The sequence below is a fragment of the Rhinopithecus roxellana genome, chromosome 18 (assembly GCF_007565055.1).
Source record: "Rhinopithecus roxellana isolate Shanxi Qingling chromosome 18, ASM756505v1, whole genome shotgun sequence".
Taxonomy (NCBI): Eukaryota; Metazoa; Chordata; class Mammalia; order Primates; family Cercopithecidae; genus Rhinopithecus; species Rhinopithecus roxellana.
Genome location: NC_044566.1, coordinates 5,913,087 through 6,044,542, shown reverse-complemented (window position 1 = coordinate 6,044,542; position 131,456 = coordinate 5,913,087). Strand labels below are relative to the sequence as shown.

General features: G+C 45.9%; 2 protein-coding genes across 6 annotated transcripts; one reads left to right on the top strand and one right to left on the bottom strand.

Annotated features, from left to right (window-relative positions):
• Window positions 1-34,938: 34,938 nt before the first annotated feature.
• Window positions 34,939-93,058, bottom strand: CUL4A (cullin 4A). 2 transcript variants are annotated; one of them, XM_010360063.2, is made up of 20 exons: window positions 92,351-93,058; window positions 92,040-92,155; window positions 83,169-83,272; window positions 74,137-74,206; window positions 72,983-73,056; window positions 69,522-69,684; window positions 68,900-68,989; window positions 67,443-67,525; window positions 65,693-65,760; window positions 62,069-62,187; window positions 57,793-57,985; window positions 55,782-55,886; window positions 55,461-55,571; window positions 55,283-55,368; window positions 54,484-54,591; window positions 47,704-47,817; window positions 45,786-45,891; window positions 45,468-45,640; window positions 39,068-39,220; window positions 34,939-36,517 (listed from the first exon to the last, which is right to left on the bottom strand). In XM_010360063.2, exons 1-20 carry the CDS (start codon window positions 92,496-92,498, stop codon window positions 36,422-36,424), a joined length of 2,280 nt encoding a protein of 759 aa, XP_010358365.2. In that variant the 5' UTR covers window positions 92,499-93,058; the 3' UTR covers window positions 34,939-36,421. The 2 variants fall into 2 exon arrangements, with proteins under 2 accessions (XP_010358365.2, XP_030778227.1); XM_030922367.1 differs by lacking the exons at window positions 34,939-36,517; window positions 39,068-39,220; window positions 45,468-45,640; window positions 45,786-45,891; window positions 47,704-47,817 and adding an exon at window positions 47,824-48,294.
• A 348-nt stretch (window positions 93,059-93,406) lies between these two features.
• Window positions 93,407-130,118, top strand: PCID2 (PCI domain containing 2). Of its 4 annotated transcripts, none has more exons than XM_010360065.1 (14): window positions 93,407-93,528; window positions 101,795-101,884; window positions 103,964-104,037; window positions 104,986-105,051; window positions 106,178-106,219; window positions 107,266-107,320; window positions 116,988-117,091; window positions 121,765-121,840; window positions 122,572-122,713; window positions 126,474-126,574; window positions 127,467-127,540; window positions 127,656-127,781; window positions 128,607-128,730; window positions 129,441-130,118. In XM_010360065.1, exons 1-14 carry the CDS (start codon window positions 93,493-93,495, stop codon window positions 129,528-129,530), a joined length of 1,200 nt encoding a protein of 399 aa, XP_010358367.1. In that variant the 5' UTR covers window positions 93,407-93,492; the 3' UTR covers window positions 129,531-130,118. The 4 variants fall into 4 exon arrangements, with proteins under 4 accessions (XP_010358367.1, XP_030778230.1, XP_030778228.1 ...); XM_030922370.1 differs by having other exon boundaries at window positions 128,607-128,734; XM_030922368.1 differs by having other exon boundaries at window positions 104,986-105,210; window positions 106,175-106,219.
• Window positions 130,119-131,456: the final 1,338 nt, after the last annotated feature.

Sequence of the window (131,456 nt, the reverse complement as noted above, 5' to 3'; positions counted from 1 at the left end):
TGTTTTGTTTTGTTTTGAGACAGGATTTCTCTCTGTCTCCCAGGCTGGAGTGCAGTGATGCAATCAAGGCTCACTGCAGCCTCAAGCAGCCTTCCCACCTCAGTGTCCTAAGTAGATGGGACTGCCGATGCACACCATCATACCTGGCCAATTTTAAAAAAATTAGCTGGGATCACAGGCATGCACCACCACGCCTAGCTAATTTTTGTGTTTTTAGTAGAGATGGGGTTTCACCATGTTGTCCAGGCTTGTTTTGAACTCCTGACCTCAAGTGATCCACCCTCCTTGACTTCCCAAAGTGCCTGGAATACAGGCATGAGCCACCGTGCCCGACCTTTTTTTTTCGCTTTTTTATAGCTTTTCTTTGTTTTTTAAGTTAGGAATTCAGTGTGGAATATATTTCCCTGAAGACACTGTCAACCTAAAATAATCAAGATTGTCAGAATCTAGTTTAAAGAGAGATTATTCAAGTGCAAAGTTTGAGGACAGTCCGCCCAGGAAGCACAGATTCCAAAGAACGGAAGTCAGTGTTCTGAAATGTAGCAGTTTGGGATCATTTCTACAGATGAAGTTTAGGGAAACTTAATACAATTCCAGCATCTTTCTCTCTGAGGGTGAATGCACAGTTACTGTGCTCTGGTTAGCGAAGGTGGTCTTTTCCTATTGGGAAAGGTATGTTTGGCGTTCCACATGGAGTCTGTCATGGGGTCGTTGTGCCATCTAGTCTGAGTTAGGACAGATGCACAGGACAATGAAGGAGGCGGCTGGTCCACAGCAAAGATCAATAATGGGAAGCAGGGAAGTCTGGTCTCTCCTAGTCATTTACGAAACAACAAGAGGCTGTGTGGCCGCTTATCAGCCTAACCAGTCCAAGAAGCTGAAGCTGCAAACGTGCTACAGGGCTCAGGCCACAGGGCCTAGCTTCCCCCTTGGCACAAGAAACGTAGAGGCTCCTGAAATTCTCTTCTACAATTTCTGCCACAAGAATTGAGGTTTGGTAGCTGATACATGGGCTCAGTATTTGAAATAAAGTAGTGGTTGGTAGGTAAAAATTGAGATAGTCTTTTTATAACAATTCTAAAGGGTATTTTAAATAAAAATAGAATATAATGATCCCCGCCTTGCCTACCACTATTACCCAGCTTTCAGTTACTACTTAAAAACACCTTTTTTTAGAGATAGGGTCTCACTGTGTTGCCCAGGCTGGGTAGCCCAACACTGCAGCCTCATCCTTCTGGGTGCGAGTGACCCTTCCACCTCAGCCTCTCAAGCAGCTCCGACTACAGGCACACACTGTCACAGCTGGCTAGTTTATTTTTACTTTTGTATAAAAGGGTTTGCTGTGTTGCTCAGGCTGGTTGCAAACTCCTGGGCTCAAGTGACCATACCCCTCGGCCTCCCAAAATGCTGGGATTATAGGTGGGAGCCGCTATGTCCAGCCCAGTTACCAACATTATGGCTCAACTCACCTTGGGCATTCCTAGGTGACAGCTGGAATCCGTGATTTCATCAAGAAGCCCTGGTTTGGGCCGGCCACAGTGACTCACACCTGTAATCCCAGCACTTAGGGAGGCTGAGGTGGGAAGATCCCATGAAGACAGGAGTTTGAGACCAGCCTGTCCAACATGATGAAACCCTGTCTCTACTAAAAATACAAAAATTAGCGGGCTCTGTTGGTGTGGGCCTATAATCCCAGCTATTCCGGAGGCTGAGGCAGAGGTTGCAGTGAGCCGAGATCATGCCATTGCACTCCAGCCTGGGCAACAGAGTGAGACTCTGTCTCAAAAAAAAGAAATGCCCTGGTTTATTTTGATGAAAAATGGTCTTTAGAGATGAGGTCAGAGTCAAAATAAAAATGTAGAGATGACTCTCCACATTTAACGTTTTATTTGGGAAGAAAGCATTGCAATTCAGGTGTCAACCCCAAATAATGAGATTCAGAAAATCTGGTTACCTATAGTGTGTATTTGAGCGCAGAGCTTAAGGACGGCCACCCGGGAAGGCACTGACTGCAGACAAATGGGGTCAGCGTTTCCAAGTGGAGAAGCTCAGGTTTCACTTACCAGGCGGAGACAGAAGCTCCAGCAGGATCACCACGGTTTTCATGCGAGGCCAGGGACACACACCACAGGGGTTCCATTGGTTAGGGGGTCTCTGTATTTCAAGGAAGATTGCGTTATGACTCCATGAGGAGGGGTAGTGATTTGAGGGGGTCGTATCTCCGGTGTCATTTGGTCTTTATTATTTACAGGGAAAAAGGCAGAAGTTGCAGCTGCGTGTGGCATGACGTAGGCCGCATAGCCACGTTCCCCTCAAGGCTCAGGATAATCCACAGTTTCAAAGGTTTTATGTTTGATTCATTGCATTTCACAGGGGCGTACACACAAACCGCGTGTCTTCAGTATGTCTGAAGAACAAAGAGAAGATTCGGGATTTGATAAGAAGGAGGAAGGTCTTCAGAGAAAGTTCTCTGCTGCTGCTGAAGCTCTGGGGACCTGGCAGGGGCCGGGGGCGTGGGTGGCGGCGGGGGCGGGGAAGTTTGTCCCCGGGGCTGTCAGGTGTCTTGGCAGCCGTTTGATAGAACTGGATTCAGGTTGCAGCAGCCGGCCTCACTGCCAGGCTTGAAGAGAATGACATTTTGGAGCAATATTGTGTGTCCTGAGTGCTTTCTCCCCAGGCTCTTTAACTGTATTTAGTTGGGTGTGGCAGGAATGACCCAATTTCTCTGATCAACTTTCATCGAGATCACAATCTATTTTAACAACTGGTTTGTCAAGCTTCTAGGTCTTTTCAGTACACAGACCTAAGAAAGACAGAACATTTAAGTTAGAGAAAATCAGGACTTTATACTGGGATTTTCTATTCAAATGAAAATTAGGGAGTTTTAACTTTTTTTTTTTTTTTTGAGATGGAGTTTCGCTCTTGTTGTCCAGGCTGGAGTGCAATGGCGCGACCTCGGTTCACCTCAACCTCTGCCTCCCAGGTTCGGGCGATTCTCCTGCCTCAGCCTCCCGAGTAGCTGGGATGACCGGCATGCACCACCATGCCTGGCTAATTTTTTTGTATTTTTAGTAGAGACTGGGTTTCTCTACGTTGGCTTGACCGGTCTCAAACTCTCGACCTTAGGTGATCCTCCCACCTCAGCCTCCCAAAGTGCTGGGATTACAGGCGTGAGCCACCGCACCTGGCCAGACTTCTTTTTTATGTCTGTATTTGCACCTGTGTTTTCTTACACTGACAATCTTGACTCCTGACCAGGGTCTCATAATTGGCTTTCTCCTGCCATCTGTGAGTGACAGCTTTGTGGCACAGCACCCAGGTAACCACCAGGACTGCTGGGTGCCTTGAGGGTCTGTCTGCAGCTCTTTTTCATCTTTAGGGCACATCCTGCCAGGGCAGCAGCCAGTGCTCTGTGTACAAGTCACTCGAGGCATCTTCTTTGTGTGGTTGTGCCACCCACTGTCTATACAGTTAGGTCCATTGACTTCATTTCTTTCCAAGTTTTAAAGAGTGCCCTTCCTTCCTTCCTTCCTTCCTTCCTTCCTTCCTTCCTTCCTTCCTTTCCTTCCTTCTTTTTTTTTTTTTTTTTTTTTTTTTTTTTTTTTTTTGAGACAGGGTCTTGCTCTGTCACCTAGGCTGGAGTGCAGTGGCACAATCTTGGCTCACTGCAACCTTGAACTCCTGAACTCAAGCGATCCTCCATCCTCAGCCTCCTGAGCAGCTGGGACCACAGGCACGTGCAACCACGCATGGCTAATTTTTTGAATTTTTTGTAGACACGGGGTCTTGCTGTGTTACCCAGGCTGGTCTTGATGTCCTGGGCTCAAGCGAACCTCCTGCCTTAGCCTCCCAAAGTGCTGGGATTACAAGCTGGTTTGAACTCCTGAGCTCAAGTGATCTTCCCACCTCAGCCTCCCAAAGTGTGGGGATCATAGGTGTGAGCCACCATGCCCGGCCTCAACCATAAACGCATTTTGTAAAGCAAAAAAAAACAAAAACAAACCAAAATAAATCAAGCTCCGAAAGGTCACAAGTGTGATTCCGTGCACAGGACATTCTTTTTTTTTTTTTTTTTTTTTTTTTTTTTTGAGACGGAGTCTCGCTCTGTCGCCTGCCCGTGCTGGAGTGCAGTGGCCAGATCTCAGCTCACTGCAAGCTCCGCCTCCCGGGCTTACGCCATTCTCCTGCCTCAGCCTCCCAAGCAGCTGGGACTACAGGCGCCCGCCACCTCGCCCGGCTAGTTTTTTTTTTTTTGTATTTTTTAGTAGAGACGGGGTTTCACCGTGTTAGCTAGGATGGTCTCGATCTCCTGACCTCGTGATCCGCCCGTCTCGGCCTCCCAAAGTGCTGGGATTACAGGCTTGAGCCACCACGCCCGGCCCGTGCACAGGACATTCTGGAAAAAAAAGCACTAGGGACTGCTGGGGTCGGAGGGAGCTGGCCCCACATTCCAGGATGACAGGACAGTTCTGGGGGGCTGTGGGGGTTCTGGGATGATGGGACAGTTCTGGGGTCGGGTGGGAGCCGTGGGGGTCCTGGAATGATGTGACAGTTCTGTACAGAATATGGTGGTGGAGGACATTCTGAATATTTGTCAAACCCATAGAGATGCACATCACAGACTACATTTTACTGTATATTAATGTTGGAAATCAACCTGGATGTAGGGATGGGGGAGATCCAAGACAGAATGCAGGCTGTGACCAGCAAAGAGAGGTGCATGGGAGCGAGTCCCACAGCCACACTGAAGGATGTGAGGAAGAAAGGAGCTGGTTTAAGTGACTTGGTGTCTTCACAGGATGCTCTTGGGGAGGAAATATAATTGTCCTCAACCTCCATGACTTCTGAGTTGGGACAGACTCCTGTGACAAAAGACAGGTTAACAAGAGAAAAGCGGACAGGTGGTAAACACACCTGGTACCTATCAGTGGGAGGAATCTCAATGGGTTAGCTGTTTGCATCACTAGAAAGGCATACTTGAGGCTGAGTAAGTTACAAATAAAAGAGGTTTATTTAGGCTTATGGTTCTGCAGGCTGCACAGAATGCATGGTGCTGGCATTCGCTTCTAGGAAGGCCTCAGGGAGCTTCCAATTGTGGCAGAAGGCAAAGGAGGAGCAGGTGCATCACCTGGCAAGACAGAGACGCCAGGCCGCCTGAAACCACCAGCTCTTGTAAACTCAGAACAGGTTCTCGCTTGGTACCACGAGGAGAGAACCAAGCCATTCACAGGGGATCTGCCCCCATGACCCAAACATCTCCCACCAGGCCCCATCTCCAACATTGGAGGTCATATATTTCAACATGAGATTTGGAGGGGACAAACATCCAAACCACCTCACTCAGTGAAAATAACAAAGCAGTGGCTTACAACTCTAGCTTACAGCATCTTCAGGAAAGAACAATAAATTTGCAGACAGAGGGCAAAGGAAAGCAGTGTTGGGCTTCCAAAGGTGGGAAATTGTGGGAAGCTAAAACATATGGGAGCAAACGAATGGGGTAAGGTTTGCTTACAGATTTCCCTGGTACCTTCTCTGGGCTGGTGAGCGTCCAGAGCTGTCTCCAGTAAAGGAGAATTCATATCCTGTCGTAGTATAGAAGAGTTTTTCCTTCATTTGCTGCTAAATTGTTTTTATCTCAAAATAAGTTTTATGTCAAAGAGGCATATTTTACGGTGACACATTCTGGTTTCCTTTAATACAGTGAGGGTAAAGAGCTGTTCAGAAACACCGTTCTCTAGAAACACCATTCTCTAGTTGGTGAATAGAAACACCATTCTCTAGTTGGTAAATAGAAACACCGTTCTCTAGAAACACCGTTCTCCAGAAACACCGTTCTCTAGTTGGTGAATAGAAACACCATTCTCTAGTTGGTAAATAGAAACACTGTTCTCTAGAAACACCGTTCTCCAGAAACACCATTCTCTAGTTGGTAAATAGAAACACCGTTCTCTAGAAACACCGTTCTCTAGAAACACTGTTCTCTGGAAACACCGTTCTCCAGAAACACTGTTCTCTAGTTGGTGAATAGAAACACCATTCTCTAGTTGGTGAATAGAAACACCGTTTTCTAGAAACACCGTTCTCTAGAAACACCGTTCTCCAGAAACACCATTCTCTAGTTGGTAAATAGAAACACCGTTCTCTGGAAACACCGTTCTCTGGAAACACCGTTCTCCAGAAACACTGTTCTCTAGTTGGTGAATAGAAACACCATTCTCTAGTTGGTAAATAGAAACACCGTTCTCTAGAAACACCGTTCTCTGGAAACACCGTTCTCCAGAAACACTGTTCTCTAGTTGGTGAATAGAAACACCATTCTCTAGTTGGTAAATAGAAACACCGTTCTCTAGAAACACCGTTCTCTGGAAACACCGTTCTCCAGAAACACTGTTCTCTAGTTGGTGAATAGAAACACCATTCTCTAGTTGGTGAATAGAAACACCGTTCTCTAGAAACACCGTTCTCTAGAAACACCGTTCTCCAGAAACACCATTCTCTAGTTGGTAAATAGAAACACCGTTCTCTAGAAACACCGTTCTCTGGAAACACCGTTCTCCAGAAACACTGTTCTCTAGTTGGTGAATAGAAACACCATTCTCTAGTTGGTGAATAGAAACACCGTTCTCTAGAAACACCGTTCTCTAGAAACACCGTTCTCCAGAAACACCATTCTCTAGTTGGTAAATAGAAACACCATTCTCTAGAAACACCGTTCTCTGGAAACACCGTTCTCCAGAAACACTGTTCTCTAGTTGGTGAATAGAAACACCATTCTCTAGTTGGTAAATAGAAACACCGTTTTCTAGAAACACCGTTCTCTGGAAACACCGTTCTCTGGAAACACCGTTCTCCAGAAACACTGTTCTCTAGTTGGTGAATAGAAACACCATTCTCTAGTTGGTGAATAGAAACACCGTTCTCTAGAAACACCGTTCTCTAGAAACACCGTTCTCCAGAAACACCATTCTCTAGTTGGTAAATAGAAACACCGTTCTCTAGAAACACCGTTCTCTGGAAACACCGTTCTCCAGAAACACTGTTCTCTAGTTGGTGAATAGAAACACCATTCTCTAGTTGGTAAATAGAAACACCGTTTTCTAGAAACACCGTTCTCTGGAAACACCGTTCTCTGGAAACACCGTTCCCTAGTTGGTGAATAGAAACACTGTTCTCTAGTTGGTAAATTAGTTTCCCACAGGGGTATGGATTAGCAAACTATGTGTTGGCCAGTGTGGAACAAACGTGTGGATATTCTGCAGATAATGATGATTTACAGGTCCTCCCTGTGGAAGACAGAAATTATGAGTAAGGAAGGGCACAAGTGAGAATGAGTTCTGTGGCCCTGGAGGGGCAGGCCCTGGGGCCTCAGGATGAACCCAGGTGTCTTTAAATAGATACAGCAACATAGTTACAGAAATAAGCAGACCTGCAGATGCCTGTACACATGAGTCACGGACCCTCCTCTCCTCTCCTGGCTCCAGCTGCCGACAGAGCTAAAGCTGCAGCACTCAGCCACAGCAAGCACAGCCTGTGGCTGCACTCTGGTCTCTCAACACCATTCTCCAGTAAAGGAATCTGGGCTCCTGGGAGAATGGTTGATCCAAGACTGGGAGGGAAAATGCAAAATGAGCCTGGAGCATCTCGTGGCTCCAGGACATTAGGAGGTACTTGAAAAGCAAACTGACAGATGCGATAAAAGGACCCAGATGCCACCCCGTAAAACGTTACCAATGGCCAAAGCTGGAAGTTTGAGTAGGAAAGTAAAGAATAATAGCTTTGGCGTATGAGTGAAAGAATAGAATAAATGTCCCTTGAATCCCTTCGGATGGAAATAACTGAATAAGTAGAAGAGAAGAAAAATCTTCTTTACAGAACTTCCCGTCAATCGATGCAGAAAGGAGGAGGGAAGTGGAAAAGTGGCATTGCCACCGTCATAACGATTGCTGCAGGCTGTGTCCCCCGACAGACCTGAATAGGAACGTTTAAGGAGAAACAAGTGTCTGCATCGCTTGAAGCCTCCTGGCCACCGTGAGCTGAGTCCACTGATGGAGGCTGTGTGCCCTGTGGCAGGATCTGCTGGCACCGTGTGCCTCCTGACAGGCCACCACACATGCCCAGCCCCCTCGACGCTGGCCTTCAGAAAGCAGACCAGCGCAGATGGAAAGCAGGTCTACCGGGTACCTGACCAGTACTCCTCAAAACCTCAAGGTCGTGACAGACTGCGAAAGAAAGATGAAATGTCACAGACGAAGACACCAAGGAGACATGAGGACCAACGCAGCGTGGGACCCTGGACCAGCCGCTAAATAGAGATAGGGCATTTGTCCAAAATTGGTAACATTCAAAGGAGCTTTGTAGTTTAGCTAATGGCAGTGTACCAAAATTCATCTCTTGTTTTTGATGGATGCACCACGGTTCTGTAAGGAGTTAACATGGGACTGGATGAAGGTATCAGGCTTCTGTAACTCTTATGTCTACAACCAATGGCATTTTCACTGGATCACGTTGCACTTACAAGTTCACTGAGGGAGGCTGACATCTTTATGGTGTTGCACCTTCTTACCCAAGGGCTGTGGGGAAAAGAAAGAAAGATCAGACTGTTACTGTATCTATATAGAAAGAAGTAGACATAAGAGACTCCATTTTGTTCTGTATTTGAGATGCTGTTAATCTGTGACCCGACCCCCAACCTTGTCCTTGCAAGAGACATGTGCTGTGGTGACTTAAGGTTTAAAGGATTTGGGGCTGTGCAGGGTGTACTTTGTTAAACAAGTGCCTGAAGGCAGTATGCTTGTGAAAAGTCATCCCCCTTCTCTTAATCTCAAGTACCTAGCTCTGCCTAGGAAAGCTAGGTATTGTCCAAAGTTTCTCCCCATGTGATAGTCTGAAATATGGCCTCGTGGGAAGGGAAAGACCTGATCGTCCCTCAGCCTGATACCCGTGAAGGGTCTGTGCTGAGGAGGACTAGTATAAGAGGAAAGAAGACCTCTTGGCAGTTGAGATAGAGAAAAGCATCTGTCTCCTGCCCGTCCCTGGGCAATGGAAAACCCGATTGTCTGTTCTGTTTAATGAGAAAGGAGAAAACCGCCTTAGGGCTGAAGGTGGGAGGTGCTAAAGAGCAATACTACTTTTATGCACTAAAAAGGTTTACGGAGATGTTTGCATATGCATATCAAGGCACAGCACTTTTCCTTAAAGTTATTCCTGTCACAGAGATCTTTATTCATATGTCTTGCTGCTGACTTTCTCCCTACGATGATCCTATTATCCTGCCACTTCCCTTTTTCTAAGATGGTAAAGATAATGATCAATAAATACTGAGGGAACTCAGAGACCGGTGCTGTCGCCGGTCCCCTGGGCCCACTTTTTCTTTCTCTATACTTTGTATCTGTGTCTCATTTCTTTTCTCAAGTCTCTCGTTCCACCTAACGAGGAACGCCCACAGGTGTGGAGGGGCAGGCCACCCCTTCAACGGCACTTAAATTTGTCCAAGTCTAGCTTAAGTTACTTATTTACTTATTTTTGAGAAGGAGTCTCACTCTGTCACCCAGGCTGGAGTGCGGTGGCACAATCTCCACTCACTGCAACCTCCGCCTCCCGGGTTCAAGTAATTCTCCTGCCTCAGCCTCCAAATGACTGGGATTACAGGCACCAGTCACCATGCCCAGCTGATTTTTGTATTTTTATTTTTTTATTTTTATTTATATATTTATTTACTATTTTTTATTTTTTTGAGACGGAGTCTCATTCTGTTGCCCAGGCTGGAGTGCAATCAGCTCACTGCAACCTCCACCTCCTGGGTTCACGCAATTCTTCTGCCTCAGCCTCCTGAGTAGCTGGGATTATAGGCACCCACCACCACACCCAGCTATTTTTTTTGTATTTTTAGTAGAGACAGGGTTTCACTATGTTGGCCAGACTCGTCTTGAACTCCTGACCTCGTTATCTGCCCGCCTCAGCCTCTCAAAGTGCTGGGATTACAGGTATGACCCACGTGCCTGCCTTATTTTATTTTATTTTTAATTTATCTCTTTCTTTCTCCTTCCTGCCTTGCCCTGCCCTGCCCTGCCCTGTATTTTTTAGTAGAGAGGGGGTTTCACCATGTTAGTCAGGATGGTCTCGATCTTCTGACCTTGTGATCCGCCCGCCTCAGCCTCCCAAAGTGCTGGGGATTACAGGCGTGAGCCACTGCGCCTGGACCTTATTTTATTTTTATTTTTTTTGAGACAGAGTCTCGCTCTGTCGCCCAGGCTGGAGTGCAGTGGCTGGATCTCGGCTCACTGTAAGCTCCACCTCCCGGGTTCCCGCCATTCTCCTGCCTCAGCCTCCCGAGTAGCTGGGACTACAGGCGCCCGCCACCTCGCCCGGCTAGTTTTTTGAATTTTTTTTTTAGTAGAGACGGGGTTTCACCGGGTTAGCCAGGATGATCTCGATCTCCTGACCTTGTGATCTGCCCGTCTCGGCCTCCCACAGTGCTGGGATTACAGGCTTGAGCCACCGCGCCCGGCCCCTTATTTTATTTTTAATTGACATATAATAATTGCACATATTTATGGAGTACATAGTGATGTTTGGATCCATATAACGTGTAGTGATCAGATCGAGGTAATTAACATATCTGTCAAATCAAACATTTATCATTTCTTGGTATTAGGGTCATTCCACACCCTCCCTCTAGCTATTTGAAACTGGTCCCCTCCAGTGCTACAGAACACTGGATGGAACTTGTTCCTTCTGTAATTTTGTATCCTTTAGCAAATCTCTCCCTATCCATGATTGTTTTCTTTCCCAAGAATCAGCAAATCGTCCCACATCGGAAGAGACTACTACTGTGGTGATCAGAATTTCTAGCATTGGACCTGGGGGGAGGAGAGGTTGCCAGGAGTCTTCCTCCCTCAAGCCTGCCATTCTCCCTGGGGTCACATCAGAGCTGAGCTCTGTTGAGGCTACTCAGAGTGTGGGCTTTGGCACCAGGCGGACCTGAGCTTGAAGCTCTTGTCACTTGTTACTGGGGTTCTTGATTTTCACTTCTTTACCGTGCTCCTGCAGCTTTTCCTGTTGGTCCATTAATGACATAAGAGGCAACTGATCATGCTGATGGGTGTACGGTTAGGGTAAATGAATGAGAGGGCGACTGATCATGCTGATACGTGTACAATTAGAGTTAACAAATGACATGTCAGAAAAATGTAAAACAGGAAGTGTTAAAGTAAAATATATGCTAATAAGCAGAAAAACTGAAGCAAAACTCCCATAATATAATTTTTTTTTTTTTTTTTTTTTTTTTTTTTTTTTTTTTTTTTTGAGACGGAGTCTCGCTCTGTCGCCCGGGCTGGAGTGCAGTGGCCGGATCTCAGCTCACTGCAAGCTCCGCCTCCCGGGTCCACGCCATTCTCCTGCCTCAGCCTCCCGAGTAGCTGGGACTACAGGCGCCCGCCATATCGCCCGGCTAATTTTTTGTATTTTTTTTTTTAAGTGGAGACGGGGTTTCACTGTGTTAGCCAGGATGGTCTCGACCTCCTGACCTTGTGATCCGCCCGCCTCGGCCCATAATATAATTTTTTAAATGAGCCCCTTCTATGGGAATTTAGATTACTTTTTTTCTGTTTAAAATAATCCCTTTGGGGCCAGGCACAGTGGCTCACACCTATAATCCCTGCACTTTGGGAGGCCAAGGTGGGAGGATTGCTTGATTCCAGGAGTTTGAGACCAGCTTGAGCAACATAGGGAGACCCCATCTCTACAAAAAATACAAAAATTAGCTGAGTGTGGTGGTGCATGCTTGTGGTCTCAGCTACTTAGGAAATTGAGGTGGGAGGATCGCTTGAGCCCAGGAGGTCAAGGCTGCAGTGAGCTGTGATTGTACAACTGAACTCCAGCCTGGGCAACAGAGCAAGACTTTGTCTCAAAAATAATAAAATGGGCCGGGCACCGTGGCTCACACTTGTAATCCCAGCACTTTGGGTGGCCGAGGTGGGCAGATCACAAGGTCGGGAGTTCGAGACCAGCCTAGCCAATATATGGTGAAATCCTGTCTCTACTGAAAATACAAAAATTAGCTGGGCATGGTGGTGGGCACCTGTAGTCCCACCTACTTGGGAGGCTGAGGCAGGAGAATTGCTTGAACCTGGGAGGCGGAGGTTGCAGTGAGCCAAGATGGCGCCCCTGCACTCCAGTCTGGGCAACAGAGTGAGACTCCATCTCAAATAATAATAATAATAATAATTTTAAGAAAATAATACCTTTGGGCCGGGCGCGGTGGCTCAAGCCTGTAATCCCAGCACTTTGGGAGGCCGAGATGGGCGGATCACGAGGTCAGGAGATCAAGACCATCCTGGCTAACATGGTGAAACCCCGTCTCTACTAAAAATACAAAAAATTAGCCGGGCGAGGTGGCGGGCGCCTGTAGTCCCAGCTACTCGGGAGGCTGAGGCAGGAGAATGGCGTGAACCCGGGAGGCGGAGCTTGCAGTGAGCTGAGATCCGGCCACTGCACTCCAGCCTGAGCGACAGAGCGAGACTCCGTCTCAAAAAAAAAAAAAAAAAAAAAAAGAAAGAAAATAATACCTTTGGGAGCATCTTTTATACCTATGTGTTGGTTCATCTTGGATAGTTTCCTTTTGAGAGACTCCTTGAAGAATGGCTGGGTCAGAGGGTGTCAGCCTTTCGGCTTCTGTGTCTGAGTTGCTTTCCAGGAGCTGCTCATGAGAAGGCCTTAATACTGTCCTGAGTGTTAGGTGCTGTGACTTAAGCCTCTTAAAACAGGCAAGGTTTACCAATTTCCTTGAAGAACTTAAACCCTGGTAGTCTTGTTTTTAGAAGGTTATGAAACAGGAACCCTCTCACAAAAAAGAACCAAAACTTTTACCTTCTTTGAAAGTGGGTTTAAAAAAAAATAGTTCAAAGTCGTTTGCGGCAAGAAAAATTCGGTAACTGCAATAATGCTCATGTTTCCATTACAGACTCACTGGAATGCTGTCTCCTGAGAGCCCTGGGATCCAAGGTGTGCTTAATTAGAGCCTGTTTTTATTTAAGAATGAAATCCTGCTAACCAGAGCCTATTCCTAATAATGGAAAACACAGAATGGGAACTGAAATCCACATGAAGCCACTTCTCTATCTGAACTCATGACTAGCCTCAAAGGGGGATTTAAAAACGGCTCTGTGCGGCCGGGCGCGGTGTCTCTCGCCTGTAATCCCAGCACTTTGGGAGGCCAAGGTGGGCAGATCACGAGGTCAGGAGATCGAGACCAGCCTGGCCAACATGGTGAAACCCCGTCTATACTAAAAATACAAAAATTAGCCAGGCGTGGTGGCAGGCACCTGTAGTCCCAGCTACGCAGGAGGCTGAGGCAGGAGAATGGCGTGAACCCAGGAGGTGGAGCTTGCAGTGAGCCGAGATCGCGCTACTGCACTCTAGCCTGGGTGACAGAGCGAGACTCTGTCTCAAAAAAAAAAAAAAAAAAGAAAAGAAAAAAGAAAAAAAAAGGCTCTGTGCTGCCGTTGGCATACAGCAGAACTGAGCATCACGGGGCAGACATGTCAGAACCATGTTCACGTCATGCCTGAGGAGGTGGTGATGAGAGGAAGGGTATGACGAAAGGCCTGCAGACACACGCCCATCTGTGGTCCCCAGGTGGTATCTGTTAGGAAGGCTTCCTGGAGGCATCAGTCATCAGTTAATCTGGCCATTGTCTGTTTCCATTTCATAAGAAGAAAACTTGACGATCCAGACAAGAGCATTAGGAAAGATCTAAATGACCATGGCACCGACTTTGAAAAAATCCTCAGTGAGGCTTTATCTAGGCAGAGCCAGGTAAAAATGCCTCATTCATTTTCCATGTTTCCTTTTAATTTTTATTTTGGAGAGTCTTGCTCTGTTGCCTAAGCTAGAGTGCAGTGGCGTGATCTTGGCTCACGGCAACCTTTGGTTGCCTTCTAGGTTCAAGTGATTCTTCTGCCTCAGCCTCCCAAGGAGCTGGGATTACAGGCACGCGCCACCATGCTGGGCTATTTTTGTAATTTTTTTTTTTTTTTTTTTGAGACGGAGTCTCACTCTGTCCCCCAGGCTGGAGTGCAGTGATCGGATCTCAGCTCACTGCAAGCTCCGCCTCCCGGGTTCACGCCATTCTCCTGCCTCAGCCTCCCGAGTAGCTGGGACTACAGGTGCCTGCCACCTTGCCTGGCTAGATTTTTGTATTTTTTTCAGTAGAGACGGGGTTTCACGGTGTTAGCCAGGATGGTCTCGATCTCCTGACCTCGTGATCCGCCCGTCTCGGCCTCCCAAAGTGCTGGGATTACAGGCTTGAGCCACCACGCCTGGCCATATTTTTGTATTTTTAGTAGAGATGAGGTTTTGCCATGTTGGCCTGTCTGGTCCTGAACTCCTGGCCTCAAGTGGTCCGACTGCCTCGGCCTCCCAGAGTGCTGAGATTGCAGGCGTGAGCCACTGCACCTGGCCTCTTTTAACTTTTAAAATCAACTTGATTGAGGTTAGTTTACACAAAATAAAGAAATCCATTTTAGGTGCCGTTTGAAGAATTTTGACAAGTATACTCACCCATGAAACCACCACCCCAATCAAGATAGAACACTTTCTTCAATCCAGAAGGCTCCGGCATGCCCTCTGTGGTTCACCCGACCCCTAAACCCGCACAGCCACGGGTCTGCTTTGTCGCGAGAGATGAGTTTTTGTATCACAGTATTTCACTTGGTTGGAATCACAGAGTGTATACTTCGTTGTGTCTGGGTTCTTTCTCTTTCGGTGATGTTTTTGAGGCTCGCCCATGTTGCCATGCGTACCACGCATTCACCCTTTTTAGTGCAAAGGCATATCCCACTGTTTGGCGCTACCAGAATTTTTTTGCTTGTTCACCTGTTGAAGGACATTTGGGTTGTTGTTTCCAGTTTTTTGGTTGTTACAAATAAAGCTGCTGTGAATGTTTGTGTACAGGTCTTTTGTGGACCCGCGCTTTCCCTTCAGTAAATACCTGGGAGTGGAATGGCTGGGGCATGTGGTAGGTGCGTGTTTAGCTTCCAGAGAAACTGCCACCTGTTTCTCCAAAGTGGCTGCACCATTGCACATTCCCCACAACAGCGTCTCCACATCTCTGCCAACACTTGGTATTGTCAGTCTTTTTGTGTTTTAATTTTTTCTTTTTCTTTTTTGTCTTTTGCAACAGAGTCTCGCTGTGTTGCCCAGGTTGCTCTCAAGTCCTGGCCTCAAGCGATCCTCCCGCCTCAGCCTCTCAAATAGCTGGGATTACAGGTGTGCACCACCACTCCCAGTTTGTCTTTTTAATTAAAAAAATTATAATAGCTTTGTAATAGTATCTCATTGTGATTGTCATTTGCATTTTTCTGACAACTAATGGCATGGAGGCTCCTTTCATGTGTCTAATATCCATTTGTATTTTTTTCAGGGAAGTGTATATTTAAACTTTGGCATATTTTTAAGAATGGTTTGTTTTCTTATTGTTGAATTCTGAGTGTTCTTTACATATTTTGGACACAGATCCTTTGTCAGCTCTATGTATTGTAAATATTTTCTCCCATTCTATGCCTTGCCTTTTTGTTTTCTTAATGGTATCTATCAAAGAGCAAGCTTTCAGTTTTTTTAATGTATTTTATTTTATTTTGAGACAGGGTCTTGCTCTGTCACCCAGGCTAGAGGGCAGTGGCGCAATCATGGCTCATTGTGGCCTTGACCTCCCAGGCTCAAGTGATCCTCCTGCCTCAGCCTCCTGAGTAGCTGGGACTACAGGAATGTGCCACCATGCCCAGAAAATTTTCTGAGTTTTTTTTATAGAGACAAGGTCCACTGTGTTGCCCAGGCTGGTCTCAAACTCCTGGGCTCAAACAAATCCACCCACCTTGGCCTCCCAAAGTGTTGGGATTCCAGGCATGAGCCACCGCGTCCAGCTCAACACCCCCTTATCCTATCTCAAGCATTTCTTTCTACTGACTTCAAGTCTTTAACTCTTTCAACCAGTTGCCAATCAGAAAATCTTTGACTCCATCCATGACCTGTAAGACCCTTCCAAACTTCGCTTCAAGATGCTCTGCCTTTCCAGGGCAAACCAAAGTATACTAACCTGCATCCGTTTACACCTTTGCCCGCAACTTCTGCCTCCCTAAAATGTGTAAAACCAAACTAGAGCCCAGCCACCTTATGCGTATTCTCAGGACCTCCTGAAGCTGTTCCCTGGGCCATGGTCACTTGTATTGGCTCAGAATAAACCTCTTTCTTTTTTTCTTTTCTTTTCTTTTCTTTTTCTTTTCTTCTTTCTTTTCTTTCTTCTTTCCCTTTCTTTCTCTCTTTCTCTCCTTCTTTCCTTCCTTCTCCTTCTTTTTTTTTTTTTTTTTGAGATGGGATCTTGCTCTGTCCACCAGGCTGGAGTCCACAATCATAGGCTCATGCAGCCTCAGACTCCTGGGCTCAAGGGTAAACCTCTTTCAATATTTTACAAGTTTGGCTTTTTCATCAAAATTGCCTTGGCATCTTTGTTTTTTTGTTTATTTGGTTTTTGCTTTTTCAAGACAGGATCTCACTCTCATGACCCAGGCTGGAGTGCAGTGGTGCCGTCACTGCTCACCACAGCCTCGACTTCCCAGGCTTAGGTGATTCTCCCCCTTCAGCCTCCCAAGTAGCTGGGACTATGGGTGCATGCCACCACACTCAAATAATTTTTTGTATTTTTAGTAGAGATGGGGTTTCACCATGTTGCCCAGGCTGGTCTTGAACTCCTGAGCTCAAGTGATCCATGTGCCTCGGCCTCCCAAAATACTGGTACTACAGGTGTGAGCCACTGTACCGGGCCTGGCATCTCTGTTAAAAACACCTTGACCTGACGTAAGTGGATGAAGTTTTGTACTCTCTGTGTAACTCAGTTGATCTATGTATCACAGTGTCTTGATTTATAGTAAGTCTTGGTATTAGGTAGAGTAAGTCTTCCAACTTTGTTCTTTTGAAATTTGTTTTGACTATTTGCACTTTCATATACATTTTAGAATCAGCTTGTCATTTTTCTATAAAGAAAGCCAGAATTTTTCTGGGCTCTGGATTGAATCTATATATCAGTTTGGAGAGGACTGACATCTTACTATTGGGTTTGACAATAATGTGGTATACTTCTCTATTTATTTTAGTCTTCAGTTTTTTTTCAACCATGTTTTGTAGTTTTCAGTTGTGTTAGATCATTTGGGCTGCTATAACAAAATACTGTCAATTGGGTGACTCATAAACAATGGAAATTTATTTCCCACAGTTTTGGAGACTGGGAAGTCCAAGATTGAGGCACTGGCAGACTCATTGTTTGGTGAGGGCTGCTTCCTGAATCTTTGATGGTGCCTTCTTGCTGTGTCCTCACATGGTGGAAGGGTCTGGCTAGTTCTCTGGGCTCTTACAAGGGCAGTAATCCCATTCACAGATTCCACCTGCACGACCTCATCACGTCCCAAAGGTTCTACCTCCTGATACCATCACCTTGGGGGTGAGGATTTCAACACACAATTTTGGGGGTACACACTAGTCTACAGCATCATATAACCATCTGAATCTGCAAATGTCTCTCTAAACATGCTCTAGTGCATCTGACAAATTTTTGGTCAATTATTTTCATATTCATCAATACAAAACATTTTCTAATGTTCTTTGTGATTTTTCTTTGACTCATGGATTATTGAGTTACAAGTGTGTTATTTATTTAGAATTATCTCTTTATATTAGAATTGTTAATTCAAAAATATATTGCTTAATTTTTTTTTTTTTTTTTTGAGATGGAGTCTCGCTGTGTCACCCAGGCTGCAGTGCAGTGGTGTGATCTCGGCTCACTGCAACCTCCGCCTCCTGCCTCAGCCTGCTGAGTAGCTGGGACTACAGGCACCCACCCACCACCATGCCTGGCTAACTTTTTGTATTTTTATTAGAGACGGGGTTTCACCATCTTGGCCAGGCTGGTCTTGAACTCTTGACTTTGTGATCCACCCACCTTGGCCTCCCAAAGGGCTGGGATTACAGGCATGAGCCACCACGCCCAGCCTATTGCTTAATTTCTAACCATTTAGTTATTTACAGTTATCTTCCTGTTAGATACCTAATTTCATTGTGGTCAGAGGATGCATTCTATACAATTTTAATCTTTTAAATATATTAACCCTTGTTTCATGAGCCACCCGTGCTCGTCCTGGTGTGTGTGGCTGTTGTTGGGTGTAATGCTACGTGACTGTCATAGTTGGGTGTAACGCTATGTGACTGTCGTTGGGTGTAACACTACGTGACTGTCGTTGGATGTAATGCTACCTGACATTGTTGGGTGTCATGGTACGTGACTGTCAACTGGCTCAAATTAGAGAAAAGTGTTTTTCAATTCTTTTCGGTCCCTCCTGATTTTCTGCTATCTCCTCTCAGTTACTGAAAGAGGGTCAGCACTCCTGCTGTACCTATGGGTCAGCCTGTTTCCTGTTGCTCTTGTCCGCCCATCAGCTTTTGCTTTACATATTTTGAGGTCTATGAATAGAGGCCTGCACAGTTAGGGTTAAGGCTTGGGATGAACGTCTGTGTTTTACCATTATGAAAGGTACCTCTTATCCCTGTGAGATTCCTTGTCCTGAAGTCTACTTTGATCTTAATGTAGCCGCTCTATCTTTCTCATTCGTCTTCACGGTATGTCTTTCTTCATCTTCTTTCTCTTTAGACAAGGTCTCAGCCGGGTGCAGTGGCTCACGCCTGTAATCTTAGCATTTTGGGAGGCTGAGGCGGGTGGATCACTAGAGGTCAGGAGTTAGAGACCAGCCTGCCCAAACCCCATCTCTACTAAAAATATAAAAATTAGCCGGGTGCAGTGGTGGGCGCTTGTAATCCCAGCTACTTGGGAGGCTGAGGCAGGAGAATTGCTTGAACCTGGGAGGCAGGGGCTGCAGTGAGCCAAGATTGCACCACTGCACTCCAGCCTGGGCAACAGACTGAGACTCCATCTCAGAAAAAAAAAAAAAAAAAAAAAAAAAAAAAAAAAGGCTCTATCTTGCCCAGGCTGGAGTGGCGTGATCTGGGTTCACAGCAATCTCTGCCTCCCAGGATCAAGCCATCCTCCTACCTCAGCCTCCCCTCAGCCTCCCAGGTAGCTGGGACTATAGGCGTGCACCATCATGCCTGACTAATTTTTGTATTTTTTTTGTAGAGATGGGGTCTTGCCACGTTGTCCAGGCTGGTCTCATACACGTGAGCTCAAGCAATCTGCCCGCCTCAGCCTCCCAAAGTGCTGGGACTATAGGCATGAGCCACTGCACCCAGTCTTTTCTTCTTTTTTTAAGAAGCACACTACCATGGTTCATTTGGTTCATTTTATTTGTTCAAGGACTCAGATTGCAAGCATTAAATCAGGCATGGGCTTTGATTTTGTGAGCCCAAATTCACATACTGAAGAAGATAAAAGCAAACAGTGATGCATGTATATGGATGAACACTAAAGGCTCTGGGCTCATCTCACTGTGGTTTTAAATTTCTACAGCTTAGTAGTCACAGGTCTTTGAGGTCCTTCTGGATGTCCCACGGGGTATCTGCACTTTTCTTGAGCAGAACAACCTCATTATCCCTTAGCTGTGGTTGATAACACTGGTTAATCCCTGAGCACTGAAGGTACATGGGAGGCTCCAGAGGCCTTCATTCTTGGTGCCCTGCATCCCCTTCACCATTGATACTGGATGAGTCCTGGACAGATTTTTCAACATGGATTCAGCAAGATCAGCTACATTTAACCCAGGAGCCCAGTCGGTATATCCTTTTTTTTTTTTTTTTTTTTTTTTTTTTTTTTTTTTTTTTTTTTTTTTTTTTTTTTTTTTGAGGCGGAGTCTCGCTCTGTCGCCGGGACTGGAGTGCAGTGGCCAGATCTCAGCTCACTGCAAGCTCCGCCTCCCGGGTTTACGCCATTCTCCTGCCTCAGCCTCCCGAGTAGCTGGGACTACAGGCGCCCGCCACCTCGCCCAGCTAGTTTTTGTATTTTTAGTAGAGACGGGGTTTCACCGTGTTAGCCAGGATGGTCTCGATCTCCTGACCTCGTGATTCGCCCGTCTCGGCCTCCCAAAGTGCTGGGATTACAGGCTTGAGCCACCGCGCCCGGCCGGTATATCCTTTTAGCTTGATGACCACAGGCACTTTTAACCACTATCTTACACACTTCCTTCCAAGTTTCCTGATCATTGTTAGTTCCCATTTCTGGATCAATTCCTGAAGAGAAACACTTGCCACACTTGAGTCACTGTGCTCTCCCAGATCCATCCATGGCAGAATCCAGATCACACCCACTTCCAATTACACAGTGCTGGGGTAATCCAACATATGTAAGAATGTCCACTGCGTTCCAATCACACAGTGCTGGGGTAATCCAACATATGTAAGAATGCCCACTGCACTGGAAACCTCAATTATGATGCAGTCAGGCTCTCTCTGCACCAGGTTGAGACGACTCTCCCCGTCTTTTTTTTTTTTTTTTTTTTTTTTTTTTTTTTTTTTTTTTTTTTTTTTGAGGCGGAGTCTCGCTCTGTCGCCGGGACTGGAGTGCAGTGGCCAGATCTCAGCTCACTGCAAGCTCCGCCTCCCGGGTTTACGCCATTCTCCTGCCTCAGCCTCCCGAGTAGCTGGGACTACAGGCGCCCGCCACCTCGCCCAGCTAGTTTTTGTATTTTTAGTAGAGACGGGGTTTCACCGTGTTAGCCAGGATGGTCTCGATCTCCTGACCTCGTGATTCGCCCGTCTCGGCCTCCCAAAGTGCTGGGATTACAGGCTTGAGCCACCGCGCCCGGCCGGTATATCCTTTTAGCTTGATGACCACAGGCACTTTTAACCACTATCTTACACACTTCCTTCCAAGTTTCCTGATCATTGTTAGTTCCCATTTCTGGATTCAATTCCTGAAGAGAAACACTTGCCACACTTGAGTCACTGTGCTCTCCCCAGATCCATCCATGGCAGAATCCAGATCACACCCACTTCCAATTACACAGTGCTGGGGTAATCCAACATATGTAAGAATGTCCACTGCGTTCCAATCACACAGTGCTGGGGTAATCCAACATATGTAAGAATGCCCACTGCACTGGAAACCTCAATTATGATGCAGTCAGGCTCTCTCTGCACCAGGTTGAGACGACTCTCCCCGTCTTTTTTTTTTTTTTTTTTTTTTTTTTTTTTTTTTTTTTTTTGAGGCGGAGTCTCGCTCTGTCGCCCAGGCTGGAGTGCAGTGGCCCCATCTCAGCTCACTGCAAGCTCCGCCTCCCGGGTTTACACCATTCTCCTGCCTCAGCCTCCCGAGTAGCTGGGACTACAGGCGCCCGCCACCTCGCCCGGCTAGTTTTTTGTATTTTTTAGTAGAGACGGGGTTTCACTGTGTTAGCCAGGATGGTCTCGATCTCCTGACCTCGTGATCCACCCGCCTCGGCCTCCCAAAGTGCTGGGATTACAGGCTTGAGCCACCGCGCCCGGCCGTCTTTTGTTTTTAGATGGAGCCTTGCTCTGTTGCCCAGGCTGGAGTGCAATGGCATGATCTCGGCTCACTGCAACTTCCGCCTCCCAAGTTCAAGTAATTCTCCTGCCTCAGCCTCTGAGTAGCTGGGATTACAGGAATGCACCACAACACCCGGCTAATTTTTTTGTATTGTTAATAGAGACGGGGTTTCACCATATTGGCCAGGCTGGTCTTGAACTCCTGACCTTGTGATCCTCCCGCCTCAGCCTCCCAAAGAACTGGGATTACAGGCGTCAGCCCAGTGGTCACAGAGTCATCTTTATCTGCCACAATTTCAGGTGTCTGAAGAAATAAGCTGCCATCTGCAGATCCACCATTCCTCCTTTACACTGACCTTCTGTAGCACGCACAAGAGCAAGCACATCAGAGACCTTCCCAGACACAGACAGCACGCGCCTTGCCAGCTTGTCTAACCTCACAGTGATCTTGTTTGGGACTGTTGCCTCTTCTGCAGCTGGCGCAAGGAGTCTTTCCTTAAGAAATGCCCTTGTGCCCAGGAGAGAGGCGGCTTTGGAAACTGCTGTGACAGTTGGACAGAGAAGACAATGCCAGCTGTTTGAGTCTCATTGTCTTTCTTCATCCTTTAACTCATCCGTGTCTTTATTAAAATGACTCTCTGGGCTGGGCACGGTGGCTCATGCCTGTCGTCCCAGCAGTTCTGGAGGCAGAGGCAGAGGATCCACTTAAGCCCAGGAATTTGACACCAGGCTGGGCACATAGTGAGATGTCATCTCTACAAAATAAAAAAAATGGGCCAGTCGTGTGGCACACACTTGCTACTCAGGAGGCTGAGGTGGGAGGATTGCTGGAGCCCGGGAGATTGAGGCTGCAGTGAGCCGTGATTGTGCCACTGCACTCCAGCCTGGGTGACAGAGCGAGATCCTCTCTCTTGAAATAACAGTGCCTTTCTAGTAAACGACATACACTTTGGTCTTAATTTTCTATACAGTTTGAAAATCTTTGCCATTTAATTGGAGTGTTGTTTATGTCATTGTTACTAATGAAATTAATAACATGGTCAGATTCAAGTCCACCCTCTTTCCATTTCCATTTGTCCTATCTGTTCTTTATTCCCTTTTAAAAGTGAATTTCCAGGCCAGGTGTAGTGGCTTATGCCTGTAATCCCAGCACTTTAGGAGGCCGAGGCAGGCAGATCACAAGGTCAAGAGTTCGAGACCAGCCTGGCCAACACGGTGAAATGCTGTCTCTACTAAAAATAGAAAAATGAGCTGGGGGTGTGTGGCAGGTGCCTGTAGCCCCAGCTACTCGGGAGGCTGAGGCAGGAGAATTGCTTGAACCCAGGAGACAGAGGCTGCAGTGAGCCAAGATCATGCAACTGCATTCCAGTCTGGTGGCAGAGGGAGACTCCGTCTGAAAAAAAAAAAAAAGTGAATTTTCTGTCTGCCTTTTGTAAAACAAAAATAAAATTCAAAGCCCCTCAGACCATCTGAAATGGACCCCTCTTATCAGGGAGGGCATTTCCGAGGCTAACCTGATGGGCTGGCTCAGGCCGTGATGAGGGCAGGGGTTGGACGTGCCTCATGATACCCCCTCTCGTTTGGAATTACTGATAGAACAGACTCTAAGCCTCATGAGAATCTGTTCCCTCTGAGGCTGCATCTGCATGCTGAAAGTTTGGTCTCCCCAGTCCCTTATTATAACCCAGACATTCCTTTCTGTTGATTCCAGGTCTTTAGATAATAACCCTTTCAACCAATTGCCAAACAGAAACATTTTAGATCTCCTACAATCTGGAAGCCTCCCGCAGTCCCCTTTCCAGACCAAACTAATGTACATCTTACATGCATTTGACTGATGTCTCGTGTCTCCCTGAAAGTAAATTAGTCTGTGTCCCGACCACCTTGGGCACATGTTCTCAGGATCCCTGGAGGCTGCGTCACGAGACACTGGTCACTCATACTTGGCTCAGAATAAACCTCTTCAAATATTTCAGTTTAACTCTTTGTCAACACTTTGGATTGAGTGTTCTTTCGAATTATACTTTGTCCCCTCTGTTGGCTTGTTCTTTCTCTCTTTGCCTCTCTCTCTCCTATTGTTGTGGCTGCACCAGGGTTACCACATGACCGTCTCCCCCAGGGCTGCCACACGCATCTCTAGCTCATCACACTCACCAGACTATCTCCTTTCCCATTCTTTGCGTCGTGTCATATGTTTTACTTCTATATATGGTATTAATGCCAACATATATTATTTTTGCTTTAACCAGTTGTTTTCAAAGAAAATAACAAGACTGTGAAGCTAATTTGTGTGTGTGTTTACCCAAATGCTTGCGACTGCGGGCGCTCCCCAAGCCTTTGGCAGACCCTGGCTTCTATCTGTCTTCGCTTTCCAGCAGCTGAAGCAGCGCCTTCCTCCTGCACTTCTCTTACTAGAAGTCTCTGTCTGAAAAGGCATTACTTTGCCTTCATTCAGGAAGGCATGTTCACTGAATACAGACCTCCAAGCTGACAGCGTGTGCTTCAGTTCTTCACGAACGTTTCTGAAGGCAAGCCATTAGATTTGTATGGAACTGGGTTTTCCCGAGGAAGAGACGCTGCGCTTGTGCGTGACTGTGACTCCTTCTTTGCTGGTGTGTGGTGTGTGTCCTAAGCAGCTTTGTGTGTGTTCGCTAGGAACAACCCCATGAGGTAAGTAGGATTATTATCTCCACTTAAAAGATAAGAAAACCAAGGTTTAAAGAATTGCAGGAATTTGCTCAGGGGCACCTGGACAGCAACAGAGGGAGGACCTGGCAGAGGGGGGACCTGGCCAGTGTTAAAGCTTCTCTGCTGATCCCAGTGCCTTGAAGGTGCTGTTTATTCTGTGAAGAGTGGACTCCTAACGGGCGTCCACTTCTCAGTGCAATGCTGCCTCAACCTACGCTGCAGTCGGCCTTGGTTCCTCCATCACTCACCACGGAAAGCTGTACCTCTCCTCGGCTCTCCGCCCCTCCGCTTCTCTGGCAGCCTCTGCTGGGGGGGATCCCACTGCCTGGGGATTTGGTTTCCCCTGTTCTGTTCCCCGGGAAACTTGCCTACACTAATTTGTCTTTTCCGTATGCTCAGATTCTCTCTCTCCTTTTTTCTCTTGCTTGCTCAATTTGGTGCTTGCTCAGTTCTCATTACCCGAGAGCAGCTCTCCCTGGCCCCTGCCTTGCCTCCAGCCACCCCTCGTCACACCCGCCACCCTGGGGCCCAGCACACAAACTGAATGGCGGTTTCTGATTCTCACCACACCTTGAAACTCCCTTCTTTGGTTCTGTCACGCCCGTACTTCTCCTTGTTCTTATCTCGCTGGTCTTTGTTCCTTCCACTGGCCCTGCTTCATTCACTCCTCAGTGTTTACTGGGCACTGTGCACCAGATGCTATACACCTGGGCACAGGCTTGTACCTAAAAACACGACTTCAGAAGCCTGACGAATGGGGGCCCAGATCACACATGTGCTTGAACTTGAGACCCATCTCAAAGAAAAAAAATGTACAACTCTCTGAGGGCACTAATTCAATTTGTTTCTTTTTCTTGACGGGATCTAGCTCTGTTGCCCAGGCTGAAGTGCAGTAGTGCGATCATAGCTCACTGCAGCCTTGACTTCCTGGGCTCAAGCAATCCTTCCACCTCAGCCTTCTGAGCAGCCGGGAGTACAGGCTTGTGCCACCACACCTGGCTAATTTTTGTATTTTTTTGTAGAGATGGGTTTTCACCATGTTGCCCAGGCTGGTCTTGGACTCCTGGGTTCAAGCAATCTGCCCACCTTGGCCTCCCAAAGGGCTGGGATTATAGGCGTGAGCCACCACACCCCACGGTTGTGTAATTTTAATCCTAACAGCTTCGTTTTCCTGATGTGCAGGAAGTCAGTACACTGAGACACTGGGGACTGCAGCAGAGACGGAGCTTAACACCCAGAGGGGAACTGAACAAGAGACAGAGGAAGCCTTGAACCCACCTCTCCGAGGAGTTTGGGGCTGGGGATTTTAAGAGTTTCGGAGTGGCCGAGGTGTAGGAGTTGCTGATGGGTTGAAGGGTGCAGGCTGAAATCATGGGATGAGGGGATGAAGAAACTGCATTCTCATGCCGCCTCAGCGCCCTGTGGGAGCCTTTGACTGGTTGATGTCAGCTGTTCTGCTGGAATTGAGGATCTGAAAAACATATTAAGCAATGTTTAAAGCCTTATGGGTCTAACGTCAGTGGTCCTATCTATGAGAACAATGGGGGTGCAAATGGTCAGTATCTAGGGCTACATGACTTTCAGTTATAAGGAAGTGGCCAAAACGCAGCCTGATTCATGCTTGGTTGTGACTGCATCTCTGCCCAGAACCCGGCATGTAATTCCTGCTAACCCTGTGAGGACAGTTGAAGTTTCAAGAAGATATTCTAGAAATAAAATAAAAACAATTTTTTATTAAAAAGAAAAAAAAGAAATAATATAAAAACATAAAACAATCTTTTATTAAAAAGAAAAACCAAGAAATAATAATCTGATAATAGAGGCCACCAAGAGACAAGCTAACCAGAAACAAAGATGGAACAGTGAACTATGGGTGGGGAGAGGTGAGGCCAGGCCTTCTTCTCATTAGACCTTCCAGTTGGTTTACTTAGAAAGATTAGTGCGGCCGGGCGTGGTGGCTCACGCCTGTAATCCCAGCACTTTGGGAGGCCGAGACGGGCGGATCATGAGGTCAGGAGATCGAGACCATCCTGGCTAACACGGTGAAACCCCGTCTCTACTAAAAAAAATACAAAAAACTAGCTGGGCCGGGCGCGGTGGCTCAAGCCTGTAATCCCAGCACTTTGGGAGGCTGAGACGGGTGGATCGCAAGGTCAGGAGATCGAGACCATCCTGGCTAACACGGCGAAACCCCGTCTCTACTAAAAAATACAAAAAACTAGCCGGGTGAGGTGGCGGGTGCCTGTAGTCCCAGCTACTCGGGAGGCTGAGGCAGGAGAATGGCGTAAACCCGGGAGGCGGAGCTTGTAGTGAGCTGAGATCTGGCCACTGCACCCCAGCCTGGGCAACAGAGCGAGACTCCGTCTCAAAAAAAAAAAAAAAAAAAAAAAAAAAAGATTAGTGCTAGGGAAAGTGATAGCAAAAAAGTTGAAGGGGAAGAGGCAATGTAGAATGTCAAAAAAGAACATTTCCCGCAACAGAAAGAAGTCCTGAGTCTTTCAGTTTGAAGGTTCAGTGGGTGGCTGGCAGGCCAAATGAAAGTAGACATACCCTGAGACACTCTTGTGAAATACCGAACTCCAGGAAGAGAAGACTCCCAAAGTTATGTGAAAGAACTACAGGTTAGTTACAAATGGCACCAGACTTTAGAGCTAGAAAACAGAAGACTATGAAAGTGTAATCCCTTCAAAGTTCTGAAGGAAAATGATTTTGAGCCTGGAGTTTTTATGTAGACAAACAATCCAACACAAGTGTAAAATAAACACAGTCCAGCTAGGATTTGGAAAATTTGTCTCCCATGCATTCTTTCTGAGAAGATCATTTAAGAATCTACTTAATGAGGCCTGGCACAGTGGCTCACGCCTGTAATCAGCACTTTGGGAGGCCGAGGCGGGCAGATCACCTGAGGTCAGAAGTTCGAGACCAGCCTGGCTAAATGGCGAAACCCCGTCTCTACTGAAAATACAAAAATTAGCTGGGTGTGGTGACGTATACCTGTAGTCCCAGCTACTCAGGAGGCTGAGGCAAGTTAGGAGTTCGAGACCAGCCTGGCTATAAATGGTGGCACCCCGTCTCTGCTGAAAATATAAAAATTAGCTGGGCATGGTGGTGCGCCTGTAATCCCAGTTACTCAGCAAGCTGAGGCAGGAGAATCGCTTGAACCCAAGAAGCAGAGGTTGTAGTGAGCTGAGACCGTGCCACTGCACTCTCCAGGCTGGGCAACAGAGTGAGACTCTGTTGCAAAAACAAAAACAAAACAAAAAAACCCCGAATCTACTTAATAAAACCAGAAGACAAGAAAAAGAGAAGACTGAGATCCAAGGAGTGGACCTAAACAGGAATGCAGAGAAAATGGGTTCCAGGATCACAGCTATGCATGGGCTCAAAAGCAAATGATGCAGCCAGAAGTGGGAGCACACTCGAATCACGCCTGGGAATGGCCAGAGCACTCTCGACTCTGGCCTGGGAAACACAGTGAGAACTCGTCTCTTAAAAAAAAAAGAGGCAAATGATTCATTCTATTATTATTATTATTGTATTTTTAGCAGAGGCGGGGTTTCACCGTGTTAGCTAGGATGGTCTCGATCTCCTGACCTCATGATCCACCTGCCTTGGCCTCCAAAAGTGCTGGGATTACAGGTATGAACCACTATGCCCGGCTGATTCATTGTATTATTTATATTATTTTTATTATTAATTTATTTTTTGAGACAGGATCTCACTCTGTCGCCCAGGCTGGAGTGAAGTGGTGCAATCATAGCTCACTGCAGCCTCAACTTCGTGGGCTCAAGTGATCCTCCCACCTCAGCCTCCTGAGCTGGGTCTACAGGCAAACACCAGCATGCCTGGCTAATTGTTAGATTTTTTTTGTAGAACTGAGGTCTGTTATCCAGGCTGGTCTCAAACTCCTAGCCTCCAGCAATCCTCCCACCTCAGCCTCCCAAAGTACTGGGATTATAGGTGTGAGCCACAGTGCCTGGCCCATAGTTCAATTTAAAACACTAATCCCAGCACTCTGAGAGGCCGCGGCAGGCGGATCACAAGGTCAGGAGTTTGAAATCAGCCTGGCCAATTTGGTGAAACCCTGTCTCTACTAAAAATACAAAAAAAATTAGCCAGGTGTGGTGGCACACACCTGTAATCCCAGTTACTCTGGAGGCTGAGGCAGGAGAATTGCTTGAACCCGGGAGGCTGAGGTTGCAGTGAGCCGAGATTGTGCCACTGCACTCCAGCCTGGGCGACAGAGCAAGACTCCGTCTCAAAACCAAAACCAAACTACTTATCAGAGGGCCAGGTACCATGGCTCACAGCTGTAATCCTGTCATCACTTTGGGAGGCTGAGGCGTGCAGATCACTTGAGTTCAGGAGTTTGAGACCAGCCTGGCCAACACAGTGAAACCCTGTCTCTACTAAAAATACAAAAATTAGCCAGGTATAGTTGCACACACCTGTAATCCTAGCTAGTCCAGAGGCTGAGGCAGGAGAATTACTTGAACCCGGGAGGCGGAGTTTGGAGAGAGTTGAGATTGCACCACTGTACCCCAGCCTGGATGACAGAGCAAGACTCCATATTAAAAAAAAACCCACAAAACCCCAAAACAACAAGAAAACCACTATTACAGGATTCTGATAAATATATATATAAAAATATATTTTTTTTGAGACGGAGTCTCACGCTGTCACCCAGGCTGGAGTGCAGTGGTGCTATCTTGGCTCACCGCAACCTCAGCCTCCTGGGTTCTCCTGCCTCAGCGTCCCGAGTAGCTGGGATTACAGGCACCTGCCACCACGCCCGGCTAAATTTTGTGTTTTCAGCAGAGACGGGGTTTCACTGTGTTGGCCAGCCTGGTCTGGAATTCCTGACCTTGTGATCCGCCTGCCTCAGCCTCCCCAAGTATTGGGATTACAGGCGTGAGCCACTGCGACTGACTCCGAAATATGTGTTTTAAGAAAAAAAGTGGGTTTATGCAAACCGTGATAAGGAAATTATCTTAGTGATTATATATATATATATATATTTTTTTTTTTTTTTTGTCATCAATAGCAATTAAAAACTCCAGGAAAGGCCGGGCACGGTGGCTCAAGCCTGTAATCCCAGCACTTTGGGAGGCCGAGACGGGCGGATCACGAGGTCAGGAGATCGAGACCATCCTGGCTAACACAGTGAAACCCCGTCTCCACTAAAAAATACAAAAAACTAGCCGGGCGAGGTGGCGGGCGCCTGTAGTCCCAGCTACTCGGGAGGCTGAGGCAGGAGAATGGCGTAAACCCGGGAGGCGGAACTTGCAATGAGCTGAGATCCGGCCACTGTACTCCAGCCTGGGCGACAGAGTGAGACTCCATCTCAAAAAAAAAAAAAAAAAAAAAACTCCAGGAAAAAAAAAAGCTGGACAAAAATGCCATAGTACAAATATAAAGCAAGTTAAAATATGACATAGATTTGTAGCTTTAATGGAGTGTGGAAAGAAATAGCTTGTCTTTGATGCTTAGAATATTCTTTGAGCTGCACAAATACAGGATTACATTTCTCTTTTTTTTTTTTCTTGAGATGGAGTCTTGCTCTGTCGCGCAGGCTAAGAGTGCAATGGTGTGATCTTGGCTCACTGCAAGCTCTACCCCGCCCGGGTTCACACCACTCTCCTGCCTCAGCCTCCTGAGTAGCTGGGACTACAGGCGCCCACCACCACGCCGGGCTAATTTCTTGTATTTTCAGTAGAGACGCGGTTTCACCGTGTTAGCCAAGATGGTCTTGATCTTCTGATCTCATGATCCGCCTGCCTAGGCCTCCCAAAGTGCTGGGATTACAGGCGTGAGCCACCGCGCCCGGCCCACCAATACAGGAGGTATTCATGAGAAACTGAGTACATTCACAGATTGAGAGAATAGGGTTTCAGTATGTCCATTACAATTACAAAGGTAACCCATAAAATAACTAATGACAACAGTGGATTAGGTTGGGAGGAGAGCGAGCAGGGAAGTGCAATTACTTTGGGTTGGCTGATTCCTTGTGTTTTATGGTAAAGAAACAACACAGTGGGGCCATTTTGTTTTCTTAATAATTTGTAATTACTTTTAAACAGTCTTTTGACACAAAATTTAAAAAATACAAAATGGCATATGCATAGAAAAGATTCTCACGTACCTGCTCCCAGCCTTCCAGAACTCCATTCTGGAGTTCAGCCGTTGTTATTCATACGTACACAGGCCGCACACACAGTGGTGACAAGGCAGCACTGTTGTCTCTCTTTTCTCACGTGTATCTCTTGACGGTCACTCCCAATGGACATCTAGATCTTGATACATGGTCAGAACATCACACATGCACGGACTTACCACGTGGTCTGTTTCCTTTTTTTTTTTTTTTTTTTTTGAGATGGAGTCTCACTCTGTTGCCCAAACTGGAGTGCAGTGGCCGGATCTCAGCTCACTGCAAGCTCCGCCTTTCAGGTTCACGCCATTCTCCTGCCTCAGCCTCCCGAGTAGCTGGGACTACAGGCGCCCACCACCTCGCCGGGCTAGTTTTTTGTATTTTTTAGTAGAGATGGGGTTTCACCGGGTTAGCCAGGATGGTCTCGATCTCCTGACCTCGTGATCCGCCCGTCTCGGCCTCCCAAAGTGCTGGGATTACAGGCTTGAGCCACCGCGCCCAGCTTTTTTTTTTTTTTCCTGTTTCCTTATTGAAGGACATTTAAGGCATTTTCTATGTATGGGAGAACAGTACTAGAAATAATTCCACATGAGTGAATGGAACTTACTGGGTCAAAGGTGTGGGCATTTTCAAATTTAATATACTCTCACAAATTTACCTGAGAGACCATCATTTCACAATGTCTCAGATCCCTTGAGCTGACCTCCCTCACCAGAGCTCACCAGCCTGTCCGCCATCACTGCTCGGTCTCTCATTCTCACATGGCCCAACTGTCATCTCTGTCCCCTCCGGCCCTTTCTATTGACCTTTCTGAATTCAGTCTGTGGTTAACAAAACCTCCATCTGCTAAACGTTCTTGCTAGGTGGTCCTGACACCTGCACACCTCTTCCCCTGAACTTCCCGGGCTGCTGACGAGGCCTGGGCCCGGCCACTGCCTGGTTTCTCCTTCCAAACCCACCACAGGGTGCCCATGCTTCCCTGGGATGGGGAAGAGGCCCACCGCTCACTTCAGTGACCCTTCCCCTGGGGCTGCACGTGGGGCGAGGCCCTCCCTTCTGCCCATTGCCACTTCCAGGCCATGCTCCTTCCATGCTGCTGGAAACCCTGGGGCGGGGGGGGGGGGGGGTGCACCCTTCTCACTGGCTGGCCCACCTCCAGGCCCTGGGGCTGTCCTGCACTCATGGCCTCCATCACGGGCTCCTGTCACCGTCCCTGATTGCTGGACAACCATCAGGTCTGGCCCCCGCGGTCTGGCCCCACTTCCCCATCTGTCCTCACCCAGAACATCACTGCCAACAGCTGTGCCCTCCAAGCCCACCTCCTAAACCTTCACGTTACATGACCCCCTCCAGCCTAGGGCCATGGTCACCATCACAACCAATGTCTCCCTTGGCACCACACCTACAGCCAGCCCTCATCTGCCCCCACTCCCTGTGCCCTCGATCCCACCCTCTCCTGGGATATTACGGCCTTGCTGCGGGACGATTCCCGGTCACCTGCCACTGAAATCCAGCTCTGCTCCCGCGACCTCTGAGTCATCCTCTCCCGCTGTTCGTCTGTTCTTGAAAGCAGGTCTGCCCTCACCGTACCTGTTTCCTCTGCTACCATTCTCTTAAAGCTAAGGCAGAACTCACTTATCCAAAGGCTTGTTGCTAGTCTTCTTGTTGACTTCTAGTTCTGTTAACATTAAACTCATCAGTACTTTGTCATACATTTTATCCAAGATGGTTCTAGTTTTTTTTTTTTTTTTTGAGACGGAGTCTTGCTCTGTCACCCAGGCTGGAGCGCAGTGGCGCGATCTTGGCTCACTGCAAGCTCTGCCTCCCGGGTTCACGCCGTTCTCCCGCCTCAGCCTCCCCAGCAGCTGGGACTACAGGCGCCCGCCACCATGCCCAGCTAATTTTTTGTATTTTTAGTAGACGGGGTTTCACCGTGTTAGCCAGGATGGTCTCGATCTCCTGACCTCGTGATCTGCCCGCCTCAGCCTCCCAAAGTGTTGGGATTACAGGCCTGAGCCACCGCGCCCGGCGATGGTTCCAGTTTTTTTAACCTTGTTTTTTCCCATGTTGACTTTAAAAGATGTCATTTAATGTCAATCCTTTTTTTTTTTCTTAAAAAAAATCGATGTTAATTCACTAGATCACTTAGTGGAAAAACACAAAGAATAAGGAGGCAACGGGTACAAAAATCTTAGAAAGGAGGAAGATATATTTCTTTTTCTGAGTTCTATTGCACAGCATGGTGAATAGCATCAAAAATAGAGTATTGTTTATTTCAAAATTGCTAAGAGTAAATTTCAGATGTTCTCACTACAAAAATGTTAAGTATTTGAGGTAATGGATGTAACTAGCTTGACTAATCCACATTGTATGCATAATTTATAAGATCACTTTATACTCTCTAAATTTATATAATTACAAATAGTCAATTTACAATAAAAATAAATCTTACGACTATGGTTTCATATATATATTTTTTAACCCGTAAATACTTGACCACTTGGAACTTCTCTTAGTATAAAAAAAGAGTCTAATCCAACTTTTCTCTTTTCAAGGTGGTTCAAACTTTCAAGCCTGGGTACTTGTTGCAAAGTTCCCAGTTCCTCATCACACACGGCCCCTTTGTGCCACGCTGAATTCCTGTGTATTTGGCTTGTTTGTGGACTTTCCTGTTCCAGGAATCTTTTTAAAGGATTCCTGTTTGCTGTTTCAATTACAATGTTCTAAAAACAAACAGAATTTAAAATGATTTCTGACTATTCTTGTGTATTTCTTTGTCAGTTTTAACTTTAGAATCAGCTTGTGTTTTAAAGGAAGGTTTTCCTTTAAAGATATCTTAAGATACTATACAGTGAAATGTGAGAATAAACACAACTTTCACTCATTCAGGGCCTGTGTTCCTTCGTAATTTTATAATACCTTTCACATAGGTATTTCCCTATTTGTTACTAGGTATTTTACCTTTTTTGGGGTTGCTATTGAAAAAAATGATCTCTGGTGAGGTGTAGTGGCTCATGCCTATAATCCTAGCATTTGGGGAGGCTGAGGCAGGAGGTTCGCTTGAGGCCAGGAGAACAAGAACAGCCTTGGCAACATGGCAAGACACTGCCTCTACAAAAAATAGAATACAAATTATCTGGGCATGGTGATGTACACCTGTAGGCCCAGCTACTCAGGAGGCTGAGGAGAGGATCACCTGAGCCCAGAAGGTAGAGGCTGCCATGAGCCATGATGATGCCACTGCACTCCAGTCTGGGTGACAGTTAGGACCCTGTCTCTAAATAAAAATAAAAAATGACCCTCCATTATAGTCTGTATTTATAGGAAAGCTACTGACTTTTTGTTAATTTTGTGTACAGTTAACTTGGTGAATTCTTTCTTCAGTCATAGCTTTTCATTTGCTCCTCTTAGATGACCTGGGTATGCAATCATCTAATCTGCAAATTATTTCACCTTTTCCTTTCCACTTTTACAGCATTTTTGTCTAAGTGCCATTTCTTTTTCAATTATTTCCTCTACACTACTTGTTTCACCACCCTGACCTTTAACAATAAAACATTAACGGCCGGGCGCGGTGGCTCAAGCCTGTAATCCCAGCACTTTGGGAGGCCGAGACGGGTGGATCACGAGGTCAGGAGATCGAGACCATCCTGGCTAATACGGTGAAACCCCGTCTCTACTAAAAAATACAAAAAACTAGCCGGGCGACGAGGCGGGCGCCTGTAGTCCCAGCTACTCGGGAGGCTGAGACAGGAGAATGGCGTGAACCCGGGAGGCGGAGCTTGCAGTGAGCTGAGAGCCGGCCACTGCACTCCAGCCTGGGCGGCAGAGCAAGACTCCGTCTCAAAAAAAAAAAAAAAAAAACAAAAAAAAAAACAAAAAAAAAAAAAAAAAAAAAACAATAAAACATTAAATACTGCTAAATAAAAGAATAGACATAAATAGATTTTCCTTTCTTTTATAAAACAGAAATAGGCAAGCCGGGTGCGATGGCTCACGCCTGAAATCCCAGCACTTTGGGAGGCTGAGGCAGGCAGATCACCTGAGGTTAGGAGTTCAAGACCAGCCTGGGCAACATGGTGAAACCTCATCTCTACAAAAATACAAGTATTTGCCGGGCATGATGGCAGGTGCCTCTAAACCCAGGTACTGGGGAGAGTGAGGTGGGAGAATTGCTTGAACCCAGGAGGTGGAGGGTGCAGTGAGCTGAGATTATACTATTGCACTCCAGCTTGGGCAACAGAGCGAGACTCTACCTCAATTAAAAATAAATAAATACATAAATAAACTAAAATGGAAACAGGATCTCCCTATGGTGCCCAGGATGGTCTAGAACTCGGGCTCAAACGATCCTCCCATCTTGCTCTCCCATAGTTGGGACCACAGGCATGAGCCACTGTGCCCAAATGCAACAAATTAAAGGCATAGCACAACGAATCATCCAGATAAAAAAGACCCATTTGTCACTACCTGGCCGCGTTGGTATTTTGTGGTAGAGGTGGCCAGCAAAGAATCATCACTTGAGAGGGGACAGGTGCTCCCTGCTCTGACTTCTGTAGTGCAGTAGTAGTCAAAGCTGCTAAAGAGTTATGAAGAATGTGTTGTTTGCATATCACAAAGTTTTATTAATGTAATTTTAAGGCCAATTAAACTAATTTTATTCAAAGTAAGTCTACATTAAATTACAATATTAACAATCTCTAGACACAACGAACTTAAAATATAAGAAATAAAAATAGAAATCTGTTTGGTCTTTCTTAGACTACATATCATGGAACTCATAAATGAAAATTCTCAAAGATAGAAATGACAATTAAAGAGTGAGGATTTTAATATGGAAACCCACCCGCATGTTTCAAAAAGAGACTCTTTTAATAATTTAGCACAAAATCAAATTATATAAACTCGGTATATTCCAGAAAATATTGCTTTAAACACTTAGGCCATGATCAAAATTCCTTTGGTAGCTTTTAATCAAAATGAAACATGCTATTATGTAAAATATAAAGTACTTTTAAATGTTATCTCAAAAGTATCTTTGTCATAGTTACCCTTCTAACATCACTACTGAACTTTCCTTTCACTGTTCAACCTCATGTATATATATACAACACAAAACCAGGTACCAACAAAATCCTTTTAATCTTTCCACAAAATAACCTCTGCTTCACAACATCAAGACTTTAAGTCTCCATAAACTTTTTACAGTTTACAGCAGAGAACAAGGATCATCCCTGCACATGACTGTAAAAACCAAACCAAACTTTATTATTGCAATCATACAAATACTGCAATTAAAAAAAATCAAAGAGCAGTTACCCCAATGCCAAAAAACAGGGACTGCCAGACTCAATCTTAGAATGGAAACACTAACACGCTAGCCCCAAACCCTAAAACAGAGATTCACAAGCAACTCAGCTGAAACGAACAGACGCAGCAGGGCGGACACCATGGCCTTGGCAACGTCAGGGAGCTCACTTAGAAACCCGACTCACAAAAAATCAGCCATCAAAGTTTATAACTTTTGGAAATACAGGAAACACAGAGAGGCCAGTGGCTAAGATGCACCATCCATTCGCCAGCTTTGAACCCTGGCTCTTTCTCATGCTCACCCACGAAGGGCCCTTGTTTTCCCTCTAAATGCTGGTCATCTGAGCGAGCTGTCTTGAGGGATACCTAAGGAATCTTCCGAGCTAAAAAATGCAGCATCTAGGGTCTTCTTCATTGTGCATTCATGATCACACACGAGAACAAACCAAACTTTCAGCTTTTTGACACAAGAACAAGACCTTTTAAAGGAGCTTCTCTTTAGCAATATCTTCTTGTCCAATCTCAAAGTTATTTTGCACAGAGTAACAGAAACAATTTAAATGCCTAAAAGAACTAGAGGAAAAATTGGAGGGAAAAAGATACATCTGCCGGTTGAAGTCTTCAGCCTTGTGAAGGATGACCCAGGAGCCACCTCCCTTCCTTCACCTTCCAATGTCCACAGCTGGATCAGTCAGAGTCCCAGAAATGGCACAGGTGTGCTTCCTGCTCTGAGGGTACATTCTAGTGTTTCCTGAAGGGGAACCGTCTGCAGATGCGTCAGGCCACGTAGTGGTACTGATTCGGATTGTCTTTGTCTCTCTCCATGTAGTCTCTGTCTATCAGAGATTCAATTCTCTTTTTCAAATCTCCAGGCTAAAAAAGAAAAATGAAACGCCCCTAATTATAGTGGCATTAAATTTACAAACATTTACAAACAAGGGGTATATGCATGAAGTATGTAACTATAATTACAGAAATATATATACAAATAGATATTTATATGAAAATCATTTATAATTACACACATATTTATAAAATGAATAAAACTTCCTATTTCAAAGACAAAGTTAACGTTATCTCTTGATTAAAAAAAAGCGTCCATGTGAGTTTATGGTCAGAGCGCGGCGTCCTGAGGGAAATGTGAAACTTGTGAAATGTACATACATCATCTGCCATCAGTAAGAGCACATAAGCAAGGCAGACCCGATCACGACACATTTTTGTTTTTAGAAAGGAAAATCTCATCATGTCTTCTTGGGGCACTTTATCCTTTGTAAGGATGCTTCTGCCTAAGTACTGTATTTTTTTTTTTTTTTTTTGAGGCGGAGTCTCGCTCTGTCGCCCGGACTGGAGTGCAGTGGCCAGATCTCATCTCACTGCAAGCTCCGCCTCCTGGGTTTACGCCATTCTCCTGCCTCAGCCTCCCCAGTAGCTGGGACTACAGGCGCCCGCCACCTCGCCCGGCTAGTTTTTGTATTTTTAGTAGAGACGGGGTTTCACCGTGTTAGCCAGGATGGTCTCGATCTCCTGACCTCGTGATCCGCCCGTCTCGGCCTCCCAAAGTGCTGGGATTACAGGCTTGAGCCACCGTGCCCGGCCAAGTACTGTATTTTATTTATTTTGAGATGGGGTCTCATTTTGTTGCCCAGGCTGGAGTGCAGTGGTGCGATCTCAGCTCACCGCAGCCTCCACCTCCTGGACTCAAGCAATCTTCGTGCTTCAGCCTCCCCAGTAGCTGGCACCACGGGCTGCACACCACCAGGCCTGGCTAATTGTATTTTTTGTAGAGAAGGGGTCTATGTTGCCCAGGCTGGTCTCAAATTCCTGGGCTCAATCAATCCACCTGCCTCAGCTGCCAAAGTGCTGGGATCACTGACGTGAGGCAGTGTACCCAGCCTGTATTTTTACTCTTATGTATTTATATTGTTATTGCATGCCATGTCTATGTAAGTGAAACTACAATCCCAAGTGTTCCTGCACTAAAAGTACGTGACTGAGTAGACGAATCCACAGCCATAGCTCGTCTCTGCCCAGAGGGAACAGCCACTCCAGCTCTGCTATATTAGGAAGCAAATCTGTGTGAGCACTTATGTGCAAGGCTCCCCCTATACAAGGGAGACCCTCTATTTTCCAAACAAACTTAACCTTCTATTCAGCCATAAGCCACACATTTTACAAGATGTGGCTGAGGCTGGCATAGTGGCTCATGCCTGTACTCCCAGCACTTTGGGAAGCCGACGCAGGCGGATCACGAGGTCAGGAGTTCGACACCAGCCTGACCACATGGTGAAACCCCCTCTCTACTAAAAATACAAATTCAGCCAGGTGTGGTGGCATGTGCCTGTAATCCCAGCTACTCAGGAGGCTGAGGCAGGAGAATTGCTTGAACCTGGGAGGCAGAGGTTACAGTGAGCTGAGATCGCGCCACTGCACTCCATCCTGGGGGACAGCAAGACTCCGTCTCAAAAAAAAAGATGTGGCTGAAAACCCAACTAACCATGACAGCAGAGCGGGCGCCCTGGTTGGCCACACTCCACTCTTGCTCGCCTTCTGCTTTGCACTGAGCCTGGTTGTTTGCAGTGGTGGGAGGAAGGGGCAGTTTCCCTGACGGTGCTCTGGAGCTGTGCAGGGCCCCGAGGACGGCACCTCCCCTCTGCAGGGAAGGGGCAAATGTGGCTGATCTGATGGACAGTGGCACCTCCACCAGACTCTTAGTGTTCGACTATTTAGTGCATCTCTACTTTATTCCCTTGATGGAATGGGAGGCTCAAACTGCACAACATGGAATCTGGGGACTTTCCCTCCAAAGCAGGTGTGGCTGGTCCAGTTCCTGACAGGCCAGGCGTCATCAGAGTTTAGTATTTCCTGGGTTGATAAATACATGTAAAAAACATTTCATAATACTTTCTCAGCTTATCCTGCATCTCACACGTAGCAGGACAGTAAATCTCAGTTCTGAAAACACAACATGGGTTGACAGGTCTGGGCTGACTTTCATAAGCAACAGCAACAGTGGACTATTATTACCGTGGTGGAAAACGCGGTATAGCCTGTAAATGCTGAATAAATTAGTTATTGTTATCATTTCCTTAAAATATTGTGACGTAACCTTGACAGCTACTACTATGAGAAAAGTGTTCGGCTTTCCATGTCCCATCTACCTCTTCCCTTCCTGAAAATATGAACAAGCATGCACCATCCCTGGGAAGGACAGTTTCAGGGCTCTATCATTTCTACAGCAGTGACGAACAACACCTGGAATAAAGAGCTTCACATTTGCCAGTTTTTTTACATTCAGTGTATACACAAATGATCATGAATAATGCAGGTCAAATGATATGACTGAACATAGTGAGAATTAAACATGCTTTGTCACGTGTTTAGCAAATACTACAAATTTAATTATGCTAATGTTACATTTACCTTTACTGGAAATTTCAGCTGATTATATAATTCAGAAACTAGAAGATTATGACCAAGAGTCTTTCTCATCTTCATTATTCTGACGATAGCAGCATCAATCTGATATTGTCTATCCTGAAACACTCTCTCAGTGGTGCTAACTTGTTCCTCAACCTGTACAAAAAAGAAAAAAAAAAGTTAAGTGTAAAGATATATTTTCTTTATTTTTTTTTTTTTGAGACGGAGTCTCATTAAGTCGCCCGAGATAGAGTGCAATGGCATGATCTCGGCTCACTGCAACCTCCGTCTCCTGGGATCAAGCGATTCTCTTGCCTCAGCCTCCCAAGTAGCTGGGATTACAGGTACCCACTGTCATGCCTGGCTACTTTTTGTATTTCTGTAGAGGCAGGGTTTCACTATGTTGGCCAGGCTGGTTTTGAACTCCTGACCTCAGGTGATCCGCCCACCTTGGCCTCCCAAAGTGTTGGGATTACAGGCATAAGCCACCACGCCTGGTCTATATTTCAATATTAATGATTTAATGTTACCAAATTTGATGAGAAATGTTCTTCTGATGCAAAGAAAGGTCAGACATTGGATGAATCCTACTTTATTATGCATGTTTATTTGTTCTAGTAAAATGTACATTCCCAGAATAGCAAAACTCCAAAACCAAAACTTGAAAAATATATATATATATATATATTTTTTTTTTTTGAGGCAGAGTCTCACTCTGTCGCCGGGGCTGGAGTGCAGTGGCCGGATCTCAGCTCACTGCAAGCTCCGCCTCCCGGGTTTACGCCATTCTCCTGCCTCAGCCTCCCGAGTAGCTGGGACTACAGGCGCCCGCCACTTCGCCCGGCTAGTTTTTTTGTATTTTTAGTAGAGACGGGGTTTCACCGTGTTAGCCAGGATGGTCTCGATCTCCTGACCTCGTGATCCGCCCGTCTCGGCCTCCCAAAGTGCTGGGATTACAGGCTTGAGCCACCGCGCCCGGCCGAAAAATATTTTTAAAAGTTGTTTTCCTTATAAGAAAGCTGTAACAACTCTATATATGATGTAGATTAAAACTAGCAGCACATTAAACACAACAAAGCATAATGACCACCAGGATATACTCCAGAAATGTAAGTGTTGATCAACATTAGGAAATCTGTGAATATAAGTGAGAGCATTGTAACAGCTGAAAGGTTAGATTATATGACCATCTTGATAGATGCTGAAAAGGCATGATAAAATTGAAAATTGATTTTTTGATTTAAAACAAATATTAGCATACAAGGATGAATAAAAAAGGAAAGAATCTGAACATGATAAAACATGGTTATCAGAAACAAACAGCAAATACTAGAGACAACTTATTTTTTTTTTTAGACGAAGTCTTGCTCTGTCACCCAGGCTGGGGTGCAGTGGCCGGATCTCAGCTCACTGCAAGCTCCACCTCCCGGGTTCATGCCATTCTCCTGCCTCAGCCTCCCAAGTAGCTGGGACTACAGGCGCCCGCAACCTCGCCCGGCTAGTTTTTTTGTATTTTTAGTAGAGATGGGGTTTCACCGTGTTAGCCAGGATGGTCTCGATCTCCTGACCTCGTGATCCACCCGCCTCGGCCTCCCAAAGTGCTGGGATTACAGGCTTGAGCCACCGCGCCTGGCCAACTGTCACCACATTTTCAACAGGATCCATGACCCCCAAAAAGTTAATATCCTCTGAACTAGAGATAAAATTAGAAAGCTTAGCAGTACTGCTATTCCTTAAAAACATTAGAGGTTCTAACTATGCAATACAAGAACAGACTAAAGAGGTATATTGAAAAGGTGCAGACAAAACGATCATTATTTGTAGCTGAGCTGGAAAATCCAAGAAAATCAAGAGAAAAACTTTCAAAGCTAAAGAGTTTTGTAAAGTGGCTGGAAATAAAATAAATATACAAAGACAAATAGCATTAATACATACATTCTGATAAGAACCATCAGAAATGTAAAGAAAAAAGGTCCCCTTTATAAGGTGTCAGCATTTCATTAGACTGTCTTGCTTAAAACTCTAGTAGTTTTCCAAATGCTTCACGGGTCTGAGTCATCTTCAGAGGGTCCGGCTGTGGCTGCCTGATCAGGCCTGTGTGGCTCAGCTTCCCCTTTTGGCAATGACGCTGCAGCCAGAGTCCTTCTTTTAGTTCCTGAGCAAAGCTAGTCACTTATTCAGGAAAGCGTTCGCTGACGACAGTATTTATTTATTTTTTATTTATTTATTTATTTTTTGAGACGGAGTCTCACTCTGTCACCCGGGCTGGAGTGCAGTGGCCGGATCTCAGCTCATTGCAAGCCGCCTCCCGGGTTCACACCATTCTCCTGCCTCAGCCTCCCGAGAAGCTGGGACTACAGGCGCCCGCCACCTCGCCCGGCTAGTTTTTTGTATTTTTTAGCAGAGACGGGGTTTCACCATGTTAGCCAGGATAGTCTCGATCTCCTGACCTCGTGATCCGCCCATCTCGGCCTCCCAAAGTGCTGGGATTACAGGCTTGAGCCACTGCGCCCGGCCGACGACAGTATTTAATTAGACTCTCCTGCATTTCTCTATCCTAACATTTTCCTCCACTCTTACAAGTTAGTCAATGTCTGTGATCCTCTGCTACCTCTCTGCTGGAAAAGACAGAACACTCCTAGAAACAAAGACTTATTCTTTATTGTTAATGGATGAATTCTCAGTGCTTCAGAGGACCTGGGTCACCACAGATGATGAATAAGTTATTTGTTGTTGAATGAACGAAAACTTATGACTAGCAAGAAATATGCAAGACTTACAGAAGAAAACTAGGAAGTTGTGAGAAAGAGAAAACATTTGTATATATTTATATATACACACATATGTATGAATCAGAAGAATTAATATGATAAAGATAAAACCTCTGCAAATTAATTTAATGCAATACGGATTAAAAATGTTAATGTTCTTATTTGGGGGAGCAAAGGCATGATATGATTATTGTGAAGTTCACTGGAAGAATAAAGTTATAGGAGTAGCTACATTAATTAAAAGAACCTGGTGCCAGGCATGGTGCTCACGGCTGTAACCCCAGCAATGTGGGGCGTCAACATAGGAGGATTGCTTGAGCCCAGGAGTTCAAGACCAGCCTGGGTAAGACGGCAAGGCCTCATCCCTACAAAAAATACAAAAAATTAGCTGGGCGCGGTGGCACATGCCTGAGGCTGAGGTGGAAGGATCGCTTGAGCCCAAGAGGTTGAGGCTGCAATGAGCTATGATCACACCACTGCACTCTAGCCTGGGCGACACTGTCTCAAAACACAAAACAAAACAAAACAAATGGCTGGCTATGAAATAGATACATAATTTATAGAAGAGAATTGAGAATATGAATTTGATACATAATAAGGTGATAATTCAAATAACTTGTGCAAGGATGATATTTCAAATTTGGTTTTAGAAAGGATGGGGGTAATCAGACTGTTTTCAGATACTAAAATAATTTTTGCAACATGAAAATAAAGATTTAAATGTAAAAACTTCTAGATAAATAACATAGTAGAAATGTTTTTTAAAAATCTGGTTAAGGGAATTTCTCTCTTAGGTCTGTGATATGGTTTTGAATATGTGTTCCCTCCAAATCTCATGCTGAAATGTGGTCTCCAGTGTTAGAGATGGGGCCTGGTGGGAGGTGACTGGGTCATGGGGGCAGGTCCCACGAATGGCTTGGGCCGCCCCCCTTGGTGATGAGATCTGGTCGTTTAAATATGTTGGGCACCTCCCTCCCTGTTCTTGCTCATGCTTTTGTCATGTGAGACGCCTGCTCCCCTTGCACCTTTCACCATGATTAGAAACTTCCTGAGGCCTCATTAGAAGCTGAGGCGATGCTGGCGCCATGCTTCCTGTACAGCCTGCCGAGCCCTGAGCCAATTCAACTTCTCTTCTTTATAAATTACCCAGTTTCAGGTATTTCCTTCCAGCAATACAAGAATGGCCTAATACAGCATTACACGTGAAGTCAGAAACCATAAAAGAAAAGGAGACTATATTTGAGAACTTAAAAACTGTTATGTGAAAAAAAAACCCACTAAGAACAACAGAATTATCTGTCAAAAATGACAAAGCAGGCTGGACATGGTGGCTCACGCCTGTAATCTCAGCACGTTGGGGGGCCATGGGTGACTCACCTGAGGTCAGGAGTTCGAGACCAGCCTGGCCAACACGGTAAAACCCCATCTCTACTAAAAATACAAAACTTAGCTGAGTGTGGTGGCATGCGCCTATAGTCCCAGCTACTCGAGGGGCTGAGACAGGAGAATCGCTTGAACCTGGGAGATGGAGGTTGCAGTGAGCCGAGATTGTACCACTGCACTCCAGCCTGGACGACAGAGTGAAACTCCAAAAAAAAAAGGAACAAAGCATTAATATCCTTAATACATAAAGAAAACCACCTAATCCGTAAGGGAAAGAACACTATAACAAATGTGCATGACTTGAAAAGCAGTTAAAAAAAGAAAAATACAAATGGCTAAGCATAAAAATTGGCATCAACAGTTATGAAGTGCTTACAGGTATGTGGCAAACAATTCATTTAATTCTCAAAACTTGAGGTAGTAGTATGTCTATTTTAAATATAAGAAATGGAGCATTAGAAAGATTATATAATTTGTATAAACTACGGAGTGATAGAAAGATGCTGAAAGAAATCAGAAATCAAAACCAAACCTGCAACAAACTATCTTTGGGCTGCTCAGAACAGGGTGGACAGGTGGAGGTGGGGACAGACACTATGCTCGGGTGAAATCTGCCAGACTTCAACTTGGAAAAGAGCAGTCAAACTAAGAAAAGTACACATTATTTTACCCAGCAGCTCCAGAGCAATAATCACACTAAAGAAACCATCTAACAAGTGCACAGAAATGTCCGTGCCAGGGTGTTGAACATAATCTTATTTTCAGGAGGGGGGGTGGAGGAATGTTAGTGCCTGTGGCCGAGGGCACTGCCAGCCCTGATGGGTCTACACAACCAGCACTCTGCTCCTGCAACAAGTCCTGGCCAGGAGAAGACTGTGATCAGCACGAAAACTGGCTACAGGAGGCCTGACAGGCGCCATATATATAGTGACCCTAGGTGTTTTTTGTTTTGTAGAGTTGGGGGTCTCACTGCATTGCTCAGGCTGGCCTCAAACTCCCGGGCTCAAGCGACCCTCTGGAGTAGCTGAGACTAGGGCTGCATGCCACTGTGCCTTGCGTAGTGATCCCATTTAAAAAAAAGTTTACATATACTTACACCAGAGAAAAAGGCTGTGACCACAAACAAAAAGGGCAATAGTGGTTATCTTCAGCAGAAGGAACTGACAGACCTTCTCACTTCTGCCCACTATAAAAGTTGCACCCTCAGGCCGGGCGCGGTGGCTCAAGCCTGTAATCCCAGCACTTTGGGAGGCCGAGACGGGCAGATCACGAGGTCAGGAGATCAAGACCATCCTGGCTAACACGGTGAAACCCCGTCTCTACTAAAAAATACAAAAAACTAGCCGGGCGAGGTGGCGGGCGCCTGTAGTCCCAGCTACTCGGGAGGCTGAGACAGGAGAATGGCGTAAACCCGGGAGGCGGAGCTTGCAGTGAGCTGAGATCCGGCCACTGCACTCCAGCCCGGACCACAGAGCAAGACTCCGTCTCAAAAAAAAAAAAAAAAAAAAAAACCTGCACAGAAATGTTTATAGCAGCTTTAGTCATCATCACCAAAAGTTGGAGGCAACCAGATGTCTTTCAGTACGTGAAGGGATAAGTTGTGATGCATCCAGACAATGGAGAATCCTTCAGTGCCAAAAGCAAAGAGTTACCCAGCTATAAAAAGACATGGTGAACCTTCAATGCAATAAAAGAAGCCAATCTGAAAAGGCTACACACTATGACTCCAACTGTATGGCGCTCAGGAAAGGGCAAAACTATGGTGACGGTGCCAGGGTCGGGGGTTGCCAGGGGCTCGGAGGGAGACAGGGATACAGTGACAGAACGTAAGAGAATTTTTAGGGCAATGAAACTCCTGTATGATCCTAAAATGGTGGATACATAACATTATACATTTATCCAGACCCACAGAATGCACACCACCACGAGTGAACCATATCAGATTCTATTACCGTAGAAAGTGTGGATAATTTTCGAAACTCTATGACCATGGGAAGTTCTGGCTTAGCACACAATTTGTTTGTGAATAGGAATAACATTAAGTGGCTTTTTATCTGATTTTCTTTCCTACTGAGAATGTAAAGTTAATGAAAGCGACGTGAAAATGAGTACTCTTATAAACATTACATAGCCCAATTAGATTATCTTAGAAATGTGCTTCAGGCCTCTAACAGTCAAAAACATTACTACAAAAACAAATGATTCCTTGCTAAACACCCTATAAGTAAAAAGAGAAAGTTTATACATACAGTTTCCTTCATCTGAATTTGATTGATCTTTATTCTAAACAACTTGTGCTTGAATTCTCCATTAAAAATGAACTTGTCTCCGTCTTCCACTTCCTTTCCTTTGGGACTTTTAATCAGCACACGCGCTTTGCCACAGGCCAGGGACTGCAGCGTTCTGCGCAATTCACTATCCTCTGAATGGGAAGCAAACGTAAAGGTTGGCTTTAAATGAATGAGACTCAACAACAGTAAACAAATCATGCTATCAAGTCTGTATCTTAAAACAAATTCATGCTTTAAGAACAACTCATGGAGCTATGCACTCTGTGGTTTTCATACCTATCCCCGTGGCCATTTTTATCTCCTCAAAGCTGAAGCCATCTCCCTCGTTGAACATGAGGAGCACCAGTGTCTGGAAGAGGGACACCTGGAATTCCTTCTTCCCCTGGAAGAGAAGGCCTCATCACACCTTTGAAGCTGTGCGTGTACAATCTTAGAAAAATTAAAATTTTTTTTTTTTTTTTTTTTTTTTGAGACGGAGTCTTGCTCTGTCGCCCAGGCCAGAGTGCAGTGGCGCAATCTCGACTCACTGCAAGCCCCGCCTCCCAGATTCATGCCATTCTCCTGCCTCAGCCTCCTGAGTAGCTGGGATTACAGGTGCCTGCCACCACGCCTGGCTAATTTTTTGTATTTTTAGGAGAGATGGGGTTTCACAGTGTTAGCCAGGATGGTCTCCAACTCCTGACCTTATGATCTGCCCGCCTTGGCCTCCCAAAGTGCTGGGATTACAGTCCAGCTATCTTTTGTATGGGACTGACTGTAACGTAGGGGTGAATGCAATTTGGCCTTATATATCCTAGGATGATCTCCTTTTCTATTCAGCAGTTCCTGCTGCAGCAACTTGCCACATGCCTCTGGGTCAGACCTGCGAGAGGCACGTGAGAGGTCGGGTGGCAGTCGGGGGCTCCCTCTGAGGACTCAGCCCTGACTCATCATGAGCCCACCACAAGCCCTCCCTGCACACCTGGAGAGAGCTGCAGTTGGCGGTGCTGGTACAGACCCTGTGGAGGTCAAGTTCAACTAAAGTCAGCAAGTAAGGCAAAAACTGGGGATAATAGAAATTAACTTTCTTAATACCTTAAGGAAGACTATATATGGTTTTCTGTATATGACTCTCTACAATAATATATATAAAGTTGGTACGTATAACTTATTTCATAATGTACAGATAAGTTTATTATTAATATAACAGCTATGCAAAATAGGAATTTTATAATGTTTTTGCTTAGTGTATATAACTGCCCTGTTTCATGATAAGCTCCTTTCATTGATCAGTGCATTGTATGCATTCTCCCCTCTTAAATAACCACTCATAAAAACAGCACTGTAACAACTATTCTTATTCATTAATCCGTGAAAATATCTTATTAACATGAGTTCCTAGAGTTGAAACTAAGGCAGCAATTCGGCAGTGTTGCCGAAGTTCACAATGCCAGACTGCTCTTCCAAAAGCTCACTGCAGTGTACGCTTCTTCCAGCAGGGGGCAAGAATCTGGTTTTCTTTGTTTTTTAGGCTTCATCAAATCTCTTAGTCAAAAAGTGGTATCTTGGCTGGGCGCGGTGGCTCAAGCCTGTAATCCCAGCACTTTGGGAGGCCGAGACGGGCGGATCACGAGGTCAGGAGATCGAGACCATCCTGGCTAACATGGTGAAACCCCGTCTCTACTAAAAAATACAAAAAACTAGCCGGGCGACATGGCGGGCGCCTGTGGTCCCAGCTACTCGGAAGGCTGAGGCAGGAGAATGGCGTGAACCCGGAAGGCGGAGCTTGCAGTGAGCTGAGATCCAGCCACTGCACTCCAGCCTGGGCGGCAGAGCCAGACTCCATCTCAAAAACAAACAAACAAACAAACAAAAAAGTGGTATCTTACTGTATTTTACTTTGAAGCCCTTTGTTTCGCAGAGAAGTGTAATGCATCTTCATGGATATTAATTTTTTTCATTTGCTTTTATGAGTTGCCTCTTCACATTCTCTTTTTTTTCCAATAGGTAAATGGTTTTCTATGGATTGGTTTCTTAAGAATTTTTATTGATTGGAATATTAACCCTTTAACTGTTATTAATTTTATTGACATATAAAAGCTAGTGAATTAAAGTGAAACACTCTTTCCTTTTTTGCTACCCAAGTCTAGTAACAATAAAAAATTCTATTAACATATTAACAAACAATAAAAAATAAATGAAACACAGAACTTACTTCTTTAAACTCCGCTTTTAAAACAGCATGTCCCAAAGTAGTTTGCCATTGAAGTTTTCGACCACTGTGCTTTCCAAGATAAAATGCCTTAAATACTTCCTGAAGTTTAACCATCTGTCAGGCATAGGAGAACAACAAAATCATGCCACACGCCATCCATCTCAATAGCCCCACATTCAATGCAGAGTTTTACAACTTTTCACAGCTGAATTAAAAGGTCAGCTCTATATTCTGACACTTTCTGGATTCCATTATCTGTAAAAACATCCTCAATCCTTGTACTTTGGGGCTTCCCAGTGTCAATGAGATAATGCTTGCACTGGTGTTTCATGGTACAGACCAGCTGTATTCCGTGGTCTCTGGCCACACTCGGGCTTGCTGGGGCCAATGGCACAGAGTGAAGACTGGAGCCGACAAGAAAAAAGTGTCTGAGGCCAGATCCTGTGTCTCAGCCCGGCCATGCCCTGCCCTGGCCTCAGTTGGTGTTCCCTGCAATGAGCGGGGCTCCTGCTTCCTCATCTGTGAAGGGTGACACCACCACCCCTTGTGTTGCACTGTGCAGGGGCTGCTGGCAAACACCTCCATCAGGGCCTGCACAGAAAGTATAGCACAAGTTAGTTGTTTTTATGATTAGCTTCTGGGTGAATTTCTTTCCTTTTCTGGAACATAGGCTTGCTCTATCAGCCAGGTTGTGGTGTGATCCGAGCTCACTGCAGGCTGGACCTCCCAGGTGCAAGTGATTCACTTGCCTCAGTGTCCTGAGTAGCTGGGACTACAGGCTACAGGTATATGACACCATGCCTGTTGATTGATTTTTTTTTTTTTTTTTTTTCTTATAGAGACAGGTCTTCTCATGCTGCCCAGGCTGGTCCTGAACTCCTGGTTCCAAGCGTTCCCCCTGCCTCGGCCTCCTAAAGCGCTGGAATCACACTTTGCCTGGCCTTGAGTGAATTTCTTACATTTTCCAGACTTTCTACTGATCCTTAACAATTGTGGCTGTTGCATTTTCAAGTTCCCAGCATTCAGTGCACCTGCCCTACCCACGGCCCGGATCCTGCTCCTGTTTCCTGGATGCCTCTCGGGGCAGGGTGTGTGTGACTCTCCTGTGTGCGGTGCTTTCCCTGACTTCTGCGTGCCCTTCGTGGTCCGTCATACCCTCCACTCTTCAGTTTGACCCTGTCTGGTGTCCACTGCACCTGGGCTCTCCAATGAGTCTGTGCTGCGCCCGGGAGGGTTCATCGGTTTCCGCCTCAGGAGACCATCTCTGTACAGCCCAGGGCGTGGCCTCCCCCTGCTCTCATCCACTCCGCAAATGCCAGTGCTCCTGGACTCGGTATCCACCTACACGCCTTGTATGAGTCCATTCTTTCACCGCTATAAAGAAATACCAAGCCGGGCGCCGTAGCTCAAGCCTGTAATCCCAGCACTTTGGGAGGCCGAGACGGGCGGATCACGAGGTCAGGAGATCGAGACCATCCTGGCTAACATGGTGAAACCCCGTCTCTACTAAAAAATACAAAAAACTAGCCCGGCGAGGTGGCAGGCGCCTGTAGTCCCAGCTACTCGGGAGGCTGGGGCAGGAGAATGGCGTGAACCCGGGAGGCGGAGCTTGCAGTGAGCTGAGATCCGGCCACTGCACTCCAGCCTGGGCGACAGAGCGAGACTCTGTCTCAAAAAAAAAAAAAAGAAATACCTGACATTGGGTAATTTATAAAGAAGGAAGGTTTAACGGGCTCACGGTTTTGCAGGCTGTACAAGTAGCTTGGCTGTGGAGGCCTCAGGAAACTTTTAATAATGGCAGAAGGCAAGGGAAAAAAGCAGGCACATCTTCACATGACCGCAGTAGGAAAAGAGGGAGAAGGGGGAGGTGCTACATACTTTAAAACAATCAGATCTCATGAGAACTCACTACCATGAGCACAGCAAGGGGGAATCTGCCCCATGATCTGGTCGCTTCCCACCAGGGCCTCGCCCAGCAGTGGGGATTACAATTCAATATGAGATTTGGGCAGGAACACAAATCCAAACCCACCGCTCCTCTCCCACACGCTCACCATTCCATGTCTTTGGACAGCTTCCAAAGATCGTGGGACAAAGAAAGCATGAAATTCTAACCTATGGTCTCACAGCCCTGGCCTCTGCCCCTCCCATCCCCCAGGCCCAGTTCAGCCCGTCATTCCACCGTCTTTCATACCTTCTCATCCCCCCAGACTTTCACACATGTGGTTTCTTCTACTGGATCCCATATCCTATCTTCCTCATGAAACCCACTCATTTCCAGAACCGCCTCCTCAGAGAAGCCTTCTCTGACACCCTCTTAGCTCTACCGGCCTCTATAGCACAGAGTGAATGTGAACTCTGGACAGGGGCTTGCAGGGCAGGGCCTCTGGCTCTCTAGCTCTCCATTGCAGCACTGCGCATGGCACCAGCAGGTGCTGCATAAATGCCTGCTGCTCTCTAGACCTGACGTGCCCTTTTAGTTTCTCTGTGTTTCTGTCTAAGCTGTGCCCTGTCAGAAATTCCTGCCAACCTCACCTCATGCCTGCTTGGCAATCTCCTTCCTCTTCATGCTTCAAAACTCAGCCCAAGAGTCACCTTTCTATGAAACCACACATATACATCCCCTGATGCACCTATTCCCCATCTTCAACGACACCAAATCCCAGGCGTGATATCATTTCATTTGTAGGTATTTCTGTGTATCTCTAAAGGACGGAACTCCTTCACTTTTTCAGGTAATATATCTACTAAGGCATTACCATACCTAAATAAAACTCAATAATGTGATAAGCCTCTTCTTTTTCTTTTTGCCTTGAGAAGTACCATGGTTTGTGATAAACCTCTTAATGCATATCTTTCCTAAAAATCATCTCCTTGGGATTCATTCCTAGGACTGGATCATTATTAATGATGATAATTATAATCATAATGCTATCGTTTGGCTACTATGTGCCAGCTACCATTCCAGGCCCAAAATGGGTCAAAGACTGAAACATACGAGCTAAAACTATAAAACTTTTGGGAGAATACATAGTGGTATTTTATTTTCTTTTTTTGAGACAGGGTCTCGGCTCTCACTCTGCTGCCCAGGATGGAGTGCAGTGGCTCGATCACAGCTCACTGCAGCCTTAACCTCCCAGGCTCAAGCAATCCTGCTACCTCAAACCTCTTGAGTGGCCGGGTCTGTAGGCGGGCACCACCACACGTGGCTAATTTGTCTATTTTTTGTAGAGACGGGGTTTTACCATGTTGTCTAGGCTGCTCCTAACTCCTGGGTTCAAGTGATCCTTGGCTTCCCAAAGTGCTGGGATTACAGGTGTGAGGCACTGCACCCGCCTCCTCAATTTTTTGTGATCTTGATTTGGCAACAATTTCTCAGCTATGACACCAAAAGTAACAACAAAGAAAATAAATGTGATTTTATCATAATTAAAAACTTTTGTAGAAAGCACACTATCAAGAAAGTAAAAAGATAACCCACAGAATGGGAGAAAATACTTACAAATCACAGATCTGATAAGGATCTAGCATCTGGAATATAAAGAGCTCTCACAGCTTAATAACAAGACATAAACAGCCCAGTTAAAAAGTAGGCAAAGCACGTGAACAGACATTTCTCCAAAGAAGAATACACAGATGGTCAATCAGGACATGAAAAGCTGCTCAACATCAACAGTCATCAGGGAAATGCAAACCACGGCAAGAGACCAGCTCATACTGGACAGGGACGGCGACAACGAAAGAGGCAGATCACAGGTGTAGGTGAGAAGGTGCGAAGCTCTTGTGATTGCTAACTGGAATAAAAGCTGCTGCAACCGCTGTGGGAAACAGTCCGGCAATTCCTCAGTGACTTAAACTTCAAGTTCCTGCATGGCCCAGCAGTTCCACTCCCAGGTACATACCCCAAAAGAAGTGACCGTAGGTGTTCAAACTAAAACTTGTACACCCATGTTCACAGCAGCATGATTCACAGCAGCCAAAAGGTAGAAATAACCCAAATGCCCAATATTTGGTGAATGGAGAAACCAAATGTGACCTATCAATTCACACAGACAGGAAGCAGAGAGTGGTTGCCAGGGTCTGGAGGAGAGCAAATGATGTAAGCATATCAAAGAGCAAAGAAGCCAGCGTAAGGGTGGCCCACGGACCACATATGGGACAATTTAAGCATCAAAATAAGTACAAAAATTAAGACTCCATGAGTTCATAACGATATAAAGAGAGAGAAACAAAGAAGTAAATAAAGGGGGTGGAAAGAAGGGCTCTTCCTTAGAATGCCAACTTCTAAATACAGAGAAATGACAGCGCTGGAAAACAAATCCCCATTCACCAAGGTAAAAATCAATTCAGGCAGCAGTTGCCACACAGGTGACAGCTGGACGAGGATTCAGATGTTTACATAGTCTTGAAATGTCTCCTCACAGATTCCTTAGTGATTACAAAAGGAAAAACACTACCGATACCTTGGAGAAACCAGCCAGCACCTCATCAGAAGGATTCTATTGCATGGCACCAAGATACTGGGGCACATGGTAGTGCGCACCTCCTGCCAGGATCCTGATGGGGACACGGGGCATCTGGCTGGACCTGCCCAACCTGAACCTACTCACAAGGAGCATCGAAGACTGCCTGGGTCCTGGGCTCAGCTGGGTACCAGAAACCACGACAAAGGACACACCTGAGACAACCAACAGAAATGGGGTGAATGTCCTCATTGGATGGGTGCTTATGTTCTTGGGAAATAGCCAGTAGAATATATATTTTTTTGAGACGGAATCTCTCTCTGTCGCCCAGGCTGGAGTGCAGTGGCACGATCTCCACTCACTGCAAGCTCCACTTCCCGGGTACACGCCATTCTCCTGCCTCAGCCTCCTGTGTAGCTGGGACCACAGGCACCCGCCACCACGCCAGGCTAATTTTTGTATTTTTAGTAGAGACGGGGTTTCACCATGTTAGCTAGGATGGTCTCCATCTCCTGACCTTGTGATCTGCCCATCTTGGCCTCCCAAAGTGCTGGGATTATAGGCATGAGCCACCACACCCGGCTAAATATTAAGGGTCAAGGGAACGGTGCAGGAGCACAAACATCTGTGGAGAGAGGAAGGGACAGCACCATGTGGCCAATGTGGAAAGCAGGCTGCCTGGCTTTCTTTGAGCAGGAGTCCTGCACATGTTCTCTAGGTCTGGCTAGGACGCCTCAGAAGCAAGGCCTCTCACTCACCTTCTCCCACCCCACCACCTTCTCCACCAAAGTTCTCCTGGAACGAGAACTCCTCTTCCCCAAGGCAGGACAGAGAAAACTCAAACCCCTCTTGCCCAAAGCCAGCCATAAAGCCTGGAGATACTACTCTATCCTTCTCCTACCCTTCTGTGTAGGATCTGGACATTAAGAAGTTCTCTGACCTACCTTGCTGATAGTTAAGTCATAAGACTCTTGTTCCAGACGTGTCCTGCCTACACCTGAGAGGCAAGAACACTGCCCAGTGAGGACAAGAAGAATCTGAACAGATAGGCCTTACCGGTTTCCCCACCACTCTACTACTGTTAGATGGTATCCTTCTGTGTACATTGGTAAGAGTTTGGATGTCTGTCCCTCTAAATCTCACGGTGAACTGTGATCCCCAGTGTTGGAGGTAGGGCCTGGTGGGAGGTGTTTGGGTCATGGGGGTGGATCCCCCATGAATGGCCTGGCGCCCTCCCTGGGGTAATGCGTTACCATGAGATCTGACGGTTAAGGAGTCTGGGACCTTCCCCCACTGCCTGTTATGCCCTCTCTCCAGCCTACTCCCCCTTTGCCTTCAACCTTCAACCTTGAGTGAAAGCTTCCTGGGACCTTATCAGAAGTTGCGCAGACACGGGGGCCATGCTTGTACAGCCTGCAGAACCGTGAGCCAATGACACCTCTTTTCTTTACAAATTATCCAGCCTCAGGTACTCCTTTATAGCAATGCAAAACAGACTAACACACCTATTTCTACATGGCTGCCCATTCTTTATCAACCCTAAGTATAACAACGGACAGTCTCTTTGGTCATCATTTCTGAAGCCTGCTGTGTTAAATAAAACTTAGATTAAATAAATTTGTTATGGTTTTCTCCTAATTTGTCTTTTCTTAAAGGAGCATTGGCCATGACCCTTATGACTGGTAAAAAAAGGAATCACACTGTCCAACCACTGTAGCTGTGAGTCTTTCTTCCCTTCTCAGCTGAGGAAATCATTATTCACCTTTACTTGAGATCAGGCTTAAGGGATGCCTTTTCCAGGAAGTCTTCCATGATTCCAGGCTGGTCTCAGCCCCTTCCCTTTCCCTAGTATTATGATGAATGGTTCGTGTATTGTATCTCCTGCTGACTTTAACTTCACTGAGCACAGAATTCTACCTCCGGTGTGCAAACCCTCCACTAAAGGGCTTAGTGTAGCTAAAGTAGTGGCTGACAAGGAAAGTCCTAAATAATGCCATTCCTAAGACTTCAGCACTGTCTACAATAGAAAGAAAGAACAACCAGACAAGAACTGCAGCTCAACAAGCCATAACTTCCAAAACAAGTGCCTGTGCTCATGGGCCCTGCAGGTCAGCAGGTAGACATCGGCTGCATTGGAAGGAGACACAGAGGGTGACAAAAGTTGTCACTTTCTAATGCAGACATACGAGCACTTTTGATTTCGGACTGAGTGGGCTATTTTTAAAAACTCCCCATTAAACAATTCTTGAAGGCAACATATCTGTGTTCGGTAAGGGCATGACAGCGGGAGCAGACAGCATGCTTTCCGCACACTTACTTCTGGGGTTAAGTGCACTTCCATGGGCGTGTACGTTGGCCAGTAGCCCATTGTGAGTATGTTCACTGTGAGGTCTATAGGGCCTGAGTCACTCTGATTCTGCATATGCTAAAAACAGAGAAATCCAAGACAATCATTTTGAGAAAGTAATAAAACATAATTAACCTAAAACAAAATAAACCGTGTAATTTTCAATATAAAGTTTCAGCTGTGTCAGAATTTATCTCAGTCCCCAGAATGTATTCCGTGAAACCCAGTGCCTCACTGGGACTGCCTTTTTCCCTTCTTCAGGTGTCACCACCACACACACTGAAATCAAATTCTTGCCACACATGTTTAGAGCGTCTTTTTCTCCTCCTTTTAAAATTTACTTGTGAAACATTAATAGTGTAATTTTTTTCTTACACAGTTTAGAGTGAGATTCATTTTTTCTATCTAATCTATTGAATCTACCTATTTATTTATCGACTTATGACAAGGTACTGCTATCTCTATCTGTCTATGTACGTATTTATCCACCCATCCACGACAAGGTCTCACTCTGCTCAGCCTCAAATTCCTGGGCTCAAGTCATCTTCTCACTTCAGTCTCACCCCAGTAGCTAGGACTACCTGCTCATTCAAAACATTTTTCTTTTGTAGAGATAGGGTCTTGCTATGTTGATCAGGGTAGTTTTGAACTTCTGGCCTCAAGAAAGCCTCTTGCCTCTGCCTCCCAAAGTGCTGGGGTTACAGGCATGAGCCACCACACAAACAGATACTTTTTAAAAAGCTGCTTTACCTGAAGAAACACGACTCACCTGCTTAAAATGAACCATGATGTCCTTCGAAAGCTCCATGTCCTTGAACATGCCTTCCAGCTTGCTGGTGAAGGCTGCACCACACTCTGGACACAGCAAAGGAGGGGGTGAGATCAGGGCAACACACGGGACAGCAACCCTCAGTTAGAGGGGAGAAGCCCAGACCCCACACGCTTACCATGCTTGAGCTTTGACAACATAGACTTTTCAGCATCAACTGAGGCACTTTTCCCAACAAGGAGTCTTTTTGCCAAATCTTTTTTATAAAATGCTTCAAAGACATCTTTACCTATTTATAACCAGATGAGAATAATCAAGACATCAGAGAGTTGATAAGCAAATGTTAAACTTCAACTGCTGAAAACCCTTAAAAGAGTTCATTCTAATGCAAACTGGCTCTACTGATAGTGACATTCTCATGTTAAACCTCCTCTGAGAAAGCAGGGCCTGTGTTTACACCTCTTGATTATGCAGCATTTTCTGAGTGCCCGAGTCTCACCGTGGATGAACCTGAACAGGATCATGATCTTGTCCAATGTCCGCTCCAACTCCTCATCTGTGGCTTCTTTGTTGCCTGCTCTTAACTTTGAATCCACATGCTTTGCTGTGAGCATAAATATAGTAAATACTCTAAATTAGAAAAAAGAGCATCTTCAATTTCTTTTTTCGTTTTTTTTTTTTTTTTGGAGGCGGAGTCTCATTCTGTCGCCCAGGCTGGAGTGCAGTGACGCAATCTCGGCTCACTGCAAGCTCCGCCTCCCGGGTTCAAGCCATTCTCCTGCCTCAGCCTCCTGAGTAGCTGGGACTACAGGCGCCCACCACCGCACCCGGCTAATTTTTTGTATTTTTAATAGAGACAGGGTTTCACCGTGGTCTCGATCTCCTGACCTTGTGATTCGCCCGCCTCCGCCTCCCAAAGTGCTGGGATTACAGGCGTGAGCCACCGCGCCCGGCCGCATCTTCAATTTCTATAAGCAACAATGTACAGGAACATTCTGGAACCTTCCCAAAATGACTATAAGACAAAAAAGCAAGTATCTGATTTTCTAAGATAAGTATTTCTCAAGTCACGTGAAAGTAAACGCTTCCCAAAATTTTAACGAAGCCAGGACTGAATGTTTAAAGCAGGGTTAAATATCTTTCTTATCTCTAAATGCAATCTCTGAATTTCAAAATAAAATGGGTTCAGTAAATACATGCTCAGGTTTCAGGACATGACTGCCCTGGACGCTGGAGTGCCCACTTCTAGGATCTGGTGTCATGAACTCAGAGGAGACATTCTCAAAGAGAAAGACTTTCTCAGGGCATCCAAGGCGGCAACACAGGGTAAAAGTATTTCTACTCAGGCTTCCTGTTTCTGAGGCTGCACAAGCCATCGTAAGGTGGTTCGGGAGGGAGGATCAAAGTCCCCACTGTGATGGCGGAACTCACGACTTCCAGAAGCCCAAATTCCCAAGGGCTCAACATTCCTTTTCTTTAGAGAAACCACAAACGATACAGAGGTACAAAAGCCAAAGTAAACTGCCTCCTGAATTCCTTCTGTTGCGTTTTTGTTAGTTTTTTTCTTTTCAACATTTTATAACAGAGTATTTTGAACACACAGAAACGTAGACAACTGCACAATAAGCTCCATGTTCCATCTTCCACTTCAACAGTAATCAACAATCTAGTATCATCTACTAGTTCTCTTTGCCCCCTTTCTCCTTCAAATTAAAAAATTTTACTGACTAGAGAAAGCCTATGAGAAAGCCTATGAATTCTGAAATAGATTTTGATATTATTGTGAAAAAATTGCACAACTTAAAAATCGTATTTTGGCCGGGCACAGTGGCTCAAGCCTGTAATCCCAGCACTTTGGGAGGCCGAGACGGGCGGATCACGAGGTCAGGAGATCGAGACCATCCTGGCTAACCTGGTGAAACCCCATCTCTACTAAAAAAAAAAAAAATACAAAAACACTAGTCGGGCGAGGTGGCGGCGCCTGTAGTCCCAGCTACTCAGGAGGCTGAGGCAGGAGAATGGCGGGAGCCCGGGAGGCGGAGCTTGCAGTGAGCCGAGATCCGGCCACTGCACTCCAGCCCCGGCGACAGAGCAAGACTCCGTCTCAAAAAATCAAAAAAAAACCAAAAAAACAAAAAAACAAAAAAACAAAAAAAACCTTATTTTAAAATATGCTATCTTTTGAGATCTCATCTGGTTTTATCCTATTTTAATACTGATTAGAGGATACAAAGATGGTGATCTCCCTTCTTTGGCGAAGTCAAGCGTCACTTCTTTTCTAAATTCCTACTTCATCTTCCCTTAAGGAAATGCCCTCTTCCACCCATGCATGCAGGTGTGTCAGTTTTTAAACGTGTGTCCTAATAAGACTTGATAAAAACGCTTTCCACACACCCCTTGAGGAGCTTGAACATTTTGGTTGATTGTGCCTTACTTTCCCACATTAAATAATTGTCTAGAAATGGGTGAGACCGTCTCAAAAAAAAAAAAAAAAGAAAATATTTTTCTACCGATTAGCTCTGCAGGCTTGTTGGGTCTCTTGTTAATGAACGTCTCAAAGGACTCCTTCATCAGGTTGACGAACCGCTCGTTCTTCTGGAAGCAGACCTCAATCACGTGGTCCACCTTGTCCTTGAAGTCCAGCAGGTCTTGGACCATGTCTTTATCTTTCTCAGGATTGATGACGATCGCTGTCCCAAAAGTCTGCAAACGCAAATCAATACCAACTCAGCAACATGTTTATAATACCAAACAATATTTTCTCCTGCTAGCATGTAATCAGGATAGTTTAATATAAATTACTCTTAGTAGTAAGCAATAACTTTAAAAGCTTCACAAATTGAATTCACATCTCAAAAATTAAGTGAATGCACTTTTTGATTTTTTTTTTTTTGAGGCAGGGCCTCACTCTGCAGCCAAGGCAGGAGTGCGGTGGTGCAATCACGGTCCACTGCAGCCTCAACCTCCCAAGCTCAAACAATCCTCCCACCTCAGCCTCCTGAGTAGTTGGTGCTACAGGCTCAGGTCAGCACATCTGGCCAATCTTTTTAAAGTTTTGTAGAGACGGGGTCATGTTGCCCAGGCTGGTCTCGAACTCCTGGCCTCAAGCAACCCTCTTGCTGTGATTTCCCGAAGTGCTGGGTTTACCGGCATGAGACCCTGTGCTTGGTGTGAATATCCAATTAAACACACGATTAATGCCTTCTTCTTACGGTTCTGTTTCTGAGAGAACTTACAAATGACTGGGAAAATGCCCATTGCTTTTAAAATAACGTTTATGTGTAAGTTCCTCCAAGACAAGTTAATTCTTATTAATTAAATACACCTCTTGGGACTTCTTAGTTTTCCTTCTCCATCACTTCAAATCATGAAAAACCTCATTTTTTAAGTTTGTATTTTTTTTTTTTTGAGACAGAGTCTTGCTTTGTCACAAGGCTGGAGTGCAGTGGCGTGGTGATCTTGGCTCACTGCAACCTCCTCCTGCTGCTTCAAGTGATTCTCCCAGGTAGCTGGGACTACAGGTGCACACCACTACACCCGGCAAATTTTTGTACTTTTAGTAGAGTCAGGGTTTCATCATGTTGGCCAGGATGGTCTCGATCTCTTGATCTCATGATCCGCCTGCCTTGGCCTCCCAAAGTGGTGGGATTGCAGGCATGAGCCACTGCGCCCAGCCTAGTTTGTTTTTTTAATTTAAAAATGTTATATTAAACATTCCTAAAAGTGTGTGGCACTAAAAAAGTTAACTATTTGGCCGGGCGCGGTGGCTCAAGTCTGTAATCCCAGCACTTTGGGAGGCCGAGACGGGTGGATCACAAGGTCAGGAGATCGAGACCATCCTGGCTAACACCGTGAAACCCCGTCTCTACTAAAAAATACAAAAAACTAGCCGGGCGAGGTGGCAGGCGCCTATAGTCCCAGCTACTCGGGAGGCTGAGGCAGAATGACGTGAACCCGGGAGGCGGAGCTTGCAGTGAGCCGAGATCCGGCCACTGCACTCCAGCCCAGGCGCCAGAGCAAGACTCCTTCTCGGGAAAAAAAAAAAAAAGAAAAAAAAAAGTTAACTATTTGATGACATAAACTACATTTGCTCAAGAGGAACTGAATTATTGGATTTAAAAAATGTGTCTCAATACAATGCACACATGCACTCACACGTCTCACACACACACACACACACACACACACGAGGTAGCTGGCTGGTGGAAAGATGCCAACAGAAGGCTGGGCACAGTGGCTCATGCCTGTAATCCCAGCACTTTGGGAGGCCGAGGCGGGTGGATCACAAGGTCCGGAATTCAAGATCAGCCTGGACAATATGGTGAAACCCCGTCTCTACTAAAAATACAAAAATTAGCCTGGTGTGGTGGCGGGAGCCTGTTATCCCAGCTACTCAGGAGGCTGAGGCAGGGAAATGCTTGAACCCAGGAGGCGGAGGTTGCAGTGAGCTGAGATCGCACCACTGCACTCCAGCCTGGATGACAGAGCGAGACTCTGTCTAAAAAAAAAAAAAGATGCCAACAGAAAGGGCACAGACACCCCTGGAGAGGCACGGCAGTGTGTAGCTAGCAGGTGTGGGAGGGACTTACCTCTTACTCTTCACCCTTTGTGCTAACTGCATTTTACAATGATGCACATACACTACAAGGCCCAGCTTTTCTTTGATAACGGCATGTGGCAGTTGAATGGAAACCACTATTTTGTTATTGCTGACACTCAGGGGTGATGGTCACTCACTGTTTTATTACCCAGAGGGGAAATTGCAAATGTGAACTTTTCCTAGTTTTTTAGCACATATTCCCATCCCCTGAAGCCCTGAAGACTGTCTCACTGGCAAAAAACCTAAATCTTCAGTAGCTTTACGGCCAATTTAGTGTGACTCAGTTGTAACTTCCAATTCAACATCGCTTGTACGAGACCTTGTGGGGAGAGGTGCTGTGTGCCGGCTTTGCACAGCTGGACTGATACATGACTTGAGGTCTGATTATTCCACAAAGCAGCACGTAAGCTTTCATTTATCTTTTTTATTTAATGGAAATCTTTATTGAGACAATGAAGGATCTGCATAATAGCAAAAATAGCAAAGCAATCCCAGTATCTTTGTTTTCCATAGTTTCCTCCAATGGCAAGTTTGCAAAACTACAGAACAGTATCTCAACTGGGATAGTGACACTGACAACCCCCAGGGTCTTTTTCAGATGGCCCAGTTGACTTGTAACTCGTCTGGGTGTGCACATCTAGACCTCGGCCAAAACCCCATGTTCCTGCAGAGGGCTACCTCCTGGGGCCTTTTATAACCACACACCCCGCTCCATCCCTACACCCCAGTAACTTTTCATCTGTCCTCCATTTCCAACTTTTGTCATTTCCAGAATGTTATGCAATAACACGTTAAGTATCTGCAATTGGCTTTTTTCTTTTTCTTTTTTTCTCTCAGCATAATTCTCTGGAAATTTTATTTATCTTTTCATTCTGGGATCTAAGAATAGTCACCAGCAAGCAAAAACACAGACTTCTGCTAAATGCTCACCATTTAAGCTGGAAAATTCAAGCTAGGCAACTGGCACACGCTGAAAACACGAGCTATCTGTGAAGGGACCCTGATGTTTGCATCAGTTCTCCTGTTTCTGTGAGGGGCATCTGGAGAATGGCTTCTCATTCTAGAGGGTCTTTGGTAGGTTTCTGGGGCTGGGCAACACTGGCACTCTGGGCAGGCGATTCTCTGTGGTGAGGGCTGCCTTGTGCATTCAGCACACCCCGGGGCTGCCCAGCAGAGCAGGCAGCGCCCTCTCTGTTCAGACAGCCACACACGTCTCCACACATCAGTAAGTGTCCCCTTGGTGGGGTGGTGCCCTGGGCCGAGAGCCCCTAGTCTTCAGGGAGGTCCTATGTCAGCACCGAGGGGCTGTTCTCCTGGGCAGGACATGTGAAAACTCAGGGTACTGCCCAAGAAGCCACTCTATGATGGGTTGGATTGGGCTTGTCAGGGATGCCAAAGAAATGCTTTCGAAACTTGAAAGCGAAAGTTTAAGTAACAAATCCTAAATTTGGTCTGTTAAGAAATAAGGTCTATAAAGCAACCTAATATGCCAAATATGTAATAGTTCTCACTGAGCTAAGGGCATGAGGAGATCTTGTCTGACAAACAGATTTACAAAAATGATGACTTTCAGAAAAATCATGATTTAGAATTAAACCAATATTTACACTGATGAAGAAGAGTAAAACTGTTGATCTTTAAGTTATACTTTCTACCTGCATGGTGCTAATCACTGCTGGTGTTATCTTTTTTTTTTTTTTTTTGAGACGGAGTCTCGCTCTGTCGCCCGGGCTGGAGTGCAGTGGCCGGATCTCAGCTCACTGCAAGCTCCGCCTCCCGGGTTTACGCCATTCTCCTGCCTCAGCCTCCCGAGTAGCTGGGACTACAGGCGCCCGCCACCTCACCCGGCTAGTTTTTTGTATTTTTTAGTAGAGACGGGGTTTCACCATGTTAGCCAGGATGGTCTCGATCTTCTGACCTCGTGATCCTCCCGTCTCGGCCTCCCAAAGCGCTGGGATTACAGGCTTGAGCCACCGCGCCCGGCCGGTGTTATCTTAAAAAGCAAATTCACACTGGTGATTGGGAAGCAGATAGAAGAGTACCATCCAACCTATCATCTGTGATGAAAATGCCAGCGGGCCCTCCAGCAGCCCAGTTCCCTTTGTCAGGGCACTGGGCGTTCTCAGGAGGGACTCTGCTCCCTGCAGGGAACGCCCGCGCCTGTGGCCTCGAAACCCCGCCAGTACCTTGATGTACTCGCTCCAGTGCTGCAGCAGCGCCTGCTGCCCGCCCCTCACCCGGCTGAACAGCTGGTACATCTGCGCGAGGTCCGGCACTCTGTTCTCATCCAGTAAGTGGTCAAGCCCTGAGATGTGCAGTACAGGTCAGCAGAGTACAGCATGGACAGCATTAACAACAACAACTCAGCTAGAATACAGCGTGCACAGTAAGAACGCCAATACACCGCTTAGAAACTCGGCGGGTCTACACATCGCTGTCTGTATATGAGCAGGTTGATCTGGTTAAATATCTATTAGGTGAACCTCATTTTTTCTGAGTATGTTGGAAGATTATTATTTACTTCTTCACGTCACTGAAGCCCACTTATTTCACTAAAGTTAGCAAGTCAGAAAATCCAGCTTACACCAACTTTAACCTGGGAGGTTCATGTTCCCAATATACTTCTAATTTAGTCCATCAGCCAGACAATGTAAAAGGACAAGCTATCAAATCCAGTTTATAGGGGACTAAATGTATTCACTTAAACTATAAGAGAAAAATATCATCAGATATTTTGAAGTATTTAACACAGCATTTAAAAAAGTTTTCAGTGTTTTAGATTTTTAATGTTTATAAGGGTTTTCTTATTTTTTTGAGACGGAGTCTCGCTCTGTCGCCCAGGCTGGAGTGCAGTGGCCGGATCTCAGCTCACTGCAAGCTCCGCCTCCCGGGTTTACGCCATTCTCCTGCCTCAGCCTCCCGAGTAGCTGGGACTACAGGCGCCGCCACCTCGCCCGGCTAGTTTTTTTATTTTTTAGTAGAGACGGGGTTTCACAGTGTTAGCCAAGATGGTCTTGATCTCCTGACCTTGTGATGCGCCCGTCTCGGCCTCCCGAAGTGCTGGGATTACAGGCTTGAGCCACCGCGCCCGGCTATAAGGGTTTTCTAAAACCATACCTCAATTAGAAAAACTCTCATAGATTTTCTAAATACTTGCTTTATGGTAACCACTGAGAGGCAGCCAGGTTAGAGCATAAAACAGTGAACAGTTGGCTGGGCGCGGTGGCTCAAGTCTGTAATCCCAGCACTTTGGGAGGCTGAGACGGGCGGATCACGAGGTCAGGAGATCGAGACCATCCTGGCTAACATGGTGAAACCCCGTCTCTACTAAAAAATACAAAAAATTAGCCGGGCGAGGTGGCGGGCGCCTGTAGTCCCAGCTACTCGGGAGGCTGAGGCAGGAGAATGGTGTGAACCCGGGAGGCGGAGCTTGCAGTGAGCCGAGATCGCGCCACTGCACTCCAGCCCGGGCGACAGAGCAAGACTCCGTCTCAAAAAAAAAAAAAAAAAAAAAAAAACAGTGAACAGTCATCCAATTCACAAAGTCTCAGATTGTGCCCACAATGGGCACGATGTCCACACACATGAGGTGGTTTAAAGATGTGTGCAACATGCAGTGGGGCTATAATTACAATCTTTACCTAGAGTTCCAAACATTTATTTCTCTCAATTACATTCTGATCTAATGACACCAACTTTTTGTACTTTATCTTACTAAAACACATTTTAAGAATTCAAAAAACGTAACTTTTTAGTTTTTAAAATACTTCTAATACAATTTAGAGTAAGCTTTTACATATATAATTTACCATTTTCTTTAAATAATTTTGCTCAACAAGGTATGTACTGGAATAATTTATGCAAATTTCTATTTACTTGAAATCTTTTTTTTTTTGTGAGACGGAGTCTTGCTCTGTCGCCTGGGCTGGAGTGCAGTGGCGCGATCTGGGTTCACTGCAAGCTCCGCCTCCTGGGCTCATGCCATTTTCCTGCCTCAGCCTCCCGAGTAGCTGGGACTACAGGCGCCCACTACCGCGCCCGGCTAATTTTTGTATTTTTAGTAGAGACGGGGTTTCACTGTGGTCTCAATCTCCTGACCTCGTGATCCGCCCGTCTCGGCCTCCCAAAGTGCTGGGATTACAGGTGTGAGCCACCGCACTCGGCCTTTTCTTGTTTTTTTTTTTTTTGAGACAGGCTCTCTCGCTCTGTCACTCACGCTTTTTTCTTTTTTGAGACAGCGACTTTCGCACTCTCACCCAAGCTTTTTTTTTTTTGAGACAGGGTCTCTCGCTTTGTCGCCCAGGCTTTTGTAGTTTTGTAGCCTCAACCTCCTAGGCCAAAGTGATCCTCCCACCTCAGCCTGCTGAGTAGTTGGTACCCTAGGCATGCACCACCTGTGGCTTTAAAAATTTTTTTAATTTTATTTTTTTGGTGGAGACAGGGTTTTTCTTTGTTGCCCAGGCTGGTCTTGAATTCCTGGGCCAAAGTGATACTTTGGCCTCCCAAAGTGCTGATGTCATAGGTATGGGCCACCATGCCTGGCCTTTTTTCTCATAAAGTGACTCCTTTCAAAAAAACACCTGACACAAATTCCGAATGCATTTGTTTTTAGGTGGATAGGTGAAACTACACCAGCTGTGTAGGTTTCAATATGGAATAAGCAGAAAAACCATCATCAGATTGGACCCACGACTCTCAACTTACAAGCAATGTGATTTCAGGCACCAGTATCTGCCTGTTTTAAGCCCTGGTTTTCTTAGTTATAGAAAGGGGATAATGACTTCACAGAATCGTTTTAAAAGATATTTACGTCAAGTGTAGCTGTTTGTAACAGGAGATGCTCAATCATGTTAATTCTCCTCCCTTTCGCTTTTGTTCTGGCTGCACTTGTTTTAAGTATCTCATTAGCCATAATGCCATTATCTGACAATGTAGAACCCAAAGCAGAATATATATTTGAATACCATTTAGGGCCTTCTAAAAATTAAACTTTAAGGTTTCCAATGGCTTGAAAAAAACTTGTATTTTCCAAATACATTTAAAAGACTTTTAGAAGGTAACATTGTTTCAAATGGTAACACTGAAATGTCACAATAAGTACTAAAGTGTTATAAAGGTTAGACTGCTCATTTTAATTTCCATAGAATTTAGCACACTTTGAAGCCTAGAAATAAAAGTAATAAAACAAAGATCGAGGTGAAGACATCAGCATCCATTTTAAAGGTGCAGGCTGCTAGAAGCCATCTTCCTGCTGTGGGCAGCGCTTGGGGAGAAGTGGACGTTAAGGCCGTCCAGTCAGCACCAGAACACATGCTCTTCTCCAGAAAATCAGGAGAAAAGTGTACTCTGCTTAAGCAGACCACCTAGGCGATAGTTCATCTGACACTAAGATGCACCAAGTCCACAGGTGAGGGAAGCCTCACAAAAATCTAACAGCCTGAACAGCTCCCTGAGTCCCCTACATCTGAGTGTGCATGAAGAATGGCCGGACACAGGCAATGAGTCTGCTCAGGGAGCTGCATCAGGCTCGCTGCACCCAGGTTTCAGCATGTGTGTGGTACAGAAGGCCCCCGGGCCTTCCCACCACTGGGGTTTTAGCAGTGAATGTAGTTCCCCTAGGTGCCTTCCATTCTTTCTCTGATTTTTTTTCTCCTGTGGATGGCTAACACGTTCATTAGAAAAGAAGTTTAATGACGGTCTTATGAAAATAACAAACATCCTAACATTGCTATTTGTAATGCTCCCTTTACTTTCCTAATGAATTAAGGATAATTGTTCAGTTTAATTTGCGCAAGAGCTAGGAAATCTACCTTTCTGCAGAATTGCTGTTAAATGTTCTCCTAACAGCTGTTTCTCCACACAAGCAATCAGTGGTTTCCTACATAAGGCAAAGAGAATAAGCGTTAGAAATAAAGTTAAAAGAAGACACTGGTTCTCTGTAAAAGATGGGGGCGTTTGTCTACGACAGATGCAGTCTAGAGGCAATCAGAAACGGAAGGTTAAAAGCATTTCCTCATGCAAATGGATGACTCCTGTTGCTAATAACTCTGAAGGAAGCACTTTCGAAAAACCCCCTCCTGAACAGCACACACAGGCCCACGGGCAGGCCCAGGGAAGCAGGGATGCCTCTGCTTTATTCCAAGGACTGCTAATTTTAGCCATCTTCCCAAGCTTTCATTTCTAGTTTATAAAGAACGTTTTAACCAACCATCTTATGGAGAAGGGCAGAGCCAACATTCCGCCTCCTGCTTCCCACACGAGCAGAAAGGGCTCAGGGAGGTTGTGTGTGACCTGCACACCCCGGCTGTGGGGCTTCGCTGTGGCTACCGCTCTCTCCACTATCTCCCTGGACTTCCCTGCCTGCTGCTTCCTGGTCTCCTGGGGGCTGCTTTTCTGCTGCCCGTTGGATGGAAGCACAACATGGCCCCTGAGCCGCCCTGTCTGGCTCGAGATTTTGGATTTCCCACAGCCTCCTCCAACTCCACACGTCTGAATGACCACATCTCCTCTCCTGCGCGCTCTCTGTTTCGTGCTGGATTCTGTCAAAATCCTGTCCCCTTCCTTCATCCGGCCTGCCCCTTTCCTTACCTTGCTGAGTCCAGTTCTGCACTGTATCATTTTCATCTCCCTTCCTGTTTCCTCTGCTGAGTCCTACCAAGCCCTGTTCTGCACATCTGTACATTTTATCATTCCCTACTGGGGCCCAGTTCTGCACACTGTGTCATTTTTTCTTTTTTTTGAGATGGAGTCTCGCTCTGTCGCCCAGGCTGGGGTGCAGTGGCGCGATCTCGGCTCACTGCAAGCTCCGCCTCCCGGATTCACGCCATTCTCCTGCCTCAGCCTCCCGAGTAGCTGGGACGACAGGCCTCTGCCACCATGCCCGGCTAATTTTTTGTATTTTTACTAGAGACGGGGTTTCACTGGGTTAGCCAGGATGATCTCGATCTCCTGACCTCGTGATCCGCCCACCTCAGCCTCCCAAAGCGCTGGGATTACAGGCGTGGGCCACCGCGCCCGGCTGCACACCGTATCATTTTCATTTCTCTCCCTTGCTGTCCCTTCCGCCCCTGTTCTTGCCTCCCATCACACGGACATTCTGTGTCTGACACGCACACTCACATCATCTCAATCTTTTTGTCTCCCTAGCTACTCATCAACCTCAGGTTTGCAGGAAAAAACATGAGAAGAAAAGAGAAAATCGTGTGACAGCACCATAAGTAAAATTAAAGCGATATAAAATGTATAACAGAGTGCACAATCAAAATAGCCTAATATTCAGTGATACTCCATTAACATAAACAGCCCATCTCAAAACTCAAAGATGCCAAGTATCTCAGCAAGATTTACTCCCTTTAGACAATAACTCATGACAAGGCACTAGGTAAAAACTGTAATTTGTAAATGTCAAATAAGGACAAATAGCAAAGTAAAAGATGCGAGGTGCAAAAATACTCTTAGTACTGAATGGACTGACAAAGACACCCTTTATTTCACAACCAGCCAGGAGAACCCTCCAGCCGCGGTGAAGACATGAATGCTCGGTGGGCGATCGGTACTTACTGTGTGCCGTGGTCCAAGTAAGTGATCACTCTGTCTCCTTCTTCCTCTAAACGTTTACTTACATGGTTAAGATATTCTGGAACCTTCCAAACAAAACAAACGTATCAGTAACAAAAAGACTGTCGACATTATCCAAGAGATTGAAATTTTATTTTCCTTATATGTAATTTTTTAAAAAAGCAGAATATGTATTCAAGCCAAATATTAACACAGATTAACAGGGAGGGAGAGGTAGGATGGAAGTGTGTTGGGGGGACATGGAGAAAGGATCCCGAGATTAACATCCATCCTAGAACAGGGCCCAGGCTGCACTTCTCTTTCGTCCCTGCTCACCACTAAGTTTTGGGGTCTGTGCACACCCTCCTCCCAATCCCAGGGCCCACAGGGAGCTGAGCAGCACTTGGTAGGAGGGTGAGGTGCTAAATGGCAACCCTGCCCCGCACAGATGGGTCAGCAAAAGCAAGTCAACAAGCTAGCTGTTCATCTGGGGACACCAAACAACATGGTGGCAGGAGACCTCAAAGTACACCCATGTTTCCCAAGACAGTGCAGAAGAGGCCTGAGGCTCTGCCGGGGTAGCTGCAGCCGGGCTCAGTATCTGACATGAAACTTCCTCTCCAAAGCCAGAATGAAGGAGCCAAAAGCCAGGGCCAATTCTCGGCAGTAGCACGTGACATTTGGGTGACAGTCTATGGGGCAGGTTCCTTTATGATTTTGCTCTGGTATCTGGAAAAGTGGTTAAGTTTTTTGGGTTCCTATTACTACTATACGTTTTTTCACATGGCTTTTTTGGGAAATTTTTTTTTTTTTTTGAGGTGGAGTCTCGCTCTGTCGCCCGGACTGGAGTGCAGTGGCCAGATCTCAGCTCACAGCAAGCTCCGCCTCCCGGGTTTACGCCATTCTCCTGCCTCAGCCTCCTGAGTAGCTGGGACTACAGGCGCCCGCCACCTCGCCTGGCTAGTTTTTGTATTTTTAGTAGAGACGGGGTTTCACCGTGTTAGCCAGGATGGTCTCGATCTCCTGACCTCGTGATCTGCCCGTCTCGGCCTCCCAAAGTGCTGGGATTACAGGCTTGAGCCACCGCGCCCGGCCTTGGGAAAATTTTTTGCAGAGCTTCACACAAATAAAAAATTTTATCATTTGTATTTATTTTTCATTTTTAAGGTGTATGTTTTTATCATTTTGCTTAAATTTGAGTTATTTTACTTATTTCAGAAACGATCTGACAGATTTTTACTTGTAGGGGGAGTGCAATAGTTTCTAAGTTAACATAAACTAAATTCTTAGTATACTAAGAATGAAGCTCATTACTGGGGATTCTGGCAAGACTGTGGCTTTCAGAAGATTTTCAATGAAACATTTGCGTGTGTGTGAAAAGGCAAACACGAGGAAAGTCCTCCCAGATGCTCATCTGCAGAAACGAAGCCAGGGGATTCGGGAACATCCCATCATCTCACCTCTCTTTCCTGCATTAACCTTTGGCCTTCGGCAGCATATAAGCAGTTAGTCTCTTCCAAAAATTTCAGTTCAAATGAGTCTTTATATACCTAAGAAATGAGCAGAGTTATTGACCAATTTCAGTAAAGGAAACTACTTTTTCAAGGGCGAACAAATCCCGGTTTCTGACAGGGCAGGCTGCCAGGACCTGAACTTAGAGCTGCCTGCGGCCACCCAGCCGGCCAGCTGTACTGTCCTTCCCAAAACAGCCAGGCAGACCCTCTTCTGTTCTTTTCCTACGGTGCCTTGGGGTCATATTGCACTAAAGAACTTTGCCCTTTGTCTTTTGTATGTGTTGCTAACATTTTCCCAGAGCATGTCATCTGGTTTTGTCTCTGTTTGTGGTATATTTTCCATGAAAAAGGTGCATTTTATGTAGTGATATTGATCCATCTTCCCTTTTGTGGCACCTGGTGTGGTGTTAGCTTGAGAGCCATTCCCCTCCTAGGGATTTTTAAAGACTCTTCTATCTTCAACAAACGCTTTTATGATTTCATTGTTTAACATCTTTGGTACAACCATTTATTCTGGTGCAAGTAGCTGGGCAGGTACCCGGGTACCTTCTGCACAGGCAGCACTCACCTGTAGATCGGACAGCATGCCCAGCAGGCTCCGCAGCAGGCTCCGGTCCACGGCCTCGCCGCTCCTCTCGCGCTCAATCAGCAGCAGGATTCCATCAATGGTTTTACTTTGAACCATTTTATCACTAATAATATGGGTTCTAAACAGTTCTAATCCCATATCCCTGTACAGACAGTAAGAAACAATACATTTTAGTTTCGCTTTTTAGAAGTTATGGGTGTTATCTCCAGCTATGCTACCCAGTATCATCCAAAAAACATGAAGTTGCTAATTCTCTGCATCTAGGTGCCAAGAATTTCTTTTTAAAAACTTCTGTTTTTCGGCCAGTCTAGCATGCCTTGTCTGCTCCATGTCCCTGGAGATACTGCTAGGCCAAGCATACCACTGACAACAAAATTAGTATCACGCAATCTGCTGGCGGAAGCCCGGGGTTCTTGCCACCTTCCTGGTGAGTGACCGGAGATGCTCAGTCGGGCACCACGACCCTGCCTGCCTCACCTGCCCTGCCCGCCACCATCTGCCACAGCCCTCAGGGTACACTCTCTTCCCAATGTCCTCTGCGGAGCACGTTCCCAGCAGCTTCCATTCTCCAAGCCCTGGGAGCTCTCCTACCAAATGTTTGCTGTTTTCCCAAGAAGAGAAGGTGACACGGCTTTCAGAGTTCATCGCAGTCCTCAGCTCATGGCCTGAGGAATGTTATGAAGATGTTTCAGCTGCCAGTGACTGTCCACAAAACCCATGTTGGGGGTTCTGTGCTTTGCTTCAACACTCCTGCTGCCCCCAGTGGCCAAATACTCCATTAAGGAGGGGCCAAATACATAGATGTTGGGCTCCAGCCAGAAATCCTGAATTGGCACCTCAGGGCAGGAGTGGTGCTGGTGGTGGCAGCAGCAGTAATACAGTGGTGGGCAGGTGGTGGTGGCAGTAGTAATAGCGGTGGTGGCGGTGACAGCAGCAGTAATGGTGGGCGGATAGTGGTGGCAGTAGAAACAGTGGTAGGTGGGTGTTGGTGGTGGCAGTAATATTAATTATGGTGGCAGTGGTGGCAGCAGCCGCAGTGGTGGGTGCCACAGAGGTGTGCAGAGGGCCCTAGGAATCACCTCAGTGGTGGAGACACGCACCTCCCCGACTGCCCACTACACCGCCACAGGCATCCTGTGGCTCCCAGGCCTGCTGCACACCAGGTCTTCTGTGCACTTCACCACAGCTGGGGCAGGAAGGTGCAATGGCCAGACTTGTGGGCTCAAGGCAGCTGCCGGGGTTTGAATCTTGGCCCTACTACTTGCTAGCTGTGTGACCCTGGGCAAGGAGCTTAATGTCTCTGTGCCTTTCCTGCCTTAATTGTAAAATGGGGATCAAATGCTATTAGCTCCTGCCTGTGAAGCCCTTGGGGCAGTGCCAGGCAGGTAGCCAGTGCTTAGAAAGGCTTAGGTCTCCACTTCTGTGACTCTCTACCCTGCCACAGGGATCTTCTCTGCAAAACAACCACCTCAGCTGAAAACCCTTCCAGGCCCTCATCAGCTCCACCCCTCCCCATCCGCCCAGTCCCCACATGGGCTTCTTCTGGTCATGCTGCTGTCCTAGCCATCACTGGCAGGAGATACTCGGCTTTGAACTTACTGCTTCCTTCCTTCTACTCTTTCTTTCTTAGCTGCCTGACCACCCTTGCTCATTCTCAAAGCACAGGCCAAGGATGACCCTCAGCCCTCCTCCCCATCCCAGAGATGGACAAAGTATGTCCTCACCATGCATTGCCCACACACACCTCAACCAGGATTCTTGTTGTACTGATGCTCACATTCGGGTTTTTAGCCTCTTGTGGTAGACTGGAGGTGGTATCATTGATTCTATTCTATAAACAATGTTTGTAGTTTGTATGACAGTCATGGTATAAACTATGTTTACAAATTAAGAGTTTAGTGTTGGGCATGGTGGTTCACACAAGTAATTCCAGTACTTTGGGAGGCTGAGGTGGGAGGATTGCTTGAGACCAGGGGTTTGAGACCAGCCTGGGCAACATAGCGAGATCCTGGCTCTACAAAAAAATTTTTAGAAGTTAGTTGGATGTGGTGGTGCGTGCCTATAGTCCCAGCTACAGGGGAGGCCAAGGCAGGAGGATCACTTGACCCCAGGAGTTTGAGGCTGCTGTGAGTTATGACTGCACCACTGCACTCCAGCCTGGGTAACAGAGTGAGACCCTGTCTCTAAAAATAATAATAATAATTTTTGAAAAGCATTTAGACTATGGGCCGGGCAACCCAGGTAGGGCAAGTTATTTCAACTTATGTGCCTTATTTTGTATAAAATAGGAGTTACAAAGGCCACGCCATAGAGCTGTTCTAGGGATTAAATACATTAGTAGGAAACAGTCCCTTGCACAGAGTAAATGCTAAATAAGCTACTATGATCACTTTTATTATCTCCATTGTTTCCCGGAACACAGGCTGTCCTTTCTGTCAGCGTCTGCCTTCTCGTAGACTACATGGATGTCTGCTAGGAGATGTGTGGGGGTTCCACCAGGAAGTTAAAGGGGCAAATGGCATTAAGGGAGCTTCAACAAGGACAGGGTGTCCAAAATTGCACAGATATTGTATAAAATAAGGACAAAAAATGCTTGCTGGATTTGGTAACTTGCAGGTCACTGACATCTCAGACAAGAGCAACGTCTACATGTGGAAGGCAGAAATCACACTGCCCTGGGTCAGTGTGCCCAGTGGGTGGGGGTAGGAAAAGCAGGCACATTTTAAAGAACTTGGGTTTAAAGGTCATGAGAAGGCACAACATGACTTTTATGTTTGAACGTGAGAAGAATGAAACACGCCATTAACAGAGAACAAGACAAATCGGACGGTGAGACGGACACAGCTTTTGTCCAAGGTCGGCTTCCAGGAGGCGGCAGGACTCAGCACATGGAGTGGTCACAGGACACACGGGGGTCAGCAGACGACACGCAGGGGTCAGTGGCCGTGAATGCTGCTGAGGAGGGGGCCACAACCCCTAGTGTATACGGTCCCCGAAAGATGACGGATGACGAGTGCTGTCAATGTGCTCAGGAGGCCAGGAGGCTGAACAAGCCACTCCACGGGGCCATGCAGCCTCAGGGCTGAGAGCCCAGGGCAGCAGGCAGCCTCTCAGAGTTTCGACTGCAGTGCTGGAAAGAGCTGTTCCAGGCTCAAACTCCAGTTGTCAGAGAGAAACCAAGGCCCTCTGCCTCCACCCTCACGACCAACGTCAGCCGCCTGCCCCAGCTTCCTGCTCCACTCCTCGCTGCTGGCCAGGCACCTGGTGTTTCAAGGCTAAGACCCACCTGGACTCCTATGTTCACATTAATGATTTTGGCTGAAGAAAGGAAGGCACAAGTAATCACACACACTTTACCATCTTAGCCTGCCGAAGACACAAATGGGACGGAAGGCATCAGCCGCAGTGAAGACGCAGCTCTGCCCTGTGAGGACACTCACCAGATGGAGGGCAGCGTGGAGTTCTGCAGCACATAGGTGCGGTCCAAGAACAGGAAGATGCTTCTAATCATGATCTGACCAGCAGAAAGAAGAACCATTTACTCATGAATTCTACTAGCAGAATATTCAAGATCAGGCCTTCTGGACTCCATGTTAGCTGTCTCAAATCCAACAACTGTTTCCTGATGGAAAGATGCTGTCCACCACAGTCCTCATGTTTGATTTTTTTTCTAAAGTTAATTGTGTTCCCTTGGTATGTGACTTCCATCTCTTTAATATCATAAATCTGATTGTAGGAATTTTAACGCACTTAGCCTAAAACGGTATCTTTTTTTTTTTTTTTAAAGAGATCCTGTGTTCAGGCAAAGCCTAAAGGATATCTTTTAAATTTGGTCATTTTTTGACTGACGTGATACATCTTACTTGATTAGGGAGATGCACTAAGCTTTTAAAACCTGAGTTCCTGTTACATGATGAGGCTCTTGGACGTGTGTCTCTGACTCTGCGTTACGAGCAGAGTGAGGGGATGCAGGATGATGCACTGGTCCTGTCCTGTGCTCCTACCACCGAGCCTACCACCTGGCTGGGGAGACGTGTGGACACATCTCACTAAAACCTTCCCAAAGACACTCAGCGGGCTCTAGCAGCTGCCAGGCACCTGGCCCAGAAAAGAAACACACTCATCGTCTCCTACTTGTCTCATTTAGAAAACGAAAGATTTCAACCTATTTAGGAAAGCTATTAATACGGTCTTTTCTCTCACTTAAGTAATTAACAGCCAGGTCACACCAAAAATGTACACATGAAGTCAAGTCAAAGCCAAGACATCTACAAAGCCTAAGACGTTGGTTGTGCAGTTACAGTAAAGACCTGGGATTCAGGCTTGATTTTCCAGAGTAAGTTGTGTTTAAAGAGACATTTAGAGACCCACTCAGGCATTTAAGAATCCTGTCACCACTGCAGACTCTGACTGTGGACCTGAAGGCCAAGACGGTCAGCAGTGCCCTCCCACAAGAGCTGAGGAGTTCACCTTCCCTGCTTTTCTCATTGTGCTGTTCACCTACAGCACTGAACACAGACAGAATCCTCGGCAGCTCTCAATCATGTGGGTGAGGGAAGGCGGACGAGGTCCTGTTTGAAAGCACATTGCTTACCATTTGTCTGCAGTGGTCCTGCCAGCATGTGTTAATCTTCTTTAAAAATAAAACACTATCTAGTGAGTCTGTACAGACCTGCTAAGGAAAACTTTAAAAACGCTGGCCAATTTAATGATTACAATTTTTTTTTCTTTTTTTGAGATGGAGTCTCGCTCTGTCGCCCAGGCTGGAGTGCACTGGCGCGATCTCAGCTCACTGCAGTGCAGCCTCTGCCTCCCAGGTTCAAACAATTCTCCTGCCTCAGCCTCCCGAGTAGCTGGGATTATAGGCGTGCTGCCACCAAGCCCAGCTAATTTTTTGTATTTTTAGTAGAGACAGGGTTTCACCATGTTGGTCAGGCTGATCTTGAACTCCTGACCTTGTGATCCACTGGCCTCAGCCTCCCACAGTGCTGGGATTACAGGCATGAGCCACCGCACCCGGCCATTATTACAATTTTAACCCCTTAATTTCAGCTGCTTTCTCCGCTGAATACTACACATCATTTAGTAATCGGAATACTGAAAGAATATTAGTCTTGAATGTTCATGTCCCCCAAAATTCACAGGCCGAAACTCCAACTCCACGGTAATGGTGTTAGGAGGCAGGGCCTCTGGGAGGTGATAAGGTCACCAGAGTGGACAAACCTCAAGAATGGGGTTACGAAGGAGACCCCAGAGAGCTCCCCTGCCTCTTCCACCACACAAGGGTGCAGTGGGAAGGTGCTGGCTGTCAACCAGGAAGCAGGGCCCCACCAGACATGGAATCCGCCAGTGCCTCGACCCTGGGCCTCCAGCCTCCAGAGCTGTGAGCAACAGACTGCTGCGGCTGATGAGCCAGTCGACAGTGTTTCGTCACAGCGGCCCCAGTGGGCTAAGACACACCAGAAGTTCAATCATGGATCTCCGTATCTCATCACCGATGTGCACTCAGCCTGCCGGCACCGCCTTCTCTTCCCATGGCCCCACTTGCCTCTGGCTGTTCCCCACTCCCTTTCCAGCCTCCCTTCATTCTCTGCTTCCTTCACTGCCAGACACTTTCAAGTCCCTGCTGGCAGAAACACGCCCAGGCCACAAGTGCCCTGGGGCTAGGTGGCCGGACAAAAGGCCCCACTTCACAAAAGGCAGCCACTGAATATATTCCCACGGGGGGCTCCTGGAGATGGGGACTGGCATGGTAAGAGTCAGCCACAAGGACTATTTTTTTTTTTTTTTTTTTGAGATGGAGTCTCGCTCTGTGGCCCAGGCTGGAGTGCAGTGGCCGGATCTCAGCTCATTGCAAGCTCCGCTTCCCGGGTTTACGCCATTCTCCTGCCTCAGCCTCCCGAGTAGCTGGGACCACAGGCGCCCGCCACCTCGCCCGGCTAGTTTTTTTTGTATTTTTTAGCAGAGACGGGGTTTCTCTGTGTTAGCCAGGATGGTCTCATCTCCTGACCTTGTGATCCGCCTGTCTTGGCCTCCCAAAGTGCTGGGATTACAGGCTTGAGCCACTGTGCCCGGCCCACAAGGACTATTTTTTAAAAATTAAAAGAGACGGCACCTCACTATATTCCTAGGCTAGTCTTGAAAGCGTGGTCTTAAGTAATCCTCCTGTCTCAGTCTCCCAAAGTGCCAGGATTACAGGTGTGAGTCAGTGTGCCCAGCCTGTCGCAAAGTGCGGCCGGACAGGAAAACGGCTCAGGTTTAACTTTCGGCCTCGATGAAAACTGACACGAACTCTCATCCATGCATCAAATTAGGAACACTGTTACCCTGACTCTTTTTTTTTTTTTTTGAGATGGAGTCTCGCTCTGTCACCCAGGCTGGAGTGCAGTGGCATGATCTTGGCTCACTGCAAGTTCCGCTTCCCAGGTTCATGCCATTCTCCTGCCTCAGCCTCCCAAGTAGCTGCGACTACAGGTGCCTGCCACCACAGCTGGCTAATTTTTTCTACTTTTTAGTAGAGTCGGGGTTTCACTGTGTTAGCCAGGATGGTCTCAATCTCCTGACCTCATGATCCGCCCACCTTGGCCTCCCAAAGTGCTGGGATTACAGGCGTGAGCCACCACGCCGGGCCTACCTTGACTCTTAGAATGTACATTTTTAGGAAAATGCCCAAAAAGTAGTAGAATATGGGCTCCTAGAGCAAGTGGCCTGGCATCCCTCAGGTTCATGCAAAGCTGAGAATCAGAAATGACTACAAACTGCTTTATTGTTTACGAAACACTCTTCATGTCCACTCTCACTGAAAATCTCCTAAACCTCGTGGTGCAGGCATTGTTCCCTTGTACAGATTAACAAAATGGCTTGTCAAAGTGGATAGAACATGGACTTCCTACATTTAACTCTTGATCCACCACCTGTCAGCAACACGATACCGGCCAAGCCAAAGGACTTCTCTAGGTCTGTTTCTGCCATGCAGCGAGACACTACACACTCAGAGCCGACGTGAGGCGGTGACAACATCCTCACACACAGAGAGGAGGAAAAACACATCAGGCAAGTAGGGTGCACAAATCAGACAGGAGCTGGAGTCTCAGGGTGGCAAAGAGTGGCCTGACAAGGAAAGAGTGCCAGGGAGGGTAGGGTGCCAGGCAGAGCCTGAGGAGGAACAGACGGTGCTGAGGACAGCCAAGGGGCTCCCGGGGGGTCTGAATCCTTGTCACACCAGGAAGTGCTGTGACCACAGCTCCAGGGGCCTAAGACAGCTTACTCTATTTTCTCTTGAGGCTTTGCTGAATTCTCAGAGAGCACTGCCAGAAAATTAAAAATAGACAGTTACAGCAAAGACCGAATGGTTGAATGGTTAACAGGTTCCTCTGGAAGTACTCTTTTAAAATTGTTCAAAATTGTAATGGCTCATTATATTAGGAATCTGCAGAAACAGCCTGGAAAAAACAAACAAAAAATCTGTCCCAAGTACATTTGGACAGGCTTCAAGGAACCCCAACAGCCATCCTGCAGCTCTGACTCCAGCTGAATGAGGGCTGTGGCCTGGACCTCCCCGCAAGTCTCTGCTGGCAGGCAGGTCTCGCCAGCCGAAGGCGTAGCTTTGTTTCTGGATGAGGGTGCACAGATCCTTTAAACTTAATGGGGTTAAACTGACGCCAGTCAATCTGACACCACTGGGCAGCTCAGGTGTCGTGAAGATAGAGTTCCACGTGGGGCAGTGTCTTGTTAAGATGGAAAGTCCAACGTAAAGTGTTCATTAAATGAGAAATACTTTCTCTAGAATAGCTCTGTAAAATCAATATAGATCCTCGATCAAAATTTTTTTGTTATTTCCCACAGAAAAAAGTACAAAAGCTAAAATCACAGTGTGGCATTTACTAAGTAAGCTCTGGCCTTCTAAACATCAAAATCAATTCCAGATTCTAGGATATAACAAATAGTCACAATGCTGTGCAAGTGATTCTAGGACGTGAGACATATAGATACAGTGAGAGTCTATCAATAGTGTATTCTCGAGATAGGTTCTTCAGCAACCACATTTTTTCTCATTACAGAAAAGGGCCAGTCTTCGTTAAAGGATTTATACAGCCTACTGAGATGAGTTAGGCAGGTCTTCAAAGAGCAAACAACATCCAACAGCAGAAATGCTTATACCATAGGAAAAACCTACCTATCATACCTGTAATGAAAAAGAAAAAGAAAGCAAAAGACGATGCTTCTGTTGGGGCAGAAGAGGGATACATGCATTTTCTATGCTTGGTTGTCTGCTTCTGCAGTTCCAGGAACAAGGCCCACCTGCTGCCTCTACCCACAGACAGACCACCAGAGGACAGCCCTAGGCCAGCCCTCATTCATCTACACAGCTCATGAAGGCAGGCGTGCTATTTTGCCTCCTTTGATCTGGCTGAGCACTAACAGGGTTCTCTTGGGCTTTCGTCCCTTCATCTAGAAAATATGGCCAATAAAGGTACCTACAGCTCAGAGTGCTGCGAGACAAAGCAATTCATGAATGTGCAGAGCTTGGCCTACTGCCAGCAAGTGCTCCGTACACAGTATCTGGTCAAGTGAGACCAGGCACAAAGTCTTTCTAAGGAAAGACAAAGCATGCTGTCGCCAGTGCGGATCATAAAGGCATGCTCAGAGGCAACCGGAGCTTTGCAAACTTCCCCAACAGCCAAGGCTCCCTGCTCACTCCCGTGCCCCTCCCTTCTGCTGACCACACTGCTCCCACAGGGTCACCGCTGCCTGGCGTTCTGCGGCTTGACCAGAGTGGCAATGATGTCAAGTTGAACCAGGGGAAGGAAAATGTGAGTTTCATCTACTGTTATCTACCGATTAGATTCTGAGGACAGTTGGCCCGACATTTTTGAAGAGCTCCTGGTGCCCATGCAGCCTGGCTGGGTGGCACGTGGTCCTGCAGAAGCATGTGGTATGGGTTCTGCAGCAGCTGCCTCTGGCTGAGAGTGTGTATGAGTCCGTGGGTACAAAAGGCCTTTATTTTGTGGAAGGGACGTCACCAAGGGCAGGTATCTATTTTGAAAGCGACAGCTAAGTGCAGAATTTATCAAACACGTGAGACAAGAAAATGGACATGGTAAACGAAGAAGATGGTAGTGAATGACTCAATTCCACAAAAGCCCTCTTTCTACCTGTGCATCTGATGGGTTTCATCTATTATCTAATATCAGCAAACAATCAAAATATAATTGGCACATAACATTACTTAAATCTGGCCGGGCGTGGTGGCTCACGCCTGTAATCCCAACACTTTGGGAGGCCGAAGCTGAGGCCGGCAGATAACTCAAGATTGGGAGTTCGAGACCAGCCTGATCAACATGGAGAAACTCCATTTCTACTGAAAATACAAAATTAGCCGGGCGTGGTGGCACATTCCTGTAATCCCAGCTACTCGGGAGGCTGAGGCAGGAGAATCGCTTGAACCCAGGAAGTAGAGGTTGCGGTGAGCCAAGATTGCGTCATTGCACTCCAGCCTGGGCAACTAAGAGCAAAACTCCCGTCTCAAAACAACACGTTACTTAAATCTTAGAAAGTAGAGTTACTTGAAGTACTGGAATATCTGAGAGGCAAAGGAAATCTGAATATGCAGACCTTGGAATACTCCCTGCCACAGAGTATCTGAGCATCTGCCATCAGATTAACATTTCGCCATATGAGACGGGGCTGGGTCAGAACTCTCTTCCAGCAGAAACAAGCTCTTCGAGAGCAGGACCCATGCCATTCATGCCCGTCCCTGGTCCCCAATGCACAGTGCTGAGTTGGACAGAAACACTCACCCCACCTTTACTAGGTTAATGTACGAACGTAGCTTAAAATCCTTCATCACAGAACCTGGCACTTCCTGGTCTCATCATCCCTTCAGACTCTACTTATCAGTCACTAAGCCGGTTGCCATATTAAACTCGCCCCTCAATTCCCACAAGGTGACTCTCCTCTCACCTCCCTGACACCAGCCCTCAGCCACCTCCTCTGACGGCTCTGCTCTTTTTCTTTTTAGAGCTGGGGGTCTTGCTCTGTTGCTCAGGCTGGAGCGCAGTGGTGCAATCTCAGCTCACTGCAGCCTCGGCCTCCTGGGCTCAAGCAATCCTCCCACCTCAGCCTCCAGGGTAGCTGGGACCACAGGTGTGAACCACACATCAGACTAATTGTTGTCGAGCCTGCTCTTGAGCTCTTTGGGCTCAACTGACCCACCTGCCTTGGCCTCCCAAAATGCAGTGCTAAGATCAGAGGCGTGAGCCACTGCATCTGGCCACTCTGCTCATTTTTCCTGGGCATCTCATCCGTATCTGGATCCACTGGATCTGTGTCTCCAGCCCCAAATGCACTACAGGCATCTCTACCTGAGTGACTCCTCACCTCCTTCCAAATCAACATGACCAAGACAGCCCCTCCCTGCCTCAATCTGTGTCTGGTTGATCCCTCCGCAGCAGTCAGATCCTCTTCCTCTGAACTGTAACAGGTTTGCTGGCAGGATGCTGTCATCCCACTCCGTGGTTTTGCTGCCCAGTCAAACCACTGTGGTGTGAACCACTTCTTGGTTCAACAAAGGTTCCTCCACAATTCAGCATCCACCTTCCTCTCGTTTTTCCCTCTAGGGATCCTGTCAGTGGTCAACTCTCCCACATCCAGCAGCATACCTGGCTCTTCTGCCCAGTAAGCTTCCTTAGCGCCAGGGCTGCCCATGCTGCTCCCCGGCCTGTGCCATCTTGGCATCCCACAGTGCCTGCCACTTCCTCATCCATCCTTTAGGACATGGCCCAGACATCACTTCGCCCCTGCAATGCCCCCCTACCCAGGTGGGCTGGCTGCTCTTTCTTTAGGTGCCAGGAGCTTATCTGAACCTTTGAAAACCCTTATCACAGGCCGGGCGCGGTAGCTCACACCTGTAATCCCAGCACTTTGGGAGGCTGAGGCGGGCGGATCACGAGGTCAGGAGTTCGTGGCCAACGTGGTGAAACCCCGTCTCTACTGAAAATACAAAAATTAGCTGGGCGTGGTGGTGGGCGCCTGTAATCCCAGCTACTGGGGAGGCCGAAGCAGGAGAATGGCTTGAACCCAGGAGGTGGAAGTGCAGTGAGCCGAGATCATGCCACTGCTCTCCAGCCTGGGCGACAGAGCAAGACTCCGTCTCAACACACAAAAAAACCCCTTATCACAGCACTGCGTAAATGCTTATCCTGATGCTTCTGCCACCTCCATTTGGGTTTAAGCACCAAAGGGACAGAATCCCATATTCTGCTCAGACTATCTTCCTAGGGCCTGGCACATGGCAATATGTGCCGACCCAATGAAAGGCTGTGGTGTGCTGGTCTATATGCAAACTTATCTCATCACTCTGCCAGAGTGACCTCCATGAACAATCTAATTCTGGTTTCTTGCTTAAAGAACCTGTGAGGACTCTGGGATACTCACAGACTGAAGTTCAACTCCTTGATAGTAACCACAAAGATTCAAATTCAATCTGCAACTTAGCAGCACAGCCTAACGGCCACGGCTTCTCTGGAGTTCTAGCTGTGCCCCGCTGCCCGGGGTTTCCAGAGCACCCCTCACTTTCCGGTGCCACATCCACAGGAGGGGGGATCCTCCCCACCCTTCAGGAGGGTCTCCTCTGGGAGGCTCTGCCCCAGCTGCTTCACATGCCACTATTCCTGGCCTGGCTGGCACAGTTCTCAACTCGTCTCATGACTAATAAGGGCACTTAATACGGTAGCATTTTCTTCTTTCGCCTTTAAGGAACCAAATGATAATTTTTGTAATCATAGTTTTGCCACCGCGCCAGGGAAGTACAGTAATTCCCCTGCCTCTCCCATAGGCCTGAGACTTCTTGGAGGGTAGAAATCAGGCAGGGGGTCGCTTTCCATTTGGCGGTGCTGGTGCAGCAGGTAGAAAGCAAGTGCTTGTGCAGTGAGTGAACTGATGGCACATTAGTCAACCCACAGAGTAGGAGTAACTGGCAGAAGAATCATTTGATCAGGTAATCAAATAGTAGTTTTCAAGTAAATTGGGACTGCAACTAGAGTAGGAACAATGATCGCCTACTGACTCTCACAAATGCCTAAGTCTTTGGAAGAAGGCTTGGGCATCTGCTAAAGACCTCCCCTAAGCCTAGGAGTCAGGCCACTTTTTGGATGGAAACATCCGGAACACGGGTTCCTGGAAGTGCACTGCTGAGCGGTGGCACTGGGGCGGGGCCTGCTTCCGTGCGCCCTCACAGGCGCCTCCTGAGATAAGGTGTACTTTGGCCAGGTTCCAAAAGGTTGTGTGTGGTCACTCATCTCTTGAACAACCTGATGATCTTTAGGAAAGGGCTTTGCTGGAAAACACTGCAGGGCGTATTTACAGAAGCCAGCACGACAGAGCTGAACTGACCTCACTCGCCATCTGTGGGGGGTGCTGTGGAGATTGTCTAAACAGGGACCTCTCACCCTGCATTTCAGCTTCCCTGTCAGTGCTTCCACTTCAGCAACACCAATTGCTGCAGCTTCCCTGAGGGTCCTTCCAATGAACTCAGAACGGTTTAGTTTCCCCAGAGCAGGGAGACAAGGGAGCAGAAGTTTCCCTGAATTAGAAGAACACTTAGAAGTAAGCAAACACAAACCACCTAGTTTTACATATGAAGAAACGGAGGCCGAGAAAAGCACAGCCACAAGTAGATTTTCTGCAATTACAAACTCTACTTTCTAATTTCTACCCAATGCGACACATGGATAGCTACAGTAATGGGAGGAGGTTGGGGAATGAGATTGAGTCCAGATTAAAGAATTTTCTATAGGATGCCAAGGAGCCCAGAAACTCCCCTGTAGAGGTCTGAGTCACAGCTGGTGTGGCAGCAGAATTCTGAGATGCTCTTGCCTGTCCCCACGTGGAGGATGCCTCACACGCACTGTGAAGGAGCCTGTGAATACGAAGGTCACCATTCTCTGACTGGGTCACAGGTTACATCACATAAGGCCCCATCTCAGCAGGTCAGACAGGCAGAGTCCCCTGCTGGTCTAGAAGCAGAAAAGAGTCAGGCAAGGACTTGTGCATGTGGAGCTGAGAGTGACACCGAGCAACACAGGACAGAAGACCCTAGGGCCCTCAGTCCCACAACCACAGGAACTGCCTTCCGCCGACTACCTGCCTGTGCTAGCAAAGACCTCAGGTGAGGCCGCAGCCTGGCTGACACCTTGACTTTGTTCATGAGACTGAGCACAGAATCTACCGAATCCTGCCTGGCCTCCTGACAGACACAGCTGTGAGCTGATAAGTGGGTGTCTCCGTACATCGCCAAGTTGATGGGACTTTGCTGCCTATCACAGAAACCCAGTGCAGATGGTGTTTATTAGAATAAAGGATACTCGAATTTTAAGACGCTTTTCAGAACGTTTCCTAAACACTCAACCATACCCAGTAAGTGAACGTGGTTTCCCTTTAATTCAGATCAGCAAACAATTGAAGGTAAATTTCGCTTAAAAACCTACCATTCTGAGTCACGAAATAAAAGAGAACTTTAAAAGCTATTGCTTCAATATTAAGGACACTCATTAGTTCTTTATCATAATAATGTTCAGTTTTGAAAGACTTCATGAATAGAAACTTTATGAACCAAAAAAAGGATATTCTCTAAACGGAAGGATCTGTGCCTGGACGTGGTCTTCACAGGCCTGACGTAGTTGCCTGTACAGCATTGGGGAGACTTTGTGAGAACAGAGATTTTCCACAGCCTGCGAACAAAAGGGGTACATCAATTCTTCAGTATGAACAACAGATTGGTTCACAAAAAAACCCTGTTGTTAATATAGCTATAATCATAACAAAAAGGCACCCCACACCCTACCCCAGTACTTTGGGAATCTACAAAATAAATTATTTATTATGGCTAAGTTTAGGGCACTTCTCATTGGAACACTGCAGTCCAGTCACAGTTGGCATGGGGGTAGGTAACAACAGTTAATGTGGGCACGTTGCACCTGCTGGACTCGGCTCCCAGGCGGCTGGCCCGCGCCACTCCTGAGCGTCTACAGCGCCCAGTCACTGGGGACTCCTCCACAGGTTTCATCCTCACAGGCTTGTTTCTGGGTGCTCCGATTCCTCAGTCTGAGGTGGGGGTCAATGCAGTGTGTGTATGTTTAAGTTCACCTTGATGATTACAAAGTGAAATCAGGGCTAGAGAACCAAGAAAACCTTTTCCCTCAGTGACCACCTTCCCATCAGGAAGGAGAACAACAGGCTGGGGCTCCAGTTCCCCTCACGCTCCCCAGGGCAGTGATTCGGTCCAAACTGAGCCTTTTCTGGGTGACACAGGCCAGACTACATTGTTTCCTGTTTATTTTTCTGTAGGATAGATGTGTAATTCACTTCAGTTTTCTTAAACTTTTTTTTCTATGAACAACCCTAGTAAAATAAGAAATCTTTTTTGTTTTGAGTTGGAGTCTTGTTCTGTCGCCCAGACTGGAGTGCAATGGCAGGATCTTGGCTCACTGCAACCTCTACCTCCTGGGTTCAAGCGATTCTCCTGCCTCAGCCTCCCGAGTAGCTGGGATTATACGTGCCCGCCACCACACCCAGGTAATTTTTGTATTTTCAGTAGAGGAGGGGTTTCGCCATGTTGGCCAGGCTGGTCCCAAATGCCTGACCTCAGGTGATTTGCCCCTCTTGTCCCCGCCCAGAGCTGGGATTACGGGCGTGAGCCACCGTACCCAGCTGACACCATTTTTTGAGGCAGAAAAATTTTTCTCACAATATTTTTACCCACCTCAAAGAAACAATGCTTGTATATTATTACCAGCTCTAATAAAATTTCCTAGACAGGCGCAGTGACTCATGAGGTCAGGAGTTACAGACCAGCCTGACCAACACGGTGAAACCCTGTCTCTACTAAAAATACAAAAATTAGCCAGGTGTGGTGATGCACACCTGTAATCCCAGCTACTCAGGAGGCTGAGGCAGGAGAATCGCTTGAACCCAGGAGGCGGAGATTGCAGTGAGTCAAGATTGCGACACTGCACTCCATCTTGGGTGACAGAGCAAGACTCTGTCTCAAAAAAAAAAAAAAAAAAATTCCTTTCCAATCTTATGTACAAAAACTTAAACTCATTCAATTCAAATATGAAATATTATAAACAGAAATGTGGTTTTTCTAACAAGTTTTGAACCAATGTGGGGTTCAAAAACAGAATAAAAACACTGTAAATAATCTGAATTTAATTCGGATACAATAGTCCCCTAGAAAAAAAGGTAAATTAAAGTTATAGAGCTATTCATTTTACTAATACTTACAAGTATTAATAATTCCAATACTAAATATAGGAGAGCTGCTACATGTCAACCAAAATATAGTAACTACTACCATATAAAATACATGCATATTTATAAAGACCAAAAGAGGATGTGGAATAATTATCATCTTTTTTCAATAATTATAATCCTGTTTTCTAGCAAGCTTATTATCAGCATAATAACAAAGAAATACAAACTTTCCCCTACATTTTGTCTTACTACAGAAATAGGGAATTCCTACCCACATTCTGTATTTACTTCAACTCCTTTCTCAAACTCTTCAATTCCATCCCTTTGACTGCCATGTCTTCACATTTTGGTCAAAGGTCTGCCACCCTTTTGTCTCCTCAAACAACCAAGAGAACTTTACGACAAAGGTTTTGCTCCAGTAGTTAAACATTAGTGAATCCCACAAACATATTACAAAGTAAGTTTTTTATATAACACATGAAGAAAATGTATTTTCTTCAGCAAAAATCAAGATAAGCTTAGTGGTGCATATTCTTCATAAAACAGTAACTTATGACCATTTTCTGGATGTTTTAATTCCTAAACCAAGAACCTATATCCTTAAAACCATCTCTTCCTAGTTGTGGCAAATGACTGAATATTTTATAACCTACTCTGCCTCCTACGTGTCCTATTTGGTGCATATTTACTATTCATATGAGTCATATTGCAATTTACTTTGTTTTTAAAACTAAGAATTTAGGAACCTCTCAAAATAAGTAGCAAGCCCTGGGTAACTCAGGTTTGCTGTAGGTGCTGAGTCAGGACTCCCGGCTTCATATTACAGGCACTCATCACTGGAAAGGCGACAGCCTTTGTTTCTCCCCGCCCTGCCAACTCCTTGCTGGCAGGAATATACTGGAAGACTTTTTTGTGCTGTTACAGAAGCAGCACAACATAGGAGTTGCCCCTCCCCAAAATGGATTTTTGACACTCAATCATATTCTGAGATTTAGAAATACCCTTTCTGGATGCATAAAGCAACTAATCAGATGGTACTGTGTGCTTCATGTTGGTGCACTCATTCGTATTTTAAAGATTCACCCCAGAGAAAAGGAATGTAATCCAATGATCGGAGGTGCAGAAGTATCATTTGCATTCTATCCTACTAGTATCAAGATGCTTTCCTCGTATAAACAGCCATGTGAGGAAACTTGATGTATATCTTCACCCAGCACTGTCTCTCCTCACATCACAGCTACTTCCTAACCAGCAGGTTTGTCAAATGATTGTCTGTACTAGCTCAACAGACACGTGTGTGAATGTCAAATACATGTCTATTTATAGTGTCAAAGCATTGCCTGGAGTGAACTCACTGCTACTTAAACAAAATGCTCACTGCGGATAAGGGCAATCAAATCCCTGCTCTCAGGTGTGGAAGACAGAACAAGGAAGTCCACGGAGCTGTGGGACATGACCTCCATAGTCACACAGAGACCTCCACAGCCACATGGGGCGTGACCTCCATAGCCACACAGACGAGACCTCCATAGTCACACAGAGACCTCCACAGCCACATAGGCAAGACCTCCACAGCCACTTGGTCGAGACCTCCACAGTCACACAGAGACCTCCACAGCCACATAGGCAAGACCTCCACAGCCACTTGGTCGAGACCTCCACAGTCACACAGAGACCTCCATAGACACACACAACGAGACCTCCATAGTCACATAGCAACCTCCACACCCACACGGACGAGACCTCCACAGTCACACGGACGACACCTCCATAGTCACACAGCGACCTCCACAGTCACACGGACCAGATATCCAGTCACACGGACGAGACCTCCATAGTCACACAGCAACCTCCACAGTCACACGGACCAGAAATCCACAGTCACACGGACGAGACCTCCATAGTCACACAGCGACCTCCACAGTCACACGGACCAGATATCCACAGTCACACAGGACGAGATCTCCACAGCCACACAGACAAGATGTCCACAGCCACACAGGATGCGACCTCCATAGTCACACAGATGAGACGTCCACAGCCAGTCAGACAAGACCTCCACAGTCACACAGACGAGACATCCACAGCCACACGGGACGAGATCGCCATAGTCACACAGCGACCTCCACAGTCACACAGGATGCGACCTCCATACTCACAAACAGATCTTCACAGCCACACAGGATGAGACCTGTGTAGCTGTGGGGGTCCCACCCCTACACTGGTTCTGCAGCTCCGGTGTGAGGGAAGGATGCCACCTAATACGAAGGATTAACCACTCCCCTTCACTGACCATTATCACCTGCTATCAACATGTCATGGAGACAACTACTCTGTGACTCAAGAAAGACAGCCCGGCTTTCCTCAGAACTTGTATGTCAGCCAGGTGCAGTGGCTCACACTTGGAACCCCAGCACTTTGGGTGGCCAAGGCGGGAGGACTGCTTGAGTCTAGTAGTTCCCAAGCAGCCTGGACAACGTAGGGAGGTCACACCTCTCTAAGGCCTGAGAGGTTAGTTTTTGTGCAACAACAAACAAAAAAACCAGTTCTAAATCAAAACATAGCCTTTCTCTAAAACCTTTCTAGAAATGCAGTCTTCAGTTTTCTGTTGTCTCATTTAGCAAAAAGTAGGACTAAAACATAGAGACACAAGACATAGAAGATGCACTTTCTTCAGGGAGTTAGTTATTACAGACCTAAATTCAGGTGGTTAAACAGAAAAGATCTATGCCTTCCCAACATTCTCCTCTACACATTACAAGGGGAAAATGATAAAAACAAAGTAATAGGCTGGGTGTGATGGCTCACGCCGGTAATTCCAGCACTTCGGGAGGCCGAGATGGGGGGATCACGAGGTCAGGAGATCGAGACCATCCTGGCTAACATGGTGAAACCCCGTCTCTACTAAAAAATACAAAAAACTAGCCGGGCGAGGTGGCGGGCGCTTGTAGTCTCAGCTACTCGGGAGGCTGAGGCAGGAGAATGGTATAAACTCGGGAAGCGAAGCTTGCAGTGAGCTGAGATCTGGACACTGCACTCCAGCCTGGGCGACAGAGCGAGAGTCCATCTCAAAAAAACAAAACAAAACAAAACAAAAAAAACAAAGTAACAAACAGAGAAACAACAGGCCAGCTGAGGCCCACACAGTGTAAGCAACAGGACTCCTAAGGGGTTTAGAGGTAAAGGGAGACTGAGCAAAACCAAAAACCAAACATGAAACAAAAACTTTCAAACTTGGGTGAGAATTGGTCCTTTCACATAAGATTCTTTGGCACAGTATACACCACCCCATCTATACAAAAACTTAGACTTTATTTTGAAACACCAAGTCAAATGTATTGCCTGCTTGATCAGACATCAGTAATTTCACATTTGCTTTTCTTAGATTTCTATCCCACTTGCTTCCAGTAGATCTGAGGCAGCTCATGCTTCAGACTCTGTGAGAGGCCAGATGCCCACCTGTGCATGGAGAGACGATCAGCTGCAGATGCCCACAGGTAAGGGAATCAACTGATTCCACATGTCCCCTAGTGGGGCAGCACCTCCAGAGATGCACCTGGAATTTGCGATGCAGCACCTCCAGAGATGCACCTGGAATTTGCGATGTCTCATTCCAAGGAGGAACCAGTGACTGTCATTTTGGGGTAAGCATTCCTAGTTCTCAGGGTTTCAAGACAGACACCTAAAGCACCTGCAAACATTGTTCATAATATGTACAGTGATTGTTTTATAAGACATATCACTGTGTACAAGGTGTTGCAAAGTATAATTCCACCATTTTAAGTAAAAACAATGAGGCAGCAGATATCAGACAGCCAAATCGCCAGGAAAAAAGTAGTAAGAAGCTTTAGCTGTAAGGTATTATATTTTATTAAACCAAAGACCTCTGAGAGTTCAGGTGGGACTCGTTTCTAGTCAAGACACAGTACAAGAACTGTATTAACTTTCTGCCTGAAATAACCATAAAATCAGACAAAATATATGAGGTAACAGTTTTTGAAGCACTGAGTACTAGGCTATGAAAGACAGTGAATCTCAGAAAGATGGGAGGCAAATAGGCCCCAACTGCTCAGTTTCCTGCATGGAGAACTTCCAGACTGTGGTGTGGGGGCCCTGAGTGAGTAGCTGTGACTACAGGCGTGCAACACCCCACTAGGCTAATTTTTACATTTTTTGTAGAGATGGGGTTTCACCATGTTGCCTAGGCTACTCGCGAACTCCTGGGCTCAAGTGATCAGGCCACCTCGGCCTCCCAAAGTGCTGGGATTACAGGTGTGAGCCAATGAACCCAGCCTGTCAATATTGTTAAGAAATTAATTCTCCTACATTGATCTATAGATTCTATATACTGTCAATCAAAATCTTAGCACACTTTCTTATACAAATTGGCTGACTGTGAAATTCACATGGAAACACAAGGGACCAAGAATAGCCAGAAACCTGTGCAAATGTATGAAGTTGGGGGGCCAACACACCCCGATTTCACACCTCACTCCACCTACTCCTACATGGTTTCTGACAAAGGAACAAAGGCAATTCAGCAGGGGAAAAGAGCTGAATAACTGGACATTTGCAGGGAAAACACTGACTCTAGATTTTTTTTTGTTTGTTTATTTTTTGAGATGGAGTCTCACTCTGTTGCTCAGGCTGGAGTGCAGTGGCACAACCTCGGCTCACTGCAACCTCTGCCTCCCGGGTTCAAGCGATTCTCTGGCCTTAGCCTCCCGAGTAGCTGTGATTCCAGGCGCCTGCCACCACGCCCGGTTAATTTTTTGTATTTTTAGTAGAGATGGGGTTTCACCATGTTGGCCAGGCTGGTCTCAAACTCCTGACTGCTCAGGTGATCCACCCGCCTTGGCCTCCCAAAGTGCTGGGATTACAGGCATGAGCCACTGCACCCGCTCTGACTCTAGATTTATATTTCACAACATATACAAAAATTCACTCTACATAGATCATAGACCTAAATATAAAACCTAAAACTCTAAAATGTCTGGAAGAAAATATAAGAGAAAACTTTGTGACCTTAGATTAGGCAAGATTTCTTGGATACTAAAAGTTCAGTCCATAGAACAAACTGATACATGTGACTTGAAAACTTAAAACTATTACTCTTCAAATGGCACAGTTAAGAGAATCAAAAGACAAGTTGAAGACTAGGGAGAAAGTATTTGCAAAGCGAATATCTGATATAGGACTTGTATCCAAAATACTTAATAAACTCAAATACTCAATAGTAAGAAAATAACCAACACAACAAAAATGAGCAAAATATTTAAATAGACACTTTGTCAAAAAAGATACATAGAATGGCAAGTAAATACAAAGATGCTTCTTCGCATCAGAAGGAAATACAAACTAAAACCACAACGACACTCCACCACACACCCACTAGCACAGCTAAAATTACAGACTGAGGACACCACATGCTGGTGGCGGAGTGGAACTGGAACTCCCATACACTGCTGGGAGAGGCGCAAAAGGGGCAGCCACTGTGAAAAACAAGAAATTTCATAAAAAGGTAAACATACATTTTCCATATGACCCTGAGAACTTACTTCTAGATAAAGAAGTAAGCAGAACTTACCTGAGAGGAATAAGAATATATGCCCAAACAAAGGGTCATTCACAGATGTTCACAGCAGCTTTATTTAAAACAACCCAAGGCCAGGCGCAGGCGCTCAGGCCTGTAATCCCAGCACTTTGAGGGGCCAAGGCAGGCGGATCACTTGAGGTCAGGAGTTTGAGACGAGCCTGACCAACATGGTGAAAATACAAAAATCAGCCAGGTGTGGTGGCGGGTGCCTGTAATCTCTGCTACTCGGGAGGCTGAGGCAGGGGAATCGCTTGAATCTACGAGGTGGAGGTTGCAGTGAGCCAAGATCGCGCCACTGCACTCCAGCCTGGGGTGACAAGAGTGAAACTCCATCTCAAAGAAACAAATAAAAAACCCCAAACATGGACACTCAAATGTCCATTAACTGATGAATGGATAAAATAACTGTGGTATACCCATTCTACGAGATAATAAACAAGTTACAATCACATTGCGTGTGCATGAATCTCAAAAGCACTGTCCTAAGTGAACGAAGCCAGACACTACAAAACAGATGACTGCCTTTAGATAAGGTTCTGGAAACGACAAAATATAGTGACAGAAAGCAAATGGGGGACTGCCAAGGGTTAGGAGTCAGGGGAGAGGGCTGACTGCAAAAGTGGTCATGGCAATTTCCGGGGTGGTAAAAATATTCTACCACTCTACCAAGAAAGAGTCTATCTTGACCGTGGTGCTGGTTACATAAGTGTATGTATACATCTGTTAAAACTTCTTGGAGTGCACATTATACGTAGACTGTATCTCAAAGCTGGTAAGAAAACATAATTCACTTACACTTCAGACAAAGAATGTATGTATGTACACCAAACTGTCAACAGTTTTCTTTGGGTGGTAGGAGTATAGGTGATTGAAGTCTTCTTTTATATATTTTTTATAATTTTTACAGTGCAGTCACTTGCATATCCAGAAAGAATTTTTTAAATTCAAGTCTTTTAATAGAAATAATTGCATGACACATCGTGACCCAAAATGTAGATATCAGACTACTTAATGAACGTTGTTTCACAAAAAGACGACGCCAGAAAAAAACATCCGCTTGTAAATAAAATATCCAAGTACAGTAAAATGCACTTTTAGCCATTTTTTGTTACTTTATAAATGGAACACTATTACTTTGAATTAAACGCTACAAGATCTGAATATCTTAAAGGCAACCACTGATTACAAAACAGAGAAGAAAACCACTTTTTTTGAATTTTAAAGTTTTTCAAAATCTGAATATCTTAAAGGCAACCATTAATCACAAAACACAACAGAGAAAAAAACCCTCTTATTACTGTGGCAAGTGACACAGTACTAACAATTTTATTTATAACGAGAGAAATAATTTGCTGTATACTTGCAAAATATGAGTCACGTGGCTCCTAGAAACACACCTCCTTCTCTTCTGTAATGGGATAACTTTAAGAATCGTTCTAAGCAGCTTAAGCCTCAAAACAAAAATTCCACCACGGCAATAAACAAAACCACTTGTTGCCTCTGGGGCTCCCGGCCCTGCAGTGGAGGCAAACGCCCTGCCTTTCCGCTCCCCGGCGAGAGCCTGCGAGGCACCCGGAGCGGCCGCCCGGCCGCGTCTGCGTCACGCGGGGCAGGAGCGGCGCCCCCAGCCTCGGCCGCCGCCTCACCTGGTAGAGCTCCTCGAGGTTGTACCTGATGGAGGTGCTGCTCTGCACGGCCCGCACCGCCTCGTGCAGCTTCCGCCACGTGTCTTGCGTGTAGTTGTCGGGCAGCCGGGGTCTGTCTGCAGGGCGGAGAGAGAGCGGGCGACTCAGGGCGCGCCGCGAAACGCCCCGAGTCGCCACCCCGACCCGGCCGGCGCCCCAGCGCCCGCGCTCAAGAGGCCCATACGGATCTCGGGCCTTCCCCCCAGGGCGGGCGGGGTCTCGTGGGGCCCCCGCTGGGGTCGCCCGGCCCTCGACCCGGCCGCCGCACCCACCTCGGAAGTTCTTGATGACCAGCTTCTTGGAGCCGCCCGCGCCCCCCGGCTTGGCGGGCGCGGCGGCCAGGGCCGCGGGCTTGGTGAGGCCGTTGGTGCGGCCCACGAGCGCCGAGAAGCTGCCCTTCCGCGGGGCCTCGTCCGCCATGGCTGGGCCGGAACCGCCGCGCCCCGCCCCGAGCGCCGCCGCCCGCCCAGCTCCGCTCCGCCCGCCCCGGTCCGCGCGGCCTCCGCCCCGTCCTCCTCGCGCGCCCCGCCCCGCCCCGCCCGCGTGCCCGAGTCCAACCGCCGCCGCGCCCGGCTACTCCTGAGGGCTTAGGGGCGCGCTCTGGGAACCCCTCCTGAGGGATCGGACCCCCCCAAGAGCTTCGGACACCCATTCTTGGCTCGAGGGCGCGCGCCGGAACCCCACCCCCGCCCCCGAGGGATCGGGACAGCCCCGGTTCCGGGGGGCGCACCGGGACACCCCCCCTGGGGCTCTGGGTACCCCTCCTGGCTCGGGGGTGCGTGCCGGGGGCCCCCTTCTGAGGGGCTCGGGAGCCGGGACCCCCTCCTGAGGGCCCCAGGGAGCGCTCCTCCTGAGGGTTCGGCACCCCCCACCCGGGGCGTGAGACCACCTCGAGGGCTCGGGCGTGCGCGCCGGGACGTGCCCCAACTTCTGAAGGCTCGGGAGCGCGCGGCGGAGGCAACTCATGAGAGCTCGGGAGCGCGCGCCATGTCCCTCCCCTCCACCCCCGCTCGGGCGCGCGCGCCCCGAGGCCCTGGCCCGGCGCGGAGCGTCCTCCGCGGCCTAGTTTTCACAAGGGGCAGTGGAGGGGACAGCGCAGTGAAAGGCAGTTTAGCAGTGGGGCTGTTCTCGCCACTGGACCCCAAACCCCTCAGCCTGGACGGGCCCGAACACACAATCAGAGCCGCTGGCGTCCCGGCTGAGAGGACGGGGGCCCGACAGAAAGACCCCGGGACCCCTTGGCCCGAGCGTGTCGCCGAGTCGGTCCCCGGATTCTCCCTCCGGAACCAGCCTGCGCACATGTGACGGGGTCGGGGACTCCGGGACCGAGACGGACAGAAGGCCGGAAGTGACGCCAGCTGGCCCGCTTGGGGCGTAGGGGGTGGCGCTCTGTGCTCGGTGGCGCTCTGTGCCCATGGCGCACATTACCATCAACCAGTACCTGCAGCAGGTGGGTCCTAGCCGGGGAGCGCGCGGCGGCGTGGTTGGCCCTCTGCGTGTTCCGTGTGTCCCCTCCTGCCTTGGACCCTCAGGCGTCTTCCTTTCGCGCCTCGCCCCCCCTCCTCCGTCCGGGTCCCCGGCGGGCAGCGGCGCGAGCTGACTGAAAGGCCGAACAGCGGCGGCCGGGGCTCGGGAAGGCGACCCGGGGTCTCCCCTGCAGGGCCGCCGTGGGGGCCGGGCGGTGACCGTGGATCGCGGAGTCGTCGCGGTGTAAGTAGACGCGGGGGCCCCAGGTCACTGCCCTCATTTGCTGGCGTGTGTGGCCGCGCTCCCAGGGGGCCCGAAGGGCCTGCGGGCCGCGCCAAGGGCCCGGTGTGGGGGGTGCTGTGTCGGATGGACGCTGCTTCCCAGCAGGATGCGGGATAACTTCGGGGACTCCAGGAGACGGTGGAGGGGTAAGCGCGAGGCTGTGGCCGTGTTGCAGGCCGGGCTCGTGCCCCTGGTCTTAGCTGTCTTTTAACGCCCTTCACTCTCCGAGCACGATGCACACTTCATATCGCTCGGTAGATGCGTCTGACGGGTGTTGTTCAACAGCCTTACAGGCTTCAAAGCGTATATTCTTTCCACTTAACTGCTTGTCCTCAGAACCAGCACTGTGGTAACAGGGATAGGAAAAATAGGGAATGGATTTTTAAAATATTTGAAGGAAACATTACCAGGACGTGGTGAATAAGAATGGGTGAGCTGAGGGACACCGACGAGTTAAGAATGATTCCCAGGTTTGTAGTCTGGGAAAAAGATGAATAGAGTGGATTTGGAGGGAGAAATAAATTAAGTTTTGGGCATGTTGAGTTTGAGGTGTGTGTTGACAACTAGGTAAAGATACGTACTTGACAGCTGAAAAGTCTGCCATGATTGGGACCAGCAGTTGCTTGGTTAATTGAGAAAACTGGTTAAAACAGGAATCACGAAAAGATGGGTATATGCTTTTAACTTAAAACATGAAAGTATACGTTCACTTGCCAATTTTTTTTTTAACCGCTTACCTCAAGTTCGATACTTGCCAATCTTTTGATGTAGGCCCTAGGCCTTTTCTTTAGGCCGTGTCTGTTTTGGCCTAATCTTTGCAGAGTTAACATTTTCCAGTATAAGTTTATTTAAAGTTAAACAAGGATATGGGCATTTAAGAACCAATTTGATACAATTGTCTTTAGAATTTTCTTAATCTTTTACCATTTTTCCCCCACACCTTTTTTTTTTAAGAACTCAAGTGAGCCTTTTAAAAACTTGCAACTTAGCTTGTAGACAAACAACTGCTTCCTTTTGCATTCATGTTTCATTGATGACCTTAAAAGTACATAACTATCATAACAGGTTCAGCTAGCAAAAATGGATTTGAGAACAAACACATCTGGATATGAGAACACATACAACTTAGCTGGCAAAAGCTTGCAATGTATTAGAGTGAAGCCTACTTGCTGAAAGTCCTCATCATGCCTTGGGCATCAGCTTGTGTATTTCAGGGAGGGTTTGGAGAGAGTCATAATTCCAATTCAAGTCAGTTAAAGTGAGACTAGTAAGTGAGCTTCTACTCTATGTGTGTAAGCTGAAGTTTAAACAGACAGATTTGGGTTAAAGATACAAATCTGAGACCCCTTGATATACACATGTTGGGAAAGACTGAGAAGGGGTGACCCAGGGAACAAGTAGAGAGTGGACAGGAGCTGGGCCCAGAACGGACCTCTGTAGAGATGTGCATGCCTACATCTCCACAAACAGCAGTGTAGCCACTAACGTGAGACAGGAAAAGTCCACTTCCTCCTAATTTTGATGTATAAAAGTATTTCTGGTTGGACTGGCATGTTACCTAGGTTTTATGTATTAACAGATTCTTGAATATTTTTAAAAAATAGGTGCCTCTTTGATAGAGAACGGCAGCCTGTTGCACACGGTAACACAGCATGTTTGATTTGTTGTATAGGAACATAGGTGCCAATGTAACTGTATCTCTTTGGGAGTAAAACCATCATTTGCACATTCATCAAAGCTAGGAAGTTGGGAGAAATCATTGACTCCTCCTTCAGTCTCAGCAATAGTCCTTTACCTAACTGGCTGTATCTCCGAAGTCTCTCAAATCCATCCCTTCTTTATCTGTTGCCACGTGCTCCCCAGCCAGGACCCACCGGCTGCAGGTACTGGTTGATGGTTTCCTTTACTTTGCCCTTTCCAAGTGAAACATAGCCAAGAGGGCATAGACTTTAAAGACAATAAGGCTTCAGCCCAAATCCTGGTGTTTTTACTAATTCTGGGATGATGACAAGTTATCATCCTTCTGTGACTTCTCCTATCGACTTCTGTGACTCTCCATCTCTAAACAGGCTTCGCGTAGTTTTGAGAAAAAAAGACCATGAATGCACAGTAAATGCATTTGCTTAGTAAATGATAGTTCTGGTATTTTATTGAAGAAGAGTTGAGCATCTGCCTCTGTTACTAAAACTTGATTGACTCTGTTTCGTCTAGGGAAAGTTCCAGATGCTTTTAGCACATCATCTGGTCTGTTTACCTGTTAACTTGGCGTCACCAGTCTAAAGGTTTATTTCACTTGTGCTGAATGTACCGTGGCCCCCGCCGAAGTACTCATAACTGAAATTCACCATTTAACCGTTTTAAATTACACAATTAAGTACATTCACAATATTGCACAACCATCACCATTATCCAGAATTTTTTTGTCACCCCAAATGGAAACGTCGTAAGCATTAAGCAGTCACTCCCTGTTCCTGCCTCCCGGAGCCGATCAACCGCTAATCTACTTTCTGTCTGTATGGATTTGCTGATTGTGGTGATTTCAGTATGAGGCTTTTGTGTGTCTTTTACTTCATGTTTTCAGGGTTCATCTGTGTTGGAGTGTGTATCAGTGTGTCATTCCTTTTCCTGGCTAATGATACTGCATCGTATGGAGTATTTTGTTTATCCGTTTGTCAGTTGATGGACCACTTCGGTTGTTTCCTCTTTTTGGCTATTGTGCTGCTGCTGTGAGCATTCATGCACATGTTTTGTATTCTTTTTGGCGTATACCTAAGAGGGGAATTGCTGAGTCATATGGTAACTCTGTGTTTAACTTCTTGAAGAAATGCCAAAGCGGCTAGCTGCATCATTTTACGTTTTCACCAGCAATGTATGTTGCACTGTCTTCACTTCCTTGTCCACACTTGTTTTTTCCATTCTTTTTATTACGGCCATCCTGCGGGGTGCAGAGTGTTATCTTCTTGTGGCACCCCATGATCTTTCTTGTCCCAAAGATTTTCTTCATTATGTTCCTTTTGCCAAGAACACCTCTCCTTTTTACAGGTGTAGTGAACACCTTTATTTAGGGAATCAGCTTTGAGTTAGATACTTTACTCCTTAATCTTGAATAGTTCTTCATATTGCCTTTCAAGAGTTTATGGAATTGGAAAGTCTGACTGTTCAGAAGTGACTTCAGAGATTCATGACCTGTAACAATTTTGAATTTTTAAAAGAGTTTTGAGTTCCAGGAGTAGATGGTACCCGGTGTGGACCAGACTGGTGGGTGTGTGGGGCATGCAGCAGCCACAAGAAAGTCTTCCTGGGGCCAGAGCCAGGGAGCATCCCCTGGTGAGCCAGGCCTGGGGGTGCTGCTCAGAAGGTGCTCACTTGGAGTCTGGTTGTGTGGTCCCATTGAGGGCTGAAGGCTCTGCAGCATGAGATGTTAAGAGTTGTCCAGGTGGCTGGGCTGCTGGGGTCCTGCATCCACTGTGGCGCCAGTCGCACTTTTAGGGCTTGCTGGTACTGTCTGTTGCCATCCCTGCTTTTCCTCTTCACACCCCCAGCCTTCTCACAATTTAGTCATTGAGGCAGGGGCATTGATAGAACCACCCTTGGGACACATTCATGCCTGCCAAGCAAGCTGGGGCCCTCCTTGGACTCAAGGCCCTGTGGCACTGAGCCCTCTAGTCAGGTCACACCTGGGACACTGGGTGCAGCCCAGGTGGGTGTGGCCAAGCGGAGTCGAGGATGTGGTGACATCACCCTGCATATGTGCAGGGACCACCCCGGGAGGTCACAGGCAAAGGAGTGTTACCAGTGAGTGCCCCCAGCAGGGATCTCCACCTCTCCTTGGAGGGACCCGGTGTCTGGACTCCAGGGTTTGATCCCTTCGTGACCACTGTGTCCCCAGTGTGTTTAGTCATTGAAGTATGCTTCCATTCCACAGTGCTTGCTCCAAGTATGGGACTCTCAGTCCCCCATAGGTTCCCTCTGCAGAGAGCCGTGGAGGCCTTGGCGACATCAGAACATCATGCTCAAGTGTGACCGGTCACCAGAGTACTGATGTTAACCAGAACAAGGCCTCTTCTCAGGCTCCTGGGGCTGGGCCCAGCGCAAGGCCCTGGGTGGTACGTGTGATCGCACAGTGTGGGGCCCGGTGTGCCTGGAACCATAAGCAGGGGTGGCTGTGGGGAACTCTTAGCTTGAACCTCCTGTTTGTGTGGAGCCAAAGAGAGCACGGCTCAGCCAGCAGGCTCCAGAACCGCTTTCTAGCCAGAAGCGCCTTCGTTGAGCAAGGTTGGAGTCTGTTGGGGCTCCTGTGGCTAGGCCTGCCCACATGGCACAGGGAGGGCCACTTTGGAAGGCATATCCTCTTTGGGGCTAAATTGACTAGTACTGGTTTTCTTGGGGGACCTGCAGACCAAGACCTGGGCGGGATCGGTCATTTTACCTTCCAGCCCAGGGCCAGCTACCGATGGGAGGGCAAGCAGGGAAGACCCTGTGTGCCTGCCCGGCCGAGGCAGTCGCCTCCCTCGTCCTTGAGGGCGCTGTTCCGTTGCACCTGGTCAGGTGGGCTCGAGGGAGCCAGATGAGGCCCCTTTGGAGCTGGGCACCAGTGAGTTCTTGCAGGGCGTGGGCAGGGGACACGGGAAAGCCTCCTGCAGAGGATGGGCAGATGCCAGTGTTGTCTTCTTGGGGCCACCTTCAGCTTGATGATGATGATTGGCAAATGCAATGTTGTAAATTGCAAAACACTGATCTCTAGCATGGTCATTTTAAAGAGGAGACCTAACCCTTTCCCCTAAACAGTTGAGGATCTTAGTATCCATCTGTCTACCTTTTAGATGAAATTCCTAACCTGTGGCCAGGGCTATGAAGAGAAACTTAGTTTTCAAAATACTTGGGCCCAAATCATCTTGCACCCATTGTGACTTTGAAAATGTGAGGAGTTGGCCGGGCGCGGTGGCTCAAGCCTGTAATCCCAGCACTTTGGGAGGCCGAGACGGGCGGATCATGAGGTCAGGAGATCGAGACCATCCTGGCTAATACGGTGAAACCCCGTCTCTACTAAAAAATACAAAAAACTAGCCGGGCGACGAGGCGGGCGCCTGTAGTCCCAGCTACTCGGGAGGCTGAGACAGGAGAATGGCGTGAACCCGGGAGGCGGAGCTTGCAGTGAGCTGAGATCCGGCTACTGCACTCCAGCCTGGGCGGCAGAGCAAGACTCCGTCTCAAAAAAAAAAAAAAAAAAAAAAAAAAAAAGAAAATGTGAGGAGCTGGGATATGATGTGACCTTGAGCAGCAACCTGTGATCTTACATGGACTGGGGCAGGAGGGCTGCCTCTGAATGGCTGTGATTTCCCTGTGAAGGCATAAAACCTGGAAATCTTCAGATGGCTTCAGCTGAAGAAAAAGTTAAGCTCCTGCTCACACCTCCAACCCAAATCGCATGGGACTCTCCCTTCTGCTCGGTGCCAGTGCTGCTCATTCTCACTGACGACTGTGGTCCCAGCAACACCAGCCCACCCACTGCACTCACAAGCAGTTCAGGATTCGGACCCCCATGCCACCAACAACATCTACTCAGTGATGATGAAATTCAGGATTTTTTTTTTTTTTGGCAGTCTTTTCGTCCTTAGAATAAGGATGGTCAAATCCCACAAACTACTGCTTTCAAAGGTTACTCATGTTCTTTTTTCTGATATGCACTTAGGCATGTATTTTCTATTTGTTTCCATTTTAAGGTTTGTCTTTCCATTTTATTTCTTGAATGGGGTTGTAAGTAACTATTCTATTTAAAGGTGTGCTCAGAAACTTTCCTTCTGTCTCGCTCTCACCTCATTCCACCCCCTCTCTAGAAAGATAATCATTTTCGTTAGATTCTGCCTTCTCCATCCTGTATTTCCTTTTGGGATGTGACACAGAGACATAAACACATATTTTTCTTGTTTCCCTTCATTCTTATACAAGAGGCAGCATTCTATACATACTCTTTTACAATTTGCTTTTTTCACTTAACTGTATCTTCCTGGAAATTATTCCATGAAAATTCATAGAGATCTTCCTCATTGTCAAAAAATGGTTGCATAGTATGTCTTAAAATAGATGTTTCACAGAGTATTCAGCCAGTCTCTATGGATGGATGTTTAGTTTGTGTCCAATATTTTGTGATTACATGTAGCCGAGTATAAATATCTTCTGTTTCTAGTTGTAAGTCCCTGGAAGTGTGATTACTGTTTCAAAATGTAAATGCATATGTAGTTGTATGGAATAGTCAGGTGGGAAATTCCTTATCATTTAAGTTAGTCTTGAGGAAGGTGCTGTCAGCCTCCCAGTCATACCCTGAGTTGAACAATGGGGTAGGAGGAGTTGGGCTCCAGTGTGTTGGACTGGTGGCATGTGTCTCCCTTTCTTCTGGGTATAGACACCTGGGCACAGGATTACTGGGTCAGAGAGTAGGCATTTGCTTGCTTTAGTAGAATACCAATTTTCTTCTAAAAATTTACCCCAACTTACCCCACCACTGATGTGTGAGCCTTCTGGTTGCTTCAGGCTCCTGGCAACACTTGGCGTCATCAGCCTTCCTAGTGGTAGGTACTCTGGTGGGTGTGTAGAGGGAGCTCATCTGCTTGTGCTTTTTTGCCATTTACACGTCCATGTTATGACATCCCCGATCAGTCTTGTGTTACCATAAAATGTAAATATTTAAATTTCTCATAGTTAAATTATACTAAATTTCTCATAGTTAAATTATCTAAAGCATTGTGCTTGCCTTTTTGCTTAGTTAGAATTTTTGTATCTTTTTTTTTTTTTGAGACAGTCTCACTCTGTGGCCCAGACTGGAATGCAGTGCCGCCATCTTGGCTCACTGCAAGCTCTACCTCCTGGGTTCACGCCATTCTGCGTCAGCCTCCTGAGTAGCCGGGACTACAGGTGCCGCCACCACACCTGGCTAATTTTTTTGTATTTTTAGTAGAAACGGGGTTTCAGTGTGTTAGCCAGGAGGGTCTCGATCTTTTGACCTCGTGATCCGCCCACCTCGGCCTCCCAAAGTGCTGGGATTACAGGCGTGAGTCACTGTGCCCTGCCATTTTTTTTGTAAATATAATTTAAGAGCATATTTGGTTTTCTAATTATAAAGTATCTGTTGTGGCAGGAGCTAGAGAGGGCAAAAGGCTCCCGGGTCTCCCAGTCTCCACCCCATGGTCCACACAGTCAGCTGATGTGGTGTGGTACAGGCCCTGCATTCTTTCCTGTGCTTACATGTTGTACATAATTTTTCTCTTCTTTTTTCTCCCAAATCAAGTTACACAGTTTTCCTGCAGTTAACTTTTTCATTTATTCATCATATTGTGGACATTTTCTCATGTTACTACGTATAGATCTATTTTATTCTTTGTAACAGCAGCCAAGTATCGCATTATATGAATGTGTCATCTATTTAGCTATTTCCATTTTCCTTTTATTTTATATTAAGGTTGAGTGGAAGCTTTTTGAATTTTGGATATATGTGGTTTTTAACCTGATTTCTTTTTCATAAGCTGTATATTTGGATTTTCAAACATATATCAGTGTGATTGAGTAAAACTAGACTAACTCACCTTCATGAAGAGCTGCGTGATAGACCACTGACTTATTTTTATTAGCTTGACCAGTTTTTTTTTTGCTTCAGTAACATCTGTTTTTGTTTTTGTGTCTGTTTGTTTTAAAGAGACAGGTCTTGCTGTGTTGTCCAGGATGGTCTCGAATTCCTGGCCTCAGGCAATCCTTCCTCAACCTCACAAAGTGCTGGGATTACAGGCCTGAGCCAGCCAGGAACATCCTATTTTGAAATGAAATTATTGTTTATCCACTGCAGAGAGTAGTGACCCCTGTTACATTTTGATTATTCTGTCTCCTTTCAAACTGTGTGGCATCCAATGTATTGTAGGTTTTATTGGAACAGAATATTTTATTTTCTGCTTAGGTTTCCCTTTCAAATGTTTCAGGTGTATGAAGCCATCGATACCAGAGATGGAGCATCTTGTGCAGAGTTGGTGTCTTTTAAACATCCTCATGTTGCAAACCCACGACTTCAAGTAGGTAAAAGAACTGTGCACACAGGTTTCTGGAGAGAATTACAGGATAACCACTTTCCTAAGAGAAACGTAGAGTTTGAGTAAGAAGAAAACTAGTATTGTCACTGTTATTTGAAAATTGTAAAGTTTCTTTATGATTTATGTAATTTCATTCATTTGTGGAGCACTGACTGTGTGGGTACCCTGTAGTGATACGGACCTCCTGCCCGTGTTTGATTCCTACATAGCTCTCTGAGGTTTGGAAAAGTGAGATGGTGGAGAGACGGTGGAGCTTAGACTCTGTCCAGGCCTGTGCGTCCCCAAAGCCCCATGGACGTCGTGCACCACAGGTGTCTCCTGTTTAAGTAGAAAGTCCGGCAAGCCAAGGCCCAGCCTGGAGTTGTACATGGAGTTTCCATGTCATCTGTGGCGTAGATGATGTTGAGGTGGTATTTACTATAAAAAATCTTATGGACATTTGGTAAAGCCCTATTTCCTTATTGACACCCATTATCATATTGGAGTGTGTTTGTACTGGGAGCAGCATTTTTCTTTTGGAAGAAAAAGGGGCTTATCTTTGGCGATTATGTTTGGTGGTGTACAGATTTGCAACTCAGACCAGGTAAATCAGTCTCTGAAGTAGCAGCAGGCTTGTTTTTGTTTTTCTAATAAATACTATGTGATTCTATGTGTAGACAGTGTTGAAAACCATTACTTCAAGCAAGAGTTAGTGCTAGAGACTTGATGAGACTCAGGCTTGCCTTGGCCAGAACACCCCATGGCTGGTGCTGTGTGCTTTGTATTGTATCACATGAGAGGACACACACTGTCCTGTTTGCAGTCTGAGATGGATCCCTTCATTGTAAAATTTCCCCAGTAAACTTTCTTCTGGTGGTTCCATTCACCAGGGACTGTAGAATGGTGATTTTTCTGATACTGTCATTCTTCTGTCTCATCATATCAGCATGGGCTCATTGCTTTTGTAAAAACAAAACAAAATAAAAAAAACTCAGTGTGCTGTAATCTATTGTGTATTAGTCCAGGTTCTCCAGAGAAACAGAGCCAATGGGATATATCGATATTTATAGAGGTTTAGTATGAGGAACTGGGTCCTGTGATTATAGAGGTCGAGAAGTCCCCCACAAGGAGTGAATTCTTCCTTCCTCGACCTCTTGTTCTATTCAAGCCATCATCAGATTGGTCATTGCCCATCCACACTGAGGAGGGCCATCACCTTTCCTGAATCTACTAGTGCAACTGCCAGTGTCATCCAGAAACACCCTCACAGATACTCCCAGAAATAACATTGTCTGGGGACTCCATGGCCAGCCAAGTTGACAAAATTAACCATCACCTATTGAGATGTTCAGATTATCTAAAATTTGACTGTTAGGAGGAAAGGAAAACTTAGAAAGAAATGTCAGCTAGCCTAGCCCAGGAGATGAGACTGGTGCTATCAGCAGGAAGCCAGAAAGGGGGAGTCCTAGCACAGCACCATCTGTAACTCGTTAGACCTCACTTACTAAACCTGTGATAGTTACTTAACAAGGATTTCTTGACTGACTGGTTATTAAATACTAAAATATATATGAAAGTCCCTATAATATTTTCTGACCTGCAGAAGGCGAGACTAAATTATATTCATGGGCTTCTTGTTCCCCTGAAATATTGATAAATATTTGTTGAAGTAATGAACCATTTATTTATGAGACAGAGTCTCTCTCTGTCGCCCAGGGGGTAGTGCAGTGGCACGATCTTGGCTTACTGCAACCTTCACCACCCAGGTTCAAGCGATTCTCATGCCTCAGCCTCCTGAGTAGCTGGGATTAGCAGTGTGCACCACCACACCCGGCTAATTTTTGTAATTTTTTTGTAGAAACGGGCTTTCACCATGTTGGCCCTCCCAAAGTGCTGGGATTACAGGCATGAGCCACTGTGCTCATGGCCTCAACCTTTTATTTAGTGTTTTAAACATAAAGTGCTACTGTGAACTATAAAGCATAAATTTTCTTGAAACAGAGGTTTAAATATCTTTCTATATGTTGCATTCTTTCTGTGCCTATTAATTTTGCTTTTGCCATTTTTCTGTTTTAAAATCAGATGGCCTCTCCAGAGGAGAAGTGTCAACAAGTCTTGGAACCCCCTTATGATGAAATGTTTGCAGCTCATTTAAGGTAATCTGTCGGGGAGGAAGAAAAACACACACATCTGGAAATTGCTGAATTAACTGAGTATTTTATCTTGCATTATCTTATGCTTGAAGCAGTGAATAATTGACTTTGAAAAAGTAGGAAAATGCATTTGTAATTTCACTTTGATAAAGCCTGTGAAAATTTTATACATCAGTTGTATAAGACTATTTTTAACATGACATAATATTTCCCATAGTGCCTGGATAGTGGTCTTTTTAGTAGAGTGTGGAGCCTAACCGTTCACTTACTAACCTTTTTGTGGAAATAATATGTCTTTTTTGAAGCTCTTTACATTACTGGGAAAGAACTAGAGTTGAGCAAAGCAAACAATGCTGCTTTTTATGTACACTTTGTATCTACTGTGTTACCTCTAAAGGATCATTTCAGGCAGAAGATGGTGTCCTTATAGCCATGTGAGATTTGATTACTGTCTTTCAGAGCAGCCTAGGCTACAGGACCAGGGTGGGGTATGTGAGCAGGAATGTCCTGTGAACCCCACAGGGTCTTTGGAAGAGTTGGGGCACCACCGTGTTCCATGTAGTACAAAGCACCTATGACATCCTAGCTCTGTGCGGCGTGCGATAGGTTCCGGATTGGACGATGAACTAACACTGACATTACCCAGCTGGGAGTCTAGTTTGAATGTCATTGTCAGCTCCTGCTAGCGTGGAAGGGTCATACTCTGTTATCAACGTGTTACTCGTAAACCTGCTGGAGCTAGGTCCTTCTGGGACTTGAGAGAGTAGTCTCTGAGCTTACTGTGGGACTTCCTCTTATCCTCACCTGTTTGTATTCAGCCATTTGTGTGTTTCTTCCTTCACCCCTTTCATCCCAGGACCACTGGGACCTGTGCAGTGAAGTGAGCTGCGTGTGCTGCATAACTAGTGCTAGGTTTTGTCGTGTGACAGCGTGTTTCTCTTTCTCCTCCAGGTGCACTTACGCAGTGGGGAATCATGACTTCATAGAGGCGTACAAGTGCCAGACCGTGATCGTTCAATATCCTTTGTCATTCATGGCAGCTATCCGGCGTAGAACACATGCAGTGGATTACTTGGGACTTGAGACCCGGAAACATTGGGCCAGTTGCTCATTTCTGCAGTTAGAAAGGAATGACGGTGTTTTGGAAGAGAAACTCTTTTCAGCTCTTTCACTCGGGTACTTAAATTTAGCATGGATCTGAAGACTCATGCAGTCACTTAGTAAGGAAGAACCCTGGTGAAAAACAAGGATCTTACTCTGTGGAGGAGAAGAAGGGTTAGGTAGTAAGTATAGTTACAGGGACTGGTTAAGTCCTGTGGTGAAATATCAGAAATCCAGAATTCAGGCAGAGATGGACAAGAGTGGAGTCAGATACACGTCAGCGCAGAGATGGACTAGAGTGGAGTCAGATACACGTCAGGCAGAGATGGACTAGAGTGGAGTCAGATACACGTCAGCGCAGAGATGGACAAGAGTGGAGTCGGATACACGTCAGCGCAGAGATGGACAAGAGTGGAGTCAGATAGACGTCAGCGCAGAGATGGACAAGAGTGGAGTCAGATACACGTCAGCATTGAATTGTGGCGGCTGAAGACCTTAAACCAAACCAATTCCTACTTCAGTCATGTAAAGGGTATCTTTAGTTAAGGCCTGAATCAGTGAGTGTTCTAAGGATTTGTATGTATCTCTAGATTTTGTCTTTTCGTTTTAACCACCTTGTTTAAATATGCACAGAAGAGAGTTAGGCTACTTGCTTACAGCCTCCTTAGAATTCAAGAATTCTAGAGTTGATAAAATCAGCCTTATGCTACAGATTCTAAAGCACTTAAATATAACTCATGATCATCTGGGCTCAGAGAAACCAAATAAAATATCTGAAATGGCTGATTTTTTAAAATCTTGTCTTTTTTACTTAGGAGACAGTATGTGTGAAATATGTGTGTTTAGTATACTTGAGCCTAGTGAGATACAGATATTTGTAATGTGAGCTTATACCTTTTTTCCTTCAAGAACTTACTATTGTTGTAACATAAATCTGTTAAAGGGTGAGCTACATTCCTTAAAATTTAGATTCTTATTCTTTACTTTTATCGTACGTAGCATTGTTTGAACTTTATATGCCGTATCTTCCTTAATACAGTACATCATTCTTGCGAGCATTCCAGGCCCACAAAGAAGAAAACTGGTAAGTGTGAACAGAAACAGCTGAATTAGTAAATGGCAATTTTTTTAAGTAGAATCTTTTTACAAATTTGCTTTAAATAAATGTGTGTTTTATTTTCCATGTGGGTATTTAATAGTGTGTTGACATATGGTAATATCCACAAAGATTAGTGGAGTTACAAATCTAGTAAACTTAAATGGTGGATGAGCCACATTGTTTGCAGTGTGTCTGTGTAAATATAGTATTATTTTTATTTCACATGTCCATTTCCCCAGATATTTATTAAATACTGTTTTTTTCCTTTAGTTGTCAATTTTGAACTTTTGGTTTTAAACTTTACATAAAAGAGGTAGACCAACTACCGTTCATTTGGGGTGTTCTAATACATAATAATGGTGGTATTTTTAAATGCCTTGCCAAACTAATTCTTAATTTCATGATTTGTTAACAAACTATAGATAAATACTGAATTTTGTTTATACTAAAGTAACCAAAGGCCTTTTGCAAACAAACCCACCCTTTTATCTTTTTTTTTTTCTTGAGACAGAGTCTTGCTCAGTTGCCCAGGCTGGAGTGCAGTGGCGTGATCTCGGCTCACTGCAAGCTCCGCCTCCCATCACGCTTTTATCTTTTAACGTAAAAACTTGCACATGAAAACAGTCCAGTTTTGCCAGTTGGCTGTAAAAGTTGTTTTGTGACATTTTGTGCATTACATATTCTGGTTCCTGTTAGGAAATCTGATCAAACCACTTCTTTTTTAGTGGTGCTGTTTGGATACTGGTGGGAAGCTGAGGGGAGGAGGATATCCTGGGAGCCTAGAGCTGCAGCAGGGCTGGGGCCTTTGGCAGGGTTGGGGAGTACTGCAGTGTGAGGCCCTGGATGATCAGGAAGTTTGGGGCCTGCAGCCCACCTGGACAGAAGGTGAGGAAGCAAACAACTGTCAGAGCTTTGGATCAGCGTGGACTCCATTCTGGATAGTAGTCCTGGGCGTCTGTGTTCTTCCCACCTCTGGGGATGGAATCTTGGGTCTCATAGCCCCTCACACTTGTTCCCTTTTTGTCCTGCAGGGCTCTGCCTGTCATGTATGCAGTAGCGCTTGACCTTCGAGTGTTTGCTAATAATGTAAGTTTAATTTGCTGTCATTATTGTTTTAAAATTAATACTTGGTGACTATCTGTTGTTTAATTTCATGTCATTCTTTCCAAAAGTTTTGAGGAGCGAATTGAAGTTGAGATGTGTCTGGTGTAGGAAACAAAAGAACAGATACTGACTATTCTTTCTAGGTTAACACAAACAGATTTAAATAAACATTTGCTCAGATTTCCACACTGTTCATACAGAGGGAGAGGTTTCGTTTTGTGGTTAACCATTTATGGTATGTATTATTTTTATGAAGTGAAGTGAGGTGAGTGGAACAACAGCAAATGAGCTGCTCTGCATCTCTTCTACCTTTAAGATGTGGTCTGCTTCCCCGCTGAATTCAGCTTCTTATAGATTTGGGCAGCAGGAGGGGGCTTCCCTGGGGTGAGGGGAGATCCTGGGTTTTATGGAGGTGACTTCCCCTTGGGGACCCGCAGAAGCCCCCATTATGGAGCAGCATTTGTCTACCTTTTGGTTTTAGGACGACCCCTTTATGGTTTTAGAAATGATTGATGACTTCAGTTCTAGGTAGCATGCAATGTAATTCTCCCTATTGCGCCTGCTAAAACCAGTTAAAACCCTGGGAGTTGTCAGGCTGGCATGGCTATGGGAGGTGGAGAGAAGAGGGGGATGGGGCTCAGAGTCATATGTAGGGAGTCTCCGGGTTTCCCTTTTGTCTCCTGTCTGTCCTAGACTGGGTGCCTTAAAAACCTGAAGCCTTTCACCGTCAGGCAGAGACAAAAAGCCCCAAGGAAACCAGGAGCCTGGGAAGACAGTCCAGCAAGACAGAACTCTAACCATCACTGCCTCACTCCAGTGCCTGGCACAAAAAGTCAGCAGGTCCCTCCCGCCCCATCCGCAAAGTGGTGCGAGCTGGGCGTGGCCCAGGACCTCCACCCTGGGCTAGCAGTAATGAGGAGCTAGGTGGATGTCAGAGGCTCAGCAGGGGACCTGGACCTCCCCCATTCAGTGGCAAAGGGGATGCGCCTGTTTCTCTGCTTACATCGTGAGGCCTGCTAAAAGAAGATAAATAAGATCCATAGTCTCGTCATGTGGTGCCCCAAATGTCCAGGATTTAATCAACACCGATTACCAGGAAAATGTCAACTTTCTGAGATTTCAAATGAGAAAAAACATTCAGCAGAAGACACCAATGCTGAGATTGCACAGATGTTGGAATTATCTGACAAGAGTTTTAAACAGCCCTCTTGATTCAGCAAGCAATTTAGAACATGCTTGAAACAAATGAAAATGTTTAAAGTCTCAACAAGGAAATAGGCAATATAAAGAAGAATGGGGGAGGGGGGAGGGGGGTTCCGAGATGGCCGAAAAGAAACAGTTCCAGGCTACAGCTCCCAGCATGAGCGACCCCGAAGATGGGTGATTTCTGCATTTCCAACTGAGGTACCGTGTTCATCTCACTGGGGCGTGTCGGACAGTTGGTGCAGGACAATGGGTGCAGCCCATCCAGCGAGAGCTGAAGCAGGGCGAGGGAGGCATCCCCTCACCCGGGAAGCCCAAGGGGTAAGGGAATTCCCCTTCCTAGCTAAGGGAAACCATGACACACAGCACCTGAAAAATCGGGTCACTCCCACCCTGATGCTGCGCTTTTCCAAGGGTCTTAGCACGCGGCATCAGGAGATTATATCCCGTGCCTGGCTCAGAGGGTCCCACGCCCATGGAGCCTCCCTCATTGCTAGCACAGCAGTCTGAGATCTAACTGCAAGGTGTCAGTGAGGCTTGGGGAGGGGCGCCCGCCATTGCTGAGGCTTGAGTAGGTAAACAAAGAGGCGGAGAAGTTCGAACTGGGTGGAGCCCACTGCAGCTCAAGGAGGCCTGCCTACCTCTGTAGACTGCAACTCTGGGGACAGGGCATAGCCAAACAAAAGGCAGCAAAAACCTCTGCAGATTTAAATGTCCCTGACTGACAGCTTTGAAGAGAGTAGTGGTTCTCCAAGCACAGAGTTTGAGATCTGAGAACAGACAGACTGCCTCAAGTGGGTCCCTGACCCCCGAGTAGCCTAACTGGCAGGCACCGCCCCCCCCCTCCCCCCCCGTAGGGGCAGACTGAAACCTCACACGGCCGGGTACCCCTCTGAGACAAAGCTTCCAGAGGAACAATCAGGCAGCAACACTCGCTGTTCAGCAATATTCACTCTTCTGCAGCCTCCGCTGCTGATACCCAGGCAAACAGGTCTGGAGTGGACCTCCAGCAAACTCCAACAGACCTGCAGCTGAGGGTCCTGACTGTTAGAAGGAAAACTCAAACAGAAAGGACATCCACAGCAAAACCCCATCTGTACATCACCATCATCAAAGACCAAAGGTAGATGAAACCTACCTTTGATGGGGAAAAAACAGAGCAGAAAAGCTGAAAATTCTAAAAATCAGAGCACCTCTCCCCCTCCAAAGGAATGCAGCTCCTCGCCAGCAGCGGAACAAAGCTGGACAGAAAATGACTTTGACAAGCTGAGAGAAGAAGGCTTCAGACGATCAAACTTCTCCGAGCTAAAGGAGGAAGTTCGAACCCATCACAAAGAAGCTAAAAACCTTGAAAAAAGATTAGACGAATGGCTAACTAGAATAACCAGTGTAGAGAAGTCCTTCAATGACGTGATGGAGCTGAAAACCCTGGCACGAGAACTATGTGACAAACGCACAAGCTTCAGTAACCGACTCGATCAGCTGGAAGAAAGGGTATCAGTGATTGAAGAGCAAATGAACGAAATGAGGAGAGAAGTTTAGAGAAAAACAGGTAAAAAGAAACAAACAAAGCCTCCCAGAAACATGGGACGATGTGAAAAGACCAAAGCTATGTCTGACGGGTGCACCGGAAAGTGAGGGGAGAGTGGAACCAAGTTGGAAAATGCTTTGCAGAATATTATCCAGGAGAACTTCCCCAACCTAGCAAGGCAGGCCAGCATTCCAATTCAGGAAATACAGAGAACGCCACAGAGATACTCCTTGAGAAGAGCAACTCCAAAACACATAATTGTCAGATTCACCAAAGTTGAAATGAAAAAAAAAAAATGTTAAGGGCAGCCAGAGAGAAAGGTCGGGTTACACACAAAGGGAAGCCCATCAGACTAACAGCAGATCTCTCGGCAGAAACTCCACAAGCCAGAAGAAGGGGGGGCCAATATTCAACATTCTTAAAGAAAAGAATTTTCAGCCCAGAATTTCATATCCAGCCAAACTAAGTTTCATAAGTGAAGGAGAAGTAAAACCCTTTACAGACAAGCAAATGCTGAGGGATTTTGTCACCACCAGGCCTGCCTTACAAGAGCTCCCGAAGGAAGCACTACACATGGAAAGGAACAACCGGTACCAGCCACTGCAAAAACATGCCAAATGTAAAGACCATCGATGCTAGGAAGAAACTGCATCAACTAACGAGCAAAATAACCAGCTAACATCATAAAGACAGGATCAAATTCACACATAACAGTATTAACCTTAAATGTAAATGGGCCAGATGCTCCAATTAAAAGACACAGACTGGCAAATTGGATAAAGAGTCAAGACCCATCAGTGTACTGTATTCAGGAGACCCATCTCACGTGCAGACACACACATAGGCTCAAAATAAAGGGATGGAGGAAGATCTACCAAGCAAATGGAAAACAAAAAAAGGCAGGGGTTGCAATCCTAGTCTCTTGATAAAACAGACTTTAAACCAACAAAGCTCAAAAGAGACAAAGAAGGCCATTATGTAATGGTAAACAGATCAATTCAACAAGAAGAGCAAACTATCCTAAATATATATGCACCCAATACAGGAGCACCCAAATTCATAAGGCAAGACCTCAGAGACTTACAAAGAGACTTAGACTCCCACACAGTACTAATAGGAGACTTTAACACCTCACTGTCAACATCAGACAGATCGAGACAGAAAGTTAACAAGGATATCCAGGAATTGAACTCAGCTCTGCACCAAGCGGACCTAATAGACATCTACAGAACTCTCTACCCCAAATCAACAGAATATACATTCTTCTCAGCACCACATCGCACTTATTCCAAAACTGACCACATAGTTGGAAGTAAAGCACTCCTCAGCAAATGTAAAAGAACAGAAATTATAACAAACTGTCTCTCAGACCACAGTACAATCAAACTAGAACTCAGGATTAAGAAACTCACTCAAAACCGCTCAACTACACAGAAACTGAACAACCTGCTCCTGAATGACTACTGGGTACATATCGAAATGAAGGCAGAAATAAAGATGTTCTTTGAAACCAATGAGAACAAAGATACAACATACCAGAATCTCTGGGACACATTTAAAGCACTGTGTAGAGGGAAATTTATAACACTAAATGCCCACAGGAGAAAGCAGGAAAGATCTAAAATTGACACCCTAACATCACAATTAAAAGAACTAGAGAAGCAAGAGCAAACACATTCAAAAGCCAGCAGAAGGCAAGAAATAACTAAGATCAGAGCAGAACTGAAGGAGATAGAGACACAAAAAAACCTTCAAAAAAATCAATGAATCCAGGAACTGGTTTTTTGAAAAGATCAACAAAATTGGTAGACTGCTAGCAAGACTAATAAAGAAGAAAAGAGAGAAGAATCAAATAGACGCAATAAAAAATTATAAAGAGGATACACCACTGATCCCACAGAAATACAAACTACCATCAGAGAATAGTATAAACACCTCTATGCAAATAAACTAGAAAACCTAGAAGAAATGGATAAATTCCTGGACACATACACTCTCCCAAGACTAAACCAGGAAGAAGTTGAATCCGTGAATAGACCAATAACAGGCTCTGAAATTGAGGCAATAATTAATAGCCTACCAACCAAAAAAGGTCCAGGACCAGATGGATTCACAGCCGAATTCTACCAGAGGTACGACGAGGCGCTGGCACCATTCCTTCTGAAACTATTCCAATCAATAGAAAAAGAGGGAATCCTCACTAACTCATTTTATGAGGCCAACATCATCCTGATACCAAAGCCTGGCAGAGACACAACTAAAAAAGAAAATTTTAGACCAATATCCCTGATGAACATTGATGCAAAAATCCTGAATAAAATACTGGCAAACCGAATCCAGCAGCACATCAAAAAGCTTATCCACCATGATCAAGTGGGCTTCATCCCTGGGATGCAAGGCTGGTTCAACATATGCAAATCAATAAACGTAATCCAGCATATAAACAGAACCAAAGACAAAAACCACATGATTATCTCAATAGATAGCAGAAAAGGCCTTTGACAAAATTCAACAGCCCTTCATGCTAAAAACTCTCAATAAATTTGGTACTGATGGAACGTATCTCAAAATAATAAGAGCTATTTATGACAAACCCACAGCCAATATCATACTGAATGGGAAAAAACTGGAAGCATTCCCTTTGAAAACTGGCACAGGCAGGGATGCTCTTTCTCACCACTCCTATTCAACATAGTGTTGGAAGTGCTGGCCAGGGCATTCAGGCAGGAGAGAGAAATAAAGGGTATTCAATTAGGAAAAGAGGAAGTCAAATTGTCCCTGTTTGCAGATGACACAATTGTATATTTAAAAAACCCCATCATCTCAGCCCAAAATCTCCTTAAGCTGATAAGCAATTTCAGCAAAGTCTCAGGATACAAAATCAACATGCAGAAATCACAAGCATTCTTTTTTTTTTTTTTTTTTTTGAGACGGAGTCTTGCTCTGTCGCCCAGGCTGGAGTGCAGTGGCCAGATCTCAGCTCACTGCAAGCTCCGCCTCCCGGGTTTACGCCATTCTCCTGCCTCAGCCTTCGGAGTAGCTGGGACTACAGGCGCCCGCCACCTCGCCCGGCTAGTTTTTTGTGTTTTTAGTAGAGACGGGGTTTCACCATGTTAGCCAGGATGGTCTTGATCTCCTGACCTCGTGATCCGCCCGTCTCGGCCTCCCAAAGTGCTGGGATTACAGGCTTGAGCCACCGCGCCCGGCCCACAAGCATTCTTATACACCAGTAACAGACAGAGAGCCAAATCGTGAGTGAACTCCCATTCACAATTGCTTCAAATAGAATAAAATACGTAGGAATCCAGCTTATAAGCGATGTGAAGGACCTCTTCAAGGAGAACTACAAACCACTGCTCAAGGAAATAAAAGAGGACACAAACAAATGGAAGAACATTCCATGCTCATGGATAGGAAGAATCAATATCGTGAAAATGGCCATACTGCCCAAGGTCATTTATAGATTCAATGCCATCCCCATCAAGCTACCAATGACTTTCTTTTTTTTTTTTTTTTTTTTTTTTTTGGAGATGGAGTCTCGCTCTGTTGCCCGGGCTGGAGTGCAGTGGCCAGTTCTCAGCTCACTGCAAGCTCCGCCTCCCGGGTTTACGCCATTCTCCTGCCTCAGCCTTCGGAGTAGCTGGGACTACAGGCGCCCGCCACCTCGCCCGGCTAGTTTTTTGTATTTTTTAGTAGAGATGGGTTTTCACCGTGTTAGCCAGGATGGTCTTGATCTCCTGACCTTGTGATCCGCCCATCTCGGCCTCCCAAAGTGCTGGGATTACAGGCTTGAGCCACCGTGCGCGGCCAAGCTACCAATGACTTTCTTCACAGAATTGGAAAAAACTAGTTTAAAGTTCATATGTAACCAAAAAAGAGCCCGCATTGCCAAGACAATCCTAAGCCAAAAGAACAAAGCTGGAGGCATCATGCCACCTGACTTCAAACTATACTACAAGGCTACAGTAACCAAAACAGCAGGAAGGCGAACATCACACACCGGGGCCAGTTGTGGGGTGGGGGGAGTGTGGAGGGATAGCATTAGGAGATATACCTAATGTAAATGACAAGTTAATGGGTGTAGCACACCAACGTGGCACATGTATGCATATGTAACAAACCTGCATGTTGTGCACATGTACCCTAGAACTTAAAGTATAATAAAAAATAAGAAAAAGAACCAAATGGAAATTTTAGAACTGAAAAGTGTACTGAAGACCTCAGAGAACTTTTATCTTTGTTATATCTATTTATATTTACGGTATTAGAAATTTTAATTAGAAAAGATTTTTAAAAATTTATTCATTTTAAAGCAACAATAAACCTTTTACATGAAACATAACTGACTTTTTAAATAAAAAATAACTATTTCCAAAACAAAATACTAAGAAAAGTGGTGTCACATCACTTTTGACCTCTTCGATGCCTAGTTCAGCAGAAGCCATCTGGTTCTCTTGCCTGCTTCTGCACTTACTCTGTTGCAGTACACTGTTTTTAGTAAAGTATTTCTCTGCCTGATGCTGAAAGGCTACATCACAAAGATGTAGATGGAAAAGAGAGGAATATTCTCCTAGGCTTTCCAGACCATTGAGATAATGCTTTGACTCTACATATGAAAACTCCAAGAGGCAGTTTTTTTTAAAAGGTTAGTTACCATGTGGCTTCTGAAGAGTCCCAATAAACTTTTTCTATCTTTACACTAAAATCCACTGATCTGCCTAAAGCACTTTGAATGGATTTCATAGTATCTTGTGTCAGTCATGTCTTAGTCCATTTGGGCTGCTGTAAGAAAATACTGTAAACTGGGTGGCTTGTAACCAACAAACATTTATGTCTCACAGTTCTGGAGGCAGGGAGGTCCAAGATCAAGTCACCAGCAGATTGAGTGTCTGATGAAAAGGGCTGCTTCCTGCCTCAAAGCACCTTCTTGCTGTGTCTGCACGTGGTAGATGGGGCAAAGGATCGCTTCAAATCCCATTCCTGACAGCTTCATCTTCATGACCTCATCACCTCCCAGAGGCCTCTGTTCCAAACACCGTCACTTTGAGGGTTAGGATTTCAGCATGAGTTTTGGAGGGGACACAAACATTCAGACCATAGCAGACCATTTGGAGAGTATTGTCTTACTGAGCCATGCAGCAACTCCCAAGTGTTGGCACACCACTGTTAAAAACCCAACCCCCAAACCCCTGCCTTTCTTAACATCTACAGGGGCCTCATCAGAAAAGCCTTGGAGTAAGGAAAAGCTGCAAAACTCACGGTAGTTGATAAAAATTTTCCAGAATTCTGATTTTTCTTGAAAGCACAAATGTCGTTGTTGGCAACCAGTACCATCAGTTGTTTGCCTGGAAGTGACAGATTTGTTTCATTCGTTTTGGAGAGTATGGTCAGCCAGATGCCCAAGCCTGGGTAGCTAGCTGTGTCTGTCTGTCAGTTTTCTGTTCCACAAGAAGCAGTTAGTCCAGCTCACAGCTGTCCAGAGGTTTTCTGTAAACAGCCATGAGATACCCGTGTGCAACAGAATTGCTGTATGCTTCTCATTTCTTCACAAAGAATATAAAAAACGTGTGCTCAAGGACCAAGATATAAGAAAATTCGTATTTACTGCATTATCAAGGACATTTTATTTATTTATTTAGAGATGGTCTTGCTCTGTCACCCAGCTGAAGTACCCTGGCGCAATCATAACTCACTGCAGCCTTGAGTTCCTGGGGCTGAATGAAGCCTCCCACCTCAGCCTCCCGAGTAGCTGGGACTACAGGTGTATGCCACGATACCAGGCAAATTTAATTTTTTTTTTTTATAAAGGCAGAGTCTTGCCATGTTGCCCAGGCTGGTTTCAAACTCCTGGGCTCAAGTGATTCTCCCACCTCAGCCTCCCGAAAGTGCCGGGATTACAGGTGTGAGCCACTGTGCTTGGCTCACCAAGGACGTTGTTAAAAGGAAACTATTTTTACTGGTTTGTTGATTGATTGATTGATTGATTGCAAAGTGTCTGGTATTTAAGAACATGATGATCACTTGTGTAGTTTGCTGCCGGTGGGGGCACTCCAGCATTTTACCTATTGCTGTTTTTGCACCATCAGTGCAAATGTTAATATAGTAAAAAAAGACCATGATGGCTTAGTGTTGTCGTGAATATAGTTTGAGCTGTGGGTCATTTGCAAGCCTGTTGTAGGCCTTGCGTTTGTGGAGAACACAAGTGGGAGAAACAGGTTCTTTCTTTAACCAAGGCCATCCTCGCAAATGCGAGGGAAAAATCAGACTTAGCAATGACTTTGGTATTTGTTAAACGTTTTTATTTCAAGCGTTTTGACTAGCCAGCTTCAGGGACTGAAGGAAGAGAGCTCAATCACTTAGTAACGTGCAGTGCAGGTTTGAAAAGTTGGTGACTGACTTAACTTGAAATAATTGAAGAAAGATTAGGTTTGTGGAAGAATTGGAATAATACAGACTTCTCAATTTTTAAAAATATTATAGTACATGCTAGCTGATTTCTCCAGAATCTGTCGGGACTTTGGCTCTTAATTGTACCCATTTTTTGCTTTAAGAAATCAATGTTTTGGCTGGGCACAGTGGCTCACGCTTGTAATCCCAACACTTTGGGAGGCCAAGATGAGAGGGTTACTTGGAGTCAGAAGTTCAGGACCAGCCAGAGCAACAAAGTGAGACCCTGTCGCTACAAAAAAAAAAAACAAAAAAAAAACAAAAAAAAACACCCAAACCTAGCCAGGCATGGTGGTGCCTGCTTCCATGGTTCCAGCTCCTCAGGTGGCTGAGGTGGGAAGATGAATGGAACCCAGGAGGTTGAGGCTGCTGTGAGGTGTGATTGGGCCACTGCACTCCGGCCTGGGTGACACAGCAAGATCTCGTCTTGGAAAAATGAAATAAAATAAATTTTTTATATTTTATTAGGCAGATCAACAGTTGGTAAAGAAAGGAAAAAGCAAAGTTGGGGACATGTTGGAAAAAGCAGCCGAGTTACTGATGAGCTGTTTCCGGGTCTGTGCCAGCGACACGTGAGTAAGGACTTGAGGACCGTCGGACGCTGTCGGTCGTGGTTTTTGTCGCAGTGTTCACCCTTTCTGGCCTGTGTTTATTGTTGACGTGTATTTTACTTCTACACATATTGTAATCCCACAACCATCATTATTTTTGCTTTAAAAAGTTGATTGTTTTGTAAAAGAAATAAGAGCTGAGGGAAAAAAAGAGTCTTTTCGTTTGCCCACGTTTGACCATGCCTGAAGCTCCTCTCTGCAGGAACCAGTTTCCGTCTGGTGCCATTTCCCTTTCCTGAAGCACTTTCTTCCACATTTGCATTTGTTGAGGGTCTGAGGGCAGTGAATCCTCTAAGCTTTCATTTTTCTGAAACTGTCTTTATTTTTTTAAAGAAATTTTCTCTTTTTACCAGTGAAGAAGATTACCATCATTTTTTAAGGCTCCTTTTGCTACATGGAGTCTTGTGGGTTGACAGTTTTTTTCCTTTTGGCACTTTAAAAATGTCATTCCGTCTGGTTTCCTTTGCTTCTGACGAGGCCTTGCCGTCGCTCCCTGTATAGAATGGGTGTTTTTCCTCTGGCTGCGATTTTCTCTTCATCATTTGGCATCAGTCATTTGACTCTGATGTGCATAGTTGGCTTTTTTTTTCTTTAATTTCTCCTGTTTAGGGTTCATTGGGCTTCCTGTATTTGTAAGTTGATGTTTTTAAAAATGTAATATTTTACATTCTTCAACTACTTTTGGCCCCATTTTTTCTCTCCTCTTTCTGGGATTTCAACTGCGTATGTGTTAAATGCGTGATATTATCCCACACAGGCCACTGTTAGTCTCTTTGTTTATTTTTTAACCTTTTTTTTTTTTTGGAGACAGAGTCTTGCTCTGTCGCCCAGGTTGGAGTGCAGTGGCGCCATCTCAGCTCACTGCAACCTCCGCCTCCTGGGTTCACACCATTCTCCTGCCTTAGCCTCCTGAATAGCTGGGATTACAGGCACATGCCACCACGTCCAGCTAATTTTTGTGTTTTTAGTAGAGATGGGATTTCACCATGTTGGCCAGGCTGGTCTTGAATTTCTGACCTCAAGTGGTCCACCCTCCTCGGCCTCCCAAAGTGTTGGGATTGTTGGCGTGAGCCACTGCACCTGGCCTCAATCTTTTTTTTCCTCTCTCCTCCATTTTAGGTAATTTGTATTGACCTGCTTACAAGTTGACTGATCTTTTCTGCCATTATTTATTTTTAAATTCTCAACTTTCCATCTGATTCTACTTTAGAGTTTCCATTTTTTCTTCTAAAACTCCCATCTCTTCACCCAGTATATAATTACATTTATTTGTGAGATTTAGGAAATTTTAAAACAAAGAAAGATTATCAAAGGTATCCATATATAAATAAACAAAAACTATTGTTCCCAGAGAGTAGTTGTTGTGTCTGTTGCCAGTAAACTTGGTAGCCTCAAAAGATGGGAACTTTTCCTGTTGGGTGTCATAGATCCAATCCATGAAACCAAAAGTAAGTGCTGAGCAGAGCAAGTTGTATGTAAAGGCCAAGGGATGAAGAAGCAGGAGTGTGACTCACAAATCAACTTCTCTACTCCTGAGGGGTGAGGGGATTGAAATAGAGGGTTTCTTGAATGAAGGGGTTGGACATTGAAAGCAAGGGGAAGAATATTAATCGCTTTTCTGGAAATGGGCGGTGAACTTCTGGGAGCTGAAGTACTGCCATCTTTTTGTCCTTTTATGGCTTCTTCTCATCATTGTCGTGCTGATTGTCAGCCGTTGTGGCACTGGTGGGAGTGTCACTGAGCATGAAAATGAGATTGTAATGAAATTGGAGGCTCTGCAAAGGCCAGGTGGACTTCCACTTAGCATCCTGCTGATCTTAGCTAGTTTAACCAAGGAGGAGCCTCTGACCTCAGGCGTCCTATTGCTGAAGATAACCAGAGTTTGAGTTGTGCAACTGTTCAGCCAAGCCTACAAGATGTATAGTACTGTGGGGATACTATACTCAGCCTCGCTTCAGAACTTTCCTTCCAAGGCTGGACTGTAGAAAAGTCCTTCCTATGCCATGGCACTTTCCCACTGAGGCCTCCCATGAGTGCCGTTTCCTTTGCTGGAAGGTTCTCCTCGACTCCTGGCTGTCTACGCTCGTTTAAAGGTTTCCGCCTTCTCTAAAGCCTCTCGCTGCTGGACTTCACAGTGGATCAGATTTCCCTTTTATAAACATTCATAGCAGACTGTACATTTCTTTCACTGCGTTTACCGAATGATTGATGACTGTGTAGGTGATGTGTATTTGATTGCCAAGTGCGTGAGGGCCTGGGCCTTCTCCATCACTCGCGCTCCTTGCACTCCAGGAGCTCACTCAGTGTTTCTTAAATGAATACTTGAAATTTTGCTTGGTGGTATATTCCTGCACAGCAGTGATCTTCATGACCTTTGATTAGGCAGTGGCTTCTCAGATACGACAACAAAAGCATAAGCAACCAAAGGAAAAAATAAATTGGACTTCATCAAAATTAAAAACTTTGGACTTCAAAGGACATTCTCAAAAAAGTAAAAAACAATCATAAACTATCAAATAATACATCTGGTAAGGGCCTAATATCCAGAATATATGAAGAACTATTACAACTCAACAGTAAAAAGACAATCCAATTTTAAAATGGTTAAAAAATTTGAAAAATCTGCCAAACAAAATACACAAGTGGCCAGTAAGTGCATGAAAAGATGCTCAACATCATTAGTCACCAATGACTAATGCATCAGTCACTTGAAATGCAAATCAGAACCTCCGAGAGCTGCCAGTCCACACCCAGCGGTAGGACTGTAATCAGAAAGATGGGCAGCGCCAGCGAGGATGCGGAGACTGGAGCCTCGTACACATTGCCAGGGGAACAAAACCAGTGCAGCTGCTGTGCAGAAACGGGAAGGCAGTTCCTCAAAGTTGAATGTAGAGCTGCCGTGTGACCCATCATTTCCACCCCGAGGGGACACTCAGAAGACAGAGGCAAAAATCCAGTGACATCTTTCCCCTTGGGGTTTGCTTTCGTCACACACTCTCCAATAGAGGTCATTGTTCCTGGTGCCAGACCAGCTACGATATTACCATACGTGCAGCATTTTATGTGACTTACATAGTACTTGTGTGTTTTGTTTGGTTTTCCCGTAACTCTTTGAAGTCATAGAACAGTATTATCATTTGTCTCCGTTTTCAGATGAGGAAAACGAGACCTGGAGACACTCTTGTTTGAGGTCATACACTAGGGAGTGATAAAAGTCACAGAGCTGCTTAGAGCAGCTTACAGGCAGTTATACAACAGGCTTTGACATTTTAAAATTGTATTTTTACATTATTTTAAGTGTTTCTATATGGCCACATTTTGGTCTTTAAGAGTAATTTTATGTTCTCTGGCTTGTAAACCACCTGCTTGTTTTCTGTACTGGGCACTTTTGTATTTTTGTGCCTTGACTCTGAATGATTTTCTCATTTTGTTGTGTACTTCCATAAACCTAGATGGCATGGCCTAGTACACACCACCACTGTGTGGAGTAGCCTGTGGCTCCCAGGCTGCCAGGAGCAAGAGCAGCCCTTGTGTGGCCACACTGAATGCTGTAACAGGCAACCGGAACACAATGGGAATTATTTGTGTTTCTAAACATATCTAAACACCGAAAAGATGCAGTAAAAATACAGTATGAGAATCTGTAGGACCGCCATCTCAATGGTCATCTGTAGTTGACCAAAATGTTGTGTAACGTGACTATTTCCAAGTTAATTGCAGACAGAGGCACACCCCCCCACCCAGGTGCTTCAGTTTCTGTTTCTTCAGTCTTTTGAGGTAAATTTACATGCAGCGAACTACCTACTGTATTATCTGTCTGCTTGCTGTTGAGGTATAGGACAGTGAACTACCTACGATACTATCTGTCTGCTTGCTGTTGAGGTGTAGGACATGATTAACTACCTACGGTATTATCTGTCTGCTTGCTGTTGAGGTGTAGGACATGATTGTCAACCCAGAAGCTTCCCTCATCCCTCATTTGGGGCAGGCCCTTTCTGCTGTCCGGGTTTGTTCCACTGTGGGTCACTTCCTGCCTTTCTGGTGACGTCATGTAAATGGACGTCCACAGTGTGTACTTTCTGTGTCTTCCTTGGTGGGACTCATCCTCTTTGTGCGTTTTACTGGTTCGTTTTGTTGTCCTGATGAGAAGGTATTTTTCCATTTTTCTTTTCTTTTTTTGTTTTTGTTTTTTGAGACGGAGTCATGCTCTGTCACCCAGGCTGAAATGCATTGGCCCGGGTTCAAGTGATTCTTCAGCCTCAGCCTCCTGAGTAGCCAGGATTACAGGCGCGCACCACTATGCCCTATTTTTCCATTTTTCAAAAATGGTTTATAACAGTTAACTTTTACACATTGTTACTGCAAACGAGGCAGTTTTTAGCTGGTGACGCGGAGGGAGGATGTTACTCAAGTAGTTAATTGGGATTTTCCTGGTTTGCTTTTTCTTTCATTTTTACCCATCAGGTAAGACATCTTTTTTCATAATGTTATTTTGTTTGATGAATATGACTTGATATGAATATGACTTGAGCTTTGGTACTTTACCTCAAGATACTAATTTGTTTAGGCAGTTTATTTTGTGAAATAAAATTTTTATTTGCTATGTAACTTAAAAAAAAATTATTTCCCCATAGCCGTGCTGGTATAGAGGACTCTAAGAAGTGGGGCATGCTGTTTCTGGTGAATCAGTTGTTTAAAATCTACTTCAAGGTGCGCTTCTGTTTGAATTCTTTCTGTCTTTACAATTTTCCATTCTCCTTGTCCTCCCACATATCATATATGGTTAGCTAGCCTCCCTGGCGTTGCTTGTGAAATGGTCATAACCGTATTCCTAGTCTTAATAGCGAACCTTTGTTGAATGCCTGCTGGGGCAAGGCGCTGTTCTGCATGTCTCCTGTTGACAACCGGCCTCTGAGGCCAGCGCGCCTGGCCCCGGGGAGACGAAGGCACCTGCGTCTGAAGCAGCTGGCCCGGAGTGGTGAACTTGGACTTTCAGTGCAGGCGGTTTCACTCCAGAGCCTTTTGTCTTCTGTGGTCGTAATTAACTATGGAAAAGCAGGCGTATAGATGGATAGATGGATACAGAAACCATTGCCACATAAAGTCAGTCAGGTGAAGAGCAGCCCATCATGTGTCAGCAGCTGGGCCTTGTGCCTTTTGTCCAGGGCTTTCCACTCCTGTAGAGCACCCCACCTTCCTGCCGGTGCTGCATAAGCACAGGCTCCTGCAGGGCTGTGCCACCTGGAACGGCTTCCCAGCGCCTCCCAGGGTGAATGTCGTCTACAATGGCTGCTTTCTGTTTTGGTTTTTATTATCATATAAATAATTTTTGTGATATAATAGGTTTTGCAGTTTGCATTTTGAGGAGACATGCATAGTAATTTGTTTTACCCCGTTTTTGTTGTTTTTAAATATTTTAAATGGATTGTTATTCATTATAGATCAACAAACTCCATTTATGTAAACCCCTAATTAGAGCAATTGACAGCTCAAACCTGAAAGACGATTACAGCACTGCACAAAGAGTAACATACAAATACTACGTTGGACGCAAGGCCATGTTTGACAGTGACTTTAAGCAAGGTATGTTGCTAATCTTTTTTTCCCAGTATTTTAAATAAGACGTTGCATTCTGAACAACTTTGAATAATATAGTTTCAGAGAACACAATTACTGTATTTTATTTTTAAGGGTAGAATATTTGTGTAAATACAGATCAACTTATATATACATATTTGACACCAAAGCTGATGAAATAAAGGGAAATTATATTGAAGGTTCTTCATCCACACTGCATCTCTGAAGTGCATGCTGGAGTCTTGCAGGCATCACAGACATCCTTTCTGAGTTCACTCAGCATGACTGTTTTCGGAATAGAATGCAAATCATTGTCTTCTCTATTTGCCTTTTGACCCTGTAATAGATGCTGGTTATGTTGACATAGGAAATGGAGATTAGGACAACATTTAGTTCAGCGACTGACTAAACGACCTACAAATCCCACATGGAATGACTTAGAAGCAGGGGATATGCCGTTGGACCTGGCATCAGAGCTCACGTTTAAACAGCCTCGTGCAGTGTGTTGCTGCCTCACCTGACATTATTGTATTAGTTTATGTTGGTAACTTTCTCAAGAACAGGAAACTAGTCCTTTCTTCTTTTTGTAATTTTCTTATTGGCTGTCGTGGCATCATTCTTTGTGATGTCCTCTGTTGTACTCAGATCAGACTTTAAACTCTTCTTCAGTTATTTGCTGAGCACACAGCCCCAAGTACATGAAGCAACATAACTTTAGGCAATGCAAGATCAATAACAGCCCTTTCCTAAGGATGCTGTGGCTTTTTATTCTATGGGCTTGTATAGACTGACCATTTCCTTTCACAGTTTTTTTTTTTGTTTTTTTTGTTTTTTTCTTTTTTTGAGACGGAGTCTCGCTCTGTCACCCAGGCTGGAGTGCAGTGGCCGGATCTCAGCTCACTGCAAGCTCCGCCTCCCGGGTTTACGCCATTCTCCTGCCTCAGCCTCCCGAGTAGCTGGGATACAGGCGCCCGCCACCTCGCCCGGCTAGTTTTTTGTATTTTTTAGTAGAGACGGGGTTTCACCGTGTTAGCCAGGATGGTCTCGATCTCCTGACCTCGTGATCCGCCCGTCTCGGCCTCCCAAAGTGCTGAGATTACAGGCTTGAGCCACCGCGCCCGGCCTCCTTTCACAGTTTTTACTGTATAGGCTTATATAGTCTGACTGTTGATTTCCTTTCACAGTTTTTAGTAGATCTAGGGCTTTTAAAGAAGGGCTTTTCTTATCTGTTCCTCTCTTTTTTTTCTCTCTTAACATGAAGCATAAAGGTAGAGAAACTTTTAAATTCTATCCTATTGGATTTTATTAAGACTGATTTTTTTTCTTCTGAGGATGCATTAGGTGGTATTTTTGAATACCTAACATAGCCAGAAATGATTATTAATATTGATGCGACATATTCATAGTTTCTGACATCTTTAGAGCTAAAAACTTTATTTAAGTCTGTGTCATCCACCCCTTTTGTTTGACCGTAAAAGAAATAGAAAGCTATTGAGAGTGTGATGTTCTGAGATTACTGAGCGATTCTGTGTCCCCAAAAAGCCAGCGCCGGCCGTAGATCTTCTGCTTGTAGCTCAGAGATGCTGTTTCCATTGGACTGCCAGGAATTCCTAGAGCCCTGATTGTATTTAAGTGGATAAAATGTCTGCAAAGATCGTGGTGATTTTCTTCCCTGTGATTTTATATTATTTATGTAAGAGAATATTTGGAGTATCTCAGTTGTTGTATACTTTCATTAATTTATTAATTTCAGAGATTTATACCCCACTAGATATTTTCGACTCCAACCAAAATATATTATTTGATGCAAAATGACTAAGGTTCCCTCAAAGACAGCAGAAAAATCTCAGCTTGCATTAACTATTAGAAAATGCATTTTTTACCTGGGTGCAGTGGCCCACGCCTGTAATCCCAGCACTTTGGGAGGCTGAAGCGGGTGGATCACAAGGTCAGGAGATCGAGACCATGGTGAAACGCCATCTCTACTAAAAATACAAAAAATTAGCCAGGCGCAGTGGCGGGCGCCTGTAGTCCCAGCTACTCGGGAGGCTGAGGCAGGAGAATGGCGTGAACCCGGGAGGCAGAGCTTGCAGTGAGCCGAGATCGTGCCCCTGCACTCCAGCCTGAGTGACAGAGCAAGATTCCATCTCAAAAAAAAAAAAAAGAAAAATGCATTTTTGGCCGGGCGCGGTGGCTCAAGCCTATAATCCTAGCACTTAGGGAGGCCGAGACGGGTGGATCACGAGGTCAGGAGATCGAGACCATCCTGGCTGACACAGTGAAACCCCGTCTCTACTAAAAATACAAAAAACTAGCCGGGCACGGTGGCGGGCACCTGTAGTCCCAGCTACTCGGAGGCTGAGGCTGGAGAATGGCGGGAACCCGGGAGGCGGAGCTTGCAGTGAGCCGAGATCGCGCCACTGCATTCCAGCCTGGGCGACACAGTGAGACTCCGTCTCAAGAAAAAAAAAAAAAAAAAGAAAAATGCATTTTTGTACATCCAGGAGAATTTGAGATTACCTTGGGCAGTAGCAAAGGTACACTTTTTAGAGGCTAGGTTGCAAAAGTCAAACTGGCAGCGGGTGGGATACTGCAGACTCTGAGTGAATCCTTGTTCCTTGGTCTCAGCCCCACAGGGCTCCTCATGGATCATGGCTTTGTGGTTTGGAAGCAACACTGGCCCCACAGCGTTCACGCTTACTGTGCAAGACTGGTTGCTTTTTGTGCCAATGTGGCCACACAGTTTAGGAGCAGAGGCAGTGTGTGGTCTCAGTGTGGGTTCCCTAGGCCTCAACCCAGACCCTAGGGCCTGTTGCTTCTGGTGACCCATTCTGCATAAGGGAGGGCCTCTGCAGCTCTTAGCATCTCTGTTCTCTTGTATTTGGGACTCAATATCACTGTTCAGGAAGAACTTACATAAACAGGAACATCTCACTTTCCTAATTCTTGACCCAAACCCAGCCTTAGCAAAGCCTCTTCCCATCACCTCGGGAGAATATGGAATCATTGTCCAGAAACCCCTGACGTTTCCTCTGCCTTCAGCTTTCCGGCCTCAGGACGAGGCTCAGCTCCTGCCTGTTCTGAGAGTTCCTCGCACGGGCGAGCTCTCCACAGGCCTGTCATGTGCAGTTCATAGGATTAATCTTGACAAATAGAATTACTTTTGTATTTTGAAATCTATTAAATTCAAATCTGTTTTACATGAAATGGAATCCTTTTTTAAGATTGCTGTCAGGACACAATCAATATATGTTAATAAGAATTTTTTAAAGCATGTGGTCATTTGAAATAGAAGATATATGATCACTAATTATATGTTAAGCTGGAGGATGGTCTTTCACTAAGTTATTTTCATTCTGTTGAATTATGAGTGATTAAAATGTATTGTGAAAGTACATTTTTAAATACGTCTTTGTATTTTTCATTAATGTAGAAATCATCTGAGCAGGGTCAAACTTTTAAAATGTTATCATAATGGCTTGCCAGATGACCTTAGGCAAATCAGAATCTCTGTGAAAGTTAGTTTCTTCAGTTTTTCCTCTGTTAAGTAGGACTTCCCAGGCAGTTCCTGTTGAATTTGGGGTTATAGATTTTACTTAAGGAAAGTCATTGATCACAGAAATGAAACTAGGCTGATATTTTTTGAGATAATAAAGGGAGGGGGCTTTTGCCTTTTAAATCAGGAGACAGTGGTAGAATACGGAGCAGGAAAGGGCCTGAAGCAGGTGCGTTGGTCTTACGCGTGCTGGCTCTGCCTTCTTTGCAGCCGAGGAGTACCTGTCGTTTGCCTTTGAGCATTGTCACCGTTCTAGTCAAAAGAACAAAAGGATGATTCTGATCTATTTGCTTCCAGTAAAAATGCTATTGGTGAGTGGTTGTTACTCCCTGTTTATAGATCCTGGTGTTTTCACAAAGTTGACAGCTGATAGGCTTTTTAGAACCTAGCAGACAGTGGTTGATCACAGCCTGAGCTGTGTATGAGCGCACCCCAAAATAAAGAAGGAGCATACACTGTGTGTGGCCGAAACCCAGAGCTTCATGCCTTACGCCTCCAGGTCCTTCTAGAAAAGCTTTCCCTGTGTCCTGTTTCCCTTTAAAGTATTTAGCTCGACAGTTTAATATTCATGTGACAAAATAAGTACCTATCATTTGTATTACTCCCTTAAAACCTAAGTTAAAAGCAGTGGATTCACCGAGAAAGAAAAATGTCATTTCAACCTCTCTCTGGGTATTTCATTTAGTTACTAAAATGTATTTTTGATACTTGAAATAACTGGCAAGTTAATTGACCGAGAAAAGCATTACACACAGCTGGCTAAAGCTTCTGTAATTCCAAATGGATTGTGATGGAGAAGTGCTGCTGTCACCTTGCCCTCCCCACCTCTCACCCTATTTAAGAGACAGCCAGTGTCAAATTCTTAGCTGATTCTTCTGGAAGCTACCTCCGTATTCCTAGATCGCATGCTTATACTCGCATTTCTTCAGTTATCACTCTCCTGTTATAGAAATGCGAAGAAATGTGAGAAGGTCAAGATCAAGGTCACGTGTCATGGCATGACGAAAGTGTATTGCACCAGGTGTTCTGATTTCTAGACCAGTGTTGTTTTCCTAATGGACTGTGATGTGTTTAATCTTGGACATTCTAAGAAGCTCAGGTTGCAATTTTCTTAAAACTTAATTCCTTGATATGAATGCTTATCAAAGACAATTTTGTCAAAAATGAAAGCGTTTTCATTCTAGAAAACTGACTCTGTCTTAGGGTCACATGCCCACTGTTGAGCTCCTGAAAAAGTATCACCTGATGCAGTTTGCGGAAGTAACCAGAGCTGTGAGGTAGAGTATGCTATGCTTTCTGTTTGGGGTTTTAAAAATGCAAGCCTGGTGAGAGTTGACATGCATGCTGTGTGAGAAACTCACCCTCCTTCTGACGCTCATCCCCGCTCACCAGCGAGGGCAACCTGCTGCTGCTGCACGAGGCGCTGGCGAAGCATGAGGCCTTCTTCATTCGCTGTGGGATCTTCCTCATCCTGGAGAAACTGAAGATTATCACCTACAGGAACCTCTTTAAGAAAGTGTAAGCATTTTCCCAGCACACTGGGCTCCCAGTGCGGCTCTCGGCAGAGCAGTCAGACGTCCAGGGCCGTTGCAGGCTAAGAGAGGAGGCTACCGTGTGGGCAGGGTGGTCCTCTTCCTTCCGCTGTGTGGGATAAAATGAAGCCTCCGCCCACTGCCTGCTGGGGCCCTGCGCGGAGACACGTGAGTAGCACAAGCTGTGCCTCGACTTCTGGGGGAGGTAAGCAGGTGCTGTGTGAGAAGACGACTTGAGAACATCAGCCCTGAGAACCGCGGTACCACATTTCATCAGACCACATAGGACTTGCCACTCACTCCCCTCCCTTAGTCCTGACCAAGCAGCCCTCCCAGCCACTCCGCCTGTCACAAAGGCAGATGCAGAGATCGTCATTCGTTTCCTCACATGTCTTCTGAGTCCTCGTCCCAGCAGGATCTCAGTTCAGTAAACTTCAGGCCAAGGCCAACTTTGTACAGAGCTGTGGGTAGCACATCACAAAGAGTAGGGACCCTATTTCGCTGAATCCATGAGACACAGCCTGTTGTCAGGTGCTTCCTGATTTCAGGGAGATTAAAATGTGAAAAAAATGCACCTTAGATTAATGAAATACTTAGAAAATAATTAAAAACTGTATTTGTACTAGTGACTTTTTTAAGATTGAAAAGTCACATTAGATTTAATAGCTCTTTGAGAGTGTATTTTAGAGTTTAATAGGTGGGAATTTTTGTACTCCTTTAGAACACTGGCTTATTAAAAGGTGCCTTTTCTTGGCTGCGGAGTGCTGCGTCCTGTCAGTAACCGCAGTGCCCATCTCCTCCCCTCTTCCAGGTATTTGTTACTGAAAACACACCAGCTGTCTCTGGATGCTTTTCTGGTTGCCTTGAAATTCATGCAGGTGGAGGACGTGGACATTGACGAAGTTCAGTGTATTCTGGCTAACTTGATATACATGGTGTGTGAGTCCTAGTTTTGATTTAAGCAGCTACTCACAGCAGGATTCAGCCCAGAGTTTGAAGCCTCAGTGTGGTGGGGTTAAAATTGTTAAAATGCCTTTTGCTTTGATTGAAGGTATTTTTTTTTTGATAGAACTAATTTTAGCCCAGGAAATACCATTTACCAGGACCTTGGAGCATGAGGGGATGGATACTCTGTATGTTTGCATATTCTTTACCGGCGGTACATCCCTCGGTATCTGTTGATTCTCTGACCTGCCTCGGATACCGAAATCCACATGTGCTGCAGTCACTGATAGGACGTAGTATTTGCATATGAGCTATGCACATCCTCCTGTATACTTTAAATTATCTCTAGGTTACTTAAAATAGTGCACTGTAGATAGCTGTTATACTGTATTGTTTAGGGAATCACGGCAAGGGAAGAGCATCTGTACATGTTCAATACAGATGTGGTGTTTTTTTTTTTTTCCAAATATTTTCAGTCCACAGTTGGTTGGATTCATGGATGTGAAACCCACCATGAATATGGAGGGTTGATTGTATTTATTTTTATTCATTGTCCTCCCGCTGAACTGAACTGTGCCACTCTTGGGGAAGAATGCTTAATGCCAAATTTATTAGATCACCCAGCATCTTTGACTCAGATCCAAAATGTAATGACTCAGATCCAAAAATGTAAACGAATTCCTCCCTTTCTGTCCTGCAGGGCCACATCAAAGGGTACATATCGCATCAGCATCAGAAGCTAGTGGTCAGCAAGCAGAACCCATTTCCTCCGCTGTCCACAGTGTGTTGAATGTATACGTAGCCCTGAGGACGGGTGAGCTGTTGTTTCTTTCCATTTTGGTTGTGCTGATGAGACCGGTCCGGCACTGCGACAAGGCTCCCTGAAGCCGGAACTCTGGGAGGCGCTTCTCCCAGGGATGCTGAGGCTGAGATTGTCAGCACACCCGAGTCAGTCTCCTTCGTTTGTAACTAATTTCAGCCTGATGAAAACCTGGAATTCCTTTTTCACAAAACTCAGCTGGTTCTGGAGTCTTTGTGAAACTTCTTTGAAGGAGGCTTTGCGTGAAGGCAGCTCCGGCTCACTTTTCCTAAGTGTGGTTCCTGAAGGCTGTCTTTGTAACTTTTTGTAGTTCTTTGTATAAAAAGGGTATTCTGAATTTATACACATGGCATGTTCTTCATTATATCTTCCAGGATACATCTATTTTTATATATTAAATTTGAATATGTTATCAAAATGCTTGGTTAACTTAAGGCATCTTTTTAAAAGCAGAATTTAATTTGATTTAAATTTCCAGATTTTATAGCTTGCCCGTATGGATGCTCCTCAATTTATGATGGGGTTACATCCCAATAAACTTACTTTATTTACCTTTGCTTTGTTGGTTTAAAAAAAACACATTACTTTTAAAAAAACATGTTAAGTTGAGAATGCATTTGAATACACCTGCTACTAAACAGTATGGCTCACTCCAGCCTGCCTTAACATACCCAGAAACCTGCACTTAGGCAAAATCAAACATGAAGCCGACCTTATTTTATAATAAAGTGTAGATGCCAGGCGCGGTGGCTCACACCCGTAATCCCAGCACTTTGGGAGGCCAAGGCGGGCAGATCACCTGAGGTCAAGAGTTGGAGACCAGCCTGACCAACATGGAGAAACCCTGTCTCTACTAAAAATACAAAATTAGGAGGGCGTGGTGGTGTATACCTGTAATTCCAGCTACTCAGGAGGCTGAGGCAGGAGAATCGCTTGAACCTGGGAGGTGGAGGTAGGCAGAGGTTGCAGTGAGCCGAGATCACGCTATTGCACTCCAGCCTGGGCAACAAGAGTGAAACTCCGTCTCAAAAAAATAAATAAAAATAAAAGTGTTGGGGCCGGGCGCGGTGGCTCAACCCTGTAATCCCAGCACTTTGGGAGGCCGAGACGGGCGGATCACGAGGTCAGGAGATGGAGACCATCCTGGCTAACATGGTGAAATCCCGTCTCTACTAAAAAATACAAAAAACTAGCTGGGCGAGGTGGCGGGTGCCTTTAGTCCCAGCTACTCGGGAGGCTGAGGCAGGAGAATGGCGTAAACCCGGGAGGCGGAGCTTGCAATGAGCTGAGATCCGGCCACTGCACTCCAGCCTGGGCGGCAGAGCGAGACTCCGTCTCAAAAAATAAATAAATAAATAAAATAAAATAAATAAATAAATAAATAAAAGTGTAAATATCTCGTGTAGCTTACTGAGTGCTGCACTGAGAGTGGAAACCGAAGGGCTGTGTGGACGCTGAGGCATGGCTGCCCCTGAGTGCGTCCCTTTGGCACCATGGTGAGGTTGACAGTAGCTAAATCAGGCCACTCACATTGGGCTGTTGGGCTGCCATCACAAAGTACCACGGGCTGGGCAGCTTAAGCAACAGGAATGTATTTCCTCACAGTTCTAGAGGCTGTAGGTCTGACTGGGATGGGGTTACCAGCATGGTTGGCTTCTGGGGAGGACTGTCTTCTGAACTGCACACTCAAGAATATGGTGGTGTTCTTGCTGTGCTAGAGATGGTAGAGACAGAGATGACGCTCTCTCTTTTTTTTTTTTTTTTTTTTTTGAGACAGGGTCTTGCTCTGTCGCCCAGGCTGGAGTGCAGTGGTGCAGTCAGTGCTTACTGCAGCCTCAACCTCTGGGGCTCAAGTGGTCTTCCCTCCTCAGCCTCCCAAGTAGCTGGGACCACAGG

Coding starts and splice junctions, on each gene's coding strand:
- PCID2 (XM_030922368.1), top strand. CDS start 93,493: ATGGCGCACATTACCATCAACCAGTACCTGCAGCAG. Junction 127,782..128,606: donor AGGAACCTCTTTAAGAAAGT/GTAAGCATTTTC, acceptor CCCCTCTTCCAG/GTATTTGTTACTGAAAACAC. Junction 128,731..129,440: donor TGGCTAACTTGATATACATG/GTGTGTGAGTCC, acceptor TCTGTCCTGCAG/GGCCACATCAAAGGGTACAT.
- CUL4A (XM_010360063.2), bottom strand. CDS start 92,498: ATGGCGGACGAGGCCCCGCGGAAGGGCAGCTTCTCGGCGCTCGTGGGC. Junction 69,685..72,982: donor TCCACGCTGCCCTCCATCTG/GTGAGTGTCCTC, acceptor CTGTCTGTACAG/GGATATGGGATTAGAACTGT. Junction 57,986..62,068: donor ACTGGAGCGAGTACATCAAG/GTACTGGCGGGG, acceptor TTGCGTTTGCAG/ACTTTTGGGACAGCGATCGT.